General features: G+C 42.0%; 1 protein-coding gene across 1 annotated transcript; it reads left to right on the top strand.

Moving 5' to 3' along the window:
* Positions 1 to 7489: 7489 nt before the first annotated feature.
* On the top strand, positions 7490 to 90233 carry COG6 (component of oligomeric golgi complex 6). Its single transcript, XM_075061892.1, is given in 20 exon segments — positions 7490 to 7687; positions 9121 to 9264; positions 10010 to 10081; positions 12626 to 12684; positions 29932 to 30043; positions 31783 to 31787; positions 32998 to 33062; positions 34722 to 34796; positions 34799 to 34814; positions 41352 to 41480; positions 41569 to 41660; positions 51573 to 51637; positions 57106 to 57197; positions 58928 to 59045; positions 75546 to 75677; positions 76455 to 76622; positions 80879 to 80986; positions 81987 to 82040; positions 85802 to 85881; positions 89998 to 90233. Coding segments are annotated over 20 exon segments (1881 nt in total). The 5' UTR covers positions 7490 to 7540; the 3' UTR covers positions 90146 to 90233.
* The last annotated feature ends 28633 nt before the right edge of the window (positions 90234 to 118866 follow it).

Below are 118866 nucleotides of genomic sequence, written 5' to 3'. Positions count from 1 at the left end.
AGAAGGGACCATTATGATCATCTAGTCTGACCTCCTGCACAATGCAGGCCACAAATCTCACCCATCCACTTCAATAACGAAAACCCCTGAACCTATATCTGAATTATTAAGTCCTCAAATTGTGGTTTGAAGACTCAAGCTGCAGAGAATCCTTCAGCAAGTGACCCGTGCCCCATGCTGCAGAGGAAGGCGAAAAAACCTCCAGGGCCTCTGCCAATCTGCCTGGAGGAAAATTCCTTCCCGATCCCAAATATAGTGATCAGTTAAACCCTGAGCATGTGGTAAGACTCACCAGCAGCACCCAAGAAAGACTTCTCTGTAGTAACTCAGATCCATATCCCATCTAATATCCATCTCAGACCGACTGGCATACTTACCTGCTGACAATCAAGATCAATTCCAAATTAATTGCCAAAATTAGGCTATCCCATCATACGCGCCTCCATAAACTTATCAAGCTTAGTCTTAAAGCCAGAGTATGTCTTTGCCCCCACTACTCCCCTTGGAAGGCTGTTCCAGAACTTCACTCCACTAATGGTTAGAAACCTTCGTCTAATTTCAAGTCTAAATTTCCTAGTGTCCAGTTTATATCCATTTGGTCTTATGTCCACCAGGGCCGGCTCCAGGCACCAGCTTATCAAGCAGGTGCTTGGGGCGGCAACTCCGGAGAAGGGCAGCACTTTCATGTATTCGGCGGAGGGTCCCTCACTCCCACTCGGAGCGAAGGACCTCCAGCTGAATTGCCACAGATCATGACCTTGGCTTTTTTTTTTTTGGGGGCTGCTTGGGGTGGCCAAACCCCTGGAGCCGGCCCTGGTGTCCACATTGGTACTAAGCTTAAATAATTCCTCTACGAAGGCCTCATCTAAAACAGGATGCTGTTTATAATTAGTTATGACATGGCATGAGCTGCTTCAGAAGAGTGTTGGAGGCAGAGAGAAGCATTGGTCAAAGTTAATAAGCATTTGAAGGTTGTACTGAACACTGAGGAGGAAGGAGAATTGTTTGTAGGAGGTTGTGTACATTTAAGTAATGTAACTGACTAACAAAAGGAAAGATACTTTGGCTGCATATTAGGAAACTTTCCTGTTGGTGAGTGCTAATGAATTACGGACTAAATTCCAAGTGAAAGAGTAGAGGTCACATCTTTAGAGAAACGTAATCTGCATTATTTCCCACAGTGACACCCTGGAGAGGGGGCATCCCCTTGGCCTTGCCCACTTTGTGCTTTGCTGCATGTTACCCTACAACAACAGAGCTTCAGACATTTGGAAAGGGCTTCCTTAGAGTTAGAGGTGTAGGGAATGATGTTTCCTGTGCTCATTCTGACAAAAATTGGCCCCCTCTAGGAGAGATTGTGCAATTCCTCCTCATCCCCGCGTAAAGTTACTTAGATTATCATCTGGCCCTAAGTATTTTGTCTGTTATTTTTCATATCAAGTTACTGTGAAGAACATGGGAATTATCTGTATTATTTTTATGAATATTATGTATATCTCTTTTTTTTATTGTGACTATGCTGTTTGCTACATGGATTCAAAGGGGTAATTCTTGCTGGAGCTCACCTCGTCTCCAGGGGGCTTTAGTAACCCCACTCGTCCCTATTTAACAGACAATGCAGACAGACGTCTGCCCCTCACATGTGGTGCATAAACTGGTTTGACTAGGTTTAGAAGAGCTAGGCCAGGCAAAGGAATTTTGAGGGGCATCAAAAGGGGATCCTGGAGGAACAGGGGGATGCAGAGAAACAGACTGGAACTTCAGTCCCCAAAGCAGGGAGAAGTTGGGACTGCCTAAAACTTTGAGAGAAAAGCTAAGCTTTAAGTAAGACATATGTATGTATGTCTTTTGTTGTTTTAACCTTTTTTTCTGAAATGACACTGCAAGGGGGCTCATCCTCATTGTAGTAGAGAGCAGGCTAACGTGCTTTTCTGGGCTCAGCCAGCACCAACCAGGCACAACTATAAGACTTGTTCTGCCTGCAGAGAAGAAGCTTAAAAAGGGAAAGCCTGCCACACGAAGGGGCGATGCCTAGGGAGAAGACTGCTGGCTACAAGAACAGATCCACAAAGAGGAAGACAGCTGCAGCTGTATGAACCAGGAATGGGGTGACCCAAAGGAGGGGCTGGAGGAAGACTCTAACCCTAATTAAATATTGCTATACCTGCACATAAGCCAAACCCCAAAGGAGCGACCATAAAGACTGCCTATGGGCTTGTCTTCACGTACAGTGGCACAGCTGCAATGCTGTAGTGCTTTAGTGAAGACATCCCTACACCAATGGGAGAGCTTCTCCCATCGGTGTAGTTAATCCAGCTCCCCAAGAAGTGTCAGTTCTTCTGCTGACATAGTGCTGTCTGCATGGGGCAGTTAAGTCGGTATAACTACATTGCTGGGCAACATGGTTATACCAATACAGGCCTGTAGTGTAGACTTGGCCTTAGAGACTGACCACCTTTGTCTGTCTTTCTTATTCTGATTACCCCTCTCTCAGGGGAAGGAGAGGGAAAAGGACCTTTTTGTGTGCACTGTTTTGAGAATCCTTTGTATGCCACAGACAGGGGGAGGACTCTGTAAGTAACACAAATCACAGTCAGGTAGGAGGTTGGGGAACCCACCTGGGAGGGGGACACCCACCCATCACAGCTACATTCCTATAGATAAATAAATAATGCTTTGTTTGGAAGAAGCTGTTCTGAGTCACTGCATTTACCAAATGGTCACAACCAATGAAAATCACTTGCAGGTTCTAAATCGGGGTGGGAAAACTTTTTGGCTTGAGGGCCACATCTGGGTATGGAAATTGTATGGCGGGCCATGAATGCTCACAAAATTCGGGGTGTGGAGTGTGAGAGGGGGTGCAGGCTCTGGAGTGGGGCCAGAAATGAGTTCAGGATGCAAGAGGGGGCTCCGGGCTGGGGCAGAGGGTTGGGATGTGGGAGAGGGTGAGGGCTCTGGCTGGGAATGCAGACTTTGGGGTGCAGCTGGGGATGAGGGGTTGGAGGTGCAGGAAGGTGCTCTGGGCTGGGACAGAGGGGGTTCAGAGGGTGGTAGGGGGATCAGGGCTGGGGCAGGGGTTGGTGTGTGGGAGGAGGTTAGGGGTGCAGGCTTCAAGTGGCGCTTACCTCAAGGAGCTCCCAGAAGCAGGGACACGTTCCCCCTGGTTCCTACACGGAGGCGTGGCACCAGCCAGGCAGCTCTGCACACTGCCCCACCCACAGGTGCCACCCCTGTAGGGTATCCGCTCCCATTGGCCATGGATTCTGACCAATTGGAGCTACAGACCTGGCGCTGGCGGCAGCGTGCGGAGCCCCTTGGCTGCCCCTGCACATAGGAGCCAGAGGGGGGACATGCCATTGCTTCTGGAAGTTGTGTGGAGCCATGACACAAGCAGAGCGGCGCAAGCCCCCAATCCCACTCCCTGGCTGGAGTGCCAGAGGTGCTGACTGAGGAGATATCTGAGCCATTAGCAATTATCTTTGAAAAGTCATGGAAGACCGGAGAGATTCCAGAAGACTGGAAAAGGGCAAATATAGTGCCCATCTATAAAAAGGGAAATAGAGACAATCTGGGGAATTACAGACCAGTCAGTTTAACTTCTGTACCTAGAAAGATAATGGAGCAAATAATTAAGCAATCAGTCTGCAAACATCTAGAAGATAATAAGGTGATAAGTGACAGTTAGCATGGATTTGTCAAAAACATATCATGTCAAACCAACCTGATAGCTTTCTTTGATGAGGTAACAAGCCTTGTAGATAGGGGAAGCGGTAGATGTGGTATATCTTGACTTTAGTAAAGCTTTTGATACTATTTTCCATGACCTTCTCATAAACAAACTAGAGAAATGCAACTTAGATGGAGGTACTATAAGTGGTTGCAAAACTGGTTGGAAAACCGTTCCCAGAGAGTAGTTATCAGTGGTTCACAGTCATGCTGGAAGAACATAATGAGTGGGATCCCACAGGGATCAGTTCTGGGTTCTGTTCTGTTCAATATCTTCCCCAAAGATTTAGATAATCGCATAGCGAGTATATTTATAAAGTTTGCAGACAATATGAAGCTGGGAGGGGTTGCAAGTGCTTTGTAGGATAGGATTAAAATTCAAAATGATCTAGACAAACTGGAGAAATGGTCTGAAGTAAATAGGATGAAATTCAATACGGACAAATGCAAAATACTCCACTTAGGAAGGAACAATCAGTTGCACACATACAAAATGGGAAATGACTCCCTAGGAAGGACTATTGTGGAAAGGAATCTGGGGATCATGATGGACCACAAGCTAAATATGAGTCAATAGTATAAGACTGTTGCAAAAAAAACAAACATCATTCTGGGATGTATTAGCAGGGGTGTTGTAAGCAAGACATGAGAAGTAATTCTTCCGCTCTATTCTGCGCTGATTAGGCCTTAACTGGAGTATTTTGTCCAGTTCGGGCATCATATTTCAGGAAGGATGTGGACAAACTGAAGAGAATCAAGAGAAGAGCGACAAAAATAATTAAAGGTCTAGAAAACATGACCTGCAAGCAGGGCCAGCCCACATTTTGGTACCTGAGGCGGGGAGCTTAAATGATGTTCCCATGCCCCCTTGTTTGGGCGAAAACTTCGAAAGGTCTCAGTTCTGCCTTCTTCCTGTTCCCCAGTAAAGGAGAACTAACAACTTAAAATGACTTGTTCAAAAATTTTAAGTAACACTTAATTTGCTGTTCAAGCATTTGAAAATTTAACTTTTCTTGTCTGCATAGTAAACACTGGCATTGTTATCTGTTTGAATAATCAAAGCGGTGCTTTCCATGCCTTCTCAATTGCAAAGATCTGAACTGCTTCCTGAAGGTCCACGGTCTGGGCCAGCTCATGCTCTGTTGAGATGGTTGCAAAGCCAACTAGCCTCGCCTGTGTCATTGTGGAGCGTAGATGTTTTTATTAACTTCACCTAGTAGAAGCTGCATTCTCCACTGGCAACTGTTACAGGAAATGTTAGAAGTATGTTAGTTAATAAACCTTTAGATATTTTATTACAGGATTGGCTACAGGTTATGTCTTTGGTGTAAGATCTAGGGTACTACCTGATCTGGGATAAATGATTGGTCTCTTGGGACTGGAAGCAACCTGAATATCTCATGATTTTTGATGAAAGTAACCATTTATCACTAAGTCCAGCTTGCCTGCGCAACAAGATAGACCGGAGAGCCATCTGTGACTCTGTGGTGAGACTGATATAAGAATCCTGGAGTTCACATTTCTTATCAGTTGGTAAAATCTAATTATACAACACACTGCCAATTTGGGGTGTTTGCCCTATTTTTGACTGCATACCTCAGGGCAGATTCTCACACTTGTGAGCCACTGGAGACAACATGACAGCACCTATTTCTGATTAATGATCCATGACTGGCACAATGACAATTTAATGATACATCAACAGGGCAACAATCATTAGGCAAGAGAAACTGCAGTCCAGTAGTTACGGTACCCACTGGGAGATGGCATACCCAGGGTTCAATCCCCCTGCTCCACTCTTTTATTATTTTTCACAGCGGAACAGCTTCAACAGCCTGAAGGAGCACCATCCTATAGTTCAGTGCTTAGAGCATTCTCCTGAATGGGAAACCTCAGTTCAAGTCCTTTCTTTGCCAGAGATGGGGGATTGAATCTAGTACTCACATATCCCAGCTCAATGCTCTAACTAAAGTGGCACCACCACTCCTCCTCAGGCCACCAGATTTTGACCTGATCCACTAAGTGTGTTCAGAGGCTACCAAAAGGATCAGGCCCCCCATGCAAGATAAGCACCCAAATGCCTCTCTGCTCTGATTTGGGTTGCTGCGGGGCTGAGACAGGAGACAGGCATCTAGACATCTAGGAAGTAGCACTGTACATGCCAGGAGTCAGAAAAATGCGTACCCTGAAAACTCTGGCGCTAAGTGAATTTAGGTACCTACAGGCATCAGGAGGAGTTCTATGGCTCACAGTGAAGCCAAAATTGGGATTTAGGTGCCTAAACCTGAGACTTGAGCACCGACCTCTGTTGAGCCCCTAGAGGAGGTAGGCACCTGGGTAAAATCCTATTAGGGGCCTAGAAGCTTTGTCATGCACCGAAATATGTTTGCAAAGGTAGCCCAAAGCCCCTCTCTGCAGCATCACAGAGCGCAGGCTACCGTCCTGGGCTCACTACGTCCAAACAGCACCCTCAGGCTCCCGAGAGCCACCCGCCGGGTGAGGGGCTTTGTATGCCATCGCCAAATATGTGCTCAGCCTCCCTAGGCCAGTGGTCACCAAGTTGGCTCCCTGCCTGCCCCAGCCCCACACCACACCCAGAAACAGCCAGCTGGGGGGGAGGGAGGAGGGGCAGGGGGTCTCCGTCCGTGCACTGCCCCTCTCTGCAAGCACTGCCTCTCCAGCTCCCATTAGCCAGGAACGGGGAGCAGTGGTCAATGGGAGCTGCGGGGGCGCGCTTGCAGAGAGGCGCATACGCAGAGCCACGTGTCACCCCCCCACCCCAGGGGTTGCAGAGGCATGTTGGCCCCTTCCGGGAGCAGTGCGGTCTCAGGGTAGGCAGGGAGCTTGCCTTAGCGACAGCCATACTGCATCACCAACTGGGAGTCGCTGTTGGTAAGTGTTACCTGGCAGGAGGCCACACCCCAAGGCCCCTCCCAGAGCCAGCACCCCTACCCTTTCCTGTACTCCAAATCCCCTCCTGCACACCAAACCCCAGCCCTGAGCCCCCTCCCAGTGCCAGCACCCCAAACCAGCCCTGAGCCCGCTCCTAGTTAGCACCCCACACCCCGTCCCAGAGCCCCCTTCATCCTGCCCCAGCCCTGACCCCCCAAGCCAGCTCCCTGTACCCCCTCCTGCACCCCAACTCTCTGCCCCAGCCCAGAGCCCCCTCCTGCACCCAAACTCCCTCCCACAGCTTGCACTCCTCACCTCCCACCCCAGGCTCCCCACAGAGCCGGCACCCCCTCCTGAACCCCAGCCTGGTGAAAGTGAGTGAGGGTAGAGAAGAGCGAGCGGTGGAGGGAGGGGCGATGGAGCGAGTGGGGAGGGGTAAGTCCTGGGTTGTCCTTAAATTCAAAAAGTGATCTTGGGCGTAAAAGCGTTAGAGACCCATGTGCTAGGCCCTGCCTGACCTGGGCAGACCCCAGAGCCCCCGACCCAGGCGCACTCCCTGGGCGAGCGACGCCAGCTGGGGGGGGAGGGGGGTGTCAACAGAGCTCCCACTGCTTCCGTCCGCCGCCATGGCGCCCCGCCCTCACCGCTTCCCCGCGGAGTCCCGACCCAACCCCCGTGCGCCGCCATGGGGCCCTGGCCATCCCCTCCCTCTCTGCGTCTCCACGGAGCCCCGGCCCCGACCCCCGTGCGCCGCCATGGAGCGCCTGGTGTCCCAGCACATACTGTCCCCCATGGGTCTAGACAGCGGAATCAAGTTGCTCGGAGTCGGTTCCTGCGGGGAGTGTTTTTGGGCCGCTCCCCGGCAGGTGGGTGAGGTGACTGGAGGGGCGCGGCCAGGCCGGTTCCGCCGGGGGAGAGGAAGATGGCGGAGAGCCGGGGCGAGGTGGTGGCTCCGCCATCGGGCTCCGCTCAGGGGCTCCCCGGCAGCACCGGGACCGCGCCCCCCAGTAGCAACCCGCTGTCCCGTAAGCTCCACAAGGTCCTGGAGACGCGGCTGGACAATGACAAGGTGAGAGCGGGGCGGGCGCTGCCTGGCGGGCGGCGGGGGGGAGTTAGGTACTGAGGGCAGCGGGCTGCCCAGGCCGGAGGGGGTGAGTATGGGGGGGTGGGGGGCTGCCCGGGCCGGGGGGAGCAGGCTGCCCATGCGAGTTGCGGGGAGCACTGGAGCAGGGGGATGGGGAGATGCCCTGGCGGGGGTGGAGAGCAGGAGAGAATGCGGGGGGCTAAGGTGCCTGGGGTCGATGCTCTACACCGTGTGGCCCCTGAGCCTCCCAGGGGAGAGGTTTGAACCCTCCTTGACTGACTCTAGCGCGGTCTGTGATCGGTGCTTGCTGAGATGCTCTCGTGCAGCCCCAAAGCCGGTGTTCACAGTTGTCCATACCCAGTCCCACCACACTGGGCCTGGCGAGTTTCCGACCCAGCCTGCGGGTAGGGGTGGCTTCATGTTGGAGTGAATGGGTGATGCTGGCTGCCCCAGCACACTCTTACGCTCTTCTCTTATCCTTCATCATCTTCCCACTGGAGTGTAAAAACCCAAGTGTGACTCAGGCCTGCAACCCATGGGTAGGTGTCTGGTCGTCTGGGAGTAAAACCTGCAATATTGATGGTAAAGTATGTTCACTAGGCTATATAAAAGCACCTAGGTTATTTACAAGCATCCTATCTAGTTGTGGTAAAGGTGCTTGTCCAAAAGTCCTTCAACAAACTTCAGCTATGGAAGCAAACTTTTCAAAGTATACATTTACACTTTTCATTGGAATCGTATATTATGGGATATTGGCCAGAGTAGTTTTAATGAGGTATTGGGATATGGTCAGCGGTTTGGAACAGAAAATATTCAGCAAACAGTTGTGATATCCCATAACTGCAATCAGAATAGCAATAAATACTATCTACATTATGTGTTTCTATCTCTACCTTATTGTCTTAGACTTTATTACTTGGACATTAAAATTCATGTATTTTGTGTTTAAATTAACATCAGGTATCGCCCACTCTTTTCTGACCATAAGAAAATTCACACTGAAGAACACCTTACAGTTAATTATTTGTGTTAATCTAAATTTTGATTGTGCATGGAACATTCATATCAGTTATTAATATAGTGGTTGAAAGTGATTGTGCACCACGTCACACATGAAAATTTGAAAAAAAATTAAAATAGAGATAATTGAACTGCTTGAGGAGTTTGTTCCAATTTTTTTTTTAAATGTGTTAACTTTAGATGGTTAAAGAATACTCAACATCAATGTTTTGTATCACGGAGGCAGGGAGAGATCACCTGATCATTACCTGTTAGGTTCACTCCCTCTGGGGCACCTGGCGTTGGCCACTGTCAGTAGACAGGATACTGGGCTAGATGGACCTTTGGTCTGACCCAGTACGGCTGTTCTTACGTATTTCAGAACAGAAGTTTTTAGTTAATTTTCTTATATTGTACAGGAAATGCTGGAAGCTCTCAAGGCTCTTTCAACCTTTTTTGTCGAAAACAGTTTGCGCACCAGGAGAAACTTACGTGGAGACATTGAACGCCGTAGCTTAGCCATAAATGAAGAATTTGTCTGCATTTTCAAGCAAGTTAAGGAGGTAACATTTTTGTTAACAAATCATCTTAAAACATGTAGAATTGATCTGAAAAAAAAACCTCTGTAAGTTTGAAAACTCATCTTTTTCACCAGTAGAAGTTGGTCCAGTAAAAGATGTTACCACCTTGTCTCTCTAGTATTGATTACATGAAAACCAAGCCTCAAAGAATTTTTTCTTTTCCAAAGCAAATTTACCATCATAGTAGAATTGTTTCAGCCTCTTCTATAGTTCGACCATTTTTCTCATGTGTAAAGTGTTCATCACTTTGACTTATGAACATAAATACACTGGAGCTAAAGCCTTCCTGGAAATGACTTGACTCGGTACATGTAAATATGTGGTTGGATAGAGACCTCAGTAACTGGATGTGATCATAAAGTGATTTCACTAAAATCAAGCAAAACAGATGCTCTTTACTGAATTGTCTCAGTACTACAGTTTGAAATTTGTTTGGTTATAATGTCAGACTAACAAGAAACAAAGAGATGCTAAACTTCCAAAGCTAACTGTTTTTCCCTTATAAATAAACCAACTAAATGTTCTGTGGTATCCAGATTTAGTTTTTATTGGCATGATAGACTAGCATTGAAGAACCAAAGCAGTGGCAAGTTTTCTTCTGTAGCAATAAAAGGTTGCTGGCCCTGGCGAGCCGTGTGCCAGCGGTTGCTGACCCCTCATGTAGCATAACCATTACAAAAAAATACATCACAATACAAATAAACTACCAGTCTTATTCTGTTCTTAGGAGCTTGAAAGTATAAATGAAGATGTCCAGGCAATGAGCAACTGCTGTCAGGACATGACCATTCGTTTGCAGGTACTGTAGGAATAGATGTCTGTTTTTTCCCTATCTTTCCCTGCTGCATCTTGGCAGATTACTTAACTGCTTTCTGTTAACACAGTAACCAAAAAAGTTTTCTCCATTAACAGCTCTATTAAGGCAACTCTAGAATATTAATACTGCTATGTAACTGTTATCTTAGTATAGTAATCAGTGTGTTTCTAGCTCTAAAGAAAAGGCATTCAACTACTTTCAGGGGAGTTACCTATCACTACTTCCATTTCAGTTATGGGAATATGTTTCTTTCAGAGTATCAAGGTATCCATCAGTTTTTTAATATGGTGAAAAACTGATTATATGAAGAATGCTGTACTTTAACTTTGAATCTAAAAGTGTATTATACAATATAATAAAACTACCTGTTCCTCCTTAATGTGTGTATGGAACTGTTATGAGCATTAATAAGTTCATGAGCAACAATGTTCTACCCAGCTCTAGTTCACTTCCATCAAACACAGACAATGCTGTCAAATGCCTTGACGACTGTACAGTAGATCATGGGGAACAGATAAAAGCTAGCTGGAGCTCAAGCTGGATAATATGGAAGGGATGCAAATAGAAGATATGGCAAAGAATATATTTTCCCTTTTAATTGAATGTGTCTTCCGTTTTTACTCAAGTTGGAAATAACTGGATACTGTTGGATCTCCAGCTGTTTAGGCCATCTTACAACAGGAGTGACCAGGATTGCCTTTTTTCCCCTGGCCAGAAATGTGACCTTTTTCATATATTGACTTAGCTACCATGATCTGGGCCAGGGATTCAATGTAGCTAGTAGCTGAATTGAAAGGGAGGCTGCAAGCCTGGGAGTGGGCAATGAGTGAACCTCCCCACCCTCACCGTCGGTGGGAAGCGAAGCGCTGCAGCTGGGAGCTGGTGGAGTGGAACAGGATGCCAGCAAGTGACTGTCAGGGGACGGGGGTGTGGTGGATAGGATTCAGGGTATGCTTATAAAATTTGCAGATGACATCTTCCTGGGAGGGGTTGCATACATTTTGGAGGGACAGGATTAGAATTCAAAATGATGTTTACAAATTGGAGAATTGGTTTGAATTCAACAAGGTGAAATTCAATAAAGACAAATGCAAAGTACTGCATTTAGGAATTAAAAATCAAATGCATAGTTACAAAATAGGGAATAACTGGCTAGGGTGTAGTTATGCTGAAAGGGATCTGTGGGTTATAGTGGATCACAGTGTGATGCAATTGAGAAGAGAAGACTGAAGGGGAAACTTTATAACTGTCTTCAGATATGCAAATGGCTGTTAAGGAAGACTGATCATTTGCTCCGCACGTCCACTGAAAGTCTGACAAGAAGCCTTAATCTGCTGCAAGGGCAATTTAGGTTAGATTTTAGGATATAGGAGATTTTTAACTATAAGGATAGCTAACCTTTGGAATAGGCTTCCAAGGGAAGTTATAGAATCCCTGACATTGGATGTTTGTAAGAACAAGTTAGACAAAAACTTATCAAGGATTGTTTAAATTTACTTGGTCCTGCCTCAGAGCAGGGTACTGGACTAGATGACCTCTTGAGATCTCTTCCAGCCCCACATTTCTGTGATTATGTGATTGTTTCCTGTCGTATATCTTTCTAGTTCTTTTTCCACTACTTCTATTGGGAGACTGTTCCGCAGCTGACTACATCTTGCTATTAGGAAGTTATTCGTGATATTCATCCTAAATCTTGCTTTCAGGTTTCCTCTGTCACTGGAATGATATCCACGGTTTCTAGAGGGAACACAGATAGACCAACAGTAGTAAAAGAGAGTTCCCATTACCTCATGGCTCAAAGTCACATTCCTGTGTGCTTTCATTTTCACACTGGAGAGCCACAACTCTGGTGCAGTTGGCTGTCACCTGGGGATCTAGCCCTAATGGACCTGTTGGGTTGTCACTGCCCAGCAACCAGAGCCTATGATAGATGTACTATGCTTAAAGGCTGCCCAGAGAACAGGGCTAAATAGATATCTGAGCCCTTTTGCATTCAGATCATAGAAGATTAGGGTTGCAAGGGACCTCAGAAGGTCATCTAGTCCAAACTGCTGCTCAAAGAAGGACCAATCCCCAGACAGATTTTTACCCCAGTTCCCTAAATGGTCCCCCCAAGGATTGAACTCACAACCCAGGGTTTAGCAGGCCAATGCTCAAACCACTGAGCTATCCCTCCCCGCCAGATGAGCATGTCCAACTCATTTGTAGCACAAAGTATTTGCAACCTAAAGGATCAAATAAAATAATTGAAACTAATTATAATATGTATTGAAATGGTTCTGTAGCACAGGTCAAGAATTTTTAATGGAATTCCTTTTTTATGCCTAATAATGCCTAAATATTGAAAATAGGAAATAATTGATTAATGGTTATTATAACAAGGTGGTTCTCCTTCAAAGAGTACCTTGTTTAAATGGCTTGTAGTTAGAGAGCTTTTAAAAGTATATTTAAAAACAGTAGAAATGGAATTAGTTTGGTACTGTATGTTAACTTCATATAGCTACAGTGATTCAAATTATATTCTAGGCAGCGAAGGAACAGACTCAGGATTTGATGGTGAAGACGACAAAGCTACAAGCAGAAAAGTATGTATGCTACCTTATTTATACTTTATATAATGTTGTGGATTATTTTTAAACTGGATTCTGCCATCCTTGTTTTAAGAAGTATCTTTTTTTGCAAGTGGTCTCAACGGAAACTCAGCTTAAATAAAGGCAGCAGAATTGGGTCCTAGTTATGATAAGATGACATGAAGCTCTTTAACACACTGCTGCTTGTTGTTATTAAAAGTTAGTGTTTCCAGTAGAAGAGAAGAACTTACTGTGGTATAGTATTGTGGTTATAGCCTCCTGTCCCAGATCTGGACTTTTGCGTCCAAAATCTGGTCCTGTCCCAAACCTGGACTTTTGCGTCCAAAATCTGGGGGCTTACCTGAAACTCCCCCAAGCTCACTACCAGCTTGGATATTCTCGCTGCCACCAACTAGGACTATTGGGGGTCCTAGTATGCCCCCCGAGTCACCCCAACTGTCCCCTGGGGGACCCCCAGACCCAGAGCCCCTGGGTCTCCCTCCTTCTCTCCAGCTTTCCCCCCTTCCTGCGGTTAGCCGTGCGAGACTAGACTTCACTCTTCGTATGCAACCGGAGAGCAATCTAGCGCCCGGGCTATGCATTCCAGCTAATCACAGCTTAGCACACAAGGAAATTCCCCCTCCCTGATCTCGTATAGCAGTAACTACGAGAAAATGCAACACAAGGAGACAGGTGACTTCTTTTTCTCTTTCCCGTACGCTGCTCTTTCCTGAAGAACAATAGGAAAATGCCCACAGCCTGGCTTTTCCTTCCTTTGCCTACCCTAGGAAAGAACTTCACAAGTTTTAAAAGAAAAAGTTATATTAAAAATAAAAGGAAATATAAACATAATCTCTGCACTTAAGAAACACTCAATACAGCTCTTCTTATAAAAAATATGAAACAGTCTGATAAAAGATAGCCATTAAAACCTAAGTCCAACAAATCAACATAATGTGAATACAACACAAAGCTCTCTAGCCGATACTTGTTTTCCTTATGTACTTAAGATGTTATTAGAAGGAACTTAAGATAAGATGGGTTGGAGAAACCGTTTACTCACAGCCGAGGGAGGTGGGAAACAACAAAGACACAGCTCGTGATCCATCTGCGTAACATACAACACAAAGCTCTTCATAGCCGACATTACTTTGCTTTTCCTTATGTCACTTCCAGCTTCTCCTAGAATATTTGAGTAAAGAGAGTAGAAGGAAACTTTTTTTACTCCATAAGTGAGAGGGAACAAAAAAGATCCTCGAGAATACATCCCGCCCCGTGGACTTTTAAACAATCCAGTTCTCTGATTGGTCCTCTGGTCAGGTGTTTGGTTACCCTTTCCAGGTAAAAGAAACTTAACCCTTACCTTACCTATCTACTTATGACAAGTATGATGAGCAATAATGCACTTTATCTGATGTTTAGCTGGTATATAACATTTACTACAATAATACATTATATATCAGTTCATGGTACATAGTTAAGGTTACGTTTTAGTCACAGGTATTTTTAGTAAAAGTCACAGGTCACAGGCAGTAAACAAAAATTCATGGTCCATTACCTGTCCATGATTTTTACTAAAAATACCGGTGATTAAAACTTCGGGGGCTGCCCAGGGGCCCCACGGGTGCTGGCGGAGGGCAGCTTGGATGCTGAGGGGGCAGGCAGGTGGTGGTGCATGGCCTGGAACCTCCACTGGTGCTGGAGGGGGGATTGGCAGAGCTGACAGGCTTCCTACCTGCAGCCCAGGTAAATGCCACCCAGAGCCCGCCTCACCCTGTCCCGTCCCCCAACCCCTTCTCACACCAAATCTGTTCTGCTGAGGGGAGGTGTTTTTTTTGGAGGGGTGGTGCAAGGGCCCTAGACTGCCCCAGCATTAGCCAGTGCACCTGGCACAGGGGCTGCCTGAGCGCCTCTGAGCCAGGTGCATCAGCCACTGCAGAAGTCACGGAGGTTGTGGAAAGTTACAGAATCCTGACCTCCATGACGAACTCACAGGCTTGTACATGGTACATCAGTTCAATAAAGTAAAACTTCTAAATACATGTTGACATTTTAACTTATTTATTGTACTTGTATATTTGTGAACACTTAGAATGCTTGACTTCTAATATCTGATATTTGGCTTAACACTGATTATGATAAAGCTTTTTTGACATTGGTGTGGATGTCTTACAGTTCTATATGGACTTTTGTTTCAGGGTGGTCCCGCTATAATTTCTGTCAATTCCCGCTATAACTCTTCTGTCTACACTTGTTCCTATAGAACTAGGATTCTTGCACTGTTTTGATAGGAAGTGGCATGACTTGATTCTGCTTCAACTGTTATTAAATGAGACCTCTCCACCTTGCAAAGAAATGGTTGGTATATAAGGGAAAGATGATTCACAAATTCAAAAAGCAGAGTATCTGTCTATCAAGCAAGTTCCTCAAATTTATAAATGTAAAGTTAGAAAAATCTGGGAACATTAATAAAGTAGAGAGAGAGGTCAGGAGACTTCAGTTCTATTCCATCTCTGCCACTGACTTACTGTGTGACATTGGACGAATCAGGCCCAAATTTTCAAAAGTATTCACAACTCTTATTAGCTTTACTGGAAGCAATTGTCACTCACAAAGCCAGGCTTTAAAATTTGTTCTCATCATTAAATAGATCCTCCCATCCCCCAAAAATCTGTTCCCATTTATAAATTTTAGACAAATAACTTCTTAACCAAACATCACCTAGATCTCAGTGCTCAGTCTCCCATTGTAGGTTGTTTTTTTGTTGTTGAAAACTCATCCAATGGGTTAGTATTGTGCTGTGTTAAGTCTGCAGGGGAGCAAAAAAGTATGTTGGTACAAAAAAAAATCACAATACAGGTCTATTTTGCCATATTTTGCATTCTGAAATACAAAATTGCTCTTTAATATGAATTAAAATCAATAATTTCCCCTTAAACTCCATTAGATACTCAGTACCAGTGAAAAGGAAGATTTGTATTCTGATCTTTCCATTGCTTTTACTCCTGGGACTCATCATGGCCCATGATAGCTTTATGTACTTTTTATGTTTTGTGGTTAGGACATATCTTGTTACAGCTTTAGTCTTTATTGTCATCTTAAGGAGAATGAAACTGTTTGCTCTTCTTCCTCTGAAAAATATTTATAGATCCCTGGAGATTACTTTATCACAGGAAATAATTACTTAGAACGTAAATTATGAACTAGAGTAGACCTGATTCTGCTTCCAAATAAGTCAATGGGAGTGTATCATGGATTTTACTGGGAGCTGGATTGTGCCCTATGACAGTGTGAATGTGGGGCTGTACAGTAATTTAAACATAGATTTAAAGTAAGATGTAGGATGTTGTGTAGATTAAAGCTTTGCCAAAACCTTGATACAAATTTCACCCTTTGAATAAGTAATTGAGTAAAAGGTAGGTAATGTTGATAATTCATTAGTTTGAAAGATGAATATGTGAAATGGTTAGAACCGAGATGTGGTAATCTTTTTGGTGGTTATAAAATATATTTTAATAACAAATAGCTGCTTGTCTTATTTTAGTGAAGTCCGTTTGTATGGAAGTTTGGTTATTTATGAGAGTCTCCAGGTTGGAGAGCTCTTTTTTGATATTTTCCTGTCTGCTATATAAGATGCTGATCAGGTGGTTCCTCAGTTTCTTTGATAGCGAATGGCATAATCTCTCACTGTGGTCTGTGTAGTATGTAGATAGCAGTGGATTTTTTACCTTTAGTCCATTTGGTATGGTGTCCATCCGTTTGCATTTGGAAAGGAAGATATCTGTCTGTATTTGTGCAAGTTTCTTCATGAGGTTGATGGATTTCCACTCCATACGGCTAAATGCAGTGCCTTGCATGGTGTCCAGGATCAGAGGGGTAGCCCTGTTAGTCTGGAAAACATCAAAAAAGAGCTCTCCAACCTGGAGACCGCTATGGGCACCCGCATGGCCCCACAATATGCCAATATTTTTATGGCTGACCTGGAACAACGCTTTCTCAGCTCCTGTCCACTCACGCCCCATTGTCTACAGCCAAGCACTGAGGTACAACCGCATCTGCTCTAACCCCTCAGACAGAGACCAACACCTACAAAATCTCCACCAAGCATTCTAAAAACTACAATACTCGCACGAGGAAATAAGGAAACAGATCAACAGAGCCAGACGTGAACCCAAAAGCCTCCTACTGCAAGACAAACCCAAGAAAGAAACCAACAGGACTCCACTGGCCATCCCATACGGTCCCCAGCTAAAACCCCTCCAATGCATCATCAGGGATCTACAACCCATCCTGGACAATGATCCCACACTTTCACAGGCCTTGGGTGGCAGGCCAGTCCTCGCCCACAGAGAACCTTTCCCAACCTGAAACACATTCTTACCAGTAACTGCCAACACGCACATAGTAACTCTAGCTCAGAACGAATCCCCTGCAACAAACCTCGATGCCAACTCTGCCCACATATCTACACCACCGACCACCATCACAGAACCTAACCAGATCAGCCACACCATATGGTTCCATTACCTGCAAGTCTTCCACCAATGCTAATATATGCTATATGCCCAGCAATGCCCTCTGCTATATGATAACTTGGCCAAACTGACAGTCTCTACGAAAACGGATAATTTGGACAGAATCAGATAATTAGGAATGCAATATACAAAAAACCTTTGTAGGCGAACACTCAACCTTCCCTGGCCACACTATAGCAAGACCTTAAGGTGGCCCATCCTGCAGCAAAAAAAAAAAAACTTTTCAGGGACCAGACTTTTCTGGCTGAGCTTTCAGTTCATCTGCAAAATTGACACCACCAATCAGGATTTAAACAAAGACTGGTGAATGACTTGCCGCTACAAACCAGTTTCTTCCTCCCTTGGTTCCACACCTCAACTTCTAGAACAGGCCTCATCCTCCCTGATTGAACTTAACCTCATTGTCTCTAGCTTGCTTTGCATTAATATACCTGCCCCTGGAATTTCCACGACATGATCCCTGACAAAGTGGGTATTCACCCACGAAAGCTCATGCTCCAAAACGTCTGTTAGTCTATAAGGTGCCACAGGATTCTTTGCTGCTTTTACAGATCCAGACTAACACAGCTACCCCTCTGATTCTGTAAACGAAGGGGGGTCCTCTGGATTACCATAAAATAATCCTAAACAAAGAAGTTGGCTCTTTTCTTTTAGGGGCTTCTTCTGATCCTACAAGCTTGGCCATAGCAGTGAGGACAATGGGAGTTGTAGGATGTTGAGCTCTTTTGAAAATCTAGCCCATAATGTGGACAAGTCTTTTTTATCAGCTCACAGTGGTGAAGAGTTAGGAGCATTTTATACCTTACGTTAGCATGGCACTACCTGGGGCCTGGGTTCTATGGAGGCTTTCCTAGATCTGCTCTTGTGGGCCAATCTAAACCTGCTACTGTAGTAATTCTCTTCAGGTACTTGTTTAGCTATGTATCCTTTTCATTTTATTTAAATATTTTCTAGCAGTTGCAGCTCAGATGGTTTTCCTGGGGGCCTCAGAACAGTGGTGAATCATGAACATGAAATGAGTTGTAATGCCTAGATAAACTAGGTAGGCAAGGAATAAAATAGCAATATAGAAAGAAATTCCTTTCTTTTTTATATGCTTAAGAAGCCGTTGGACATTATTTTAATGTAGAATACTTTTTTTAGAGATAGTAAGCACTTGCGTACGTATATAATAGCTTGTTTCTCCAAGAAGGGCTCTGTATTTGTTTTAATAGTAAAATTTCTGAAATTTGATGCATCTGTGGGTTAACATTAACCTTAGCTGTCTTACATTGTCTGTTGGTTAACAGAAATACATTTTTGGGTATGAGATTGTAAAATGATTATTTCAGTAGTTAAAATAACTGGGCTCAATTCTGCCCGCTGTTTTTACACTTACACACACACACACACACATATATTTTTGGTCAGATAAAATACATTACCAATTATGATGATTTTATGACATAGGATCTTTCAGTGCAGTATTACACAGCATTGTGTATTATTCTTACCCTACAAATCACTTTGAAATAAGTGGGCTGCAGGTATACTACCTTTTTTTCACAGAACTTTTGTAATTCGTTAGATAAGTATTATGAAAAGCTTATATTCCATTTAAGTGTTCACTGTAGCATGGTTTGAATATGAGGCATGTATCTGAAACAAGTTGGTAAGTTTTTTTTGTTTTGTTTTGTTTTTTGTTTTTTTTTTTTCTTTTTGGAGGGAATGCTGTTTCTGGTCTGTGCTGTATCAAAATTTTATCCCACAAAATGAATTACTGGAAAGGTGGAGAGACTGTAGTACCTAGTGAGCACCATCAGAATAAGATAAGGAAAAAGAATGTGTGATCCAGAAGACTAAAGTAATGCTGTAATTATGAAAATAGTTTAAAAGGATAAAATGAGTGTTTAAATACTACATTTAATTCTTTGTCAGCCCAAATAACACACTTTATTACACTGGAGATAAAAATTCAAGTGCTCTGCTAAGCAAAGTAATATACATAATGCCTATTGGGCAAGATTGTTCAGGTTGAGCTGCTGAGATCAGTTAGGAAACGATTGCTTTCTTGGGAGAAACAAAATATTGAAAGTAATGAGCCATAATGAGCTGATTGACTTTTTCTTGTCTCAGGGCTTTATGTTGCTTTTGTCTAGAATTTCTATCTACAGATTTGTTATGAATCATTGAACATTTAATTCTTGTTTAAGAATGGCTAGAATCAGTGACAGCTTAAATTTATTTTCACTACCAAGATGGATGTATATTTTGAAATAATTATGTTAAAATTATTTGTGACTCAATACAAATATTAAATGTTTCTATAAGAGAGCCACATTTACCACGTAGATACGCCTTGTAAATCTTGCCAATCTGATTTTTGCCTTGAAACGAATAAAAGATGAACAAAGCATGTTCTGTTGTTTGGTTTCTAAAAAAGCATATCTTATCAATGCATACCTGGGTACAGAATGCAATTGTGTTCAGAAAAGTTACCAGATTGTTCAGTAAGAATTTTACATAGTAACTAGTTGGTGTAGTGGTTTTAAAGTAAGATTTCACAGCTTTTTCCTCTTTTTAGTACTGCAAAGCCATGGTAGAGTGAGCTATGGTAGAGTGAGCAGGATTCTTTTCTGGTCCATGTATCATTAACAAAATTATTAAGTTCCAACTGCAGAATCTCTTATTACTGATTGTAATGAGCAACCTGAAAGTACCCAGCTTGACTTTCATATTGCACATTGATTTGACGGGGCTAGCAGTTTCTTAGGTAGTGAAGTAATTGAAAAGATAAAATGGAATCCCACAATGCCAGTTTTACAGCCACTTTTCAAGAGAGTCATGATTTAAGAAAAACCACAAAAAGAGTAGTGCTTGGAAATAAAAATTAACGTATGACAGTGAAAGTCTACTGAAGAGATACTTAAATTTCCATTAATAATAATTGAATGTTGGCAGTTTTTATTGTAAAGAAGACCTTAAAAAGCATAATAATGGAGACTGTTCCATCCTCCTTTACTATATACTGACCTAACCTCCTCTAGATGTGGTTGCTCTTAGGTCCTTCTGGGATGCAGTGGTGAAACTTTGTGGGGACAAACTGTTCTTTACCTATCTCATTTTTGTTTTAAGATTCTGTGTATCTCAATTCAGACTAAACTGTTAAGTGTATTGGGATTTATTATATGTTCCATCTGTATCTAATCTTGACATTAATTCACAGCTGAACTTTCCTAGTAAGCGTGTTGGATTTAAACAGTGGAACAGAATCCAAGATACACAGCCATCCTGGGGGAGAGCAAGTCCTATGCAGTAGCAGAAAATGGACAATTATTTATGCTTAGTTCTACTGTGGGTTATTTGATTTCACTTGCAGTGAATTTGTAATTCTGATGTATATGCCAGTCATCCTGATGGCAAATTGCCAAACATCTTGAGAGTGACAAGCATATCTACCCCACTGACCTCTCTCATATATTTATAAAGCATTATACATAGGATGATAAAAGAGTAACAAGTTGTTTTTCACCAAAATCAAGAATTGGCAAGAACTGAGCTACTATAGATTGAAGAGCTATTTAAACAGTGATGCAGTTATACCAACCTATCCGGTGGTGTAGACAGCACTATGTTGACAGGAGGACTTCTCGCCTCTCACGGAGGTGGATTAACTATGCTAACAGGATAAGCTCTCCAGTCAGCATAGTAGAATTTTCACTGAAGCTCTGCAGTGGCGCAGCTGCACTGCTGTAGCATTTTAAGCGTAGACTTGCCCTTAGTACTTTTCCCAGACCTGAAGAAGAGCTCTGTGTAGCTCAAAAGCTTGTCTCTTCCAGGAGCTGGTCCAATAAAAGATATGACCTCACCCTTCTTGTCTCATTAAGGAATTTAGGAACTTTCAATTAGTCTTGTGCTCCTAAATACCTTAGACTTTTTTAGACCCTCCCCCTCGGTTTTCATGCTGTTATAAGAGCTGTACTGTCTGCTGTGGGTGATTATTTTTAAAATGCATTTTGTTATTTTAAATCTGAAACTGCTTGTATGAGCATGCCATTAAAACTAGATAAATTGAGAACAATACATTTATCTCTTTCTAGCAATCTTTCATTTGTATTTGTTTTAATAAAAATGAATCCGAAAAAAGAACCTATTGTGTTATTGGAACATGTAGCTGTGTTAGTTATATTGATTCTGGAGCATTTGTTTCCTATAGTGTTAAGTAAATTAAACAAAATGAAACATTAATAAACATTAAATAACCTTTAACTATATTTTATAAATTATTTTTATGGTTGTCTTAAATGCATTACTAGTGTTTACACTATTTATAAAGGAAAAAAGAGTGAGCATGGAGAGAGACCCACAGTTCTCAGAAAAACAGGCTTGAAAGCCTTTCACTGGGAACAATATTTTAAATAAACATGCGTTCTGCTACAGTAATCTTGCACTTTCTATAGTACTCCCTTAGCTGAGAATCCTATTGATATGTTGGAATTTTTTTTATAGATTACTTTCCATTAGTAATTGATTTAGAAGGACTTCAGGAAGTTCAGCAATGTTTGTTGCAGGTTTGAGAAATATGCTTTCATCAGTATCCATGGAGAAAAGAAAGTGGTGGTTTGTACTAATGAGATATACTTTGTGTCCTGACCTTTTCAGTCTTGCTGGAATTACACTTTGTTTCTGTGAAGAACATTTCCTGTGGAAGATTCACTGATTGCCTAAACTTCAATACAAATTAATTTTGGGAGGGAAAAGTTAAGACCTGGAGCCTGATTCTCCTCTCACTTATACCAATATATAAAGCCTAAGTAACGAGGCATTAAGCAGGAATAATTCCACTGAGGTCAGTGGAGTTTTGCCATTATAAAAAATGGTATAACGGATGCAATTTGGGACATCGATCTACATTAGGAAATTCATGTATTCCAGACAATGCTAGCTATGGACCACCTGCACTGCAATTGGACATTATCTATCTATTGGGAATTTTTGTGTGTGTAAAGTATAATACTGTATTAGAACTGAGCTGAGTCTGAATCAGTCTGTAAGAATCATTCTCTAAGAATAGGTTATACCAGGGGTCGGCAACCTTTTAGAAGTGGTGTGCCGAGTCTTAATTTATTCATTCTAATTTAAGGTTTCGCGTGCCGGTAATACATTTTAACGTTTGTAGAAGGTCTCTTTCTGTAAGTCTATAATATATAATTAAACTATTGTTGTATATAAAGTAATAGCGTTTTTAAAAATGCTTAAGAAGCCTTCATTTACAAATTAAAATTTAATGCAGAGACTCGGACCCATGGCCAGGACCTGGCATGTGTGGAGTGCCACTGAAAATCGAGCTTGAATGCCGTCTCATAGATCATAGATTCCATTTTGACTTAGGACTGGACAGCGACACCTCGAGAGTTCCATGGAATCCAGTCCCCTTCCCATGGCAGGACCAAATACTGTCTAGAACCATCCTGATCAGACCTTACCTTAACTACTCTTAAAATCTCAGAGATGGAGATTCACAACTCCCTAGCCATTTAATTCCAGTGTTTACTACCTGACAAGTTAGGAACTTTTTCCTAATTCACCTAAATCTCCCTTGCTGCAGTTTAAGCCCACATGAATATATGTCTATATTAGAGGTGAATAAGTATTCGCCTCCTGAATACCTTTTGGATACTGAAAAACTGCTATATGTCCCCTTTCAGTCCTTCTCTTTTCCAACTTAAACAACCATTCTTAGCGCTTCTTCGTAGGTCAGTTCTCAGACTTTAATCATTCCTTGGTGCTCTCTCTCTGCAACGTCTCCAATTCTCTCAACTTTTCCTTGAAATGCGGTGCCCAGAACTGGAGAACAATAAAACTCCGTGAGCTAACAAACCAGCGACAGAGTAGAGCGAAGAATGAATTCCGTGGTCTTGTTTTAAACACACCTGTTAATGCCATCCCAGGAATCACGTTTGCTTTTTTTTGCAACAGAAACACACTGTTGACTGATTTAGCTTTGTGGTCTATGACCAGATCAATTTGGATACTTTCTCTTCCTAGACAGCAAATCCTTACCCATTTCTGTACTGTATGAACTGATTGTTCAACTTCCTAAGTAGAGCATTTGGCATATTATCACTAATGAAACTTCATCTCTGGGTACTATCAGACCATTTTCTCCAATTTGTCAGATCATTTTGATTTTGACCTCTGTTCTCCAAGCAGTTGCAATCCTCCCAGTTTGGTATCGTCCGCAAACTAATAAGCGTACTTTCTATGCACATCTAAGTCGTTGATGAAGATATTGAACAGAGCGGTCCCAAAACAACCCCTGTGAACCCCACTTGTTATACTCCCGCTGGATGGGAGCAATTTAACTTCTCTGAGTACGAGTTATCAGCCAGTTTGCACCACGTTATAGTAGCCCTCTAAATTGTATGTGCCTATTTATCGATAAGAATATCAGTGAGAAGCATATCAAATGCCTTACTAAATCTAGTATACCACAATCCACCGCTTCTCCCTTATCCAACAGGCTCGTTATCCTTCAAATAAAGCTATCAGATTGGTTTGACATGAATTTGTTCTTTTACAAATCCTGCTGCTATTCCTATCACCTTACACCTTCAGTTGTTTGCAGATGATTCTTTAATTACTTGCTCCATTTATCTCCTGGCACAGAGTTAAACTACTGGTCTGTAGTTTCCTGGGTTGTTTTTATTTTCCCTTTTATAGATGGGCACTTATTATTTGCCCTTTTCCAGTCTTCTGGAATCTCTCCGCTCCCGAGGACTTTCCAAAGATGATAGTAGAGGCTCAGATACCTCCTCTATATTAACTCCTTGAGTATTCTAGGATGCATTTCACAGGCCCCGGTGACTTGCAGGCATCTAACTTTTCTAAGTGATTTTAACTTGCTCTTTTTTTATTTTATCTCTAAACTACCCCCTTCCCATAAAGCATTCACTATGTTAGACATTCTTCCAGATTCTCAGTGAAGACGAAAATAAAGAAGTCATTAAGCATCTCTGCCATTTCCAAGTTTCCTGTACTGTTTCTCCCTCCTCACTGAGCTGTGGGCCTACCTGGCCTTGGTCTTCCTCTTGCTTCTAATGTATTGATAAAAAGTCTTCTTGTTTACCTTATTCCCATAGCTAGTTTGGAGCTCATTTTGTGCCTTTGCCTTTCTAATTTTGCCCCTGCATTCCCATGTTATTTGCCTATATTAATCCTTTTAATCTGACTATTTTCATTTTTATAATGACTCCTTTTTTTTTGTAGGTCATGCAAGATCTCGTGGTTAAGCCAACGTGGTTATTGCTACATTTTCTATCTTTCCTACCCATCGGATAGCTTGCTTTTGGGCCCTTAATTGTGTCCCTTTGAAGAACTGCAACTCTCTCAGTTGTTTTTCCCCTCAGTCTTGATTCCCATGGGACCTTTACCTATCAGCTCTCTGAGCTTACCAAAATCCGCCTTCCTGAAATCCATTGTCTCTATTTTGCTGTACTCCCTTCTACCTTCTTAGAATTGCAAACTCTATGATTTCATGATCACTTTCACCAAGCTTCCTTCTACTTTCAATTCTCAACGAGTTCCTCCCTAATTGTTTAAAATCAAGTCTAGAACAGCTTCCCAGTAGCTTTTCAACCTTTCGAAATAAAAAGTTGTTGCAATGCCGTCCAGGAACGTATTGATAGTCTGTCCCCGCGGTGTTATTTTCCTAACATAATCTGGATAGTTGAAGTCCCCATCACCACAAATCTATGGCTTTGGATGATTTTGTTAGTTGTTTAAAAATGCCTCATCCACCTCTTCCACCTGGTTAGGTGCCTGTAGTAGACTCTAGCATGACATCACCCTTGTTTTTTACCCTTTTATCACACCAGAGACTCTCAACACTTCTGTCTCCTATTTCCATCTCCACCTCAGTCCAAGTGTGTACTATTTAATTATAGACACCTCCTCCCTTTTCCCTGTCTATTCCTCCTGAGCAACTATACCATCCACACCAACATTCCAATCATGTGTATTATCCCACAGTTTAGTGATGCCAACAATGTCATAGTTGTATTTATTTGTTAGCACTTCCAGTTCTTCCTGCTTATTACCCATACTTCTCGCATTTGTATATAGGCATCTAAGATACTGGTTTGATCTTGCCTCCCAGTTTTGCCCTGACCCTACTTTCTCTCTACCATTATAGCCCACGCTCCCTTTTGAAAGTAGAAGGAAGCTTGGTAAGCTCAGAGAGCTGATAGGTAAGGTCCCATGGGAATCAAGACTGAGAGGAAAAACAACTGAGGAGAGTTCCCCGTTTCTGGCCAATGGGAGCTTTGGGGGTGGTACCTGCAGGCGAGGGCAGCGTGTGGCGTAGCGGCCTGCCCCACCCTACCCCCAGGAGCCATTGGTGGTGGACATGCTGGCCGCTTCCAGGAGTGGTGCAGGGCCAGAGCAGGCAGAGAGCTGCCTTAGCCCCGCTCCATGCTGCTGTCATCCCAGAGCCGCTCGAGATAAGCAGGGCCGAAGCCCGCTCCCTGAACTCCTCCTGCACCCCGCACTCCAACTCTCTGCCCTGAGCCCCCTAAGCCCTTGTCTTGAGCCCCCTGCCGCATGCCTCCTGTACCCCTACTGCCTGTCTTGCACCCCCTCCTGGACCCCAACCCCTGCCCCAGCCCTACATCCATGGCCCTGCATACAATTTCCCCATCCAGATGTGGCCCTTGGGCCAAAAAGTTTGCCCTCCTCTGCTTTAGAGTGATGTTGTGGATTGTGTTGTTGTTGGTGGGTTATGTTGTGCTGGGAGAATTCTGTGGACTTCTGCAAGTGGCAAATGAGGAACGTGTGCTGTGTTGAGAGGCTGTGTGTATTTGAGTTTAATGTGTATGCTTGTGTGTTACTGGGTGTATCATTTGGGCCAGGTAATGCACCATCTGTGCAGTTTCCCTTATTCAAACAATGAAGATGTTTCATGCTAATTAGCTTTAGAGTAAAGCTGGTGTTTAGTTGAGTTATGTGAATGCTTTCAAAAGAGAACTTATTCACTGAAATCAAGATTGGCTCATGAACGGAAAAATAGATTAAATTTAGTGAATTTCTTCGCAATGAATAACTTGCTTAGTTGTAATATTTAGTAATCCTAGAAACTGTTTACCATAGTACATAAAAGAAGTTTTGTACCATTTCAGGACTGTTAATATCATCTGGCACCTAAAGTATTTCTTGTGATTTTAGCTTGATTCATTTCCCCTAAAAGATTTTATGGTGGAAAGTTAGTCTCTTTATGCCAGTGCTTGTGCAGATCTTTAATATTGTAAGGTAGGACTGACCATTTTGTATTAATGTATGTAATATTGTAGTTGTGATGTCCCAGATATTAGAGACACTAGGTGGGTGAGGTAACATATTTTATTGGATCAACTTCTTTCAGTGATAGAGACAAGCTTTTGAGTTTACACAGAGCTCTGTGTAAATTCAAAAGCTTGTGTCTCACGAACAGAAGTTGGCCCAGTAAAAGATATTACTTCACCCACCTTGTCTGTCATCTTGCATTAGAATTGCCAGATGTGCAGTTTTCGACCTGAACGCCTGGTGGAAAAGGAACCCTGGGGCAAAGGTGTTCGGTTTTGTGCAAATTAGAAAGTTAGCAGCCCTAGCTTGCATTGAGGATATTTAGTATGATTTAAAATTTTTTATTGTTGTATAGTTTTTCTTTATTATATCCTATGACTTACTACGTGAAGGCATTCAGCAACTAATGGTTCTAACCTCTTATAGTAAAATGTGTGCTTAATTAGGTAAAATATATAAAACACAAACATTAATGGTACATTACCACTCTGTATTTACAACATTTGTTTTCCTGTTTGCTGTTGAGTGCATGTTTGTGGATGGTTTCCTTGCACTTACCGATTTCAAAGCTTTAAAATATGATGAATCCTTAGTGCACTACTAAACTGAAATTAATTTCTCAGGGGGTCAGAATGTGCTGCCATGACTCTTCATGTGAAGGAGACTAACAAACTGCCAGGAAAAGTTCAGTAGCAATATAAAACTGAACCTCAGAAAAGACGCTCTCTCCCCCACCTCATTCATTGAGGAGTCAAGGTGATAATCCTAACAAACAGAGCACTTTTGTGTTTGGTTCAAGGGAAAAGTGCATGAAGTGCATAATTTTCCCAGCAGTTTGAGTGCTCTTACAGAAGTATTGTTTCCATGGTAACTGTTAACTGGGAAATGGCTCTTCACTGGTTTCCCCCTGAGAGCTTAAAGTGCAACAGTGTTTGGTACTTCCTTCTTTTGCATTGGTGGTATGTTCCCATGATACGTTAGTTTTGTTCTTTTATGCAGAGTTGACTTTTGAAAGGAACCATTGTATTTTGCATAGCAGTACAGTATCTACATACCCTCTTCTATAATGTACATGCTCAGCACACAATTTTAAAAGGATCTCCACTGTGTCAGATAAAATAATAGGGCTTGAAAAACTGTGCCAGGTACTAGACAAATCTCTGTATTATATTGTATATGTAAGAGATGCTCCTCCCTTTAATTTTTTTTGTTGTACATACTCTGTAAATTGCACAGCACTTCCACCTCGTGTGTGTTAGCAATGCACTAACACACGCATTAGCAGTATCTTCAACTGTGCTTGCTTTCTGCTGAATTGATGGCTCTTGGAACTATTATATTAAATTCCACAATTTATTTTAACTACAAAGTTTACATGCATGCTGTTCAAGAAAATATACTACTTTAAAAAAATTTCAAGTGTAAGTGGCTTTATGTTAATGCTGTATAGTGCCACGTGGGAGACGTTGGTTGATTTTCCAGTCTCCTGCTGCCTAGGAGTCAGATTCTGTCACCCTTATTCATGTTGAAATCAGTGGGGCTACTTTCATAATAAAGTATTGGTCAACATAAATAGGCTTGGAAGAATTAAATTTTTATTGATAAATGTCGGTAAACATCAATTTCACAGGACACCACAATCCAGCACAAATATTTCCATCTATAATTGCATTTTACAAATAGACAAAGCAAGAAAAATGATGCTTTAGAATTCATTAGTCAAAATCCAGTGATTTAGGCTTTTTGAATTAGGCTTGTTACAAATGGACTAAAGAATGAATAGTAAAAACAGGTATGAGATGTGGCTAGGACTATAGCAGCGTTTAAAAGAGAACTGGATAAATTCATGGAGGTTAAGTCCATTAATGGCTGTTAGCCAGAGTGGGGTAAGGAATGGTGTCCCTAGCCTCTGTTTGTCAGAGGGTGGAGATGGATGGCAGGAGAGAGATCACTTGATCATTACCTGTTAGATTCACTCCCTCTGGGGCACCTGGCATTGGCCAGTGTTGATAGACAGGATACTGGGCTAGATAGACCTTTGGTCTAACTATGAGGTGGAAAAAGGATGTGTAATGTAGAAAGAGTGGTTTTTAACTACTTTAAAAACACGTTATCAGTTGAATGTCAATTTGGTTAACGTAACGAGTAAGCAACAGGGTTTTAATTAACACACAAATTGATAGGATTCTTGTTTTAATCATTTTCCTCTTTATAATCAAATTAAATTGTATAAGGTTGCTGCCACCTAGAGGCTCTTGCATATTTTGTTGCATGTAAGGTATAACACTGATATTTGACAAGTTTAACCCAAATCCTCAGGGTTTTACTGAATTAGGCTGTGTTTTACTGAAATTGTTTGATTATTTTGAGAATTCAAAGCGGGTCATTTTGTTCTGGCAGACAATCACCAAGAACATATTGGGGTTTTTGTTTTGGGAGGAGCATCTCTCCTGATCCTGGTGACCACTGTGGAGAGACAGGAAAGGGTGGAGAGATGATCGTACAAAATGAGGACATTTGGAAGGACTGAAGTTTCAGTGGGTGGATGGTTGCAGATTGATTGGGGGATGTGAATAAAAAGATTATTAATGTGGCTAGTGAACCCTGAGAGGAGAGTACTGTTTCTTTTTTCCATTTCATTGGTAACTAATGGTGGCTGCTTTCACACAGTGATTTTTGTATTTTCTTTTGAAAGGTAATACTCTCCAGAGCAACTGCATTAGCATATTGTAGTATGACTCTTCCTTTCAAATAGCCAAGCCTTTAAGATTGTGATATTTACTGGCCAAAAATTCAAAAGTGACTTGATTTTGAGTGCTTCAGTTTTTAAGGGGTCAACCTGAGACAACTTTAAATGGACTTTATTTTCGGAGAGTGTGGGCCTCAATACTTCTGTAAATCAGGCCACATAAGGAGAGCACCTCAAAATTGAGTTGCCAGAATCATCGGTCATTTATGAAAATGTAAGCCAGTATAAGTAAACAGGGTATAGTTAAGAACATTTATAAAAATAACTTAAAAATCTTAGTAAAAGAAAGATTTAGGCTGAACTGTCTTATTTGTGGCTACCAACTTTTAACCAGAAAGTAACCAAAAATTTCTTCAGAGCTAGAGGAACTCAGATCAGCCATTAAGTGAAGGCAGCTTACTGAATATTTTAGTAACTTGTTCCTACTTTCAAATACATAGGCTCACATTACTGAGTAAAAACTATGAAGATGTGTGTGAGCTTAGTAAGTAATTATATCGAGTATATGGTGATGCAATTTAAGTATCTGAGGGCAAGAATGCCCTATTAGAAATAAAGAGAGCATTGATTTTTAAAATACTAATATTTTCAAAAATCAGTAGATACAAATAAGTTGGGGATAATATAAAAAAACTAACGTCCTTGGCACTTTTATTACAGTCAAAGACTAGAAATGAAAGCACAAGTTGCTGGTGCTTTCATAGAAAAATTCCAGCTGACTCAAGATGAAATGAACCTTCTTCAAGGCACAAGAGATGGCCCAATTACCGAGGTAACTCAAAATACATTATAACTTTTGTACTGAGTTAAAACACAACAGTACCATTATAGCAGCATACGTAGACTTTCCTATCACATCATTACTTTCCTTTTATATCGAATGAATTCATCTCTTAATAGACTGATGTCTGTAAGTGTCCGGATATCATCATTAGTAAAAATAATCACAATAAAAATTCTGTTCTGATTAATGATTGGTGAGGGGCAATAAAATGATATTTTAATGTTGTTGTTTTTCTCCTCCACTGTGAAAAGATTTTTTTTTTAAAGCCTCAGATTCTATATTTTTAGTTTGTTAAAACTCTGTCTTGACCAAGTAAAGAAACTTAACAGTTCATGATACTTTCAGATTATGTAGCACCACTATTGTGTGTGTGTATATTTTGCTTGGCTTCGGCAATATATAAATTGTTTAAGTTGATTTAAAGTAGGACTTTCCCTCATTGTTTCATTTGTTGTTGTTTGAAATATTAGGTGCTGACTCACTTATTTTTAGTCACCTTCTAAACTAAGTTTTAAAACATTGATATGTTTTTGCTTAACAAAGCACATTGTTCTGTGGCGAAAGCAATTAAAATATGCAGAGAATTAAGTATATTTAATAGCTTTTATTATTTTATTTACATGGAAACTTTCATTGAAATACAGAATACCTGCTGAGACTCAGTATCTCATTTCCACAGACATCCTGTTAGCAGTGAGAGCATTATTAAAGACATGGAGCAGATAACCATAAACAACACTAACAAAAGCACAAATGAAAGCATGTTAAATGATTATGCACTTGAGTGATTGCCAAGTACTTAATAAAGCACCAAATGTTACCTTGAAAGAAACATTTCAGTTGTGATAGAAAACAGTAAGCTCAAAATACAGACATTTTCATAAAACAGTTTTCTCAAATGTTTACTTCTCAAGGGCCTAATCCAAAACTCCTTGAGGTGTGTGTTTAATTGACTTCAATGGATTTTGGATTAGGCCCTAACCTTAATTTCTGCAGTTATATCTATGCTCCTTCTCCTCCTTGAATGTAGGAGGCAACCCTGCAAGGTGCTGCATGCCTTCTAATCCAATTGCAGTTGAGGAAGTGCAGTAATTCACAAGATCAAGTCCTAAAAGATTCTCTCACCCATTCCTGAATGAAGTTGCTGAAGTTCAGACTCTGACAGAAACTAAACTAAATCCAAATCCTAACCCTTCTCACTACACCACACCTATGAAAAAGGAGGTTCTCTGCTGTCTTCCTCCTTGCCTTCCTGGGAGAAAATATATATTTCCTCCTAGTGAGCTCTCCAGCAATAGCTGGAAGATCATTTCTCCCTACCCTGTCTAAATGGAGTATGGGCTATGAATCCATGAACCTCCTTTCATGTTTTTCTCTTCGCTTTGTGTAGGTAGGGATTGATAAGGGTAGGGGACATGAGCACCCACAGAACTGAGTAAATTTGCTCAACATTTGGCTCAGGACAGAGCAGGGAACATTCCTTTGTTGTGCATTCTTTTTAATCTATCTAAGACTGCAGAAATTGTGGGAATAGTATTGCACTTGGGGTACTGAAGCAGCAGACTTGATGATGCACAATCAGCTAGCTACAAGTCTAGTATGGACCTGGACTGTAGATAATTCTAGTGTGTTTAAAAAAAAAATATTGAGAATACATTCCTCAGAATTGAAAAACACACTGGTAAAACTGTATCAAAAGATAGTTTTATTTGATTCTTACCTTTTAGCACAGGTGATAAGAAAATACTGTAGTTGATTATACAATCAATGATTGCTTCAAGTAAACAAAACAATTTTTAAAATTAGATTTCCTGTGTAAAAATATAGTGGATGCCTAGTGGACTATAATGACCTCATGTATGTCCTCCAATAATTAAGCACAATAGGATTAGTTCAGAAAGCTACCAGACAACTATTGTGCTATGCTAGCAGAGAATTTATGATGCATGTTAGCCTTGATTTTTTTGCTTTTATTATTTTTTGTCAGAAATTTACTATTTTTGTTACGTAGCTTACAGTGTGTGAATTTGCAAAGCTGTTCTCAAATCCCTCCTCCCAGACTCATGGCTTAAAAACATTAAAACACCAGCCTCTTTAATCTGAAAATATCTGTAGAGTAATTTTTAAGCTGTTGTCTAAACTCATTTTGGCCAAAGTTTACTGTGCAGGCTGACATTCATGCACTGCAAAGTATTATGAACTCCTTAAGAAATAAAAAATTGACACACATGCCCAACGATTCTGTACTTTTTCAGAATTAAACAGTGACATTTTTAAACTATAAAAAACACCTTTGAAGTTGTTACAAATTTCAGGTATTTTCTCTGAGGAGACCTTGTATGTCAAAATTAATCAAAGACTAACTTTACCTTTTCATTTTTTTTTTAAATGAAAGAAAACCTTTATTTTTCTACCATGTTAGTTATGCATCCTCCAAATCAGGGACTGTAGTGGAAATATGGTGCATCCTTAATGATAACATCAAATACAACAAAGTGACTATTGTGGGATTCTTTTTAACTGCTGATTGTGTATTGTATATTTTTGGCTTTTATTTTTATATGCAGAATGATTTATAATTAAACTCTGGATTTTATTTTGTCCACTGCAAATACTTAGTTTCCTTGGTGGATTATTATTCCATTCATATTTGAACAATAATTAATGGAGAAAAAAGAGGGATAGGGAGGAATGATAAGTTCAGTTTTTATCACATTTGATTTGCAATGGCAGTGGAGGGGACAGAGAGCTCAGTGGTTTGAGCATTGGCCTGTTAAACCCAGGGTTGTGAGTTCAATCCTTGAGGGGGCCGTTTAAGGATCTGGGGCAAAAATCTATCTGGGAATTGGTCCTGCTTTGAGCAGGAGGTTGGACTAGATGACCTCCTGAGGTCCTTTCCAAGCCTGATATGCTGTGATTCTATTCTATGATTCTCCAAACAGAGAAGCAAGTGAGACTGCTGGAGATGTGAAATTGAACCCAATGTGGGAGACGTCAGACAGTAGATGTAAGAAATGTTTGCCAAAACTCTAGATATGGCAGAGGTCACGAAGTGGAATGGATGTAGAGCAGAGGTTTCCTGATTGTGATCCATGGAACATTTGCTTGTGTTCCAAATGTGCTGCTGGCTGTTGCCATTTTTACCACTGGAGAAAATCTGAACAGAAGAGCAAAAGCAGGCAGTCTGATTGGCTTCCTGTTTAAAAGGGTACATGTTCTTGCCAAAAGCATTCCAGTGTTTACTTTCCCCATGTATGTCGTCTCTGTGGTTTCACAAGGCTGTGTGACATGGTGCGCTGCTGTGCAAGAGATGTTTGCCCCCAGTTGATATGCCATTTATTCAAAAATGCTGAAGGTGTACTGAAACTGTTTTGATATTCAGAAGCTCAAGTATGCTTTTAGTATGTTGTTAAGTCTTATTTTTTCAATTTAAAAACTGGAAATGCTTTAAATCATAGAATTCACATATTTTTTAGGATTTTTTCAAGGCATTAGCATAAGATAAAGCAAATTCTAATATGATAAGATTCTCTCTCGTAACACAAACAAGAAAGGGTGAGTTTACATTGCATAATCTGCGAAGTAGTCAGTATAATAGTTAAAACGTAATTGTTATAGGAAGATGCATTAGGTGTTCTTTTCAAGACAAAAGGCGCTGCAAATAGACAAAATGTCACATACTAAACAGTAATTCATTTTGCAGTTTCCATTTCGTTATATATCGCTAACTTATTAACATTAAATTTTAGATGCGTCTCTTAAAATCTAATAAAATATTTTGTTTTGTACCTAGAAATTATGGAAGCTGTTTTGCTCCCAAGAGACTTCTATGAGCGACTTACAGATGGGCCTCAAGTACGGGTTACACTTTATTTTGTTTTTAGAACTTGTAGATTTACTGAATTTAGGCGATCTCTTTTTAGTTTTTAAAATGAGGGTAGCTTAGCTAGAATCCTTTCTTGACATAAATCAGAAGAAATCTAAGAACATACACTGTAGAGCAGTGGTTTTCAAAGCATTAAGGCACGGGTCCAACAGCTCTGTCAGCACCACTGACGCACGCACTCACGCCTTAGAATCTGTCGGCGTGCTTCAGGCTAAGGCAGGCTAGTCCCTACCTGTTCTGACACCAGCATCGCCCCGGAGAGGATCCGATTCCCACAGTGCCTGCCCCGTGAGAGCACTCAAAATAATGCGCGTGTCAGAATTCTTGCTTCAGGTGGCTTATTCCATTTTGAGCTAGCTTGTTCCTTGCAGTATAAGAGTTGTCTGTTACCTCTTTATAGCACGGCTTCATTTATTAAATTAAGGAAATGTGCGTCTTTTAAACCGTGGTAATGCTCTCAATTTAAATTTTAACATAATACTCATTGAATACAACTTATGGCATGCCACAATCGGTATTCAATAACGTTCTCATTTACACACTGTTTTAAAAATCGCTGTTTAAGAAGTGAGACCCACATCACTCATATACAAAACAACTGCTCGTGGAGAAATTATAGTTGATACACACATGTGGCAAACCTGTTACAGTATCTGAAAGTGATACTGTAGAAATGAAGAGACGTCTATCCTGCTAGCCTAATATCTTTCTGGACATAAGGATTACCATACCATTTCATGTTAATAGCATAGGTTTACCTGATTTGTATTTATTTTATAGGTGAGTGCAGGACTTTGACACGCAGTAGAATCATGTGACTTTCTCCAGTCTCACCCGGCATGGAAGCCCTGCAAGATAGCCTGTTCTGTATAAGTAAAGAAAGTTCATGATATTTCTAACACATGAAAAGGGTATCTTTTTTTTCCCTTTAGCAAATAATGCCATTCGAGTCTGTAATTGATAAACATTGATATATGCACATGATGAGAGTCTGGAGAGCTCATTGGTTTGAGCATTGCCTGCTAAAACCAGTTAGAGTTCATCCTTCAGGGGCCACTGAAGGATCTTTTTCGGGTAAAATCAGTACTTGCTCATGCTAGTGAAGGCAGGGCTGACCGCATGCCGCTCAGGGTCCTCCAGTTCTATGAGATAGCTAATCTCCAACATATTTTGAGGGGGAGATAGCTCAATGTCTTTTTGAGCAATTGGCCTGCTAACCAAGGTTGTAGTTCAAATTCTTGAGGGGGCGCATTTAGGATTTGGGCAAAATCTGTTCTGGGATTGGTCCTGCTTTGAGCAGGGGGTTGCTGGCTGACCTCACTGACATCCTTCCATCAGGATATCTATAATTTATAAAATATTTAAGATAGGCATGTTTAGTGTCTCTAAACTTTTTGTACAAGCAGCAAAGAATCCTGTGGCACTTTATAGACTAACAGACGTTTTGGAGCATGAGCTTTCATGGGTGAATACCCACTTCGTCAGATGCATGACATGACATGCATCTGACGAAGTGGGTATTCACCCACGAAAGCTCATGCTCCAAAACGTCTGTTAGTCTATAAAGTGCCACAGGATTCTTTGCTACTTTTACAGATCCAGACTAACACGGCTACCCCTCTGATACTCTAAACTTTTGGTATATTCTTTGTGCAATCACTGTACAAGAAGTCTCACTGCTGGTCTTCTGCAAACATATTTGGGTTTTATTTCAAGTAAAATGTTACACTAGCTATGCTTTCGTCCAATTTAAATGTGAATGTGTGTTTGTTTTTTTTGTTTTGTTTTAGTGGGGCTAGTCAAGTTTTCCTTTGTCAGAATTCAAGGCATCTAATTAGTTCATTTACTTGGGGAAAGTTAAAAGTTTGCCAAAGCCTACTTAATTTTTATCTAATTTCTACAAATAGTGAGAGTATTTCCTATTATGTAAATTATAGTAGTCTATTAAAAGCAATGTATTTATATATATGCCCTACATGCTTTCTTTTCATATAAAGAAGGCACTTGAAGATATTAGGTCTTCCAGTTCAGTGCATTGCTTAAAAAGTTAATGTTGAAGTACAGACTACTGTATATGCTTTAAAATGGAGATCATCTGACAGCCTCATTTCCTGCATTGTTGGAGACCTCAGTCAGGATTTGAAAGACTTGATCCAAAATGCACAAGTACATCTCTTCACTAGTACTAATGGGGGGTCAGGGGAATTGTGTATTCTCCAGGTTTCTATCTTGCCCACATCCCCTCCTCTACTGGTCTATGTTTAGCCTTTCCTGCCAATATGAATAAAGTTAATTCTGTTTTTTTCCTGTCTTTTGAATGCTTTATCTTTCTACTTTAATAACATAACTTTAACTTTTAGAATATGAATTTCTGTGTTTTATAAGGAAAGAATATTGTATGTGTAACTGTTCTATTGACATCAAGAAAACTTTGTTACTTTCCTGCACTACAGTAAATGGACTGTGCAAGCTAAAGAGTAACTAGTTATCTTCTATAGTGAATGCTTAATTCTTGATCAGAATTTTCTAGCGACGTTTAAACCTAAATCCAGTTTGCTGATAACAAAGGCAAATAAACCACAAGGTGGCACTGTCAGAACTGTCTTTGTTTTTGCTTTGGCTGCTCATGTTAGTCTGTTGTGCATTGTGCTGCATTTAGCCTGGATAGAGCAAAATACTTAAGTGTGTCAAATTTTTAGCACATGATTACTCACTTTGACTTCAATATGACTGCTTAAGTGCTTAAAGTTAGGTAGGGGCTTATGTGCTTTGCTGAATTAGGGCCTTATGAGCGATATTATGTGTGGCAGAATTGAAAGAAAATAATCATGCTGAACATAAAACTCGTGTGTTATGACTTGAATGCAGAGTTGATTTTTAGTAATTTGAAACGAAATTTTTATTTCTATTTAAAATTAATTTTCATCTCCTTCTGGGGACGAAACAGAGATTCCTTAAATCTCTCCCCAGTGCCCTTTTCAGACAAGTTTAGGGTAAGCCACAATATTGCTCACTATATTTTATTAGGGTCATACTATACAATACTTCTGCAATAAATACTATGTTGTGTTTAAATTATCCTACTTCAAAACATTGGGAAGTGCAATGATGTGTTAACCTTTATAGAAAGTTTCTGATTTTTGGTAGTGTTACTACTACTGTCTGTGGGAAGGAGATTTCAGATATCTTTTGTAGGTTCTTTGTGGTCAAGTCAGATTTCTATTCTTATTGCAAAACTAGGAGTGCAAAAGAAATTATTTCCCATAAATGAAAAGGTAAACACTAATGAAACACCCTGTTGGTGCTTTATAAAATCTCAGAGATTAAATGCTAATGCCTGCTTCAATTAAAGGTCTCTAGGGTCTTGTCTATACTGACACTTTACAGTGCTGCAACTTTCTCGCTCAGGGGTGTGAAAAAACACCCTGTGGAGTGCTGCAAGTTTCAGCGCTGTAAAGTGCCAGTGTAGACAGTGCACCAGCACTGGGAGCTATTCCCCTTGTAGAGGTGAGTTTTTTTTTATAGCACTGGAAGAGCTCTGTCCCAGCGCTGGTGCCGCGACTACACAGCGGCAGGGCTTTAACGTTGTTAGTGAAGACATCCCGTAAATTATTGCTAGAGCTAATGGTAGGCTTCCACAAAAAGAACAGACATGGTAGTTTGTGATATAATTTACTGGCCGTAAAGTTTCTAACTAATTAGGAATAACATTTAAAGTATGTTCAGTTTTTTTTTTTCTGAGTGAGTGCAAATCTTCATAGCAAAGTCAGGTTGAGTTATAACTGAAATTTTCCCACAAATTAAGTTGTGCATTAAGCATGAACTAATTAGTTTGGGAAGGAAGTTGAAACTTAGGCTGGCAATGCGGTGGAGATGCAACAGCTTGAGATACCACAACTCCTCTGCAGCTAATCATTTGTGCTGTTAATCAAATCACTCTGTAACTTGAGTGTGGTTTTGAAGTATGGTCACTGGAGCTAAGCTAGCTCAGGTGCAGTTACCTCGTGCATGCTAATTTGAGCTAACTGTGCTTTGATTGGTTAGGAAATGATCATCATTTTATTTAAAAGTTTTAAGAATAGCAATAATGTTAGTCATAATCATATTTTATGACACAAAGGTTGCAATGAAAAACTGTGTTTAAATTAGTTTGTAAAATCAATGTATTTTGGAAACATGCTCAGTATTTTAGAGACTTAATTTCTCATTAGTGTTCATATAATTTTAAAATTTGAGAGACACTTAAAAATTTTAGACTTTGTATTGTGTATTTGATTAATTGTGAGGCCAGAGTGATGCCAAAAAAGGAGGAAATGTACATAAAGTGCTTCTATGTTAGTGATTTGAATTGAAGATTATACTTTTTACTCTTTTTTTTTTCTATTTAAAAACAAAACCAAAAAATCCCAGCTATTCTTGCACACAATCCAGTAGTGGAACCACACTTCAAAAGTGTTCAAACCTGGTATTGTCCTCCTTGATGAGATTTTTCAGAGATTTAAGCAGTGCTGTTGTTCAAACTGAAAGCTAGCTGTCTTCCCAAAAAATTTGCTCGTACATTTAATTCAGAGTCTTCCTCAGACAAACAAAAGTTAGGAAAATAGGGAACGGACAACAGTAGAAGAATCTGCAGTTTTTCTTTTAATATTTTGGGTTTTGTCTTGTAAAACTTAGTAAACAAAACTTAACAGCACTACTGACATACTTCCTGGAACTGCAGTCAGTCCAGAGCAACTGAAATAAATGCATCATCTGGGTCTTCACTTCCTCTTCCCAACTAGAATAAAGACAAATTTGAAAACTGGGGCTTTTGTAGATGACGCATGAGCAGCCACAGCAAGAAGGAACGTTTCCCTGCTGATTTCTCAAGGTTTTCTCCACTCTCTTCCCTCGCCCATCTGCAATTATAGCTCCACTGGGAATTTGGTCTATTGTTGGAATAGAAGCTAAAAGAATCCAAATACTATTTTCCTTCTCCATAATGAATACTTTATTATAAAGCTGTAGTAAATACACCATTTCAAGTGCAGATAATAATTAGTTTTTACTGAATTTTTTATACAATGCAGAATTATGTCATAATTATATTGTATTCTATTGTGGGTAAAAAGAAAAGTATAATTTTCTATTTCCTCTTGCAAACATAATTATCAGTGTTATGTTACAGTTCTCAAAACTGATGAGAACAAAATTACAAGATCTAGTCATTTGCCAAATCTCTTATACTCTATAATATCATTGCTTGTTTGGAAAAAAGAATCAATTTGGTTTGTGCAAAACACCTATGGTCTTGTGCTGTTTTGGGAGGGAGAGGAAGTGAGGGGCACTGGCACTGCTGTCCCTTCGTTATGGGTAATGAGTTGACATTAGCTCTCTAGTGCTTTAATCAGATACTCTTCCTAAATACCAAAATTCATTTAAAAATATACCTTTCACCTGATTCATCAAGCAGTAGTATTTGTTTTGTTAAATTTTTTCTACCGGTAGATGGCAAGCAAACTTAATTTTGGGGTAAGATATAATGGATTATGCAGAAATTTAAGTACCTATTAATGTGCGTATTGTTGCAAAAAAGTAACTAGCAATTTATAATCAAGATAAATAAAACTTTTCTTATTGATCCCTTCAGCACAGTAACCTCACCGCTGATGCGGAAGAACAATACATTGTGAATGAACTGTGTGCATAAAGAAAATTATTTAAAAAGCAAATACCCTTGCAATCTCAGTGTATATTTTTTTAAAAAGTACTTATTGGTACATGACTACTACAAATCCTTCTTTACCTTATGTCATACAGAATGTGATTCTGTCCAGTGATCCTTTAAAACATTCACAAAATTTATTGAAAATGCGGTAGAGCTTTCCTCAGCCTTTGGAAGCTGGGGGCAGTAACGCTCCTATTTAGAACATTCTGATAATATATGATTACTTTTTCCTCTTTGCAGAGAGAGAAGATTGCATTTGCTTTCAGTGTTCTCAAGCTTAGAGGGGAAGTAAAAGTAGATATACAAAATAAAATTAATAAAATGAATAAAGAGGAAATGTGTAGTAATCAATATAAACCAGAAGCTAGGAATTGTAAAAAATTATTATGACAAACAAATGAATACAAGGAAAAATTCTGTATCCAGTAGAGTTAAGGACCCATAAGGAGGAATTTATTTATACAAAAAGAATTAACAGTGATATTGGTCTGTTACTAGTTGAAAATGGTAGAATTCTCAATAATAATGCCGCAAAGGCAGAAGTGTTCTGTATTTGGGAAAAAGCCAGATAAAGTAGTCATACCATATTCTGATACTAAGTAACTAAGGAGGGTGTTAAACAGCAGCTACTACAGTAAAATGTTTTAAAATCATCAGGTCTGGATAGTTAGCATCCACAAATTTTAAAGAGCTGGTTAAGGAGCCCTCTGGATCATGAATGTTGGTTTTCAATAAGTGTTGGAACACTGGGGAGGTCCCCAGAGACTGGAAGGAAAATATTTGTGCCAATATTTTAAAAGAGTAAATGGGATAATATGGTAATTATATGCCAGTCAGCCTGACATCGATCCTGGGCAAAATAATGGAATGCTTCATTTGGGACTCTATTAATAAAGTATTTAAAGGGGTGTGTGTAATGGAGTGTTCCCCCACACTAACCTGGAAAGAGTTAATATGGCCCAGAAGGGGTAAATAACCCCATAGGCCACATCTGAGGATGAGTCAAGCTTGATAAGCAAGCACTGATTGAGAATGAAGCCCAGCTGAGCAGGAGCAGGCAGGCTAGTATAAAGCCAGGAAATATGTAGCAGAAAAAGGGCTGCAGCATGAAGACTTGTAGTAACTCTCTGGGTTTAGAGAGAGAAAGGAGGAAACATGGGGAGAATTGAAGCCTTGGGGTGCTGGCCCTGAGGGAAAGGTTTACACAGAGGAGGATGGACAGGGAAACCTGATAGAGGTGGAATAGGGTAAGGCCCAGGAAAAGGGCAGTAAGGTTTTGGATGGTGCAGACCATGGCTGTTGGTTCAAGGGTCCCTGGGCTGGAACCCAGAATATTGGGTGGGCTGGGGTTCCCATACTGGCTACTGGGAAAGTGAGTTGGAGGACTGTTGGGAATGATACCGTCAGCCAGTCCTGTGAGACTTTAATAACTTATTGTGATCTGGCCAGAGGTCCAAGCCTTAAAGAAGGTTTTAGTTTTCTTAAAAAAAAAAAAAAAAAATGCAGAGAGAGGGTCATAGTGAACCAGATTTTTACAGCTAAATCACAAACCTCAAAATTTGGACTTTGTATATTGGAAACATTGACACAACCTTATATATACCCAAATGAATGGGCACTAGTACAGTGCTTTTAAATTAGGCTAATGTAAATTGTCAGGGATAAAAAAAAAATTTCTGACTATCTTCATGTTTCAATTACAGGTACACCCTGGATGAGTTTGGAACAGCTAGAAGAAGTGCAGTAGTCCGTGGTTTTATTGATGCTCTTACCAGAGGAGGTCCAGGCAGTACTCCCCGACCTATAGAAATGCACTCCCATGATCCTTTGAGGTAGGATAGTAGTGAAACTGTGCATTACATAATCTTTTTGTCATTTATACAATAAATCCTTTATCTAGCAATTCTTGTTTTTATTTAGATATGTAGGAGACATGTTGGCATGGCTGCATCAAGCTACTGCTTCTGAAAAAGAACATCTGGAAGCTATGTTAAAGCTTGTAACTACTCAAGGTATTATTAGATTTTAATGCATATTTTGCAAATCTGTAGAAACTGAAGTTAGTTGTGAGCAATATGCCAGAAAACTACAACAAAACTCCTGGAGTGGACTTCAGTTGCTCCACTGAGGGTAAATGGTATTGTAAATGACTTCAGAAAATGTATTGGTTCAATTTGCTAGGAAGAAAACCATTAATCAAAGAGACTATTTAAAAGTTCACTAATGTGTGCATTTTCCTGCCCTTTCAATATATTTAGATTTAGAAGGGAACTTTTCATGTTAGACTTCAGAACTCAAGTGCATTTCTGAAAAGGAACTTTGTGAAAATGCCACTGTAGTGTACCCTGCTTGTATCTTGGGGATTTTGGTATCAGATTTACTTTTTCTAGTAAACAAATATTTTTCTAACAGCCTGCACTGCATGCTTCTACTCAGCCTATGAGGCAAGTCTGCTTCCTTTCAATTAAAATGGTCCAAATGCCAAATAGGACCCCTGGTTACACCTATGCAACTCCATCATTTTCAAATTCTTCTGCATTAGCTAATCCATAGAGCCTGCATTGAGTCTTCAGCCTGCTTGCAGCTTTTGAGGCAGATTTGGACCTGTTGTCAGCAGTACAGTGGTAGTCCCTGTAGAAGATGCCAGTGTTATCTACCTCCGTAGCTACAACCAGGGGCTTGTTACAGTTGAGCGTACATGCCTCACCTATAACAGGTATTGAGAGTTACCAGTGAAAGCCAAGTTCTTGTCATACTGAGATATGAACAGCTATTTGAACCTTAACTGATTCACAGGGCCCTGCCCTGGGATTTAAATTTAATCTGATTTGTTTAACGCACCCTTGTTTTCCTATACTTTTGGAAATAGAAAGTGGCATTCCTAATAGATGTCACATCAGCAAGAAGGGTGTTGGAAGAGCTCCCAGTTTCCATCAAACCACAATAAGGCCAAAGATTGAGAAGTGTGGAAATTTTGTCCTATTTTGTGGTTATGTATATTTTGTCCTTTGAAAATGTTTAAACATTTTCAACTATCCCCAACTCTCACCACATTATCAGTTGTTCTGCTCCAGTTATAGGCACACTCTAAAAGTTAAAGTTTTTGTACCGTGTTTAATATATTTATTTACTGACAATCTGATGGGGTGTCCCATTACAAACTCCAGACACTAAAGAAGCGGGAGCAAGAAGTCCAGACACTGCTGTGGGGTGTGGAAGAGGAAAAGACATGTCAATTCCATTAATTTTACATGTGCCATGGGAGCCCTATGCTTCCACTTCTTTTGGCAGGAGACACTCTCTTAGGAAGAGCTCTCTGAAAGCTGGAATCTCAGAGTCCATCTCCATGCTCTGCTTTTGCTGCAGGCTGTGCCTTACAGTCACTCCTCTCCCCACAGCCTCACTTCGCACTCTGAAATCACTATATACTGGGAGTGTAAGGCTCTCTACTTAAATCCTCCCTTCTGAGATTATATAATAGGAATTGGGGGTTAGCTGCTTTACCACACGCACTGCTAGTATCTATAGCCATAACCACCCTTAGCCATAGACTGGACCAACGTATGCGACGATATGAAGTCTAGAAGTTTGAGTAGCAACTGTGTTTGTCTGTATCAGCAAAAAGAACAGGAGTACTTGTGGCATCATAGAGACTAACAAATTTATCTGAGTATTAGCTTTCGTGAGCTACATCATCGGATGCATAGAAGGGAACATACAGTAAGAAGATATTTATACGTACAGAGAACATGAAAAGGTGGAAGTACTCATATCAACTGTAAGAGGCAAGGAGTGTGTATGGAAAGAATGTCTGACCACAATTCCTGTTTAGTTTTCTGGGAGAATCAGGTAGCTAACTGAGAACCCATGACAGGCTATCCAAAATTGGGAGTCTGCTGGGGAAAGTTGCACTCCAACAATGTAGTCTTAAGGCAAACCCAGCATTCAAGCTCAAAGTAAAATTTCATTTATCACAAAAATAGGTCATTTGTCATTCTCTCCAAATTCCAAGCATTCTGGAGAGAACATCATGCACAGAGATGTTAGACTGATAAACTGCAGGAGAATTTTCAAGCAGGTGTGATGGGGCAAGGCCAGATGGCTACAGTAAAGTACTGAGAAACAAGTATGTTAGCCCCAGGCTAAACAAATACCTAGGACCCTGGTAACCAAATGGCAGTTGCTCCAGGTTAATCAAGACACCTGGAGCCACTTAACATCTTTCTAGAAGGCGTATGAGATAGCTTACTATTAATCTAGAACACCTGCAGCAATCAAGCAGGCTAATCATGGCATCCTGGGTTTAAAAGGAGCTCACTCCCAGTCAGGCAGAGAGGAGCCAGAGAGAGGAGCGTGTGTGAGGAGCTGGGAGCAAGAAGGGTGAGGAGCTGAGAGTGAGAGAGATGTACTGCTGGAAGATTGAGGAGGACAAGAAGTGATCGACATCTCAGGGTAGAGAGGTCCTGTAGGTTGAGGATAAAGAAGGTGTTTGAGGGGCCCATGGGGAAGTAGCCCAGGGAGGATGTAGCTGTCAATGCAGTTGTTGCAGGCACGGCACTATAGACAGCTGCGATCTCCCACAGGGCCCTGGCGCTGGAACCGGAAAAGTAGAGGCGTCTGTGGTTCCCCCCAACACCTCATCCAAACTCCTGATCAGACACAGGAGAGCTGACCCAGACCGATGGGTTTCACAAGAGGGGAAGATCACTGTGGTGAACAAATCCGCCAATAAGCGCAGGACCCACCAAGGTAGAGGAGGAACTTTGTCACACAGGATATGAGGAAAGGACTCCAAATCATCCATAAGCCTGTTAGGTGAGACTACTCGCTAAGGTCCTATTCCAACTCCTATTGAAATCAACTGGAAGGCCTAGGTGGGAACTGGATCAGGCCACGAGCAGTAGCTACATCCTGAGTGAAAAGATTATATTCCTTGTATAAATAAATATGGAAAGCTGCTACTTGGTCACCATTGAGTATGTCAACTAAGGTAATACAAGATCATTATATAATCCTCAACTGATGTAGCCTTCAGGTGACTGGTGTTGTACGATGAGGTAGCTCAGTAAGATGCCACAACCAAATTCTATCATAAATAATTTTTTTAGTTAAATATTTGTTAACTTCAATGTCTGCCTCCTGAAATTCACATTTCTTAGTAAGCCCCATGTAGGATCTATGAATCATACATTTTCCTTTTCTTCATTGCTGATGGAATCACCTGAAAGCTTCCTTTAGTCTGCAAACACAAGGCCATAGGTCCAGCCCTCCCTACAGAATGCAGGGGAAGGGGAGTGAGGAGGATGGAGATTTGGTGGTGTTGGAGGAAAAACTGTTCAAGGCTGAAGTGACACATTTGAAGAAAAATGTGAAAAGTTCAAGCTCACGTTTTAAGAAAACTGCCCTTTTGTTTTTGAAGAAAAATAGTCAAATAGCACATAATCACATGGTTAAAAATAGTTTAAAACCATATAAAAGCTTTGCATTTCAAGCTCTAACTTTTAATTTAGTCGAACAACTGTGCTGTTTTAAATTTGAAAGGGCTAATAGCAAGTGCAAAGAAATTTTACCCCTCACATTGTAGAGCCAGAAAAGAGGCAGATTATCTCTCCTTCCATGGAGTTTAGTTGCTCCAGCAGAGAGAAATAGCAAAGACTTTCCTCTCCTACAGAGTTCCTGAGCTCCACGGGAAGGGAGAATCTCAAGAATTCTGCTAAAAGGAAGCAACAGAGACTCCCCATCCTGTGAAGTTAAAGGGACTCCACTGCAAAGCATCCAAAACTGAGCGGGAGAAAGATACTTGATATGTTCCTGCCTGTTACTCACATCTGCTTTCTGCCACTATACAGGTGCCTTCCAAAGCTCTGTGACTTTAGGGGGGGAAAATTCAAACTATTGTGCAATTAATGGAGCTGGCAGGTTTATTTTTATTAAATGAAAATTACCAAATTAAATGCAAAAACAATCTACATTAATGTGTGTATGTGCATGCAATATCAGGGATTTGGAGCAATCAAATTTTTTAATTTCTCTGCTCCAGCTCCGTTCTGGCATCAATAATGACTGCTCCAGCTCCGCTCCGACTCCGCTCCGTGATCCAACTCAAATTAATTTTTTACTAAATAAAAAAGCACATACTGTAATTTTAAAAAAACATTGTTTTAAAAGTCTGAATAAAAATAATTTAAATGTCATCAACAAAGATACAAACTAGAATCATTCATAACTCATTCTGTAAAAAATTATTGCAGGAATCAAGTCATCTTTCATAGCCTGCCGCAAATCATTTAAAATTAACTTTAAAGCCAAAAACAGTCGCTCTCCACTAGCTTGAGTTATTGGCATGCTCAAAGCAATTATACAGGCAGCTTGAATGCAGCGTGGGTAGCTGTGAATGGCCTCAAAAACTTAACTTTTAGCCTACCAATAGACTCCATCACCTCACAATCTTCCAGAAAGTTTCTCTCAAATAATACTTCATTACAATTATGAATTGCAGAAACTTGCTGGTGTCTTTCTTGTTAATCCAGTTGCTTTTTGAAGTCATCATCTTCTGAAGAACTGATGCTTGAATTATCTCCATTTCCCTGTGATGGTTGCGGACGTCTCAGGGATGGACACTCGAATGAGTTCAGAATGGAGACTGAAGTTTGAGAACAGCCTGCTATTTCTGAAGGATGTGAACTTTCCGAAACCACAGATTCAGTTGTTGTTGACTCCTTTTAGTTGTGTTCATTTTCTTCAACCTCTTTCACAGAGTTCAAATGTAGCAATAGGTTTTGTTTTTGAGTTGTCGAGCAATATCAAGGAGCCCTTCCTTTTGCCTTTGGTATTTTCCTTGAGGTAAGAAGAATCCGATACCGTGGGTCAAAATAACTCCAGCAAGGAAATGAATATTGTCAAAAAGCTTCTCTTCACGTTTCTGCATAAAGGATAGAATTCCTTCTGCAATTTGTCCACCATTTTCTTTCAAGAATTTTGACAGTTTTCGCCATTCCTTCATTAAAACTCCCGGGGTTACATTGACAGCTTGAAGATTCACGGTTGTTTGATTTGGCTTTGCCAGGTCTCGCAGATCTTCACGTTGTCCCATTCAGCTTTTGTTAACTTGAGTTCTCTTGTTCCAGCAGCAGCCACTTGTTCCCAGTAAAACTGAAAAACAAGAAGCCGATCAATCATCGCAGATGTTGAACCCCAGCGAGTCACAGTATCCAATGATTGAGTTACCCTATGTAGCTCAAGCAGAACACTTCGAATACTTGGGGTTCATAGATTGACAATGACTTGTCAAATTTTTGCCAGAAATTTCTTTGCATGTTCTTTGTTCAGTCCATCCCAGATTGCCAACTAAAGAGTGTGAATACCACACTTCATCAGTTGGACTTGTTGAGTCATCCTCATGAAGCCATGTTGGAAGTATGAGGCTAGGGTCATTAACCCACTGCACAGCAGCGTCCATGTTGAATTCAATTTCATCCATTCCTTTAGTTCCTTCCTCAGGCAGAATAGCTTCAGTTCTGTCCACATCCCTGTTCTCGGAGGTAGAAATGGTTTCATTGTCCTCGCTGAAATTTTTGATGGCACACATCATGTTTGCTGGATTGTCAACGCAAATGCTCAGCACTTGCATTTCACTGATCCCAAGTTTTTTCTAAAATAGCTTTTACTTGACTTTTCACGTATGAAGAATTGTGACGCCCTTCAGTGTCGAGTATGTCCAAGGTTTTCACAAGGCTTTATCTTTTCCTTCTTTGTAGTACTGAGCATTGATTGCAAGGAAATTTCTGTTTCCATGGGTTGCCGCATCCATTTTCAGGTAGCACAATTTTTGATCCAAAGCTTACTTGAGCTCTTTGTGACCAAACTCAGATGTGCTGACAACTAAATGATTAACTGCATCATGCCCCATCGAAACACCAAGCTGCCGACCCGTTTCACCTGCAGTTTTTTGGAATTCTTTGTTCTTTAGCCTGAAGGTCGTGAGTGGTGTTGAACTCAAGCAAACCATTTCCATCAGCCCTTCACAGAAAGTATTGGCATCCATGGTGACTGTAACCTTTGAGGACTTCAAATATGAGTCAAGCTTTGTTTGCTCAATTTTGGATTTCTTTTCAGATGAAGCTCTGCAAAAAAAATCTTTTCTCTAGGAGTTTTCAAAGAGTCAGATGAAAGTCCTTTTAGCCATGTCAGCTTTCTGTTTTGCCTCATCTTCCTGGTCCTTTTGTGTAACCAGAGCCACGTAGTTTTCAGAATGGTTATGTGTTACATGCCGCCAAAAGTTGAAACTTTTCATGGCACTTGTTTCACTTTTCTTGAAGCTACATGGACTGAGCTCGCCATTCACTTCCTTTTCCACCTTGCATGGTGCCGATTTCTTCTTTCCTTTTCCCCAGAGCCCAAATTTGGGCTTTTCAAATTCAAAAGTAAAGACGTCGTTGAGATCCTTTTCCGTAAATTGGCTATCAATCATGGAGGGCAGATTTGATTTTTTTTTTTTTTTTTTTTTTGTTGAAACCATAGCCAGATCTTCTTGTGCAGCTACCACATCTAAATGTTTCTTATGATCTTCGAAAAGCAATGAACAAAAGCATTACATTTTTTTTAATAATGTACCTGCTTGTGATATCCTAGCCACTTAAGGTACTTTGAATTTATTTTGGATTTTCTGGGCAAAAATGATCACATTTTCTTTTTACACAAAATTATTATTAAAGTATATTTTAATCTTTTAACATGTTCCTTGCCGTTTTAATGAAGTAAGAAGTATTTTTAATACACATAATTAATATACATTTTTATTTATAAACTGCAAGTTAGTTTTTCTTATGAAATTTTGCAGTAAAAATATTTGAAATATTTTCCAAGTTTTTAATTAATATCTCAGAAACACTTTAATATAGATATATCAATGAAATTTGGTATGTGCCATAGTGTTAGTACGTGCTATCACTGTTCTACAACATTAATTGTTGGGAAATAACGAGGCTACATGTTACAAGGTTGAAAATAAACTTCAATGGGAAAACGGATTCAAATTGCAAGCACAGTCCTTTTAGTAAAGAGAGCAAATTTTCGGAAATATGTTTTTGCTTCATCAGCCTGAATAGATTATACAAGAGAGAACCTGTTATTTGCTCGATCTTGTATAATGTTTCTAGCCTGATGAAGGAAAAATATATTTCTGAAAATTTGCTCTCTTGACTAAAAGGACTGTGCTTGCAGTTTGAATCCGCTTTTCTGTTAAAGTTTACTTCCAACATTCTATCGTACAACATCATTCAAATAAAATCATTTAAACTACAGTCGTCATGAACTGGGGGGACTAGGCCAATTTTATTTAATATTTTTTAAAATCTTTGACTATTTAACAGATACGACCCTTGAATATGATTTAATTCTAAAACATACATTAAAATGGTACTCTTAATTTATTTTGTATAATTAACCATTTCCGAGAAAACTTTGAAAATTTTAATCTGCTTAGATGGTTAGAATGATACAAACAATTTTACTTATTACTTATTTTTCAACTTTGGAACCATAAATTTTAAATGTGATAATAAATAACCAAAAATTATTAACTTATTATGGAACATAATATTACCACTTGTAGCCAAGGGCAGTAATCGACAAGCCTGTCTTGAAATATGAAATAAAAATGACCAACTGCCAACTGGATAATGTAATATGGTAGCACATACTAACACGAAGACACAGACATAATTTCATTACTTTGTATTAAAGCATTTTTGAGATATTAATCAGAAATTAACTTTTCATCACTTCCTTCAAGTGACTGTAGCTCCCTGAGGAAGAATTGTAGGACACATGTTCACAGAAATGTTTTTTTTTTCTTAAAAATGACCTAAGGATTCACCCCCAAAGTTGTGCTGGACATTTTCGAGTCACTCTGGATATGTCACAGAAATCACTCCTAATTTATGCCATAATGTTTACTGTATATTCATATGCCTGCTGCACACAACTTTTTTTCAGTAAATTTAAAATTACAAACAACACTACCAAAAGACTGTTGAACAGATGACATAAAATAAGTCCGCCAGAGTGATACGGGAGCATGTACAAGTGAACAAATGTACCGGTAACGGGAGCCTGAGAGAAATGAGCTTAAGTGATTAATATCTCTTGCGTATCTTTAATATAGCAATAAACAAAAATATTATTTTTTTTGCAATATACCTGTTTGTGGTATCTTAAATGTTGCGTCTTGCTTCACACTTTTCCGTAATCACAGCACTTATCGCGTCTCGTTGATCAACCCTTACAAAAGAAGTATCAACATATACTAATCTACACGAGTACGCACTCGCCTAAGCTTGGCACAAGGGTGGGAGCAGTCTGCAGTGTTGCCGGATGTCTGATAATTATCTGGTTCTTTAATAAAAACTTATCTCAAAAAAACTTTGTAATTTTGTATCTGTACATTAAATCTTGATTTCGGCCAAAGTGAGAATAACTGTGACATATTATGTAAAGTGGTAAAGTAGATGTTAATATCAGTTGTTATACAATCTGAAACTTTTTGACACCTTTAGGACTTTCTTGCTAAATATCATTTATTTTGGATTGTATCAGAGGTGTAACCATGTTAGTCTGGATCTGTAAAAGCAGCAAAGAATTCTGTGGCAGCTTATAGACTAACAGACGTTTTGAAGCATGAGCTTTCGTGGGTGAATACCCACTTCGTCGGATGCAATCCATTTATTTTGGATTGAAAATGGAAAAAAAGGTGGAGCAGTCAAGATTTTTCTGTGCTCAGGCTCCACTCCAGCTCCGGGCAAAAACCTGCAGCGCTACTGCTCCACGCTCCAGCTCCAGGCTCCGCTCCAAAGCCCTATGCAGTATGAACAAATCATTGTTGCGGTGTGTAAAGTATTACTACCTGCATTTTTTACTTTTCTGCAACTTAAAATGTAACCCATATGCATCAAGATATAGATTTTTTTATTTTTAATCTGTTTTTAATCTATTATTGTGTATGTGAGCAAGGATTCATTGTTTTTGATGTGCACTAAAATGATAGCCTTACAGGTAAACTCTATTAAAAGGGATAACGCAGAATCAGGAACATCTCTTTTAGATAATAGTAGTTACAAAATAGGTGCATCTCTCTTATGTTAGCTGATTTTCCTTATTGACAATGTTTACACATGTTAAATTTCTGAATGACTATTGATTTACCAATTTATGGCATTTAAAACTCTTAATTCAGTGTAGTTGCCTTGTTTTAGTTGCTTCTGCATAAACAACCTCTTTAACGTTAATATAAAATGATGTGGCTTGTCTCTGATCTTGCTTCCCAAGGATTACTGTGTTCACAATTTGTGTCTTCATTTTGTGGCTGACAGATAATCTGTTTTGGTGTGAAATACGGAAGTAACGTGGTCTAGTGTCACCTGATTTTATCACGTGGCTTAACCACACTTAGTTACAGTTTACCTCATGGGCCTCATCTGAGGTTGAACTCATGTTGATAGGTTTTAAATTACAATTAGAGATTTACTGTCTCTGATAATATATTTTGAGACAGTATTATATTGAGACCTGTAGGGCAGGTATTTCTGGTTGGAAAAATTTATGACAATACTGTTTTTCTGTTTCATGACAAGAAGACAGGACAATAGTTTGTTGGTTATTTTGTGAGGAAGGATGTGTTTGCACTAATCACTTGAACTAGCTAAGGTCCCAATGAACAGGTATGTGTTTATGGTGTACTATGGCAGGGAAGTAAGTGTGGTTAAAACATAGTTCATATGTATCTTATGTACCAGTTTTTCCAGGGTGCATGTAAATTGCTTTTAAGTGAAGAGGTATGACTTAAGATAAAATTAGCAGATGTGTGGAAGAAAAGAAACTAAAATAAATTTGTATAATGCTTACTGTATGTTTTCTTTTAACTGTAGGTGTGGAAGAAAATGTACAAGAAGTAGTTGGTCACATCACAGAAGGTGTCTGCAGACCTCTGAAGGTGGAATATTTTGTTTGTGTGTGTTTTGTGTGTGCCTACCACTCATTAAAGCTGTATTATATTTTTATTGCAAAATCCATTTTGTCATATCTCAGCTGACAACAATAGCAGTGTATTACCAAGAGTGGTACATACATAACTTGAATATTGAGGGATTTTATTAGGGCCCTACCAAATTCACGGTCATGAAAAACGCGCCACGGACCATGAAATCTGGTCTTCCTCCCATAAAATCTGGCCTTTTGTCTGTTTACTCTATACTATACAAATTTCACAAGGGAGACCAGTGTTTCTTATATTGAGGATCCTGACCTAAAAGGGAGTTACGGGTGGGGTCACAAGGTTATTTTAGTCGGGGTGTGGTATTGCCATGGCCACTTCTGCATGGGTTTCAGAGCTGGATGGCCAGAGCACAGTAGCTGCTGACTGGGCACCCAGCTCTAAAGGCAGTGCCCCACCAGCAGCAGTGCAAAAGTAAGGATGGCAATACCATACCATGCCACCCTTACTTCTGCACTGCTGCCTTCAGAGCTGGACGGCCAGAGAGTGGTGGCTGCTGACCGAGGGCCCAGCTCTGAAGGCAGTAGCGCAGAAGTAAGGGTGGCAATATCATACCATACCATCCTTCCTTCTGCGCTGCTGCTGCTGCTGCTGCTGGTGGCTCTGCCTTCAGAACTGGGCAGAACTGCTGCGGCTCTCAAACCACCCAACTCTGACAGCAGCACCACTGCCAGCAGCAGCACAGAAGTAAGGGTAGCAGTATCGCAACAACCCACTACAATAACCTTGTCGTGCCCCTCCTCCCCCACTCCTTTTTTGGGTCAGGACCCCTACAATTACAACACCGAGAAATTTCAGATGGTAATATCTGAAATCATTAAATTTATGATTTTTTACATCCTATGACCATGAAATTGACCAAAATGGACCGTGAATTTGGTAGGGGCCTAGATTTTATTAAATTTAAGTTTTTATAGCACATCTGTATTTAAAAAAGATCTTCCCGTTTTATGTATGGTTCTAAGGCATTCTGATCCATATTGGATGTCTTCCAAAGTTCAAGGGTGCTCAGATCCAGTGTTCAGATTTGGGACTAGTCATAAAAGCCTCCTTTTTCTTTCTAGAAAGGCAAAGAAAGGAAATTTCTGAACTTGGAGTTAAAGTGATTTACAATACTGCGTCATTAGCTTTGAGTGCAAAATACTTCTGGGTGAAATGCTGGATTAAGAACACATTTAATTGAGATTCCTAATAAACATGTAATTGTGCAACAAATGAGAGATTAGAGGACTCCATCATTTTTCAAATCATCATTCTACCTCATTGCATATAATAGAAATGAACTCTGTTCATTAAGTATAATGAAAAACCTACAAATCAGATACATGACATTGCCATACTACTTATAATTTAGACTCAGCACAAATAAAAAATAAATTCAGGCTAATTAATTTAAAATTAGTAATCTACTAATAAGGCATGCTTCCATATAATCTATAAATCATTTTCTTAAAGTAGAAAAATTAGGATATTTTAAGGAATTTAATACTATCTGATTAGTTGACTAATTCTGTAAAATGTCTGGTAATCTACATATTAAAAAGCAGGTTGTGGCTGAAGTATCCCCATGTTCTTGACTGGAGAGGTGAAAAATTGAAAGGAGGATCAGAAAGTAAGAGGGGGAGAGAGAGAGAGAGAGAGTGTGTGTGTGTATGTAAGAAAAGACAAAGGAGAAAGCACCATTAATCATGTAAACACCATAACATTTTACAACTTGCTTCTCACAACATACTGCAGCACCCTCCTTTCTCTAAGCATTTGAAAGTTAGATGTTAATATAACACTTCTTTTAAGATAGACTTGCTTTTCTTCTTCTTCCCCATTCTTACGTCTTAATATATAAAGGATTTTATGTGATTTTTTTTTTTTTATGGTTTAGCCTTGTTTATAAAGATGTCTCTTTCCTTGTAATTTCCTAACATTTGAAGAAATAGTTTGGTTATATGGAATAGAATTTTGTCCTCATTTCTTAAAGATATTTTACTTGTGCTTAGAGATCTTAAAGGTTACAATTTTCAAGCTTAAGTGCCTAAAATAAGTGAATTAAAATAAAAAATAGGGCTGTCAATTAATTGCAGTTAACTCAAGCGATTAATGCAAAACAAATTAACTAGATTTTTTAAAAGTTGCAATTAATCACAGATTTAATTGCACTGTTAAACAATAGAATATCAATTTAAATTTATTATGAATATCTTGGATGTTTTCTAAATTTTTAAATATTGATTTCAATTACAACACACGAAGTGTAAAGTGCTCACTTCATATTTTTATTACAAATATTTCACTGTAAAAAAGATAAACAAAAGATAGTATTTTTCAATTCACCTCATACAAGTACTGTAGTTCAAATTCTTTAGCAATTTCTAGTGCAATCGCTTAGCAATTGTCTGAACAAGAAGTAGGACTGAATGGACCTGTCGGTTCTAAAGTTTGTGAGGGCAGGTTTGTTTTTTTAATTCTACATTTATAAGTTGTGATTTCACGATAAAGAGATTGCACTACAGTACTTATATGAGGTTAATTGAAAAATACTATCTTTTGTTTATCTTTTTACAATGCAAATATTTTTAATAAAAATAAAGTGAGCACTTTATACTTCGTATTCTGTGTTGCAATTGAAATCAATACATTTGAAAATGTAGGAAAACATAAAGATAAATTTAAATTCTGTTATTTAACAGTACAATTAAAACTGATTAATTGTGATTATTTTGTTTAATCTCATGATTAATTCTGAAGATTATTTTTTTAATTGTTTGACAACCCTAATAAAAAGCAGCCTGATTTTCAGAATGGCTGAAAATATGCAACTCTCTTTGCTTCAGTGGGACTGGAAAAATAAGGCCACTTTTATTTAGGCACCTGGATAGGAATTAAGGTTGAAAAATTTGATCTGAGTTAGTGATTAACTCTCCCATTTCATTGTAGAGGAGACTGTGCTTAAAAATCAAAAAATATTATTTTCCTTCTGATTTTAAAAGGTTTTGATATTCGACTAAAGACAATTAAATATAGAATACCTAGCATCCTGTCTGTCCTCCCAAAACACACAACCAAAACAGAAAAAAAATCAGAAAGTGTGATGGTGATAGATGTCAGCCTGGAAAACTTGCCTATATGGGGAGGAGGAGCTCCCTTATAATTTTTAGCCCAATAGTTAAGAGTATCACCTGGGATGTGGAAGACCCAAAATCCAGTCCCCCGGTCCAGTGATTTAAACTAGGGATTCCAACATCCCTAGTGAATGCCCTGACCACTGGACATTAAGTTACAAGGGAGGGCCTCCCCTCGGCTTCTTGCTAAAATGCATAGTTACCTAATGCCAAAGAGAGGTTTTGCAGCTGAGAATCCCAGGCAGAGGAAAATGCCTACTTGCAGCCCAACTTGAGACATCTATCCCCAAGAGGGGTGAAGTTTAATATATGCCCTTCGCTTTGCACCTCCTGTGAGGGGGCTTACTCCTTCAACCTCTTACTTCCCAGGTCCTTCTCGCATGAACAGAGAGCAACAATACCCGAAGTCCAAAGGCGCAAACAATTCGATGTTTATTGGAGTGAACTTCCAGCAAGCATGATTCCAGTTTCCTTCCTTAGTGTCCCCCTTCCCAGCTCTGACACCACAGAGCCTTGCCTGTGTCCCTGTTCCTGTTCCCATCCCTTGTTCCCATTTTCCCTTTTAGCAAAACATGATCCCAATTCCCCCATTTCCCGCCCCCCGTCCGATTGACTGCAGACTATATAGTAAAACCTGCATTTTGCTTAGCTATTTCTTAACCAATCATTTTACTAAAATTTGACTAACCAATCCTAACATATTGTAACATGGTTATTTAACCAATTATATCCCACCACCTTAATTGGTTTACACTCAACAAATTAATTATACAGTAGACTGAAACAATTACAGAACCAGACAGAGACCATGCAAATAAACATACAAAACAATACAGAAGTGAGGATTTTACAACTACATCTATACAGACATAAGGGTTTTCCAGCTGTGTCTATTGATAAGTGAATTCTTGCCAGACAGGATGCGATCAAACTAAGTTTCCTTTTACATCTTCTAGGCTCTTCCCTTTCTCTGGAGGTGATAAGAATGTCAGGACAGGATTGTATTCCTAAATAGCCCAATAGCACCTTATTTCAATGTGACTAGTTTGGAATGTGAGGATGTGACCATACACTTCCCAGCTTATGGCTGCCTAACTACATCTTAGCTGAAGGCCTTAGCCTGTCACAGTAAGAGAAGGCCATTACACAGACAGTGATTTTGATTCTCTCTTTTATACCTCTATAACTAGCTAAGTGATAAGAATACACCTAAATTCTTAAAGTATAGGCCTTTGCAGACAGGCCTGAATATCTATATCCTAACACCTCCCATTGACTAGCCTAGGTGAGGAGCTCCCTAGGGTGCTGGCTTTTGTATATCCCATTTTGATGCATCTGTCTTTCCCCATTCAATGAATGGGGAGCCTAAGTGCCAAACTCAGGCTTTGTGAATCCCAGTGCCTTTCTAGGCGCCAAAAATTTAGGCATGGCAACGCTCAGTGTCACCATGACTAATTTTCTTTATAAATCTGACCCTGGGATGCTACACTGAGCAGCAGACAAATAATTTGGAAGGATGATGAATGGTTAGCAATATGTAGATGGACTTGTCACATATAAGCACTTGAGGAATAGTGCTATAATAGTCACTGACCATGGTTCTTCATAAATGCCTAAAAAGTGATTGTGGGGCAGCCTCTTATGATTATGTGGAGGCTGCATGTGCCATGGAGGCGAAAGAAGTCAGGCCTGTTTTACTGTGTAATCCAGCATTTCTTGGCCCAGTCAGCATGTCAATAAATGCATGTATTAGCTTCGAATATATCGGTTTACTTACTGTTAGCATCTCTTTTCAAGATAAAGTACTGGCTAGAGGTCATGACTCGGAGGTGAGATTAAATCAGGTAAAATAAACCTAAATAACCCCCCTGATATATCAGTTCTGATTATTCTGCATCTCTGCTGAGTGCTGCCATTGATGATCTGTTGTAATTTAGGGATTTTGCAGCTGTTCTTGCTATTCAGGGCTGGGTGGAATTCCAGTATGTACTGATGGTAATCCACAAAATGATCTCATTATATAGGAATTTCCAGCAACAAGTTGCATACAAAACTCTATGGGAAACAAGGCCATTCTTAAGAAGTGGCATACACTTGCTTGTTTTCTGACCTTCAGCTTGCTGCAAAAAAATGCCCTGTTCAAGAGGAATCCTGCAATATAAGCAGACAATGTGATCATCTTATGCTGCTTGCAAAGTTTTTGTCCTTGAATATCCCTAATGCATGTAAAAGCGTAGAGGCTGATTTTCAGAATAGGCCTATAAATAAAAATGATTATTTTTTGTTCCATAGGTCAGAATTGAGCAGGTGATTGTTGCTGAACCAGGAGCAGTTTTATTATACAAAATATCTAATCTTCTCAAGTTCTATCACCATACGATCAGGTATACAGAATTACTAAACATGTTAAGTAACTCTCCTGTTTGAACATGCACCAATTCTGGTACAGTAAAAAACACTCGCTCTGTTTTGCTTTGTTTTGTTTTTTGAGGGGGTTGTTTGAGTTCTGACTGCACTCAGCTGTGTACGGAACAAAGAGAAAGACACAGCCCTGACCTGAAGTAGTAATCAACTATTGTAATAGAAATCTGTCTGTAAATGGAAAAAAATTTCAACACATAGACATACTTTATCACTCTGTAGCATTGTAGATATTAAAGTGCACACAAAAAACTACATTAAAAGAATATTAAGGTTGCAAAATTAAACACTCTAAAGTTAGGAAATGCCAGAATTAAAGTTACCTGTTGAAACCTTAGCTTCAGTTTAAACGCTTTACAAGTCTCTGAATATGTACATGGGAACAGTAAAAGGCACATCTCTAACATAAAGTCAACCTGTCTGCCAAATTTCAAATCTCTACTCTAAAGCATGAGGCAGTACAGTTTCTCAGTAAAACAGTTGTAAGAATTTTTTTAATAAATTAAACAGCGTATTTTCCCCTAATCTTGTTCTCAAATTGGCAGAACCATTTTTGCTAAAACTTTCCAAAAGTGGGTGAGGAAGACGACAAGAATTCTTTTTTAAGCCCAAACAGTTAAAATTTAGTTGTTACAAGCAACTGAAAACAATCTTATAATGGGGAGTGTTTGGAAGCCTTAACTATAGGCATTGTTTAAAGGTCAAAGATTATAGTACTGATCCTACTAGCCAAATGTTTTTGTCAAAGGGGAAACTGACATCTAACTACTATAGCAAGGTCTAATTTGAGACTTTGGTGACTTTACTGAGGCTGATAGTGCTTTGAAAACCAAGCTGCTATTTTTTTTAAGAGTGTCACATTAGTCTCATTCAGATATAGTTTTTACCCAAGGTAGTGTGTAACTTAGAATCACTTTTAATTTAGACAACAAACTCATATGCAAGAAGCGTGTAAAAAAGTGTCATGGCATAGTGGGTATAACACAGTTGTAGTAAAACTAATAAACTAATTTTACACTTCCAGTAGCGAAGCATGTACATTTTTAAAGTGTTAAAGAGTACAATTTTGTATGTGAAGAGACATATTTATCTGGAAAGTAGTGGAGATGAAATGACATTATCAACACATCTTTCTTGTTTGAATTTTATTCTCTATAGCAGAAACAAAGTTGAGTATTTTTCCCCCCACTTATTTAAAAAGACAGTAGTGTATTGGATAGGCTAAAAATATTTACCTATCTTGTAAAAATAAAATATTAGTTTCATTATGTACTATGTTTTGCTGTATAACTGAAAATTTAGCATTTTCTCTTCCTTGTTGGCTTTAAATATTCAAACAAAAACTCACTAAAGCAAAACCTGAATTGGATGCTTAGGTAGTTTCGTTTTCAACAAAGCTGTAATTCCAATATTTTTTTAGTGGAATATATTACTTAATTTAAGTTATGCATACGTTATAGCTGAGATAGTATCTAATTGTTAATTATCTTGGCTGGAGGTGCTTGTTCTCTCAAATCATCCTATCTTACAAATTATTATTAGAATTAGTTAATAGGGGAAGCTGTTTCCTATGACAGTTCACTCTGCATTTCCAACTTTTAGACTTGGTGTCATATTATTGAACCTTGACTAAAATATCTGATCTGTTTTATTTTTTCTTGGATTTAACACAATATTTTCTTTTTTTGTTCAGTGGTATTTTGGGAAACAGTGCAGCTACGTTGTTAACCACAATTGAAGAAATGCATTTATTAAGCAAAAAGATATTCTTCAATAGTCTGAGCCTACATGCAAGTAAACTAATGGAAAAGGTTTGTTTCAGAAATATAAGCTTTTCATATTTTAAAACAAATTCTCCAGTTGTTCCTTAATATAAGGAGACTATTGGAATAAAAATTGTTGTTTACATTTTGATTCATTATCTTAAAATTAACATTACATGTTTCCATGCGCTCTATAACACATACAGTAAATTATTCACGTTTTTGTCCCTACCAGTTGCCCAATTATAGATGTGTGCACATTTCCGATCAGACTTTTCATCAGCAGCTTCTGCAGATCCACACCTGCACACTATACACCCTCCTGCTCCAGACCGAGGGTATATAGGTAGGGACAGACGCATCACCACTCCAGTTCCTTCTCAGCCACCTGTATAGCTTCAGAGAGAGTGTTGCAGTGTCTGCTACCGAGAATAATAGAATATCAGGGTTGGAAGAGACCTCAGAAGGTCATCTAGTCCAACGCCCTGATCAAAGCAGGACCAACAAGCTAGCTCCTTAGCTTGCCTATTTTTTTCTTTACTTTTTTAGTATTTTGTCCTTTTTTATTTAGCTTGTAGTTTTCTTCTCTATTTTATAGCTTACTTTCATGAGGATTCTCCCCACATTTGTAGTTATGGCCTTCTGCCCCACAGCCTCTCTTGTTTGCAGCCTGTCTTACATGGGTTATGCCCAAAACTATGAGCTTCAAACCATACCAGATCTGTCCCTGGTCCTTTCGCCTCAGCAAGGATCATTCCAGCTGCCTCAGAGTCCAGCGTCTCATTGAATGTAAGGTCTGCTTCAGATTCAAAAGTAGAGCAAAAAGATGAGGGAGGACAGATTGAAGCTACTCCTTATGAATTGCTCCTTGAGACCTGAGGAATATACAGTCCGTATCATCTCTGGTACTGCTCAACACATCCCATCCTGAGAAGCAGTGCCCAGGATCAGCAGTACTGACCATGTTTCTCTTCCATGAGGTTCTCCAGGTGTTGGAAAGACCTGAATCCCTTCTACTACAAGTATCAGAGAAGTATCTGCTGCCAGTATCAACATGTATGCATGCACTGACATATCCTCCAGTACCTCTGCACCTTCACACACAAAGTCAGCCACCGGTATTGATGCAGATGCTAGTACTTACTCATTTGGCCTCCAATACTGACACAGCCACTAGTACCAACGCCCCTAGCTCTTCCCTTGGATACAGGGGATGGCACTTCCTCTGACTTGGAAATTTCTGTTGAGGTGGTGGAATTCTTCCCATTCCAGCCTCCGTTCATGGCATACCAAGATGATGAGACTCTAAGGACTAGTCATTGTCCAATCCATGCTCCCTGGCAGCAATACCTTGGGATTCCCCTTTGCCTATGCTCCTCCACAATGTGTTTTTTGGAACCTGGGGCTCCCTACAGTGACCAGTTCTATAGAATGTCCTCACATAAGAACCACCATCAAAATGAGTAGGCACCAGTGGATGGAACTCTTCCCTAGGGAGACTCTTTGGAAGAACAGGAGCTAAGGGCAGAGGAGGGGACACACCCTTCAAACAAATCCTCTTCCTCCCCAGATGAGGTTGTTATGCCTCCTCCTGCATCCTATGCTGATGACTGCAACATCTTTCAGGAACTGATAAAGAGACTGGCTGAGACTTTGCAGATCCCTCAGAGGAGATTCAGGAGTCTCAACAATCATTGGTACATATCTTGCATACCTCTCCTCAAGGCAAGACAGCCCTGCTGCTAATGATGCCTTCTTGTTACCTGCCCATACTATTTTGCAAACACCAACTACTCTCTTACCTACATACAAGAGGGCTGACAAGCAGTGTGGTAGCCAAGCGCTCGGAGTAACTTTTTTCTCACCGTACGCCAAACTTCCCAGATATTTACCTAATATCTGGAACAGTATTGAGTAATTAACAGCAGGTTCGCAGTGGCCAGTTGCTCACCAACCAGGGAGAAAAGGTGTCAGGAAAAATGTCTCTCAAGATAGCTTTAGAGGACTGCTCCCAAGTATACTGTATTAGCTAATCTTTTATAACTAACTTCTGCAAAACACATAGGTCATAATGACACCTACTGGATCATCACTTTTCTAACTTTCGATAAACTTTTAATATCAGATTCAAGGTTTTCCAACCAAGGTTTTTGGTCTCAGTTGTTTACTTGTCTGCCCCCTCCTCCACTCTGAGTAGCAGAAATTGCCAGCTAGATTTAGCCTGGCTTCTGAAAGCCTGTCTCCAAATTAACCCTTAACTATGTGGTGTTCTATTTCATTAATTTAGACTGGCTGAATGCGCATTATATGGTTGCAATTAACTTGATCACATTCTGGTTATACACACCCCTCAAATCCATGGCAACAACTTGTTCAATTTAAAAACTGTAAAAGCAGCAGAGAATCCTGTGGCACCTTATAGACTAACAGACGTTTTGGATCATGAGCTTTCATGGGTGAATACCCACTTCGTCAGATGAATGAATGAATTCATCTGACGAAGTGAGTATTCACCCACGAAAGCTCATGATCCAAAACGTCTGTTAGTCTATAAGGTGCCAGCAGATTCTTGTGCTTTTACAGATCAGTACTTAACACGGCTACCCTTATAATTTAAAACTTAGGTTTTCTTGTGAGTGTTTTAAAGTCACTGTGCCATTCACCTACAGCTGAAGATTTTTGTCTTTTGACTCTGTTCCCTCATCCTCACTTTCATCTCTAAATCCTCTTAGACTTCCATATCAATCAAGCAGTCATATTACCTGTTTTACCACAATTTCATACTCACAGGAGAAGAGCCAGTCTAGCATACCCTGGATGTGAAAGTGACCTGGCATTCTATATTGACAGTACTGATCCATTTAGAGCCTCCCTTAGACTCTTTATCTTCTTCTTAGAAAGGATGACGGGAACTCACATCTCCATTCAAAGACTATCTCTGAATGGGTATCAAGATATATCAGTTGATTTACTTTTGAGTTTCACCTTTATTTAATGGATAACAAGCAAGCCCCATGGAAAGGGGTCTTAAAAGGACTAATATTTGGGGCTTTATTTTCATTCTTTGGCAGATGAAACTGCCCACCATTTTACTGGCTAGTATTTGATGAGTACTTTCTTCCTCATAGCCCTTATCTTCTCTTTGAGTGATTCTGTAAAGGAGTGATAATCTTGTGGTATAAAGTGCTTATATCACAAATTCAGAATTGTGTTACTACAGGATCAAGTCACATAGAATATAGGCATAAATTATCAGTTTTCAGCAAGACAATGTTGAGTGGGTATCCCAAAGATAGGTTCTAGGATCGGTGGTATTTAATATACTTATCAGTGATGGGAAAATGAGTAAGGTGGCAAAACTTGTAAATGAAAAGATTGTTTCATTTAGTTAAGACTGGAGAAGGTTATCAGGAATTTGAGAAGAACTTAACAAAGCTAGGTGAATGGGCAGTAGGATGTTGATTGAAAAGCAATATTGACATATGCAAGATAATGCACATTAGAAGGACTAGCTTGTGCTATTCATACATCTTGCTGGGTTCTATAATAACTGTAAACTCAGTTTAAAGACCTGGGCTGAATGAAGATCTCTGCTCAGTGGGTGGTGCTAGTAGTCCAAAAAGCAAACAAAATGTTAGTATGTGTAAACAGTGGGGTAGAAAATAGTACTGAAAATATTATAATTCCAGTATATAAATCATTAGTGTTCCCTTAACTAAAATTTAGCACAGTATTCTGTGTATCTCATCTCAAAAAGTGATATAGCAGAAATAGAGGGGCATTGTGAGAGCCAAAGAAAATGCCAAGGAATATGAAAACACTGTCAAATGCAAGAGGACTGGCACTATTTACAGAGGAAATAAGGGTGTTGTAACAGAGGTATACAAAATAGTAAAACTTCCTATGCCATTCATTATTATTGAGAATATAGTATAAAAACTCTACTCTCTCATGATACTATAAGACATTCAATAAACTTAAGTCTAAAAACTGATAAAATATTCATATGGTAATATATACAAATACAATATTTTTAAGGGTTAAAGGAATTAAAAGTGTTAAATGGTTAATGGGGTTAAACTAACTGCTAAATCTCTCATGTGAGGAGGAACAGATTATTCCATAATTGTCCTTACAGGGTGTTTTTCATATTCCTCTGAGGCATCTGGTTTGGTTTCCTGTTGTGATAATTGGGCACAGTAATTTACCCTAATTGTGGGCTCAAGTGTATGTAAAAGTTCATAAGATATTTATGGGAAAAGACAAAGGGAGACAGACTGTATTAGTCCAAACAAAAAGGCCTACTGATATAACTTAAGAACTGTGTTAAGATCACGCTTGGTAAACAAGGAAAGTGTGGTCCAGAAATCAGTGAACCAAAATTGGCGTGTCAAACTGGACCTAACTGATGGACAAAATGTTGAGGGGATGGAATCTATTTCTCACCATTCCCTTTGTGGATCCTGAAAGAAAGAGACTTCAGGAGAGAAATTGGCTATTGGAGGGAGCGTCGCCACCATGGCTATTACTCCCACCATCTCCTGGGACTCTGGGCCTTCATCACCCTGATGCTGAGAGATGTCCTTACCAAACTGGGCCAGAGAGAGGAACCCAGATGCTATCACAATCTCTATGCTCCAGCTGAATCCCAAACACCATCTGGAATGAAATGAGATCAGACTTTAACAACAGCAGCAGCTCCAATCCATCTCAGCTAGCTGCTGCTTCTCTTTTCACCAGAAGGACAGATATTACCATCTTTGTTACCATGTGAGACTGTCAACGAGGAGGGGTTTCTTTCTAAAAATTCCAGCTAAAGGATAAGGGATGTTGTTAAATGAAAGCCTTACCTAATTATTTAAATTTAAAATGCTCTAACTGGTCGTCCCCCCCCCCCCGGTTCTCCCTACCCCCCTTTTTTTTTTAATACAAAGTTAAAAGGCTTTTTAAGGGAGTGTTTGCCATGGCATTAAGAGAGATGAGGTCTCTGTATGCCAAACCCTGGACCTTGTTTAACAATTTAATGTTGTACAGAGACTGGATAATGTTAACATCTTTGGCCCATATATTCCATTTAAATGAATACGACATACATGTCATACATGGATCACTGGTCTGATATAGTGTAGCATTTCCTGTGGTTCAAATCAATTCTACATTCATTTAAAAAAATGCAAAATTGATGACATAACTATATACTCAAAATAATTTCCATAAAATAAAGTGCTTTGTTTAGTTGTAACTAATTTTCATTACCTCTGTGAAAGTTTAAAAATGCAGACAATCAGCTAAACATTTATACTGGAGCCTTTTGTTGATTTTAAGTTAGTGGCAAATGTCTTTTTTTTTTTTTTTTTTTTTTTTTTTTTTTTTTAATTAGGAGGGTATCACAGGATTATGTTTTTAATCATTCCTTTTTAATGTACTTCAAAACCGAAGTGTGTGGAGGAGCATCCCTACCTTTTTACCAGTTCCTTGGACTGTGCTTATGTGCATGTATCAGCACACTGAAGCTGTTTCTGAGAACATTGTGGTTTTCAGGGAAGATGATAGCACTAGACAGCAGTCTGTTGAGCTTACAGTATGCCGTTTGCTAGGGATTCAGTGCACATCACCTGGCATGCCCACTTGAGAATATTTGTTTGTGAAAATAAAATGTGTTTGTTTTATTGTTTCTAGATTGTTTAACAATTTCCTCTATTTCTTCATTATTTCTTGAATTAATTATTTTAAAGGAACTACTATAAGATAAGTCTCTTTATTGTTATGCATGTTTCAGAGGATATTGAATATCCATCGAGTATATAAATGAAATAAAATTAATTTATAAAGCAATTAAAAATCACTTTAAAAATGTTTTAGGAATACCAGTAAGTAATTACTAAACTTATTTTTTGTAATCCAAATGAACCGTTTTTTTATTTAGACTGTTTTTGTGTCATAACTAGAAATCTGATGTGGTTAAAATATAATTTTGATTATAATAGTCCCTTGATAGCTTTATTTATTTGTGGTTGTCTGGAAGTCTTAGACTATTTATCTGGAGATTTTAAATAAATTGTTGGTTAGATTCCTGGAACTGCTTTCTTTCTAAAAGACTTTTCAATTTTTGTTAGTTACTGTTCACATGATGATTCCAGATGATTAGACTATTTATTTCTGTCTATGCTCTGTAAATTTGACTTAAGGCTCTTTTACACCACTTGCTAATGCTGAATTGGAAATGTATTTTTGCTATAGTGAGGAAAATAATGCAGTATGACTGTAGATTAAACTGAAATATCGAGTGCTTGCTCATATGGATTCCAATTAGGTGTGCACGTTCGTCGGAAGATTTTTACCCTAGCAACACTTGGTGGGTGTCTGGGCTGGTCGGCTGCGGTCGCCCCTGGATGCGCCGCCATGGCCGCGATATATACCCTGCTTGAACCCCAACGCCCTTCAGTCCTTCTACCGCCATGTCAGTCGTTGGACAGTGGAGCGCGCTTTAGCTGATCTCCACTTCCACTTAGCTTACTGTTGTTCTCTCGTATGTTCTTGTGTTATATAGTTGAATTTGTATAGGTGCAGTTAATTGCTTATTTCGATTTTGTATTACATGTTGTGTACTGTATAGTTAAGGGGTTTCGGGGATTAGGCCCTTCCGCACTGGCCGGTGCTAGGGCGCGCCATGCCTCCGGGATATCCCGTCTCCGGTTTGAAGCAAAGTAGAGTTCCTGTGGCTCGGGCTGTCACTAACGCCCAGTTGCCAAGCAGGGATCCCGCATGTATTCACTGCCTTAAGTGGCCTCAATTGGGAAATCCACCTCGCCGATAAGTGCCAACTGGAAGCCTATTCAAGCGAGACGAAAGGAGCGGGGACTTTTCATTCGAACAGCTCTGATGGAGGGCAGCCTCTTACTTCTCCAACCTCGCACCGAGATGCTGGCAATCCATGCAGATGGCTTCTTCTGGGCTACCCGCGCATCCGATGCACTTGTGTATTGCGTCAAGCGTCCTCTTCGGTTTTAGGGCACCGCGACACTTCGCGGTGGCACTGGCATTGCTCGGGCACGTTTCTCTTCCCCGGGTGAAAGACATAAGACTCCCGCTGCTTTCCGTGCCACCGCACTCTAGAGCCAGAAACCTTGGCTAGATCGAGCACCCAAACCTACACCTGCCGCCGCACGACAAACATTTTGGCACCGTCTCTGGTCCCGAAGGCCGCTTGAGTTACGATGACTGAAAGCTCCCCGCGGAGCCGTAGTTGAGCTCATATTCCTCCACGCCGGAGACATTGTTCCCGGAGATGGCTGATCGCGATGACAGAGTATCTGCCTCAGCCCCAGCACTGGCCTGTGCAGGTCATACAACGGTAGGCAAGCTGGCTTTTGATGAGACCACCTCGTCGGCACGGCAGATGCACCCGCAGTTGATCGCAGTCCCGCCAATGCTCGGGTCCCGACGCCAAGCCCAGTCCCAGAGCACAACCCTCCGGTATCCGTCACACTCGCGGCAACCGGAAGCAATGTCCGCTTCGCTCTCAGGACGCACAACATGCAGCTGCGTCTTTGACTGACTCTCGTGGTGCAGGCCGAATTCCAACCTGTGCCGCTGTAGTAGATGGTTTACCAAGCTGCGCAATTGTGCTCTGCTAAGATGGTTGTAGGAAGCAGGATGGACTCACAGAACACATTGAAACGTGCGATGCTATGCCAGCAAACCACTACACGATGGTGAAGATTCTATCCTTCGGGGTAATGAGCACCTCCGGGGGCACTGGCGTTCGCCCAGGGCTAGTAGCGACCGATCACACAGAGCCCGAAATGGAGCAGATACCAGTTGTAGTGTCTCGTTAGGCAGAAACTGCTTCCTGAAATGGAATCAGTCTGAAAGTATTGCTGGGCATGTCAGTGGCCCAATGACTGCTTGCTCTTGGGATGCGCTAACTACTCTCTCCTGATCTTAAGATATGGCGTTCCCTAGTGCTGATCCTCTCCCTTTCACTAAAGGAAAAAAGAATGTTTGAGGCTGCAGAGGAGATCATTGAACTGTCCACAGAGCTCGATGGAAGAGACAATCTGATGAGAGAGTGCATCTCTTCTAGGGTTATATTATTCGTGAGCTCGCGCACCAATACCACGACAGAACACTCATGGTTTCCTAGTTATCTTACTTCTCTCTCTTAGTGTCAGGCCTCCCACCGGAACTACAGCATACCATACAGGACTTGCCCTTTGACGGTCGAGGCCTCTTTTCTGAAAAGACTGACCCTAGGCTGCAAAACCTGAAGGACAACAGGGTCATTATGCGCTCTCTCGGCATGCACACGCCAGTGACTCAGTGCTGGCTTTTCCCCCCCCCAGCCTCACCACCCTTACCCTCCACCTAGACAGAGGCAGGACTTTGGCAGAACGCGTGGTCGAGCCGGTCGTAGATGGCAGTCAGGACCCCAAAGGGGCCAAAATCAGGGTCCCTCCAAGCCATCTGCAGGGCCAAAGCCAGACTTTTGAAGGTGCGCCCGAGGACGCGTACCAGTTACTTTCCAGGATCCTTTGCCTCCCGTTTATAACTGTCTCTCCTTTTTCCTCCCTGTGTGGTCTCAGCTAACTTCAGATCGTTGGGTTCTACGCACGGTGGAACTTGGGTACCACCTCCAGTTTATTTCACACACCCCCCTTCCACCCCGGATCCTCGTCCGTCTTCAGGGACCCCTCTCACGAGCAACTCCTCTTACAAGAGGTGCAGACGCTCCTTGCCATGGGAGCCATAGAGGAGGTACTAAAGGACGAAAGGGGCAAGGGGTTCTATTCCTGCTATTTCCTAATCCCCAAGGCGAAGGGAGGTCTCAGACCTATCCTAGACCTGCGAGAACTCAACAAGTTCATGATAAAGTTGACGTTCTGCATCTCATCCTTGGATCCTGGAGACTAGTATGCTGCCCTCGATATGAAGGACGTGTATTTTCACATCGCCATTTATCCTCCACACAGACGGTACCTCCGGTTTGTAGCCAACCGTCAACATTTTCCGTTTACAGTCCTTCCTTTCGGCCTTTCTGCAGCCCCAAGAGTATTCACAAAGTGCATGACTGTAGTCGCCGCCTCCCTCCGTTGCCGTCGGATACATGTTTTTCCTTATCTCGACGATTGGCTCATTCGAGGGACCTCTGAGGCACAAGTCACCCATCATGTGGACATCGTCACGGACCTATTCATGAGTCTAGGCCTGATGATCAATACGGAGAAATCCACTCTGGTTCCCACACAGAGGATAGACTTCATTGGGGCCATCCTGGACTCCAATCTCACCAAAGCCTGCTTACCACAGCCTCGTTTTCAGGCGATGGTAACAATTATCCGAGGCCTACAGAACTTCCCGACAACTTCGGCTCACACTTGTCTCGGTCTCCTGGGTCACATGGCTGCCTGCACGTTCATGACCAAACACGCCAGGCTACGCCTCCATCCCCTTCAATCTTGGCTCGCCTCGGTAAACCACCTGGGCAGAGACACCATAGACATGATAGTCACGATTCCCATGAGCATCCTAGGCTCCCTTGACTGGTAGTTGACGCCCTCCCTGGTGTGTGCAGGGATGCCGTTCCATCCGCCTCAGCCATCTGTGTCCCTGACGATGGACGCGTCATCTCTCGGCTGGGGTGCTCACCTAGGCCATCTTCGCACTCAAGGCCTTTGGTCATCTCAGGAGCTGGCCTTGCACATCAATGTCCAAGAGCTGAGAGCAGTCCACCTTGCGTGCCAGGCATTTCAACAGCATTTGCAAGGCCGTTGAGTCTCTGTGTTCACAGACAACACAACTGCCAGGTATTACATAAACAAGCAGGGAGGGACACAAGCAGGGAGGATCCTCCCCCCTTTGTCAGGAAGCCATCCAGCTCTGGGACTTCTGTATAGTCCACTCGATAGACCTGGTAGCGTCTTTTCTCCTAGGGGTTCGGAACACTCTGGCGGATTGACTCAGCAGATCCTTCCTGTCTCACGAGTGGTCGATTCGTCCGGACATTATTCATTCTGTTTTCTGGAAGTGGGGCTTTCCCCATATAGACCTCTTCACTTCCCGTGAGAACAGGAAATGCCATATGTTCTGCTCCTTCCAAGGCCTCTCCCCAGGCTCGATCTCGGATGCTTTCCTGATGCCGGGGACGAGGCAACTGCTTTACACCTTTCCACCATTCCCACTGGTTCACAGGGTCCTGATAAAGCTCCACAGGGAAAGAGCTCGCTTGATCTTGATCGCTCCAGCGTGGCCCAGGCAGCACTGGTACACCATGCTGCTGAACCTGTCAATAACCAACCCAATTACCCTGCCTCTTCGCCCAGACCTCATAACTCAGGACCACGGCAGACTTCACCACCCAGACCTGCAGTCCCTTCACCTCACAGCATGACTGCTGCGTGGTTAAGCCAGTCTGAGTTACGTTGCTCTGCTTCAGTACAACAAGTACTCCTGGGTAGCAGGAAACCTTCCGCTCGGTCAACGTATCTGGCCAAGAGGAAGCATTTCTCCTGCTGGTGCGAAGTGTATAATGTTACTCCCACCGAGGTCTCGATCCCCACCATCTTGGACTACCTCTGGTCTCTCAAACAACAGGGCCTAGCGGTATCATTATTGAGGGTGCACTTGGCGGCCATCTCTACCTTCCGCCCAGGGGAAAGTGGCCGCTCCGTGTTCTCACATCCTATGGTTTCTAGGTTCCTCAAGGGCTTGGACCGCCTATACCCCCAAGTACGCTGTCCCGCCCCAACCTGGGACCTCAGCCTGGTTCTCACCAGACTTATGTCTGCCCCTTTCGAGCCATTAGCAACCTGCTCGCTACTATACCTGTGCTGGAAGACAGCTTTCGTCGTAGCCCTTACATCGGCCAGACGAGTCTCCGAGCTTAGGGCTCTCATGGTGGAGCCACCGTATGCTGTGTTTCACAAGGACAAGGTGCAGTTGTGACCACACCTGGCTTTCCTCTCTAAAGTGGTATCGGCCTTTTATATCAACCAGGATATCTTCTTTCCGGTCTTCTTCCCGAAGCCACACTCATCACGACAGGAACAATTGCACTCCCTAGACGTCCGTAGAGTGCTCGCATTTTATATCGAGCAGACAAAACCCTTTCGTAAAACACCACAACTCTTCATCGCGGTGGCAGACCAAATGAAGGGCCTACCTGTCTCCTCCCAGAGGATCTCATGTTGAGTGACAGCGTGCATTCGTACTTGTTATGACTTTGCTCATGTTCCCTTGAGCCACCTCACCGCATATTCTACCAGGGCTCAGGCTTCATCTGCCGCCTTCCTGGCTCATGTACCCATCCAGGAGATATGTCGCGCAGCTACCTGGTCCTCAGTCCACACCTTTGCCTCACATTACGCTCTGGTTCAACAGTCCAGAGATGACGCGGCATTTGGATCAGCAGTTCTACTTTCTGCGACATCTCACTCTGACCCCACCACGTAGGTAAGGCTTGGGAGTCACCTAACTGGAATTGATATGAGGAAGCACTCGAAGAAGAAAAGACAGTTACTCATCTTTGTAACTTGTTCTTCGAGATGTGTTGCTCATATCCATTCCAAACCCGCCCTCCTTCCCCTCTGTTGGAGTAGCCAGCAAGAAGGAACTGAAGGGCCATTGGGTCGGCAGGGGTATATATCCGGCGCCACTCTAGGGGGCAGCCCAGCCGACCCATCGAGTGTTGCTAGGGTAAAAATCTTCCGACAAACGTGCACGCAGCGCGCGCACACCTAATTGGAATGGATATGAGCAACACATCTCGAAGAACAACAGTTACAAAAGTGAGTAACCGTCTTTTCTATGTCTGGTAGTCTGTGGAGAGAAGAGAATCACATTTGAGCAATTCTTCATCTTGAGTACTGATGTGCCCTACATATTATTAAGTAAAAAGTGTCACTAGTACATAGAGCTACCGAAGTGTGTTTTTCTCAAGATACCGTGAGTTCAGGATTCTCACTCTTTGATCCTCATGAATTCAGTATAAGTTATGATGGAAAAGCCCTAGCTCTAAAGATTTTTGATCCTATGTAGCTGTAAACGGGCCTTTCGTTGCTCAGGGTACAAATTAGCTGGAGACCACTCTTTATCACACCAGTGCCCTTTTATTTCCCTGTCTGTTCCCGCCACCACCTCTATACAGCTGTATACAGTTCAGTATCAATCAGGTAGCCCCTTGGAACAACTTGCTCTTCCAGCTAGCTGGGAGCAACAGGCCCTCACTCCTCACTTTCCTGTTCCTCCTCTTCTGCTTCCTTCCTGCTAGCTTTGTAGGCCTCCCTGCCCCCACCCTCCATCAGGCTCACAGGTGATTCTCTTTTAGCGCTTTTGTCAAGGTTTTTTCCCTACTTTGAACTTTAGGGTACAAAAAGTAGGGACCTGCATGAACACTTTTAAGCTTAATTACTAGCTTAAATCTGGTATGCTGCCACCAGCCAGAATTTAGTGTCTGGCACATTTTCTGTCCCCCCAAAACCTTCCCTGGGGAACCCAGACCCAAACCCCTTGATCTTTAAAACAAGGAGGAATTAACATCCCCCCTCCTTTCCCCCCACCGAATCCTGAGTGAGTTCAAGACTGTAATCCCTTGGATTTTAAAACAAGGAAATCAGTCAGGTTCTTAAAAAAGAAGCTTTTTAATTAAAAGAAAGAAAAAAGTAAAATGATCTCTGTAAAACAGGAGGAAATGCTTTAAGGGTAACCAGACTTCAGATAAGACTAGAAGGACCCCCCCAGCCCGTCTAGCCCTTAGATTCAAAGTACAGCAAACAGAGGTAAAAATCCTTCCAGCAAAAAGACACATTTACAAGTTAAGAAACAAAACAAGACTAATGCCTTGCGGGCTGTATACTTACAATTTTGAAAACATGAAAGACTGATTGGGAAAGCCTGGTGTTACGTCGGTCCTCTAGCCCCAAGAAGTGAAAAACAAGAACAACACAAAAAGCACAAACAAAGACTTCCCTCCACCAAGATTTGAAAGTGTCTTGTCCCCCTATTGGTCCTCTGGTCAGGTGTCAGCCAGGTTACTGAGCTTCTTAACTCTTTACAGGTAAAAGAGACATTTTTTTTTTATCATCTTTTTAAGACAGCTTTAATCAGCCAAACCCTGTAAGCTCCAATCACTTCCTCTTACTGGGAGCTGAGCTAGCAGGCTCTGAGCTAACAGGGGCTGGGTCAGTGCCTTTTGGCCAGCACCCTGTTACAGTGGCACATGTGGGCTTGTTCAAGAACACTGCACTAGTGAGCATACTTCCAGTGTCTCTGAGGCTCCAGTTCTGTGGTCAGCCAATAAAAATTCCCATCAGGTTCAACCAACACAGTTTCAGTTTGTGCTGGAATCTTTTTTCTGTTTCTTTCTTGCATCTTTTTAGGCTTCTGATTTGGCTTCTCAGGAGCTGTAGTATTGTACATTGGTAACACATTTTAAAAAAAATAGGTATATCTCCATTATTATTATTAATATCATCTCCTAGAACTGGAAGGGACCCCGAAAGGTCATTGAGTCCAGCCCTCTGCCTTCACTAGCAGGACCAAATGCTGATTTTGCCCCAGATCCCTAAGTTACTCCCTCAAGGATTGAGCTCACAAACCTGGGTTTAGCAGGCCAATGTTCAAACCACTGAGCTACCCCTCCCCCCACATGTAGAGCCTCAGCTTGTTGCCTAAAGATAAGTAAATCTTGACCTTTGGTGAGTATAGGCACTGGGAAGTTGTCTTGGTTCCCCAGACTAGGCTTGAAGCATTGACACCTATGGCAAAGTTTAGTAGCAAGCGATCTTCTCCACAGTGCATCAGTAGTGTGGGTCTTTCCATCCCCACTCAATACCAGAAGATGCCTCCTAAGGACAAGAGTCTATACAGGAGCTCGGTGTCAGGGAGTCTTTTCCATGCCGCCTTGGCTTTTGTATGTCAGAGCCAACAGATTGGTTGAGCAACAAGGACTTTCCCAGCACCTCCTGGGTTCAGCGCATCAGCACTGTCAGAATATGTTGCCAGGGGACCTTTCTTGCACTTCCACAGGGTTCCTATCCTGAAGAAACTGTTCAGCATCTGTCTTCTCCATGCCTTCTTGAATTCAGTGTATCAGTGCTGGTGGAGCAGTTTAGAACCGTAGTCAGAGTTATTCAATCCCTATGTATCCTTCTTTATGCCTCTGTTTGCTCTGCGCTGGCAGATCAAAATTCTAGGAATTTTGGATTTTTCCTCTGCTATTCTCGTGGTTTAGTATCAGAATAACATGACTGCTCAGAGCCCTCAGGATATCAGCATTAGAATCTCATGTGGCTGGTGGTATTTGCACTGTTGAAATGAAGTAAGCTAGCGCCTTGGGAGTATTGGCATATCCTTGTCTCATTGGCTTTCTGTACTGTTGTCATTAGAATTTGGGCACCTTTAGTAGTTTGAGCCCTCATATTGTGTAGTTTCTGGTGTTCCCTGCACATTCACTGTTTGGTTTTAAATGCCTGAAGTCCTACAACTGTGATGCTTTTGCACTGTATAAACTTTGACACATTCTCTCCAACTCTGCACCTGCCAGTGTGTGTTCCCTTGACCCACGGTAGTGGGAAGATTCTGTGGCACTAGTTCATACAGGCACTCCCACCTCCCAGAAAGGATGTTGACACTTGAATCACCCAACATATTTTGCTGACCTTTATGTGAATGACTTTCTCATGCCCTGAACAGAGTTGTGATTACTAAGACCAGGCACAGGCTGCTTCTGTCAGTGCAGTTAGCATCCTTGCCTTCTGGTTATCTCAGAAAGGATTGTTAGTACTGGGGTCTTCTAGTGTGGATTTCATGCCATACTGATGCCTTCAATCAATGTTCTGCCTCTTCCTAAGATTACTACCTCTGTGTATGTATGACCTAGGCTCCAAGATTGTAGGTAGGTAAGTGGTGTGGGTCAAGCACAATTTCATTAGCAGCTAGTTGGGATGTTTCTTGATGTCTCAAAACAGCATCAATATTTCTGGCCTGGTTGGCTCATGAGAGGTGCTTTGACTCTTCATTGCTCCCATATCTACAAGCCCTGTGGTAGACAATGCAGCCTTGTACTGGAACGCCTGTCTGGGACCTGTGGGTGGAAACGTGCTTGAATTTCTGTTTGGACACATTGCCCCTTGAATTTCAGATAACACTGTTATACTTTTTAGTACAGTATATGTCTTCCTTTATCTATTAGGTCACTATCAGGATGCTGGAATTACTGAGTTCAAAAAAATGACTCTAAAGTTCCAACATTACAGAGCAGACGTTTGGAATAAGTAAGAGCTCTGTATGTATGGCTCATCCCCAAACTCATTTTCCAGATTAGAGATTGAAATCTCTCGACTCAAACGGTGGGAAGCTCCAGAGCTAGCTGCCAACATTGAGATGGAATTTGAATACTGAATTCCATTATCTCAATGGGTCTTGTAGTTTCTGTGGCACACATCCAGTATAGAGCTCCTTAGACATATCATCTCTGAGTAGATGGCCCATGTCCTTTCCTGGTCTTTCCAAAGCCATCTGCCAGAAAGGCTTGCATTTTTAAATGGAATAGTTTTGTGATGTGGTCTGAACTGGTCCACATTAATACCATTACTGGTGGTGTTCCCTTATTACCAGAAAAGTATTCTGTTTAAAGCTGTCAGAAAATCAAGATTAAATTGAAAGATGGATGAGTCCCCTGAATGTAGTTTAAGTTTCCATTGGTAAGTTCATAGAATCCCTATACATTTCATTATAACTTCAGTTGGAAAGCTAAAGTGGAAGAACATTTGGGTTATACTCTATCAAGAAGAATGTGATCTAAATTTTCTATTTGTTCAGTCTGTTACTAATAGCAGGTAGATATTCACAATACCTTAAGTGTTTCCTAAATGTACAAATTATGAAAGCTTATGTACAAGATCCAAGGGAGAGGAAAATTGTCCTTTCTTAACCAGAATACTCCCCCTTTTTGATTCTGATTTTATTCAAGAAAGTTGTGTTATCTCAGCTTCTGTGGGGGATTTGTAGCGCTCTTATTGCAGAATTTTGTCCACTTGATAGCCTCTGTTCCTCTGATTACTTTTCTTCCCTGGAAACTGTACAAGGTATCTACATTATTTGTCCATTATGAAGAGCTGTATAAATAGCATGATGGCAAGTTCGCTTCCAGCATGCCGAACTTCAATAAAAGGACTTAAGAAGTTTATATTACTTTTCCTCTCCATTTTACAAGCTGCTACAGATTTTAATTTTGCCAATTTCTGAAGCACTCATGAAGCACGTTGCTGAATGCTAAGTTTAATGCTAGATATGACTGAGATGTTAGGGGAAGGTTGGTTTTGTTTATTGTCTGTAAGTAATAAGCATTATTGTAACGCTGGGAGTCATAGGCAAGTATATTTTAGAACAAGTTATAGATCTGTCCAGTGTCAAAATATTGAACTCCATCTGTGCTTGACTGTGTGTGACATTACCAGTAGCTGATTGGTACCTAGTAACATGGATACATACTGCTTATTATTTCCTGTGAATATAACACAAGTAGGGAATAAACTATCTCTTGTCTAGGTTGAACTCCCACCACCGGATCTTGGCCCAAGCTCTGCACTGAATCAAACGCTCGCATTGCTGCGTGAGGTTCTGGCATCCCATGACTCATCTGTTGTGCCATTGGATGCTCGTCAAGCTGACTTTGTACAGGTATAGTTTGTAGAGTTCATTTGAACACAGAGAAATATGCACATAATTTGGTCTCAATATAAAAAATACTGAAGAGGCATGAATTTGGTTTGCCAGAAGCTGGGAATGGGTGACAGGGGATGGATCACTTGATGATTACCTGTTTTGTTCATTCCTTCTGGGGCACCTGGCATTGGCCACTGTTGGAAGACAGGATACCACGCTAGGTGGACCTTTGGTCTGACCCAGTATGGCCATTCTTATGTTCGTATGGTTTTTGTCTGCAATTGTTTATAGGCTTCCTCCCCCCCAATTTTAATACTGATAAGACTGTGGCTAATAAAATGGATAGTTATGACAGCATGGAATGTCCTGTTACGATATCCGCTTTCTATTATCCTATTGATAGTTATTTTTTAAAAATTATATATGTACACTATGCCCATATGCTTGGTCCTGCCCCAGTGTGGGCAGATGGACTAGAAGACCTCTTGAGGCCCCTCCCATCCCGTACATTTTTATGATTCTGTGAACCACCAATCTTCTCTTCTGAGCTGCTCCATCTCCTGCTAGGGTAAAATCTGTTCCTTTCGGGTTCCTATACCACACTGCTAGTCCGGTAGCTGATCACCAGCTGGTCAAGAGCTGTTTTTTACTAGATCTCAACAGGGGACCTCTCTTTTTTTTTTTAAATGTTGTTTTGGGAAATAAATAGATGATAAAGGCAAAATGGTCACTACCCCACAAATGTAAAGTCTCATGAAACATTTTTCCCCCTTGTTCATATTTCCCTTTTAGGTTCTGTCTTGTGTGCTAGATCCATTATTACAGCTATGTACTGTGTCTGCTAGCAATTTAGGCACAGCTGACATGGCGACCTTCATGGTAAATTCACTTTATATGATGAAGACTACCCTCGCTCTCTTTGAATTCACTGACAAACGTCTGGAAATGTTACAATTTCAGGTAAGCATCAACAATCAGTAGAAAGGTTATCGCATATTGTTTTATAGCTGTGAATAGCAGACGTAACCAGCATTTTCAAACATGAGTGCCTAAAGTTAGGCTTCTGAATCCAGATGTGGGCACCTAAATGAGGCATTATTTTCATAGGTGCTGAGCAGCACCACTTCCACTGAGATCAGTGACAGCTGAAAGTACATCGTATCTTTGAAAATTACACCTCTTCTATTTAGGCACCTAAATATTGATTTTAGGAGCCACATTTCAGGCACCCAGGTTGGAAAATTTTGACCTATGGTTTTTTATTTGAAAGTAAACCAATATAAGTGAAGGTATTTTTTATTCTAGTCACTCATTTTTTAAGACAAATGATCTGAGATAGTTAAAACAAATGGAAGTGTAAACACCAATATGCAACATCCCTAATGTTCTACTTCTGGGGGAATTCTGCGCCACTGCATGCATGCATAATGCGCCACGCATATTTTTAATTTTTTTTGCGGAAAATAGATTTGCCAGAAAGTTGCTACAGTTCTGCCTTTTGTTCACTTCCAGCCAGCTAGGGAAGAAAAAGAGCCTGTAGTGATTTCTTCACAGCACCTGTCAAGCCAATTCAGGAGACAGGGGCTATGGGGAGACAGACACAGCATGGGGCTGCTGGGGGGGTGAGACAGAGGCTCATAAGGGCTAGTGGGGCAGGACAGACTGGGGCAGAGGCTGAATGGGAGTGGAGGCTCAGGGCTACAGGGGAAAGAAAGGAGTGCAGGGCCACATGGGAGAAGGGAGGCGACTGAGTGAGGCACAAAGATACATGGGATAGGGAGGAGATGGAGGGGGGATGTCTGAGTGGGGGTGGAGAGATGTGGACAGGGATGCAAGAACGTGTGGTGCATGGGGACAGGGACATATGTGGCTGACTGAATGGGAGAGGCTAGGGGTCAACCAGGGTCTGCATGAAGGAAGCTCCCTAGCAATCCTTTCCTGCCCCCCCCCCCCCCAATACCTGTTCCTTACTTCTCCCACCCATACCCACTAACCCTCCAAGTTCACACCCAGGCTCCTTCCCAGCAATTTGCTTCCCTCTCCCTCAGCTCTTCAGTTGCCTCTGACTCCCTCAAGCCTTTCCACTGCTTTTGAGGGGTGCGGGTAGTACGGTTCTGTATTGTAGTTTAAATGAATTATTACTAAAGCCTGGTCTACACTTGGGGCTGGTGGGGAGAATTGATATAATTTACGCAATTTCAGCTATGTGAATAACACAGCTGAAATCGATGTACTTAGATCTATTTACTGTGGTGTTTTCACTGTGGTAAGTCAACAGCTGATGCTCCCCCTTGACTTCACCTGTGCCTCTCGCTCCGGTGGAGTACCAGAGTCAACGGGAGATCCCTTGGCAGTCAATTTATCGCGTCTAGACTAGGTGCAATAAATCGACCCCTGGCAGATCAATCACTGCCTGTCAATCCAGTGGGTAATGTAATAAAGCCCTAAGAATTCTGTATTAATATGTCTACTAAGGAATCTTTGTCCAAAAAAAAAAAAAAATTTCCTGAATCTTTTTTGTTGTCTGTATTGTTAGACATATTTGCTGATGGGTATTTTGAAATAAATTACGAAAATTATTGAAACTGGTGTGATTATATTATGATATTTTGACAAAATATGCAGAATTTTAAAATATTGTGCACAGAATTTTTAATTTTTTGGTGCAGAATCTTTAACTTTTTGGCATACAGTTCCCCCAGGAGTAATGATCTAAGTATGATTATCAGTCAGTGAAATTTTTTGTATCTCCGTACTCTGACCATGGCTGGAGATTGGACATTGGGACAGGGAGAGCCAGGGCTCTGAGCTGGCACCAGGCATTCTCTCTTTCAGGTGCTTGGCTGGCTGATTCTTGCTCATGTGCTTAGGATTTAACTGGTTGCCATATGTAGGGTCAGTTTTTCCCCACATCAGATTGGCAGTGATTTGAGGGGTTTTCATCATCTTCTGCAGCATGTGGATGTGGATCATTTGCCAGGACTATGTGGTATAGCTCATTTAATCATTTCCCTGTGGGGGAAATTGGGCACTGGTGCACCTCAGTCCCTCCTATTCTCTGTCTGTGGTGTATAATAGTCTAGTCTTCTGTGGGCTGTAATATTTTGATCTAATTTTGATTTTTTTAGTTTAATGAGCAGGTGCTGGTGGCCTGTGATATACAGGCAGTCAGACTAGACAATCTGGTGATCTTTTCTGGCCTTAAACTATGATTATGAATAATCAAATTCTCTTTCCCTGAACATAGGGATATATCCATGAGAGGATTAGATGTTAAGTTTTTTCCCCTAGTGCTTGTTTTTACTTAGCATGCCAAAACAATATTTTACATATTGTAATATTTTAAAGTTAATAAGTAATGTTAACACTATCCACAGTTCACTAAGACATTAAAATATATGCTTTTTGGATTGTTAATTTTGGGGCACATTTGGCACAATCCATCTTCAGATGTACAGATTACTTATGCCCGCAACTTTGCACTGCATCCCATGTGCTGATTTTGTTCTTTAAAGTGTTTCCCAACAGAAAACACAAGTACAAGGGGTTTCTCTGAACATGTTTTTAATTAGTGACTCTCCTGTAATATTTCAGAGGGTTGTGGAAGTTGTCTCTTACCCCTCTTTATTATCAGCACTTTGTCATTAGCAATAGAACCTCTGGCACTTGAAGCTAGCCATTTAACTAATACAAAAAATTCAGATTGTCTAAAACCAAACTACTAATGTGGTGTTTTTAAGACACTTCTGGAATCCCTTTATTCTGCAATTCAAAATCTAGAGACTAGGTGGGAAACATTTGCTACTAACCCAGATTCACTTTCTGTAAACATTTCACAGTTAGAACTAAATTGGAAGGGATGTCTTGACGTCATGCAAAAGAAGGTTACTGAGTTTGAGATAGACTAGTGTAGAACAGAAACATTTATTGGGGATATTCATCAAGAATAATTTACTCAATAGGAAAATCGAGACCTTTTGAAAATTATTGAAATCACCATGTTAAAACAGTAGGCTTTCCTTAAAGATCAGGAGGGAAAGATGTATTTTATTATAGTCTAGTTTCCATACATTCATTAGAAAATGATGATTCCTGAGATATCAAAGTTTTGTAGGATACCTAATAAAGGTTCTGTATCTGCTATATCTATTAAATTAAATTGGTCTCTTGGTGCTATAATAGAAGTTCTTGTTTCTTGTGTAGACCAGGAGAGCAATAAAGAAAATGAAGGATTATGTATTAAAAAAAGTATATTTCTTCACATCTTTGTAAGGCCACTCAAACCTGAAGAAGAAAATTGCTGCTCCTTTGGGTTAAATTAACTGGATTTGGGTTCTTTGTTTTTAATCTCTAACAGAGTTGCAATTGTACAAAAATTGTTAAATGATTTTATGAATAGATGGCATTTTTGATGTCTCAGAGGTAATAAGGAAGCTTTTTCTGAAGATGATAAAAGCAGAGCTGACAGTTGTACAGCTCTTCATTGCCTAATTTTTGAATAGGTGCTTGTAGCTAACTTTCTCTTTCTTTAAAATAAATTAAATTATGCCTTTTGAATCCTGTATTGATTGCCTAACATGGTTTAAGTTTCAGTTTTATTCTCTTCATGAAATCTTAATGGTTTCATTTTATTTTTTGTTTGATCTTGTCTTGAACTCTTCAGCATTTTCAACAAGAATTTGATTATTTCTTTCATATAGTTGCAACGCATTATATCATTCTAGTGTTGATATTTTACTAAAACTTTTTGAAGTTTTAATTTTAAAGCATTAATATTTGTCCTTTATGGCTATGGATTTTTCAGATTTGAGCATTTCGGCCACAGTATTACAATATGGGCAGACCCATGTGTCCAAGTCAAGCCCCGCTGAAGTTAGTGGGGTTTCATCTGTGCACAGGGTCTACCTCTGTGGAGCTCACTGCAGAATTGGGACCTCAGCTTTTGTCAAAGCATCTTGCTTCACTCAGTTCCCTGGTAATGCAAAATAATCGAGATCCAAATTGGCTTTGCAAATTAAATCTTTTAAAAGGTATAAACCACATTGTCACTTTTTATTCTTGATTTTCTGTAGTGCATGTGATTTGAATTCTTAGGTGCTCATTCTCCTTTTATTCTGAGTTGATTTTCTGGATGACTACTAAACTGTCACTTTGTAATTTAAGAATAACTTTTATTTAATGTTTCTTTTAAGTATTTCTTCCCCTTCAAATTTCAGATTGAAGCACACTTGGATACTCTAATAAATGAACAAGCTTCCTGTGTGTTAACTAGAGCTGGTCTAAGTTGCATATACAAATCTGTGCAGCAGCACAAACCAGAGCAAGTAAGAATTTACTTTTTCAGCACCCAACAGAGTACTTTGTTTTGCCTGAAACTGTTGAAAAGCTATCTGTTTTCTGTTGTGGCTATCCTAACTTCAAGACGGTCAGAACTAGTGTGACAAAAATAAGTTTTTACTATCTCTTGAAAACCTGCAATCTTAGCTCCTGTCCACTCATCTTTTTATGTAGCTTATTTGTTATACTACAGGTATTATTAAGTTCCTTTTTCTCTTCAGCTAGATTTTTGTCCTATGTCTTCTAACTTCAGTGAACTCAAAATTCACCGAATAGGTTCCCATGATTAAAGGTGATAAATTAAGCATGTGTTTGGAGAGAGGGTAGTGTATTGTTCTGTAGAGGAGGATACCTAGATTTAGGGTTCTTGTTTTCTAAACCAGTAGAGAGATTAATAGTGTGTGTGTGTGTGTGTGTGTGTATGCCCCAACATTGATTAGACTCGATGACCTCGCGAGGTCCCTTCCAGTCCTAGAGTCTATGAATCTATAATGGGGAAATAATATTAAACAAGCATTTTTAAACACGGCAGTCCACATTAAGATGCTAAATTTGATTGTTTGGTCAACAGGCTAATTCCTATTCTAAGCCTATTTTCAAACTCTGTTCTAGATTATACTGATTCCATGAAACAATTTATAATCCAGCAAAATGATGGAGACTGTAGTGATGTCTGTGGTTATGAAAAAGGAGGAGGGAGGTGGTTGGGAGGACAGATGAGGAGCTCAGTTTTAGTCATTTTCAATTTAAAGAAGTGATAGGAAATGATAAATGGCCTGTTTTACTGAATGTATTACTTAATATTATTACTCTTTTCCTGTATCTACAGGTGTAGTTGTTGACAGTCATAACAGGTAGCCAGACATGGTCCCTGCCCCAAAGAGTTTACAGTCTAGCATTGGATTACAATAAAATCTTAATCTAGGATTATTTTCACATTTTATTCACTTGTTTAAAAGGCTGCTTTATTTGATTACCTATTTTTAGGGGCCGCTAGCAAACTTGCCTAGCTTGGATTCAGTGTCGCTGAAGGCTGCAATGGTGAGGTTTTTGCAATTTCATGTTGAGCTGTGGTATTGCTATGACTTTTAAAGGAATACTGTCCAAGTTATAAGACAAAAATATTTATCTAAAATCTGTTTTGTTTTTGGAGTTTAATATCTGTATTTCTTCTATAAACATTTTTCAATCCATTCAACAAACTATAAGAGGTAAAAAAAAGTTCTAAAAACCATGCACAATATACTGAATTAAAGTTGTAGATATGTACTATGAGAGAAGGAACTTCTAATAGAATTAAGCCAAATTGTGCATTTGATTTTCATCCTGTGACCCTTTAACTATGTTTTCATCTAGCTGTAAGTCTTAACAAATCAATTATACTGTTTGGAAAAGAAAAGTGAACACTTATCTTATTCAGAAATTATTCAAGAATAAAATAGGGTATTTTGATACAAAGGTAATGTATGTTATTACAAAACTAATTCAAAGACTTTAAGGAGTCAAAATATTTTTCAGCTGTTTCCCATAGCAGTCATGTCACAAAGAAATTTTGTAATGTTATGTTGGTTCATAACTAGGGCTATCAATTAATTGCAGTTAACTCACATGATTAACTCAAAAAATTAATCGCAATTAATCACGTTTTAATCAAACTGTTAAACAATAGGATACCAGTTAGGGGGAGGGATAGCTCAGCGGTTTGTGCATTAACTTACTAAATGCAGGGTTGTGAGTTCAATCCTTGAGGGGCCACTTAGGAATCTGGGGCAAAATCAGTGCTCAGTCCTGCTAGTGAAGGCAGGGGGCTGGACTTAATGGTCCCTTCCAGTTCTAGGAGATAGGGTACATCTATTATCTTTTTTAGGGGGGAGGGATAGCTCAGTGGTTTGAGCATTGGCCTGCTGAACCCAGGGTTGTGAATTCCCCCCTCAAGGGGGCCACTCAGAGATCTGGGGCAAAATCAGTACTTGGTCCTACTAGTGAAGGCTGGACTTGATGACCTTTCAAGGTCCCTTCCAGTTCTATGAGATAGGTATATCTCCATGTATTAAATATTTTTAGATGTTTTTCTACATTTTCAAATAAATTGATTTCAATTACAACACAGAATACAAAGTATACAGTGTTCACTTTATATTATTTTTTATTACAAATATTTGCGATATAAAAGTGATAAAAATAGTATTTTTCATTTCACCTCATACAAGTACTGTAGTGCAATCTCTTTATTGTGAAAGTGCAATTTACAAATGTAGAGTTTTTGTTACATAAGTGCACTCAAAAACAAAAGATTGTAAAATTTTAGAGCCTCCAAGTCCACTCAGTCCTAATTCTTGTTCGGCCAATCACTCAGAAAAACAAATTTTTTTACATTTACAGGAGGTAATACTGCCCACTTCTTATTTACTATGTCACCAGAAAGTGAGAACAGGCATTCATATGACATGTTTGTAGCCAATATTGCAAGGTATTTATGCGCCACATATGATAAACATTTGTATGCCCCTTCATGCTTCGGACATCATTCCAGAGGACATGCTTCCATGCTGATGGCCCTCGTTTTAAAAAAAAGTTAATTAAATTTGTGACTGAACTTCTTGGGAGAGAATTTCATGTCTCCTCCTCTGTTTTACCCTCATTCTGCATAATATTTGATGTTATAGCAGTCTTGGATGATTACCCAGCACATGTTGTTCATTTTAAGAATGCTTTCACTGCAGATTTGACAAAACACAAAGAAGGTACCAGTGTGAGATTTCTAAAGATGGACACAGCACTCGACCCAAGACTTAAGAATCTGAAGCCTCTTCCAAAATCTGAGAGGGAAGAGGTGTGGAACATGCTTTCAGAAGAGTCAAGAGCAACAGTCTGATGTGGTAACGTCAGAACCCGAACCACCAAAAAAGAAAATCAACCTTCTGCTTGTGGCATCTGATTCAGATAATGAAAATAAACATGCATTGGTCCACACCACTTTGGTTCATTATCGAGCCGAACCTGTCATTGGCATGGACGCATGTCTTCTGGAATGGTGTTTGAAGCCTGAAGGGACATATGAATCTTTAGTGCATCTGGCACATAAATGTCTTATGATGCCGGTTACAACAGTGCCATGTGAACACCTGTTCTTACTTTCAGGTGACATTGTAAACAAGAAGCGGGCAGCATTATCTCCTGCAAATGTAAGCAAACTTGTTTGAGCGATTGGCTGAACAAGAAGTAGGACTGAATGGACTTGTAGGTTCTGAAGTTTTTTAAATTGTTTTATTTTTGAGTGCAGTTATTTTTTTGTACATAATTCTACATTTTTAAGTTCAACTTTCATGATAAAGATTGCACTACAGTATTTGATTAGGTGAATTGAAAAATGCTATTTCTTTTGTTTTTTACAGTGCAAATATTTTTAATAAAAATAATATAAAGTGAGCACTGTACACTTTATATTCTGTGTTGTAATTAAAATCAGTATATTTGAAAATGTAGAAAATATCCAAAAATATTTAAATAAATGGTATTCTGTTATTGTTTAACAGTGCGATTAATCGTGATTAATTTTTTTAATCACTTGACAGCCCTAGTCATAACTTGTTGAACTACAGTAATCTTGCATCACATAATAGAAACCATCACACTCTTTTTGAAACACTCATATTGAAATTTAAAAATCCAATAAATTGTGTTTTGGAATATTTTCATTGTTTCTAATAGTGGGCCTTTGATCTACTGAAGTAGTTCAAATATAAAATTATTTGTGAACTGGTAGTAAGACTATCAAGTTTCTAAGTCTTGAGAAACAAAATTTTGCCTACAATAATGTTACACTGTGAAACACTTTGAATTGCTGAGAGCAAATATTAATTCTAATGAATTCTAATCACTGAGATTTCTTTTGCCTGAGTGCTTTGAAATACAGGAATTATAGTTATAAATGATAGGGAAAAGTAAAGCTTTCATTTTATGCAAGTAGTTCAGTGAAGTTCAAAAGTTAGGTACTGAGCGTATGTTGCAGTTGTTTTTTGGTTTTGGGTGGTGGTAAGTTTCATTGCACCGTAGATTTAAAAACAAATGATCAGTTAATGCTTTTCATCTTAAACAACATGCAAAAGTTAAATGACAGAGATGCAATCTCCCAGTTCAACAGCTAGCTATAAATGAACTGTCAATCTTCTCAGTAAACCTTTAAAGTACAGTTCGCTGTAAAGGTGACTATCTATGCAAATAGCATTTTAGAGTTCCACAGCAACTTGGATTCACTGATTTCTGTTTGAAACTTGCTGAGTTCATAAGTGAAAAAAGAATTTTTTTCCCTGAGTTCTAGCCTTAAAAAACTCAAACGGGGTTGTGTAAGACATGCTGTATGTTTTGATTCATGCATTGTCGCTATTAATTAAGATTCTGCAGACTGAAATCTGCCCTCAGTTATGTCTGCATAGCCCTTTTTTCCCTCAAATTGTGCTGTTAATTAACACCAGTGCAACTCAGTTATGTTCAGTGGGATTGCAAAAGTGTTTCTGCAAATGCACCATAGTTAATAATGTTGCTGGCTAATTAGTGAGAAAAAAAATCAGTTCATTCTCTCATAGCTATGTTGTATCTGTAGGGCTAATACAACTAACGTGTGTGTGTGTGTGTGTGTAGGAGCTAATTGGCTGAGTAAGAAGGTGCCGTTTTAATATAGTCACTTTTCAGAGGAGGACTGTATTTTTAGAGGAAATTTGCATGTAGAGGTCTGTATCATGTTCTTGGTGCTTTGGTCTGGTGTATGTTGCCAAGCTCTTACTTTTTATTACTTCTTCTAGGTTCAGTTTGATCGTTATCTGTCTGCTCCTGATAATCTGTTAATGCCACAACTCAATTTCCTTCTAAGTGCTACTGTGAAGTAAGTGTTTTGAGTGAATTTCTTTGTTCTGTACTTTTGCACATTAAAAAGGTACAGACTTGAGTGGAATACAGCAGAGTATGTTAGAAGTGGAATTATTCAATTGTAAATGCTATTCAGATATGCTTTTAGGTTCTACTTTAATTTGTTTTGGTTGCACTTTCTTGAGCAAGTAGTTAGTAAGGGATAATTTTATAACTTTCTAAAGTATCTACTCTGAAGTCCATGAATACACTGACATGACAAATACAGATTGGAAATAAGGCACAAATTTTTTAATGGTGAGAGTAGTTAACCATTGGAACAATTTGTCAAGGGTTGCAAAGATGGATTCTCCATCACTGACAATTTCTAAATCAAGATTGGATGATGATGTAAAAGATATGCTCTAGGAATTATTTTGGGGAAGTTCTATGGCCTATATTATAGCGGAGAGCAGACTGGATTATCACAATGATCCCTTCTGACTTTGGCAAGCCTATGAATCACAGTAATCTATTTAGAACATATTCCCTGTACCATTATCGGTTTCTTATTTCTGTTGGAAATTGTTTGTTATTTTATAAGCCTTCCAAAGATATTTGAAATATGTAATTCCCCATAGAACATTTTTCTTTTATTCCAATTTCTATATCTACTTTATAGAATCCTACAGCTTTGTTGCACTGTATTGTAGAATATTGACATTCTTGTCCCATTTAATGTGGTGCTGCAATTATTTTTTGCAGAATTTTGTGACTTCTACTTTGAAGTATTAAAGTGAGGATTTTATTTTGTATCTCTCCTCTTGTTTTCATGAATATATTTTAAAATATGACAAATACGGGAATACTCAACCTTAAGGCTAGAATATGCCAAGAATTTCTTTCCAATTAAATGTGAAGCTCGTGAAGACATTGTATAACACCTGCGTTCAAAAAATTAGATATGCTACAGTAATCAAAAGGTCTCTTGCCACTATTTTTGGCACTTTGTGAAAATACACTGATTATATAGTATCATATGAAAAACTGCTAATATGACATTAAATTTATTATTTTAATACTACAGAAGTCGGCAGTATCAGCAGCGTTAACTGTCCATTTGTATGTATACATTACACAGGATACTGTCTTGTCACTAAAATGGTTGTATATATGACTGAAAAATTATTTTTACCACCATAAAATTTAAGAACTATTAGCATTTCCCTCCCCTGCTTTCTTGCTGCTAGCAGTGTTGGTGAAGCCTGCTGATTAGTGCTTGCTCTTCCTTGTTTGGTATCACAGGAGTTCTACCTGCCTGATGTTTTTTTTTAAGAGGCCTGGCATGTGGCAATGCAAGCTAAGGTGCCTCCATTTTACAGAGTGACCACTTCTAAGGGTGGTAAAGTATTTCAATCTCTATGCCTATCAGCTCAATGACCTTTTTGTTAGAGGCTAAGTAACAAAAATAATAAGGTGCTTTAGTACAGACTAATTGTGTCTGCAGTTCCCAGTCAGTCAGCAGCAGTTTTCACTACTCACCACCTTCTTGGCCTGTATTTGGAACGGGCCAAAAAGGAGGCAGGCTGAGGTCACACAGACTTATAAATATAGGTGCCCTCTCATCGGATCCCAGCTGGGAGATGGAATCTCCTGGAGAAACAAGGAGACTTAGGGGAAGTGCAGCGAGATGTTCTACCCTCAGACATTCCTAGTCTCTCTAGTCTCAGCTAGATTGCTCCTGCCATAGCTGTCACCCTCAGTTCCTGGAGAAAATTGTTTATGTTAGGTAGAGTGCCTTACTTCCGCTCTGTGCAACAGAGGAATTTCATGATGGGAGCTGTGACCAGAGTCAGAGGAACAGCACCACAGCACTGGCAGACAGGGTCAGGAGACAACCTCAGTGATCTCAGATTTCATATAAGCTGCCAAGCAGACATCCCTAGACATACATGTGGCACTCTTAAAATAATAATAATAATTGGAGATATATCTATCTCCTACAACTGAAAGGGACCTTAAAAGGTCATCGAGTCCAGCCCCCTGCCTTTACTAGCAGAAGATTTCTCTTGATAGAAAAGAGAGGATTGTGGAGCACAGCTAGCATAGCTGGACAGACCTGATGATGTCAGGGCATCAGGAAGACTGTACAGAGAATAGCTAATGCGGAAATTGGGTACAAAATACACATTTTTTAAAATTTATTGTTAATACAACAAATTATAGGGTAATATACTAGACACCGGATGTGTCTGTGCAAACACTAAGTTGATGGCAAGCTGGGGTATAAATCTGCCCCACACCAGCGTGCTGAACACTTGCTCTGTCCTGTTGGGAGCTGAGAGCTGATTGTTTGTTTGTCTCTATAAAGCACAACATGTGCTTGTAGCAAGAGATTAGCCATATTACAGATTCATTCTGATCATTGATTTGTAACATTTAAACGCTATAACCAGGAAAAATATTTATAGTGTATCCTGTTGTACTTGTTTCCAAATAAAGAAAATTCCTTTAATTGTTTGAAAGCTAGGTATTAATATTTTAGTTATGGCTATAATAAAGCTCCATTTTCGTTTGAGTAGGAAAACAGAAACTGAAAATTGAAATAAGAAGCTTTTTTAGAAAATGCCGTTGTTTGTATTGATAAAAATTGTATTATGTTATTCTGACATCTGAAATCTGAATGACAAATGCATCACTGACACCAGTTGTTGAAAAGGCTCAGGTGTTGATGCAGTTCATTACTTAATACAAATATTTTTGATAAACTGGTTTTCCATCAAATTATTTTAACTGAATATTATCTTATCTAATTCAGTTTGCCAGCTCCGGATGAGTAGCTGCATAAAATATTTGCTTAAAGATTTTCACACATCAGCAGTTTAACATTTTTAAGATTATGTGCTAAGAAGAGAGTTGGTATCTATATACCCAGAAAATGTGAATGTATTCCTGTACTTGCAGGATTTCTGGATTTGCTATTGCGTCTGATCTATTTTCACGTATTGTAATAGTCAAGAAATTTAGGAAATCCAAAGGCCTGATTCTTAGTAGTGTATCAAAAGAAAATACAGTTTAATAATTTATTTCTGCTAATCCCATTTGCTATAAATCCTATTGCTTAGTGTTCAAATATTTAAAAGCAGGAAATTTTGTTGAAAAATAGTTGGAGACTTACAATCATATGTCTTGAGATTCTATTAATTTCTCAAATCCCACTAGTCCAGCTGACCTGGTGCCAAATTGAGACATGGCGTTAGTGGATATAAGTCTGCTGTCTTCTCTGGAGTTACTGCGTGTTACACCAGATGTGAATATGACCCATGATCACCCTGATATCATTGAGAACTCCCGGTGTTTGTGAACCTACATAGCAGAAGTTACAATTACCGTACAGTTGATCTACTTCTAGCTATGTACTGTAGATATGCATAATTATAGATAAGTTGCTATGGTAACTAAAGCAAACTGAATGTACAGGTAGAATGAGAAAAAACCACTAATTCATTGTTTAAAATGCGAAGATATTTTTTGGAAATCAGAATGTTATGATTTTAGTCTCCAACTCTCCTGCTTCTAGTAACATTCATTTCTAGCCCTGACAATTAACAAGATGACAGAATTTTAATACTATTTTTGGTCCAAAGTAAAATATAACACCACACTGGACAGAACTGGGAAACTTTCAATGCCTGCTCATATTTGAGCCATGTTGTGAGGTAGGATATCACAAGAGGAGGAATATATTTTGGTAGTAGATTATTTTTATTTAAAAAAAATAGTAGCTGAGGAAAAACCGCTTGATAGGATTAACATTCTATTAGTCGTCCCAGCAAATTGCAGGTAAAAAGATGATGTATGCAAATTAAATGCAAATTATACCATTCTTTGCAATTTTTCATGTTGCAGAAAAAAGAGGCTTATTCCATGCTTATCAAAATCGCATATGTGGTCTTATGTGTGTACAGTACACAGACGCAAAAAAAGTTTTTGTCGTAAACTCTAAGCTGATTATTTTCACTGTTGAAACAAAGGACTTGTGATGCATCCAAAAATCTTGGATAGTGGAAAGTCTTCCACATATATTGTTATAGATTTAATATCTTGATCATAACTTTACTGTACACTGTGTTCACATAACTTTGTTTTTTAGAGAGCAGATAATAAAACAGTCCACGGAACTGGTCTGCAGAGCTTACAATGATATATATGCAGCTGTGATGAATCCAGCCAACGAATATAAGGATCCGGAAACCATACTACACAGATCTCCTCATCAAGTTCAGTCACTTCTCTCATAAACTTATTTTCCAAATTATGTTGCAGAACACTTACTGTAATGTTACTTAACATTACATTCCCTCAATATTAAAGCTTTCAATATTTGCAGTCTGTTTTTATATTTTTGAATTTTGATTATAACCATACAGTTACCTAGAAGAGCAGTGATGGAGTTTGGTTTATTATGTCTAACAGAAGTCTGGCCATTTCGTTACACTTTGTGTTGAGTTCTTGCTATAGACAAGAACAAGAAAACAGAATATAGATTATTACTTTTAACTTATTCTTGGAAAGGAAATGAAGGATCATGACAACTTTTCTGGTCAGAAATGAAAAATTATAGTCTGGTACTTACTGCACCTAATCCTTTGAATAAGATGTTAAAACACTCTGTCCTCTGACATCATTAGTGAACTAGCCAATACTGTCTTAATTGCTGTTTCCCCATTTTTTTTTCCATTCTATTACTAGGTGCTTTATTCAATAGCCTATTGCAAGTACGCATATTATTGTTTGTATTGTCATAGCATCTAAGAGCACTAGTCATGGACCAAGACCCCATTGTGCTAGGTGTCGTACAAACACGGAACAAAAGAGTTTCCCTCCTAATAGTACATAATTTGGATATAGCTGGTATACTTCTGAATATCTAGAAGTAAATCCGCTTTACATCCTGTATGTCATTTCAAAATATTTGGCACTGTGGCATAGTAAGATTCTTTAAAGCCCACTGATTTCATGTCTTTGGAACAAGGTAAAAAAAAATCAGTTTTGTTTATTGGTTCTGATGCTTTTCTTGATGCCACTGGGGCCCATACCAAAAAAAAAGTAAATTTAGAGAACAAATAATTAACTTGCAAACATAAAGGAGAATTTAGAAGGTTAGTAACTTAACTGTGAATTATATTCCATTGTTAACAGGGGAAATAATTCAGACCTTTAGGCAGTTAAAAATGTGTAACATATTTCCAGTAAGAACAGGAAATACAGTAGGTTCCACTTACTAGCACCCCCTCAGTTGCCAGCAAATAGTTGCTATTATCCAGCAGTTGCTAATAAGCAGAAGGCAGGTTTGCTAGGCAACAGCCAGGACAAGTGTCTTCCCTGGCTGCAGCCCTGCAAAACTGCCTGTAGGCAAGGCAGCAGCAGGGAGAAGGGCTGCAGCCTAGATGCCAGGGCTTTCTATGTGGTGCTGTGGGGCTGTACCATACCTCTCCCTGCTCTCTCCAGGGGTGGGGATCAGCACATCCCAGCACTTCCTTTCCCACATGCAGTTCCCTGACAGGATGCAGCACAGGCAGAGGTACCATCAGGGGCGGCTCCAGGCCCCAGCATGCCAAGCATGTGCTTGGGGCGGCATGCCGCGGGGGGGCGCTCTGCCGGTCGCTGGGAGGGCAGCAGGCAGCTCCAGTGGACCTCCCACAGACGTGCCTGCAGAGGGTCCGCTGGTCCCGCGGCTCCAGTGGAGCATCCGCAGGCACACCTGCGGGAGGTCCACCGGAGCCGCGGGACCAGCAGACCCTCCGTAGGCACGTCTGCAGGAGGTCCACCGGAACCGCGGGACCGGCAACTGGCAGAATGCCCCCCACGGCATGGTGCCGTGCCTGGGGCGGCGAAATGGCTAGAGCCGCCCCTGGGTACCGTGCAACTGCATCATTCATGCTGTAGTCCCCTTCCCCACTACTGCCCTGTTCACAGCCTCCACTGCCAGACCACAGCTCCTTACCTCCTGTGCACAAGCAGGTTTCCAGGGCTGCAGCCCCAGAAGGAAGTGCTGGAATGATCTGATCAATGGCCCTGAGCATGTTTCTGGACTTCAGCCTGGGCAAGCACATTCAGCACTTCCTTCTCTGGCTGCAGCCTTGCAAACATGCTTGCAGGTGGTGCTTTCCTCTGAAAAATGTTGGCAAGGGCACACTGCTTACTAATAATCTGAGAATCCCATGAACAGTAAAGTCAATAAGATGGGATTGGCTCCTTGCAAAATGATGCTATTAACCAGGAGTTGTTAATATCCGGGTTGCTATTAAACTTAATCTACTGTATTTCAATTACAATACTTTTTCACGTACATGCACACATGGTGCACACAGTCTGCACATTAATGCAGTCTGTGATGTCATTCACAATGTGGGCTGGATGTAAAATTCTGTAGAAACCCTGCAGATATCCCAACAACTCTTGCATGATTCTGTAAAACCTACTGAAGATATAGTTTTTAGTTGGCCATAATGCATTTTTCTCTTGTTCTGGAAGCTGAAGTGATGAGCCATTTGTGTTTGATTAAATGATTTTTCTTTAAACAATAGAAATTATTAAAAAAAAACCAAAACGACTGGAAAATGAACTGTTTTGTATAGTAGTCACCATTACATTTTGTCTTTGCAAGCAGATGGTATCACTGGGTATTTCCTGTATTTAGCACGGAGAGTACTTGCAAAACAAATTGATATGAACTACTTACCTTTGTTAAATAAGTTATTGGTGACCAGTGTAGGGTTTTTACACATGATCTGTGCTTGCAGAAGGAGAGTAAAATATATAATAGAAATTTTACTGGATTTCCAACTGACCAGTTAAGAGACAGTGAAAACATTATTATAAATTGAGAATATTTGCTTCATTCAAGAAATCCTGCCCAGAAAATCAGAGGTTACCGATAAGGGATCTTTATACTATGGAAGGAGGAGGCATAGGTGGGAAACCTTCCTTTGGGAGACCTCAGTTTCCATGTTTTCTTTTCCTCCAAGATTTTGTGTAGAAGGTGGACAGCGAGTTGTTTCAGGTGCTTCGGTTTAAGCTGGTGCATTCTTAGGTGGAATGAGCTACCATTCACATAGAATTTTGTATTATGTATTTTAAATGTATGGGATATGCATTGTGATGAGTTCGGGACTCTGTACAATTTATGAATTCTGGATGATATGACATTGTATCATGACCATTACTGTGTTGTAAGCCTGTACGAGTATGGATTCACTGTCACTGAAAAGACATACTGCAAGTGCACACTGCAGACTGAGTACAGTGCGGAATACTTAACATTCAGGATGCAGTCATGTTTTAGCATAACCTTTGTGTGGTCAAAGCACTATTGTTAAAGAATACCAGTCTTCTTTGAGGGATGTTTTTGGAGCAGTGGAAAGCTACCAAATACAGAACAAAGAAACAAGGATTTAAATGGGGAAACACCCTGGAACAGAGAGGGTGCAGTTGAGGGATGCTGAGGGAGAGACTGAGGAGGAAGATTCCATGAGGGAGAAGCCACTCAGCATGTAACAGCCTGCATGAGACGGGGAAACTTTGCCTGCCTTCCTGAACCCAGGTAGTCTCTCAGGGGCAGGGTGAACTAGCGAGGGGCATTGTAGCTAGGATGTTTGTATTCTAACTGATGCATACTCTCTTGTGCCTGATTAAGTAAAGAGAATTGTGTTAAGACTCTGGGCAACACATCTGTGTTATATGCTTCACAATTACACATACCTCCTGAGAGAATTAGACTGTAAACTAGAAGGCTCACATTTTTCCATGAGATTCTGGGACAGGGTGTGTTTAAGAAACTGGAGTATCTTGGGGGTCAGGGCTGGTCCTGGGGGCCTATGACACATGGGCTGAGAGAAACTGTAGGGGTAGCAGACAGTCATTGCCCAGGAAATGTGCCAGAAAGGTCCAAGGGAGGATAAGATGCTGGGCAGAATTGCTGAGACTCAAGGAAGGCTTAAACCATGGAGGGACCAAGGCATCTAGAGGCTTGAAGTCCCCTTATAGCAGTGCAGTAGATGGCCTGCAGAGGCCACCTGACCAAATCTGAGACAGACACCTGTAGAGACCATACCAGTTATGTGCTAATCAGCGGCCACATCGACAGCCAGTGTATGTCTGTAAAAGAACCAGTGGCAGAGAAGAACAGCAACTCAGAATGTAATCCTAGAAAAATAGTCCAGTCCAACTATATGTTAGGAATCCACTGCCGGTAATGTCACAGGACAGTGATCATCTTCCTTTTCTAATGTATAGTATACTGGCATAATATAAAAGAACTAGAAAATACGTGTCCTAGATCTCTTAGAATAATGATTCTGATCTGTTATAAACATGAAAGTTATGGGTGTTTTGGGTCTTTAAATAATTTAAAGGGAGAGTTTAAAAAGTATGGTATCATTTTGAAATCTTAACATCATGCAAGGAAAGAAATCCAGCAAGCCTGGAAAAAGCTTCAAATGGAGAACCCAGCCCCAATTCATAAACCATATTTGAATTGAGACACTCCCAAGGAAAACAATTCTTCAGTACTTCCCATTCTTCTGTTACCAGGTGAGATATCTTAAATTGTTTGATCTTTACATTACCATGATTTGTATGGAAACAGTTGTGTTGAAGTTGTGTAATGTGCTGTATACTATTGTTTAATTAACGTGTTAAATTATGGGAATTGCATAACAAATAGTAAGAGGACAATAAACATGGGCTTGTGATAACACACATGAAACTGTACAATTTTTTGGCTTTGAAGTTTGGGAAAGACTAAACAAATATTTTCTCCAGTCACAGAAACTGACCACAAACTTCAATAAGCAGTCAATAGCTTGCGAAAGGATTTGAGAGAAGTTATTTCCTATACTTGAGTCCATGCTGAGACTTCTCCATGATGTGCCTCAACTAACCCTTTCATCCTTTCCTGTTAGTAATGTAATGGTCATAAAGTTGTTACTTTAAAAAATAAAAATCAATTGCTAATTTTGGTTTGATCAATAGAGGTGAACAACAAAGGATCATAGTTGAGAAAAATTAGTCAATAAAAGCTTAAGACTAACTGATTATGTCTTCCTTGGTGGTGATGTCTGATTTTTCCTCTTATTCTCTGAAAGGAAAAAAAGACTAGATGAGCTTTTTATTTGCAGTTTCTGATTTGTAAAATAAAAGTCAATAAGGAAAAAATTGCCCGTGTTGATCCTGTAACACATATGCATCAGAAAATGTGAAGCAGTGTTGTCCTTGCAAAGGGCCATAACCTGCAGACACCTACTACTCAACATTAGCGCTTACTCCTGTAAGCAGTCCCATAAGTATTGTAACAAATAGGATTACTGGTGGGGAAAAGGACTGACTTTCACTTATTATCATTGTGTGCAGTGTTGTAGCCATATTGGTCCCACGATATTAGAAAGACAAGATGGCTGAGGTAAAATCTTTTATTGGAACAACTTGTGTTGGTGTGAGAGACAAGCTTTTAAGCTTACATGGAGCTTTTCTTCAGGTGTCCTGACGCTTTCACATAGGTTTTGCTTTCCTGTGTGTGTTTTCGCGCGCGCGCATAGCTATAATATGTAACCACTGAGAAAAGTAAAATAAAAACTGCTTTCATAATAGTGTCTAATAGTAGCAGGAGCCAAGTTTATATTTCTTGTAGAGTTAAATATATGGTCCAGATGTTATTAATAAGCAGGTTTACATATTGCTACTTGTAGGCTATAATGGTGCATTTCCTATATACCATGTGCTGAAATTACATAGGATACTGTGTTAAAGTGTTGGGTTTTTTAGAAGCAGCTTACTTTTAGCCATAGAGATTTAGGGCTAGATTTTCAGAATTTGTATGCCTATGCTTTAGGCCTTGGGTTTCAAATACTGTACTTGATACATAATGTCGATGTTTCACAAACAAACTTTTTGGCATCTGTGCATATTGAAATCTGTTCTTTAAATACAGCTTTCAATTTTCAAAGCTTCCATTGCACAACTGCTTTCAATTTGAACAGGTGTGGATGCACTCATATTATTAATGGACTATCAAAATCAAGTTGAGGAAGCTAGTGAATTTAAAGAAAAGTAATTACTTCAGGATGATTCAGTGGACAAAACAGAACCAACGTAAAAGCAAATACAACAATTGAGCTGAATTCAGAAGAAAAAAATGTATTTTCAATGCCAAATTGTGCACATGTAGGGATAGGTTGGTGGCATGTTAGCAGGAAATAAGTGTTTACTCATCTTTTTGTGTGTGTGCACGCATGATGGCACGTTACGCCTTTCTTGATGTTTGTACAATCGTGTATTCTTCCTCCACATGAGAGTCTAGGATACTTCATCTCTTTAACCTGGAGAGCCACCAATTTGCCAACAAGAAAATAAATCCTGCTATTGTAACCTGACACCTTCAGTCCTGAAAAAGTGGATAAGCGCCATGTTTAGAACTGAACCAAATATACCACTCTGCAAATTGGCCCATAGGAAGTGCAAATGTAGAAACTAGCCATCTGTTCACCCACACTGGCTTCTGAATCCAGCTCTCCTGTACTGCGCAACTGTTACCTCACGTAACATAAGGCCAGCTCTAGCCACCTTGATATGTACGTTTAGGTTGGACATTAGGAAAAACTTCCTAACTTTCAGAGTGGTTAAGCACAGGAATAAATTGCTGAGGGAGGTTATGGAATCTCCATCATTGAAGGTTTTTAAGAGCAGGTTAGACAAACACCTGTTTGTGATGGTCTAGGTAATAATTAGCCCTGCCATGAGTGCAAGGGACTGGACTAGATGACCTCTTGAGGTCCCTTCCAGTCCTATGATTCTATGATATTTTATCTCATGAAAATAATGCACCACATCCGGCCTGTGGGCCCATCCTGCCCAGCCCCTGAGCTCCCAGCCAGGAAGTCTAGTCCTCAGCCCCTCCTCTGCAGCTTCACCGCCGTGTGGGCTGCGCTCTGGCCCGCCGCTCACGCTGGGCAGTGTGGGGAGCACAGCTGGATCTGGCTGGGTGTTGCAGCTGTGAGCTCCTGCTGCTGGTAAGAGGGTGAGGAGTGGGGTGGGGGTTGAGTAAGGGAGCCAGAGGTCCTGGGGGCAGTCAGAGAGGAGCGGGCGGTTAGGGGTTGGAACAGAAAGGGTTGGAAGTGGGAGTCCGAGGGGGGGCCTGTCAGGGGGTGGGGATGTGGATGGGGTCAGGAGGGCAGTCAGGGAGCAGGGGGCGTTGGATGGGGGCAGTCAGGACAAGGAGCAGGGAGGGTTGGATGGGTTGAGAGTTCTGAGGAGGGCAATCGGGGCGGGAAGTGGGACAGGGTGGGGGCCAGGCTGTCTGGGGAAGCACAGCCTTCCCTACCCGGCCCTCCATACAGTTGGGGCAACCCCAATATAGCCCTCAGGCCAAAAAGTTTGCCCACCCCTGTTCTAGGTGTAGATTAATCAGAGACTGAAAAATCTGTGACATGCCATATTGACTCTTGTGGCAGTGCCAAAATAACACTAGATTGGGGAACTAGTAAGAGTTTTACAGGCCAAGGTCTCATGAAATAACTGAGCAAGAAATAAATATTCTATGCTCTTAGAAAGCTGGCAATCCCAGCTGCTTAGTGATGTTACACATCTCAATTTGTTTTGGCAAGTTATTTCAAAAACTCATTATATCATCTGGATTGCCATCTTGCTTAGTTTTACCTCACTTCAGATGTGAATTTAGCAGCTGTTTTCTCCAAGTGACAGTGGTAGAAACAGTTGCTTTATACTTTCTGAATGCTTGGAATGTCAACTTTCAAATGTTATAAAGTATTAATCCTGAATTTTAGTAGTTTGAGATTTTCTGCTGAAATCATGTTACAGTTTACATGGGGAAAGGAAAGCAAGATGTTCAGGATGTGATTTTTAAGGTCTAAGATGATGTGATTTCGGACCTAGCACTTCGGTGCTACACTAAGTGCTAAATAATAGAGTCCTTTATGGAAGATCTTGTCTTAAGATCTTATCTTTATATATGGGCCCAGATTGGTGTGGTATATGGTGCTATGTAGACAGGAGAACAAAACAAAATAGCAATGTGATTTTAATTTCTGATTTCCCACTAAGACTTTTTATTTTTTTTTTTTTTTTTTTAATTATCTACCACAACCTCGCGACTATCCCAAACTCTGGGAGTCCTGGACGATCTATTTAAATGTACACTCAGAAATGAAAAGACTCATTTTGTTTACTCCCACACACACGTACCCAGCCAGCAGCAACAAATATAAGGTAAGCTTAATGGAATCCTCACCACATGTTTTCACCCCACGCCACCCAGCTGTGCCAGCCATTCCTCACTTTTGAGTCAGGACAAAAGACTAGAGAAAAACATGAAAGTTCATGAGAGAAATGCTTTCAGTGCTCAGGTTCAGGCAGTTTCTATCCTGTCCTGCTTTAGCTGGCTGTTGTCACTCTGTCCCCCCCCCCCCCACGCAAAGGACAGAAGAGAAGTTGTCTCCTCTCCCCTTATGTCCCTCCTCCTCAATTTTAAAGTTCTGTTTTTCCTGTTGTACTATGAAGTCCCCTGTGTAGACTTCTGAATCAGTTCTTCACATTAAGGGGTTGACATTCTGATGTAACTCTGATTCTTTGATACCTTTTATGTCTTGTGATGGGTTTTTTTCCTATATCTTTCTAAGATTTTTTTTGTATTATGCCAAAATATGTAAAATACACTCCTTTTTTATTTATAACACTAGCTAAAAGAAGATCTATCCCCCCCCCACACACCCTATGGTGCATGTTTTTTGTGACTTTTTGAGCAGTTATCTATTTTTTTAATGTCTGTTCTGTGTAGACTGACCAGAAAAAAAAATTCTGTTTCATTAAAAATGTCACCATCTTGATGTTTGTTTCAGTTCCCGAACTAAATCAGGAGCTTTAGATCTTGTCGGTGAGGGGGAGCGGGAAAGGAGAGGCGCACTCACTCACTTGGGTGTGAGAGACTCAGGTTCAAGTCCAGCACTGGACCATGAATAGATTTTGGGTCAAAATGAGAGTGAGAAACCCACCCCAAAATAGGCAATAACTCAGTGAATAGAATATCACCTGGGATGCAGGAGAGACAGGTTGAAGTCACTGGGTCTGAATATCAGGCAGAGCAGGGACTTGAACCTGACTCTCTCGCATCAAGTCTGTGTGATCTACACAGTGGGCTGCTGGGAGGATGGGGCTCTCTGGGTATGGCTACACTGACAGTTTTGCAGCGCTGGTAGTTACAGCTGTGCTCGTACAGCTGTGTACGGCCAGCGCTTGTGCCACACTGACAGTGACCAGGCTGCAGTGTGTCCACACTTGCACCAGTTGCAGCGCTGTTTGGCACAGCGCTGTTGTGGCAGCTATCGCCACAGAGCACTTGTCCCATTTTGTCGCTGTGGGTTGTGGGAAGGGGACGGAAGGGTGGCGGTCATTCCGCTTCCTGTTCCAACCACCCATGGTGCATCGCTTCCTTTTCAGCTGTTTTGGTGCCTTGTGAGTCTGTCGGGTGATTTCAGAGAGAAATGGATGCCCGCGCTGCTGAGGAATTGGCTGATGAATGTTGCCAGCACATCACGTCTGGCAGTGGAGCTATTCCTTATGCTCCAAAGGTGACAGTGAGAGCGAAGATGAAATAGATTCGCCTGACGCGCCTGACACTAAATTGCTTGTGGCAGTAACGGACGTGCTCAACCGTGGAACGCCGCCATTGGGCTCGGGACAAGCACTGAGTGGTGCATCACATCGTCCTGCAAGTCTGGGATGACGAGCAGTGGCTGCAGAACTTTAGGATGAGAAAAGCCACTTTCATGGGACTGTGTGCTGAGCTCACCCCAACCCTGCAGCGCAAGGACACAGAAACTGAGAGCTGCCCTGTCAGTGGAGAAGCGGGTGGCTATTGCAGTCTGGAAGCTGGCAACTACCAGACAGCTACCGATCGGTCGCAAACCAGTTTGGAGTGGGAAAGTCGACCGTTGGAATAGTGGTGATGCAAGTTTGCAGGGCCATTAATCGCATCCTGCTAAGAAGAACCATGACCCTGGGAATGTGCAGGAAATTGGGGATGGCTTTGCACAAATGGGTTCCCTAACTGTGGAGGGGGAATAGATGGGACGCATATTCCTATTCTGGCACCACCACCTGGCAACCGAGTACATTAATCGGAAGGGGTATTTTCTTACGGTTCTCCAGGCGCTTGTGGATCACCGTGGGCGTTTCACTGACCATTTACACAGGATGGCCTGGAAGGTGCATGATGCACGCATCTTTCGGAACAGTGCATGTTCAGGAAGCTGCAAGCAGGGACTTTTTGCCCAGACAGGAAAATCACAGTGGGGGACGTCGAAATGCCCATTGTGATCCTTGGAGACACCCGCTTACCCGTTAATGCCTTGGCCTCATGAAACCGTATACAGGGAAGCTTGACAGGAGCAAGGACCGGTTCAACTACAGGCTGAGCCAGTGGCAGAATGACTGTGGAGTGTGCTTTTGGCGTTTAAGGGGAGATGGAGAAGTCTCTATGGGAAGCTAGACATGGGGGAAAGCAGCAATCCCAGCGATTATAACGAGTGCTGTATCCTCCATAATATTTGTGAAGGGAAGGGTGAAACTTCAGTGACAAATGGACCTCCGAGGTCAACGCCTGGAGCTGAATTTGCAACCACCAGAGCAGGGCGACTAGAGAGGCCCAGCACGTGCTTCAAGGATCAGGGATGCCCTTAAAGGAGCAACTTTGAGGCTGAAAGCAACAGTAATGTTGGGTGCCTTCCACTGCAGTTAAGTGGCAGTGCTCACAGCAGTTACCTGCAGTGGTTGCAATTATTTGCAGTGCTGTTTTTCATTTGTGGTACAGTAGTGTTAACTTTCTGTAATAATAAAACTGTTTTAAAAGACAAGAAATCCTTTATTAAAAATACAGTACATAAAACAGGAAGGGGGTACGGTGATGAGCAGTACACTCACAGGTTTGAATATGTTCTTCCTTGAGGGCTCTGCACTGCCTGCTGCACTTGAGGATTAATAATGCTGCAGTGGTGTGGGGGTGAGTGCATAGGGTAAGGATCGTAGTTATCAGGGGTGTGAGGTGAACGTATTGGTGTTGGGGGCAGGTGGTGTGGTAAGAACCAGGATGCTGGAGAAGGGTGTTTTGAGGAAACAGTGGGCACAATGGGTTTGAGTTTTGGATGGGGTGAGGCATCCCGGTAGTTGCTCTGCCTGCATGTCTACATTGACTGCATGAGGTCTGTGTGGCGTTACATGAGGCTTAGCAGCCGATCTGTGGTTCTCTTGGCAGCTGATCCTTTTTAATGCTCCGTTTTCCTCCACTGTGTAACTTTTTTATTTTCTGTTGAATACAGATTCATGCATGCTTTCACAAGTCTCGCCTTCCATTGCCTTTCTCTCCTCGCTTAGGTTTTTCTCTAACGTATGTTTGACAGTCTTACAGAAGTCTGATGCTGCTGGGAGCAGTACTCAAGGTCAACTATTTAAAAAAACACAGAGATAAATGTAATACAGAGGCAGCAATTGTTTTAAGAAGTATTTGTAGCATCATTTACACACTGTGACCGTAGCACACACTGGAACGCGCTGCAGATAGAATACACATGGTGAGTTTAAACACACACGGATCACAGGGAAAAGGGGGTCTGATTGGTTCTGCTACAGGGAAATAACACATGCAGCACACTCTGGGAAACGAAGGGTGGGCAATGATTGACTCTGGAAGCCATGGGGTTTCTGTGAGTTGTGGAAAGCTAAGCTACAGGGAAATAGCACTAAACAGTATCCCTGCATTTTCCACAGAATTTTAACCTCCCAGATATCTCGCTGCTCAGGGTCACCTGGAAGAGCGGGACGCTCTCTACAGCTATGTGGATTCCACCCTGTCCCTATGCAGCTTCCCTGTGTGTAGCAATGATCCCCCACCCCTCACGGCACAATGGCGCGGACGCGTTAGCCTGACAGGGACAAGGACCACGGTGGCTCTCCCCATAAACTTGTTGAAGCGCATTGCACACGCTCTGGCTGAAACTTTGAAGAGATTACAGAGGCAGATTACCGCGACGTGATAGACCAAATCAATGGGCTATTCCACATCTAGGCATAGCCCCCTGCTCCCAAAACATTGCATCCTTGTAATAAAAGCTTCTTACCTGGAACAGGCTCCTGTGCTGCTTCCCAATACTAAGTCCCAGCGACTGGCTTGCTTCTTCCTGGGTGTGAAAACAGCTCCTGGCTGCAGTCTGCAAGCACCTCACCCTCCCTCTCCTCTCCACCGTCGCCTCCACCTCGCCTCTCACCTGGCCCTCGCTCCAGGCTCTGAACTGTCCGACGTGATCCTATGATTGGCAGTGGGGTTACACCAAGTATCGCATCCAGCTCCTTGTAAAAACGGCAGGTAGTGGGGGCAGCACCTGAGCGGCGGTTTCTCTCACGTGCTTTGCAGTAGGCACTCTGTAGCTCCTTTACCTTAACCCTACACTGAATGGCGTCTCGGTCATAACCCCTGGCTTGCATTGACTTTGATACTGGCCGTAGATATCATAATTTTCTGCGGCTGGAGCGCAGCTGAGACTGCACTGCCTCTTCTCCCCAAACACTGATTAGATCCTGCAGCTCGGCAGTGCCTCATGCTGGGGCTCGTTTGGGGCGTGGAGGCATGGTCACTGATTGATTGATTGCACTCCACGCCTCGCTGAGCAAACAGGAAGTGGATTTTTAAAATTCCCAGGGCATTTAAAGGGCGGATCACCTGAGCCCAGGGCAGTGGAGTGCTAAGCGGTGACCAGAGAGGCTGAAAAGGTATGCTGGATAAGTCCTAATACCCTGGAGGCCAATAAAAGTGCTAGTGAGTGTCCACACCTGATGACCAGCGCTGCATCAGCAGTGCTGGTCTCGCTACACCCGTAGCGGACCCAGGTGTACAGCCAGCGCTGCAGAATATGGAGTTGCAGCGCTGGCTGCTTTAAGTGTGGACACCTGCTAAGTTGCAGCGCTGTAACCCTCACCAGCGCTGCAACTAGCAGGTGTAGCCAAGGCCTCTAACTAGAAATTCTGTCCATTTCTTTCTGAAGAAAGTTTTGTTGAATCTGTTACTTTCAATAAAAGTTTTTGTTTTGATAAATTGACATTTTCCAATGAAAAAGCCTTTGGTTAAAAATTTCCTGACCAGCTCTATCTTCTATGCAATTTATGATTCTATCCCTGCATTTTCCCTCAAAAGAATGCTTAATTGTTATTACAAAGCTTAATTTTTTAAAACCAACAGACTAAAAAATGAAAAAAGGCTTTCAGGACCACTCATCTTTTCCAATTTAAAAATTACTGCCTTTTTTAACCTCTCGCTTGCCTTGCTGAGTCATTTTCCAGTGAGAAAAAAGGTGGAACATTTTAAGAATAAATGAAGGGGTAAAACTTACTTTTATGACTAAAAGATGGTGTAGACATGGGTGTGGAGCTGTGTCATAAGTAGATAGGTAAGGGTTATTTTCTTTTACCTGCAAAGGGTGAACAAAGGGGGAACCAAACACCTGACCAGAGGACCAATCAGAGACCTGGATTTTTTTAAAGTCTGGGGGGAACTGGAAACTCGGGTCTTTGTTTTCTGTTTTCTCGGCTGTGAGTAAACAAGCTTTTCTTCTAACTCCATCTTCTTTCAAATATTCTACTATCAAGTGTGAGTACAAAGGAACCAAAGTAATCGGCTGTGATGTGCTTTGATTTGTATTTACATGGGTGTTGATTTGCTGGACTGGTTTAATTGGGCTATCTTTTAAATCAGACTGTTTATTCCTATTTTCTTATAAGCCATATTCCTGTATTGAGTTTCTTAATGCAGTATTATTGTTCTGTATTTTCTTTCTTTTTATATAAAGTTTCTTTTTAAAACTTGTGGGAGTTTCTTTTCCTAGTGAGGCAGAGGGGAGAGGAATTTTCTGTGCCCGGAGCTGTTATATCTGTGACAGGCTAGGGGGGGAGGGAAAAGCCCAAGCTCTGTGTCTTACTTTCCTATTGTCCCAGGGCGGGAAAAGGCTACGGACAAAGGGAGGGGTGAATCTCTTGTGTGAGCTGACTAGGTTTGAATGCATAGCCTCGGGGAAGCTAGATTGCCTCTCTGGTTGTATTCAAGGAGTTAAGTATAGCATCGCCCAGACTCAACCCAGGAAAAGGGGGAGGGAGCTGGGGATGAGATAGGGAGACCCAGGGGTTCTGGGTCTTGGAGGGGTCCCCCAAGGAAAAGTTTGGGGAACCCGAGGGGGCCGAAACCCTGGAAAACTTCGGCTGGTGGCAGCGAGATAAGATCCAAGCTGGGTATAAGCTTGGGGAGGTTCACAGTAAGCACCCAGATTTTGTACGCTAAAGTCCAGATTTGGGACAGACATTTACCACAAGCTGTTTGAAAGCTACTGTCCCCCACTTGTAATGAGGGAAATCACTGCCCAAGAAGCATTTGGTTTCTAGAAATACAGCAATTCTAACTCGTGACGACAGTGGGCTGAATACCATCACAGATGCACTGTGTTTAGCTAATCAAAAGGATTTTCAGAGCCCAGATTATAAAACACTAATATAAAAGAATATCCAGTTGCATTGTATAACTGTAATTCTTCGAGTGTTGCTTTTACTGGTTAACAAATGAACAAAACCCAACATTCCTAGCCTTGTCATACAGCAACATAATGGCAAGTCATAAATAAATGTCAGAGCAGGTCATACCCTTTCTGTGTATGGGTTAGTAAGGTATAGAAGGGTTAAATCATTTGCACAAGCTTACACAGTAAGTCAGTGGCAGAGCTGGCAATGGGACCCCTTTGATTCTTGAGATACTTAGAAAACTTTTCTTGTTGTAATTAATGAATGAATCTTGAGTACGATGTTTGAACTGGAAGCATGTACTGATGGATTACAGCTGCATGGAGAAAGGTAATGCCATTTCACAAAGGATTTTGATACTTTGAAATTTGGTTTCTGTAGTAGGCAGCCTGGCTCTCAGCTGCCCCAGAGAGGGACAAGCCCTTACGGATGCCAAAGTGGGCGGAGTCACTGGAGCCTGCGCCCGCCCTCAGAGGTCAAGGCGCAGGGCAGGAAGTACAAAAGCCCAGCTCCAGGGCTCAGAAGCTGCCTGGCCGCCAGAGAGGCCAGACGCTGATGCCCTAGCACCCGCTGGGGAGACTCCTGTTGCCTGCAACCAACCCGAGGACTGGCCATGCCTGCGGAGACTGGATGCCGACCAGACGCTGGAAGAGCCCCGAAGCCGCCCGGTACAAAGGGACCCAAGAAGCTGCCCAGTTTACCCCTCGCTCAGTATCCTGAGGAGCCCATGGTGTGGGACTCTGTGGAAGATGCCGCTGAGATACAGGTCCCGGTACAGGGGGAAGTCGGAAGTAGCCCAAGGTCAGCCGACCCTAGTCTGGCTGCAGCACACCCAGAGCCAATGTCAGTGTGTTGCTGCCAGGATCCCCACTGACACAGCAGCAGGCTGCCTGCCGCTGTTAGGGCCCCGGGCTGGGACACAGAGGAGTGGGCGGGCCTGCGCCCCCCCTGCCACCCCACTCATGGGTGGCAGTCTCCTCCTCGCCCCGGCGCTCAGGCCCAGGAGCGTGGGCTTCTTAAACTACTGAACTGGTTGCTCAGCCCCAGTCTGAGCCCCTGAACTACTGTTTGCTGCCCCGCCCTGACCTAGGGCCTGGGCTTAATTTACTGAACTGTTTGCTCAGCCCCTGCCTGAGGGCCTGAGCTCCTGGCTGTTCCCTACCCCACCAGGCTAATTTGCTGGTACAGGACTCATGTAGTGAGGTGGCCTGGCTCCCAGCCGCCTCAGAGAAGGGTGAACCCCAACAGCGGACGTTTACAGTTTCATTCAAATTTAGAATCTGTGCCTAAGTTGTGTCAGCACTTCATCAAAATCAGTCTCTGCAAAAAATTTAGATTTCAATGAATCAGCAAATGTCAATGCAAAAAAAAGTTTTGGAATTTCTCCAACCAATTCTATGTTGGATCCTTTATGGCAATCAAATTTCTCCTTTTATGTGCCCTGTTCAAGATAGAACTTCAGCATGTGCGTAAATCCCATTGAAATCAATGGGACTGAAAGATATATGAATCTTAATATGAAGCACAGGCTTAAATGCTTTCTCAGTTGGACCTCAGTGTCCACTTTGTAATTAGAATTTTCACCTCATTGCTGTATTTATTATGCAGGAGCAGATTTGGTGCTAAACCAATACATTGGGTCAGGTACTCAGCCTAGGTACAGCAGTTTAGCGCAGCTCTAGCATGAAAATCTTCCCTTCAGTTGGTTTGTCCAGCTATTTGAAGATTACCGTTGCATCCCTGCAGGGATGGAGCCAGTTTAGTGGCCCCTCACACCAGAAGTCTAGCTGGAGTAGTATGGCCAGGGCCTCCCCTGTACCTTGGTGATCCTCAGATAGTTGAACAGCCTCAGCGGGGCCAGCACCAAAGGTGCAGTTTTCCAGGACTAGGGGAGCAGACTGGTGGCGAGCCTCCCAAAGGTAGGTAGGGTACACAAAGGGCACCTTTGCACATGCTTGTGCATACACACTCCCTGAGCTGCAGGAAGTGTTCCTTGGCCACAGCTCAAGGTCTGACTCATGAACAATACAGACCCCATACAGGAATTTGATGTGCATTTGGTAGGTGAACCTCTCTCAAATACATTTTATTTTTGGCTGCTTTGTTGAAGTTTTAAAGGAAACTTAAATGATCAAGCAAGATATGGTTGGAAGACGTGAGGTGTCATTAATGTAAAGTGATTGAGTAAAAACACCATTAATCTGGTGAGTATTTAATGTGCAGTCAGTATAGTTTTCATTGCTAGCTAGATCACAGATGTGGTATTGTCAAATTAGAGGAAAATGCCTGCTAGGCAGGATCCCTGACTATATTTAGGGAGAAGACATTCAGAACACGCTATTTGTAGAACCCACACAGATATGCACAAAGTTCTTAATCTGCCAAAAATAACATTGGTCGTGATTTATCAAAGTAATCTTTATCCATTTTCAGTAAAATAGTGTAATTTAATCCTTTATGACTGTAATGTGCATTTCACAGGATTCTTTTTGTCGATAGAAAGCCATTTGTTGCACTTGTTAAGCCAATTAGCCTGTTTCTGGGGTTTAGAATAGAATAAAAAATGCTCATGAATGGAAAATACGGGAGTTTTAAAGTTTGTGAAGGATATTCACTGTGCTTTGCAAATCAGTATTCAGCTCCAAACATGTTCTGCACTTAAATGCAGCCCTGTGTCAATTTAAATCATACAGACAAGGCAGATCTATTTTCATTTCCTTAGTTCCTTGCTGTATTATTTTAAAACTGCACCTTTTCTCTGGTTTGATCAGCAACTAGGTGGACCCTGGTTTCTCTTCCCTAGCTGTGCTGTAGGCAGAATGAAAACCAATTTAACAATAGGATTTTCACACTGTTACTTACCACGCACACACGTGCACACACACGCACACACGCACGATGATTTCCATGACCACACCTGGCTGCTATTCGATTTTTTGCCCCACACATGCAGACAAATTCCAGGAGTCATGGAGAAGGCAAAAGTAGGAAAAAACAGCACAGTCTCAGTGCTTCCTCAGTCCTTTGCTGCCAGCATATTCAGCCCTCAACAGGAGCAGGTCCTGCTCACAATGGGAGGTGGAGCAACTTCTCCAGCTGAAGCTGCACAGGTCCTTGACTCTACAGAGGTACAATTAACTGGTGGGATAAGTAGAAAATGAGGTCACTTTCTGGGATCAGAGGAGTCAAAGTGGGAAAAGAAGAATCAGAAGAGGATATAAGTGGTTTTGGGTTTTGTTTTATTAATTTTTTTAGTTTGATTTTTAGTCCCTGTTCTGGCTGAGATCTCTCCTCCCATTTCTTCTTTTGTAGCTCCTAGAGATTTATTTCCCTCAGACCCTAGTTTTAAGACCAGGAAATCACTCTACAAGGCATTGGTACTCCAAACATACCTTACCCTTTTTCTTATACATTTCTACACTGTTTCAAGTGGCTGCTACACATTCTCACTGCAGGAAGGCACTGGCAGTGCAGCTCTGATGGTGGAACTGTTTGTAGCAGTGCCAGTTGGAGTGGTGCCATTCCCCTTCCTATCTCTCCTCACGGGGCAGGGTGCTCCGGCTGCCTCAGTGCTTTCCAGCCAGGGTAGCAGACATTCTTCGAGTGATTGCTCATATCCATTCCAGTTAGGTGTGGTTGCCGCGCATGCACGTTAGTCAGAAGGTTTTTACCCTAGCAACTCCGGTGGGCCGGCAGGTCGCCCCCTGGAGTGGCGCTGGTATGGCATGCGATATATACCCCTGCCGACCCATCGCTCCTCAGTTCCTTCTTTCCGCTGTTCAGTCGTTGGAACTGTGGAGCGCGGATAGCTGTCCTCCATTCCCTAGCTTCTCCTGTTCATTGTTCTACTGGTTTAATAGTTATCATTAGAGTATAGAATATTTAGTTATATTGTTCTACTTGTTGTACATAGTTTAGCGGGCTTGGGCTCTACCCTCCCCCGCGCCCGCGCCGGGCCATGACCGGTCTCCGGGATTCAACTGTGCTTGGCCTGTAAAAGCCGATGCCATGAGCTTTCCCACGACTCCTGCTTGAAGTGCCTCGGGGAATTGCACTATCCCGAGAAGTGCCGCATTTGCAAGGCCTGTAAGCCACGAACCAAGAAGGAGAGGATCAGCGCTTAAAGACTCTCCTTATGGAGGCGGCCCTTAACCCTTCGTCCTCGGCACCGGCGCCGACACTGCTCTGGCACCGGACTGCGCCAGTCCCGTGAAACGCCTCGGCACCGGCCTTCCCGGAACCGGGTCCAGACAAAGGCCTTCGGCGTCCTCTACTCTGGCAAGCAGGCTCGCGCGGAGTGCCCGGCCCTGGCTCCTGCGCGGCACTGACGCCAGTGATTCCGTCGACTCTGGGCCGAGAGGTCCATCGAGTCTGGTCCTTCACGGCTCCTCACTAAGAACTGGGTCGAGCTGTGTCCCCTTTACGCCAGAGACATTCTCCTCAGCCAGGGACCTCATCGCAATGACCGAGTCTGCACTGCCTCAACCCTGGTGCACCGGTGCGGGTTCTGCAGTCTAAGGGCAAGCCTGCAGCCATGAGATCTCCATCCCTGGCTTCGCCGAGCTGGCACCGATCTCCATCGCAGTCTCGGCACCGTTCCCGGTTTGTGGGAGGTCTCGATCGAGGCGTCGCTCGCAGTCCCGGCACCGCTCACCGCGGCAGTACCGGTCGTACTCCTGGTGCAGGTCCACCTCACGCCCGTCCCGGTACTCTCAGCACCGCTCGGGCTCAAGCCATCACTACCGGCACCGAGACTCAAGAAGCCGCTCCCATCGTCGGCATTCCGGATCCCGGTCGACCTCCCGGCACCGAGCTGGTGGCAGGTTCCGGTCTCGATCGCAGTGCCGTTATGATTCCCGGTACTGGTCTCCGGCTCCGAGGAGGTCTCCACCATCAGGAGTGAGGGACCTTTATCAGTCTCGTTCGGCTACTCCCTGGCCGTCCCGCCAGCCATCTTTGTCCTCCCAGGCAGATAGCACGTACGCCCCGGACACCTACGTGCCTGCTGCCTTGTTCCAGGAACCCCAGCCTCAGGAACATGGACCTCAGCAGTGGGGATTCTGGACACCTTGGGCGCACCATCAAGCCCAAGGCCCTCAGCCAGTTCCCACGCGTTCCAGCGTCTCTGAACACAGGGCTCCGGAGGCCACGATTTCACGTCCTCCTCCCCCTTCTATGGAGGAAAGGTTGTCTCAGCCTCGAGAACCTGAGCTCCCTACTGACTCGGATGCAGTCCTCCAGGCAGAGCCTCCTGCAGATCCACTCCTACTGGGTCTCTCCTCATCATCCTTCCTGGATGAGGCGGTGGCTGGAACAACATCGACCAGCCCCCCTCCCACTTGACATCAGGGCGCACCAGGACCTCCTCAGGCGCATGGCGCAAAACATGAACCTACAGGCCGAGGCGGTCTCTGAAATTGAGGATCCAGTAGTGGACATTTTGTCGGAGGACGCGCCCACTAGAGTCGCCCTCCCATTTATCAGGACCATTCAGGCCAATGCCACTACCATCTGGCAGTCTCCGGCGTCCGTTCCCCCCGCTGCATGCGGGGTGGAGCGTAAGTACATGGTGTCCTCGAAAGGGTATGAATACCTATATGTTCATCCTCCCCCGTGTTCCCTCGTCGTCCAATCTGTGAACGAGAGGAAGTGCCATGGTCAGCAGGCCCCGGCCCCGAAATCGAAAGAAGCAAGGTGCATGGACCTGCTCGGCCGAAAGGTCTACTCTGCGGATGCCCTCCAGCTTCGCGTGGCCAACCAGCAGGCCCTCTTTAGCCACTACAGTTACAACACCTGGTCAGCGGCGGACAAATTTAAGGAGTTGCTTCCACTAGAGGCACGTCAAGAGTTCTCCGCGATCCTTGATGAAGACAAGAAGGTCGCGAGAACTTCCCTGCAGGCCTCCCTGGATGCCGCAGATTCAGCCGCCTGGACTCTGGCTTCTGGAGTCACCATGCGCCACATCTCGTGGTTACAGGTCTCTGGCCTCCCCCCGGAGCTCCGATATACCATCCAGGATCTCCCATTTGAAGGCCAGGGCCTGTTCTCTGACAAGACTGACCCTAGGCTGCAAAGCCTAAAAGACAATAGGGTCATTATGCGCTCGTTGGGGATGCATACGCCCATGACCCAGCGCAGCCCCTTCCGGCCTCAGCAACAGCACCAGCCTTACCCCCAACCTCGGCAGAGGCAGGACTTCGCCAGACGGTGAAACAGGAATGGCTGCCGTAGGCAATCAGGCAACCAAGGAGGACAAAACCAGAACTCCTCCAAGCCTTCCTCCGGCCCGAAACCTTAATTTTGAAGGTGCACCTGAGGGCGATGTACCAGTTTCCTTGGCAGATCCGTCCCCTCCCTTTTCCAACCGTCTTTCGTTTTTCCTCCCTGCGTGGTCCCAGCTAACATTGGACCGCTGGGTCTTGCGCACTTTGGAGTTTGGTTACCATCTGCAGTTTGTTTCAAGCCCCCTCTCCCGCCCCCCTCCCTCATCCCTCTTCAGGGACCCCTCTCACGAGCAACTCCTCCTGCAGGAGGTTCAAGCGCTCCTCGTCAAAGGAGCCATAGAGGAGGTTCCTGAGAACGAGCGGGGCAAGGGGTTTTATTCCCGCTATCTCCTGATCCCCAAAGCCAAGGGAGGTCTCAGGCCTATCCTCGACCTGCGGGAACTCAATAGATACCTGGTAAAATTGAAGTTCCGTATGGTATCCTTGGGGACCATCATCCCATCCCTGGATCCTGGAGACTGGTACGCCGCCCTTGACATGCAAGGTGCCTACTTCCATATAGCCATCTTCTCGCTCCACAGGAGGTTCTTCGGTTCGTGGTCAACCACCGACACTTTCAATTTGCGGTCCTCCCATTCAGCCTCTCTACAGCCCCGAGAGTGTTCACCAAGTCTAAGGCTGTAGTCGTCGCCCACCTTCGCTGCAGTCGCATACACGTATTTCCATACCTCGACGACTGGCTTATCCGGGGATCCTCAGAGGCACAAGTCCTCCGACGCATCCGTGTTGTCAAAAGCCTTTTCTTGAGCCTAGGCCTAATGCTCAATGTGGAAAAGTAAACTCTATCCTCTGAGTGGGGATTAGTGTTGATCGGCGCCATCCTGGACTCCACTCTGGCCAAAGCCACTCTTCCGCTATCGAGGTTCCAAACCATGGCGGCCATCATATGAAGGCTGCAGGCAGCGCCCTTGACCTCAGTACGCACTTACCTTACTCTCTTGGGCCACATGGCGGCCTTCACATTTGTAACGGGCTATGCAAGGCTCCGCCTAAGACCCCTCCAGTCCTGGCTCATTGTACATTACCGTCCGGCCAGACATCCTTTGGACATGATTGTCACCATTCCCGAAGATGTCTTGGGCTCCCTTCAGTGGTGGCTGGATCAGTCCGTGGTGTGTGCGGGGCTCCCATTCCATCCGCCCCAGCCCTCGGTGTCCCTGACAATGGATGCCTCCGCCTTGGGCTGGGGGGCTCACCTCGGGGCCCTGCGGACTCAAGGCCTGTGGTCACCTCGCGAGCTAGCCCTCCACATCAACGTCCGGGAGTTGAGGGCAGTCCGCCTTGCTTGTCAGGCTTTCCGTCAACACCTGCAAGGCCGTTGTGTCTCGGTATTCACTGACAACACAACGACCATGTATTATATAAACAAGCAGGGCGGCATGAGGTCTTCTCCCCTGTGTCAGGAGGCCTTGAGGCTCTGGGACTTCTGCATAGCCCACTCTATTCACCTCTTCGCGTCCTTTCTCCCAAGGGTTCGGAACACGCTGGCGGATCATCTCAGCAGATCCTTCCTTTCCCACGAGTGGTCCCTTTGCCCGGACGTCGCCCTTTCGCTCTTCCGGAGGTGGGGATGTCCCCAGATGGACCTCTTTGCGTCCCGCGGGAACAGGAAATGCCAGATGTTCTGCTCCTTTCAAGGTCTCGAGCCAGGTTTGGTAGCGGACGCCTTCCTTATACCGTGGACGACGCACCTGTCCTATGCCTTCCCACCGTTTCTGCTCGTCCACAAGGTCCTTCTGAAGGTGCCCAGGGACAGGGCCCGCTTGATCATGATAGCTCCAGCGTGGCCCCGGCAGCATTGATACTCCATGTTGCTGGACCTGTCCATAGCCAACCCTGTCCCCCTGCCTCTTCACCTGGACCTGATCACTCAGGACCACGGCAAGCTCCGTCACCCGGACCTTCAGTCGCTACACCTCACGGCGTGGCTCCTGAGTGGCTGACCCAGTCGGAAATGCGTTGCTCTACCCCAGTGCGACAGGTGCTCCTGGGAAGCAGGAAGCCTTCAACTAGAGCGACGTATTCAGCCAAATGGAAACGTTTCACGTGCTGGTGCGCGGAATGAAACTTCTCCCCCACCGAGGTCTCCATTTCTAATATCCTTGACTACCTCTGGTCCCTCAAACAACAGGGCCTGGAGGTATCATTCTAGGAGTTGCATTTGGTGGCCATCTCCCTTCCACCCGGGGGGGACGGCCGCTCGGTTTTTCTCACCCAATGGTGGCCAGGTTCCTTAAGGGTCTGGACGCCTTACCCCCAGATTCGCCGCCCCGCCCCCACCTGGACCTGAACCTGGTTCTGGCCTGCTCATGTCCCCTCCGTTGAACCGTTGGCAACTTGCTCCCTTTCTCTACTCTATTCCTGGGAACAGCGCTTCCTGGTGGCCATCACCTCCGCAAGGCGGTGTCGAGCTCCGGGCCTTCACAGTAGATCCCCATTTACTGTGTTCCACAGGGACAAGGTGCAGCTGACGACCGCACCCAGCCTTCTCTCCCCAAGTGGTATCGGCCTTCCATGTCAACCAGGAGATCTTTTACTGTCTTCTTCCCAAACCTTCATCTCACAGGGAGCAACAGCTACACTCTTTGGACGTCCGTCGGGAGCTCGCTTTATATAGTGAACTAAGCCCGTTCTCACAAAACCCCCCAACTCTTCGTTGCGGTAGCTGAACACGTCAAAGGTTGCCCGTCTCATCTCAGAGGATCTCCTCGTGGGTAACGTCCTGCATCCGGACCTGTTATGACTTGGCTGCATGCCCTCCGGGCCACTTGATGCGCACTCTACCAGGGCTCAGCCTCGTCGGCGGCTTTCCTTGCCACATGCCCATCCAGGAAATCTGTCGGGCAGCGACCTGGTCCTCCGTCCATACCTTGCTCCCACTATGCCCTGGTCCAGCAGTCAGAGATGACACAGCCTTCGCTCTTGCGTACTACACCTGCGACATCTCACTCTGACCCCACTGCTAGGTAAGGCTTGGAATCACCTAAACTGGAATGGATATGAGCAATCACTCAAAGAAGAAAAGACGGTTACTCACCTTTGTAAACTGTTGTTCTTCGAGAATGGTTTCTCATAATCCATTCCACACCCGCCTCCTTCCCACTGTCGGAGTAGCTGGCAAGAAGGAACTGAGGAGCGGATCGGTCGGCAGGTAATATGACGGATACCGCGCCACTCCGGGGCGACCTGCCGGCCCACCGGAATTGCCTAGGGTAAAAATCTTCCGACAAACGTGCACGCGCGGCGAGCACACCTAATTGGAATGGATATGAGCAACACATCTCAAAGAACAACAGTTACAAAGGTGAGTAACTGTCTTTTCTGGGGTCAATCCAACTTCTTCAAAACCTCAGTACTTTCCATTACTTAGGATTATTTTAGATTTCTTCATTTTGTGTAAAATAAATGATTTATTTTATTAGTTCCCTCATTTTGGTGTGGACTGATGGATCCTGTGGTGCAGGAAAAAGCCAGGATTTAAAAGGTGTGGCTCTTCTGCTGTGTTCCCCTCTTAAGATGCTCCTAGGCAGCAGCTGACTTGGTTGGGGGAAGCGGGCACTCCTTATGGTGAATGATCTGCAGCATCTTTTCCCAAAGAGCTTGTAACAAGTGTCAAAACCGACCACAAGGCTTAGTACCGCAGGAGTCTCTAGCAGCCAAACCCCCCAGCTCTGTTTGTACTGGGAGGCCAGCGTCAGCCCCTATTCCCACAGGAAACTGAACGCAGCCCTCTCAAGCCTCTTCCCTGTTGTCTGCTAGTCATAGTGGCTTCTCCCCTTTCCTTGTGTGGGTTGAGTCCTGATTCCTTTTCCTGTCATGTGGTGCTCCTTGTACAATGACTCCTCACTCTGCCTGAGACACAGAGGTGCTGCCCCTGAGGAACGTTAATGTCGCTGCTACTGACAAGGTGTATAAAGCCCAGTACAGTAGGGCACAATATAGTACATGAAACAAATCCACCAAAGGAATACTACACCCAACATAACATTACAACAAGGACTTTATTGGGAGCAGGAAAATAGGATCTAGGGAAGGAAAAGGGTAGGGTTAACTAATAAGTACTAAACATTAACAAATTTACCAGTTACACACCTCCCAACATTCTCACAAAACTTTGCAACCCCCAGCTCCCTCCCTGGCACCTTCCTAGGCAGGCAGATGGTACACTGAGGTTGAGTTGAGTGCTTCAGTGAACATTGGCCAGCTTAAACAAAAAGGGTCCCCTGAGTATGTCTTTGCCCTTGGGTGAGGTAGGATCCTCTCCTGGATTCCTAGTCTGGAGTCCTGAAGTCTCGGCTGGCTCTCAGTCACTGGCATGGTGTTGGATCTCTGCCCCTCTTGACCCTGGTCTCTGCAGGGCTGGAACAAACTGGCCCAGGCACTAGATCCTACAGCAGTTCCAAGATGCCCTCTGTGGAGAGGTAAAGGGAATTAATCAGAGACTCCTGTCTCTGAGTCAGCCTGTCCCCTCCCACTACGATGCTGAGCAGCCCTGGTTCGTTATTGGCCCAGCAATTGTTTTTCCATATCACCCCATGCAGAAGCCTTCCTATTGGCCATTGCAGGAATTTCTAATAGTCAATTCTGTCCCCACCCCTGACTCCAGCCATGCTGGGAAGTGGTAAATGGTGTCAGAGGGCTCTGATACCAAATATAGTTGTAGTCCCTTAGTGGGAACCCCTAGAGGCTACATTTGGCACTGCAGAAGCTGGTAAACTTGAAATGGAAGTTTGCAGAAGGTACTGTCATCCACTCCTGGAGTGAAAACAAAACCTTCAGTAGGGAGAGATTCTAAGTCATTGGATCCTAGTTCCAGAGGCAATGGAACCACACAAGTGTCTGTCTCTGTTAGCAGAACTAATTTAGGGTTTCACGCATCAGTAATACATTTTAACATTTTAGAAGGTCTCTTTCTATAAGTCTATAAAATATAACTAAACTATTGTTGTATGTAAAGTAAATAAGTTTTTTTTAATGTTTAAGAAGCTTCATTTAAAATTAAATTAAAATGCAATGGTGCCAAGACCCAGGCAGCATGAGTGCCACTGAAAATCAGGTTGTGTGCCGCAAGTTGCCTACCCCTGGCATAGAGACATTCAGGAGCCCATACTGTTGACTCCGGTTCCGGCCTTGGAGTGTCTGTTGAATCCGGTACTGACAACATTGATGCTGGCACCAGCTGTATCCATGCCAGCATCAAACCAGGCAGCAACAGATCTACTCTATCCCTTGGTTCTGGACTCCCCATTCATCCAGGACTTTGCTGGGGTTACGGCATCCATGACCTCACTGCACTGGCTGGGCATGTCGCAGAATCTCAAGATCCATTGGCAACACAGCCTGGTTTCCCCCTGCCACAGACTGCAGAGTTGAGAGCGCTGCCAGGCCCAGCACTGAGGACCTCCTTGGCACCAGAACACTCCTGGGCACTGATGTTGTCATGGTGGCAGATCCCGTCTTCTACGTCAGCACCATCTGCTGCAGTGGCACCAGCACTGACCTTGGTACCAGTCCCACTCCTGGCACCAGATGCAACTGTGGTGTATTTGGCACTGGAGGTGCAAATTCCATCGTTGGCGCCGGTACCTCTTTCCTACTGGGTAGTAGGTGAGTCAGACCAGCTGGTTGTGCCATTGGATCTAGCTCCACCACTGCCCCCAGAGACCCGAGGCTTCTTGGGATCCAGGCTGGGGTCCTCCTCCTGCTTTCCATTGCCCAATTGGTGCCAAGGTGCCCTGAGCCTAGTGGCCATCAATGTCCTACTTGTATCCCCAGTGGCCTCCCTGGAATCAGTGGCATGCTCCTCCATCTCACTCGTCATCCTGTTCCAGATCAAGATCACCAGGTACATCAGTGGCTGTGGTTGTTGATCCTCCACAAGTTCAGGAGCTTCTCCTCTTCGGACTTCTGGAGTTGTCCCATCCAGGTCTAACTGTTCAGGGCCAGGACCCATCGCTAGTGCAGTTGGTCACTTCATTGTCATCCCCTGATGATTCAACATTACCAGGCTCCTCTGCACCCCCGGTGCCAGGGGACTTCAAGGCCTACCAGAACCTTTTGTGGCACATGGCTGTTACCTTAGGCATCCAGGAAGAGCTCCTGCAGGAGAATATTCACAAACTACTGGATATTCTCCAGCTGTCTGTCATGGGAACAGTAGCTCCTCTTATTAACTGTGCATTTTTGGAGCCTGTAAAGGTTCTTTGGAGTACTCCAGCTTCAGTGCCACCCACAGCAAAGCACTCAGATAATCTGTGTTGTATCTATGCATGCATATTATGTACCTTTTGATGGCTTCTATTCCCACTGAGGCTAAGGAATTTATTCCCAGTGCTTTCAGTTTCCCAAATCTACATGAAGGGTGAGACGTCTTCTTGATCTCTGAAACCTCAATAAAAATATCAAATACATTAAATCAGAATGACTGATATGCTTCTCTGGACCTTCTGGACACTTATTTTCATGTGACAATTCTCCAAAGCTGCAGACTGTTTCTCCACTTTATCATGGTACACTGATATTATCAATATCTGTTCTCTGCTCTCTGGGTTTTTACCAAATGTGTGGTTGTATTGACAACATATCTCAGAAAGAAGGGAATTCATATCTTCCCAGACCTGCACAACTGGTTGCTGAGGGGCAATTCCAGCCTGTTACCGTGGCATCCAGAGAAGATGCAAACTTTGGTAGAGCAGTCCTGCAATTCTTGTTGAAGTAGACTCCAGGCACCTCCTCCTGCGGGTACTGCTTGTTGATCACCTATGTGGAATACACGGCTGCATCTACTGAAAGAAGAAACAGTTCCTTACTATAACTGTAGACTTTCTGAGATGTGATGCAGACGTGAATTCCACTACCCACCCTCCGTCCCCTCTGCATTGGAGTCTTCACTCTTTGACATTTGGTGCAAAAGTACTGGGGGGGTCAGGGCACCACCTCATATAGCCAGTGGGAGTGCTATGGCCATGAGGTTTGAGCACTTTTCTCATGGGTCCTGATAGGCAAAATTATCCGGCTCCAGTGCACTGGGTGCATGCACACCAAAGTGGAATACAGGTCTGCATCACATCTTGAAGAACCACCATTCCAGTAAGTAACCATTTCATAATGTGCAAAGATAAGAAGACCAACAGGTTACATGTAAAACAAAAGGTATAACGTGCTTCTCAGACTCTAACCTTAACAGACTAAAATCCTGGTCTAAAGCAATTTCTTGCCTCAAGCAACCTCTCAGCATCATTACCCCACAATGCCAGGACACAACTTTCATTAATGCAAAAAACACTTGCTTTCTCAGTGAAGGATGGAAAAATGTCTTTTTGCTTCTCCTCATATTTCCAGAACTAATTGTTTTCTCTCCCAAAGACAGGATGACCACTGTGGTTCCCCTTCTGGGCTCAAAGGTGTCATCCCATACTGTTTGTTTCAAATCCCCCCATCAATCTGTTTTTCATGTTGAGTTTCACATGTAAATAGGGCTTCCACTGTGTTGGCTTTACAATGCTTAATCTACATATGACCCTAGGCAGGCATCTGAAAATACATCCTCCTGTCTGGCAACACCAGTTTTTTACCTCTGTTGGGGAGTAACACCTTCATATAAACTATAAGGACATATTTTCAGTTTAAAGACCTAATGTTTTAAATATAATCAATGTATACATTTCATAATGGTATTAATGATCAGCATGATCCTAGCTATCATTTAACATCTCACACAACATTTTTAATAGATCAATACTATGACTGACAGGTGAGTTTGTCAGGCATGGTAAGAGTTGCTGTCACAGGACAGTGAACCCTTTTTCAGTTGGCATCAAGGGGTTCTTGGCATCACAGGTCATATTGTAACAAGTCTACTAATTCCTGATGTCAGTCCAAGTCCTTGGTGCTGCCAACTTCCATTATGACAGTAGATGCCCTTTCATGTTGTAGAGTGGTGTTCTGTTGTCCATAACTGTCATGGTATAATTCCCAAATCTGGACCTCAGCGTCCCAAAGATTGGGTACCAGCATGAAAGCCTCTAAGCTTAATTACCAGATTAGATCTGATAGGCTGCCACCAACCAGGAATTTCAGTGCCTGGTACACTTGGGTCCCCCAAAACTTCC

The sequence above is a fragment of the Chelonoidis abingdonii genome, chromosome 1, assembly GCF_003597395.2.
Source record: "Chelonoidis abingdonii isolate Lonesome George chromosome 1, CheloAbing_2.0, whole genome shotgun sequence".
NCBI lineage: Eukaryota > Metazoa > Chordata > Testudines > Testudinidae > Chelonoidis > Chelonoidis abingdonii.
This window is presented reverse-complemented; position numbering and strand designations above follow the sequence as displayed.